The sequence below is a fragment of the Notolepis coatsorum genome (genome assembly GCF_963971535.1).
Source record: "Notolepis coatsorum genome assembly, chromosome: 7".
Classification (NCBI taxonomy): Eukaryota; Metazoa; Chordata; class Actinopteri; order Aulopiformes; family Paralepididae; genus Notolepis; species Notolepis coatsorum.
In genome coordinates this window covers 113340907-113475119 of record NC_140171.1, presented here as the reverse complement: position 1 = coordinate 113475119, position 134213 = coordinate 113340907, and the positions used below count along the sequence as shown (strand labels likewise).

Below are 134213 nucleotides of genomic sequence, written 5' to 3'. Positions count from 1 at the left end.
CTCTCTCTCTCTCTCTCTCTCTCTCTCTCTATGATTATTTGTGTAAATAAGGTTATACGCCGACCATTAAGAAAATACATGTTAGTTTAGGAATACGGGGCAGGTAACTATAAGATTTATTCTTCTTCCTGCTCCTTTTGTCCATGGAATGACTATTTATGATTTTTTAATGAAGAAACTATGATTGTATTATTCCATGTGGCAAATAAAAACTCTGAACTGAACTGAACTCTCTCTCTCTTCCCCCCCCTCCCTCCCTCCCTCTACCAGTGCAGACTGTGGTCTGACTGTCACTCAAAGTGCTTATGGGCGGAGCCAGGCCATAACAGCCTGATTTCTTGAGGCTGAAAAATGATGGTTTCGAGTACTTGATTAGAAATATAAAACAATGAATTTTTTTGAAAAAAAACTTACAAATGTCTTCAATAGACTAACAGGAATTGTGTAAAGTTGCCCAAATAGTGCTAGGAATAGCAGTGCATAGCCCCTAGTATTTATGAGGAATGTGTAAAGCATTCAATTGTGAATGTCAGCAGTAGTACTCTGATACAAATAATTTGGTTGATTGATTGACATTTTTTATTAACAGATTGCAGAATGGGTACGGTACAGTACAGTACAGCTCAATACACACAATTGTTAACACATTGTCCGCCATGCATTGTATCCATCCTTATGCCCAGTCTGCCAGTGCTGTAACCCTATGGAGATGTTTACCTTCTTTGCAGGGCTATAACTTTTTAAATATTATAGCTATATCGACATTACTATGGCCCATTCAACATCGGGTATCTATCGTTCCGGATGTGGGAGCGTTATATTTTGTCATTCATACATTGTCATGTTAGTACCGTCGAGAATATAACTATGTTTTTAAGGTTTTCTGCAGTAATTCCTAAAACGCGAGTTATAGGCCCTGACGCATATGATAGATTATCGATTGGCGTTTCTTTCCTATACAAGCTATATTAAGGAAAGGGGGGGGGGGGGGGGTCGTTTATAATTCCTTGATCGTCAGTAGCGTCTTTTCTTACTATGGGTTGATATGTTGATCAGATGGATTGCCGTGAAATGAATAAACAATCGGGCTGAAAATAACGTTATATTCCTCTTACCGTTCGCCGATAAGACTGGAGGAAAAATATTCCAATTATTTGACGTCGATCTGCTAGATCCATTTCCCGTTTGTATGACGCAATAAACGCAGAAATCATATTGATTATTGCGTTTCGAAAGCGATCCCAATGCACTCGAGTGTGTATCTAGATCCACGCTACAAGATATTACTGCCGGAGGAATTTCCTCGATGCACCGAGCGCCACTTCCGGTTTGGCTTGGAGTGTAACTCGCCCGACATCCACCAGGCGGCGGTATTGAGGCATTGCATTATGAATGCCATGGCAAAAAAATTAAATATTGATCCCAAAAACGAGTTTACTCGTTTCTAGTGCACAACGCATGGCGGGCAATAACGAGTATACTCGTTTTTGGCGTCCAATGTGTTAAGGGGATGCAGACCAGAGAAACACTTTCATCTGGTTTATACCAGGGTCCCCCATTTTCAATTCATAATGACAGTTCATGAAGTTTATCTTGGAATAATGATGGATAAGATAACGTTATTTGAAGAAGCTCTTGGTACCCAAACTCCTGTATCCAATAAAAATAATTATAATAATAATAATAAATCTATCGGATAAGACGGGACCCTGATGTAAACAAGACGAAAGTATTTTTCTGGGCCCTGTTCCTCGTACCTGGCTAACTGAGTAGGCCGGATAATTTTCAGGATAACTTGACTTAAGCCAGATCTTTCGGTTCCCCGACGCGTGATTGTCTAAATCACTATGACAACAGATCGAAGAATTTGAAGCTGCTCCAGAGCAGGGTTAGTTGAGTTAGCTGGATATAAGCTGGCCACTCTCTCGGAACAAAATGGCAGCTCCCTTCCTCAGAGATTGATTGATTGATTGGAAACGTTATTAACAGATTGCAGAATGGGGTACAATACAGTACGGCTCAATACACACAATTGTTAAGGGGATGCAGACCCAGAGAAAGACTTTCGTCTTGTTTACATCAGGGTCCCCCATTTTCAATTCATAATGACATTTATGACATACACAACATACAGATATACAGTATATCATGACATTTATGACATACAGATATACAGTAGTTACATTTGTGACATACAAGATATGCAAATATACACTTATACAGTACTGTTAAACAGAGATCCTAATGGAAAATATATATACGAGGCGGAGGAAACTGTACATTGGGAGGGGGTGGGTGGGTGGGAGGGGGTGTTTGGACCAGGGTTTCCGTTAGAAATTTTTTTGCCGGCCTCAGTGTCCGGTAGATTTCAATCTACCGGTCAAATGAGAGAAATTCCGGTCAGAATTTATTGAGCTTAAAAACAATTGATAGGCAAAAGAATGACAACAAAACAAAAGAATGACATCATCAAGGCATGTAGATTTATAATATTTTTACTTAAAACTAGGCTACTTTTGCTATACAGTCATTATATTCCAAATAAAATAAGTCCCGAGACTCCGTGCTGCTGCCGACTTTAAATCAAATAGGTGTCTGTGGGCAGTCGGCCCGACATTAATAAACAGCAGTCTGTTATAATCAAATTTTTATGAGCTAACGAATTCCGTTATATTGGACATTTGTATTAATTATATCAAGCGAAGAACTGAGAAATTTGGCAGAGAGAGACGGCAACATTATCGTGGGTTTGCGTGACGACTCTCTCTCTCTCCACCTCCCAACGACTTATTTGCGAGAGTATGTCGATGCAGAGCAGCAGATTCAGCTGTTTTCTGGCTCTATCTGGGGACCGCTCAGCAGCGCCCCCCACCCAACAGCTGAATTGCCAATGGCTGAATTGGAGTACTGCACTGTGCCGCTGCAGCTCCGGCTCTGCAGCTGCACATGCACTCGCAAACCCAGCACTAAGCTCTCGCTGACAACGTCGTTGTCATTATTAGAAGCAACGATGAAACAAATGTAATGATTGTTTCGTTCATCGCATAGGCTATTTAATTTTAGCCTATTTTAATACAATTCAAATAATCAAATTGTGCTTAGAGGGAATTATTTTCACCGGACATTAAGACCGGAGAGATTAAATATGTCGGACTTCAACAGATTTTGCCGGTCAAATACCGGTAATTACCGGCTAACGGAAACACTGGTTTGGACATTTACGGGGGCCATACCATTACCATTCTGAATAATGTTTTTGCGAGATGAATGTATTGATTTCATAGAATGTGTGAAATAGGCCTATAATTAAAAACAATTAAAATACATTAAACTGGTAAAAGAAATGCTTTTGAAATGTAAAATAATCGACTTAAAATGCTGATAATAAATCATATTCAGCCTATGGATTTCCTACATACTGCACGACACCTGTTTGAGCTGCGGATGAGGCGCTTGTTTCTGATGGAGAATGCGTCCCAGCTCGTTGCCCACCTCCGATGCCGACTAGATATCAATTGAGGGGGAATACGCACAGCTATACCTACCTATTCGAAAAAACATCATCTGCACTGACTTATATAAAAAATAAGTACAGATCACGTGTGAATGAATGTGGAGGATGATCTCCGAGTCGCTGTCTCCAAAATTAAACCCAGACTGGACGCGTGTATGCCTTCTACAACAGAACTTCGTTTCCGCGTTCGAGTTTTGCGCTCTGATTGGCCAGGTCATGTGACATGTGCGCCAATCGTGGGACAGCAAGTTAATAAGTTATGCGCCTATTTCCGGGTCTAACAGCCTGCAAACTACCTGCCGTTCTATCGCTATGCTCTAATACAAACTCTAACCTTAACCAACTTCGAAAGAGTGCCTAAGCTTAACCGTCGGAATCAGGGCAGGCGTTCTATCGCCATGCTCCAAGACAAACTCTAACCTTAACCAACTTCGAAAGAGCGCCTAAGCTTAATAACCAGTGTAGAAACTTGCGGTCCCACGATTGGGCGTACATGTCACATGACCAGAAATGACCTGGCCAATCAGAGACACGGAAACAAAGTTCTGTTGTAGAAGGCATTCAGGCAGACTGGACATATGCCCATCCATCTCATTAGGTGAGTTGAACATTATAGACTTCTAAATGAAACACACTAACACTATATGTATTCATTTTATGGTTGTTTGATTATTGTGTTATTTTGTGTAGTTATTGTGCGTGTTAAAAGCCTCCAATGCGTGTGCGTGTGAACGTTTGCCTGTTTCAATAATAGTGGGGGTCGCGGCTCTCACTCTGACACCATTATTTCGGGGGTCGCGGCCTGAAAACTTTAGGAACGATGTATTTATTATATTACATGATACCTAAGCGCATACAGTACAGATATCCTCAGTATCTATTAATTCGTATCAATTAGATATACTCTTTGGGCTTGTTTTTGTATACTTATTCTGAAAGAGTTGAAATAATTATTTTCACTAGCAAGATCTCATTCGATTATTCATTCCATTAAGCCTATTGCCAGCAGGCACATTTAAATAAATATAATCTGATTGATTGGGGTAATGAGGGACTTAAAATGTGCCTATAGATATGCATTTAACTTGTCGGCGAGGCTATTGAGCCCTACTGTATTGTACCCATTCTGCAATCTTTTAATAAAGTTTTAAATGAATCAATCAATCAATGCCGTTAGAAAATCAGGATTTCTGCGATTGACACCTGCTGTCTTTTCAGGTGAGGCGGCCGCGCGCACTTATCCCGAGTATCAAGTCTGGTTCGAATTAACGAGACTGAATCAGCGTTCGAGGAACAGGGAAAGCCCGGATTCAAACATCGGGTTAATTGAATCTGGATAATGGGACTTTTGATCGACTTACCGGTAGTTGAACCAGGTATGGGGAATAGGGCCCTGGGCTGCATCCCCTTAACAATTGTTTGTATTGAGCCGTACTCTGTATTCTCGAAGTCAACTTCCTGTCTGTTGTTGCTAGGCAACTATGGCTTGGGGGGGAAATTCACTCCCGGTACATTGTTTACGCTTCATTTAGTGCAGAAAACGACTTGGAAAAGCGGCAAATTAAACACAATCAAGGGTAATTTTCTTCGGTGCATCCCAATGCCAAAGAGCTGCTGTATTACGTTTTGTACTAATAACAAAATCAAGAATCCAAATCGAAAGTCTTATATAAGGTTATGAAATTAACAAGAATCTAATAAAATATGTAATAAAAACAGAGCTCAACGCATACATTTGATCTAGAAACCCGTTTGTTGTCCCGTATACGAAGATGGCCGGCGGTCTCGTGACGTCAGAGTGTCTTCCAGAATTGTACCCATTCTGCAATCGGTTAATAAAGTTTTCAATCAATCAAACGTGTCATAACTTCTGTGTGGGTGGTGACAACTTTTCTGAGCCAATGGGCGCATAATAGGAGTGTTTGAGATTGGCGAGGCAGGCACAGATCTGCGCAGTTTTCACTACCGCCTTGCCAAGCGCGTTGCATGATGGGTAGGGGTGGGAATCACCAGTTTCATCATGATACGATACGATATCGATTCTTTGGACAACGATACGATATTTGCCGATATCACAAAGTCTCTCACGATACAATACGATACGATTAGATTCAGGTGCCTGCGATCGTTATGAGATGATATCATATGCCCATTTAACACAATCAGTAACATTTAGATCAACAAAAAAAAGGTAATGAAAATATCATTTGACATTTGTATTTTTGAGCTCTTCCAGACATTTAAAGGAAAATCAATCTATTGTTTTTAATACAAATAGACCTCCTGTTCACTGTAAAGTGCCACGTTTTTATATATTGAGCTTTAAACTTTAAGCTACATTTTTTGGAACTCAAAACTCACAACCTCCCTCTCCCAAACCGTTCCTACAACAATTTGTTGATGTTGCATGATCATGTATAGGCCTACATTTATTATGTATTATATTGTTTATGTTTAAATAACATTTAAACATCAAACTCCTCTGACCTCATCTGGTCTTTCCAAAGACGCGCGCACACACACACAGAAAGGGAGAATGCTATGCTATAACATCTACACACACGGAGCTACTGCTGTTGTTCTTGGGCGGATATGAGACTCGCCACAGGATTTTCAAAATAAGAGTATCGATATGAATCGATCTTATTACATCGCATCGATCCGATTCGATTGTTGATAATTACATCGATGTATCGATCTGGATCGATGTATCGTCCCACCCCTAATGATGGGTAGAATGTTGTCCGACTTGCTCTATCGCAAGTCGTTTCCCATCATGCATTTGCGTCGAGTGGTCGCTGGAGAGGTACTGTGGCGCCTGGCTCTGAAGACTGCGCGTGGCTCGCTCCCGTGAGATTTCCACGGCTCGCCTAGTCAGATTTCCAGAGCAAGTCGGACAACATTCTAACCGTCATGGTAAATGGGTAAATGGCTGCTTATTTATATAGCGCTTGTTTTATCCAAAGCGCTTTACAATTTGTTACTCACATTTTTACCCATTCACACACCGACGGCGGAGGCAACCATGCAAGGTGCCAACCTGCTCATTCCTGTATCCAATAATAATAAATATATCTGATAGACGGGACCCGTACTGTATTGTACCCATGCTGCAATCGGTTAATAAAGTTTTCAATCAATCAATCAAACGTCTCATAACTTCCTCTTGTGGGCGTGGCTGGTGGTGACGACCAGGTGACAACTTTTCAGAGCCAATGGGCGCTTTGCGCAGCGATACCAAGTCGTTCCCCATCATGGATTTGCGTGGAGCAGTCGGGTGAGAGGTACCGCGGCTCGCCTCATCAGATTTCCAGAGCAAGTCGGACAACATTCTAACCGTCATGCAACGCGCTTGTCGAGGCTGTAGTAAAACCTGCGCAGATCTGAGTCCGCCTCGCCAATCTCGAACACGCCTACTGTCATGCAACACGCTCTGCAAGGCGGTAGTAAAACCTGCGCAGATCTGCACCTGCCTCGCCAATCTCAAACACACGTCGCATACCTACTCCCATTATGGGCGGTAAGTGTGTACACAAAGTTAAAACACAGATATACACATTCTCTCCTCAAGTAGATACTGTTTTTTTTGGGTTATCAATGAATACAATTTTTTACATGTATTAACTCTAGAATTGCCACAGTTATCTACAATAGCAACGATAAAGAAGTGCCAACCACATATTATAATAATTCATTCAGTTTTCTTTTAAGTGTTTTGGTTAATCAGAGTGTTTACCAATCGTATATTATCATTTTTTTTTAAAGAAAGAACTCATTTAATCAGATTAATCACTTTATTCAAATTGAGGATTTAGTTTGAGGATATAAAAAAATAAAGAATTTATAAAAATAAATGAGAATTTTTATTTATTTAAATTTTTTAATTAAAAACGAAGGTTCGAACGTCCGTTCGAAAAACCCTGACGAAGTTTGAATCACTTTATTCAAATTGAGGATTTAGTTAAAAAAATAATAATAAATTTTTTATTTTAATTTTTTCATTAAAAACGAAGGTTCTAACATCCGTTCGAAAAACCCTGACAAAGTTTGAATCACTTTATTCAAATTGAGGATTTTGTTTGAGGATATATATAAAAAAAAAGATTATACTTTTATTTTTATTTTATTTTACTTTTTAAGTTAAAAACAAAAGTTCGAACGTCCGTTCGAAGAAACCTGACGAAGTTTGAATCCCAAAAACAGGCTTCGGGGACAGCCTTACCAAACATTATTTATATTATTCAAATGTCTCTCAAACATGTTCCGTTGTGATGTCACAGTATGATGTCATAAACAAACATTCTAGAACATTTGTGATGTCACAGTATGATGTCATAATAGTACATTCTAGAATATTTGTGATGTCATAGTATGATGTCATAATCAAACAGTCTAGAACATTTGTGTTCTATATATATTCAACAATTCTCTCGTGGCAGGGGTAGTTACTGGTATGGCAGAGGCTAAGGGTAGAACAGTGATGGTGAAGATGATTGTTAGGATAGCGGTTCAACATCTGGGAATGGAAGGTCTGGACTGGGAGGTGGTGCTTAGGGAATTGGCTGAGGGGGCTGCGAGGGACAAAGCAGCCCAGAAAAAGATTGCAGGGGGCAAGGAGGGTCCCGCGGAGGGGGGCTCAGACAGGAAGTAGCAGCGTTAGCTGCACTCCAATGGACAATGTAGTTGATGACGGGGTCCAGTAGAAGAAGAAGAAGAAGGTGAAGTAGAAGAAGACGAAGAGCCCATAAAAAGAATTGCGGAGGGCAGTAATACGCCACGATGCGTCTACACTGCCGGAAATTCAAATAAGAAGAAGAAGAAGATCTCATTGTGCATCTTGAAACAGTACTGAACAGATAGACTATCAACCAGTGTGTGAGTCGGTGTGTGGGCCACTACATACCGGCCCACATTAGTGGCCCACACACCGACTCACACACTGGCCCACACACCACCCCACACACCGGCCCACATTAGTGGCCCACACACCGACTCACACTGGCCCACACCGGCCCGCCGTACAGACCATGTAGCCTGGGAGATGACTGAAATCACTGCAAGAGCTAGTAGGCTATTTTTAAGCATCTTTCTGTCAATTTTCATTTTTACATCTAACTTTTTCAGCCCTACCCTACCAAAGTGGGCCGATCGGAGTGAACAAAATGTGTATTTTAGCAGCTTTAGGGGCTACAGGCGTGTAGTTCACCAGTTTAATAAGAATCTATTATTTGGGAAACATAAAATACTCTGTTACACTATAACCACTTGTAGGGCTGGGCGATATGGCCAAAAATGATATCGCGATAACGATATTGATAACAATATCATATCACACAATATCCATAATTATCGATATTGTTATAAGTATTAAAAAAATTATATATATATATATATATATATATATATATTTTTTTTTTTTAAACAACAGATGTATGTTTATTCTGCAGCAATTCTTTGTCGTTGCCGCCATCTTTAGTGTTACATCCCCTCACACTCCAGTTCTCAGGCTTCAGCTGGTTTGAAAGCTAAAGTAAACAGGTTTCTCTGCTGGCTGTGGCTCCAGGGGAGTTGAACAGTTCTGGCTCTGCTAGTTTCTTTTCTATCTTTTGGCGCTTTTTTGGTGGACAAACCACCGCACATGTGCACCGTGACTCATGACTGGAGACTAGCTCTGCTAGCACACATAGCCTACTGTGTACAGACGGTTTCAAACTGTATTTTACATTATAAAGCAAACAAGAGAAAAATAAATCTCAATTTGGTCAGTATTGTCATTTGGACAAGCAAAGCCATTACTTTAAGTTGCAGGCAAGAAAGATAAGTCTGTCCACTGTCTCTGGGTTTGTATAATATATATATACCATCTTATATATCTTTACATATTGTTTTCAAAGGCATTTTTTTGGTCTCATCATGAGTGTTTTACAAAGGTGTGAGAGAGAGACAGACACGATATAGACAGACAAATGATCTACCGGTATATCCTTTGCTATTTTAAGCTTGTTCTGGAAGAAATTACTGTGAGTGTCAACCTTTAGTAAAGTCCTGTCTTTAGTTATCCTAAATACATCTTATACAATTGATATCTTAATTATATATCTTAATTAACCTTAGTTGTATAGTGCATAATGAAACGTTTGTCAATCTGTATTGTTCTAGAGAAAGAATGGGCATTCATTCAAGTCAAAGTTAATTTATCATGGATGATTCCATCATTCCAAGCTGTGTGTGTGTGTGTGTGTGTGAGTGAGTGAGTGAGTGAGTGAGTGAGTGAGTGAGTGAGTGAGTGAGTGAGTGAGTGAGTCAATGAGTGTGAGAGAGAGAGAGAGAGAGAGAGAGAGAGACCTGGAAAGCGAACAGGGTCTTGGAATGGGTGTCTTGGAGGAAGTGGGGGGTCTTTCGATGTTGATTAAACGGCAAGCAAATAATGTCATGAGTGCAAAATTAAAGGACAATAAATCTAATCTAACTGAAATTGTGTAGCACAGACCTTTCTATGGATCAAAACCTCAATATTATTATGGTGTAGTTAATACTTCATGTATCCTTAATCCATGTATCCTTAATCCCTAGGCTAATGAGGCACTAAGATGTTAGTAAAAAGAAAAAAAGATGTATGCCAATGACAGTAAGTAATGGTGTGTGTGTGTGTGTGTGTGTGTGTGCACTGTGCACGAGTGCACATCTAGGGGCGGGGTGTAGATTTTGGTCTTCCTGATGTTGACTCCTTATGCCGCGTTCACGTTACGTGGGAAGAAGCGGAAGAACCAGAGGACATCTCGTTGCTACAACTAGGAAGCCTTCACGCATTGACTCGATGAAACGCCCACATCCATACTTCCGCAATTCGTGACGCGAAGTGGGAGATATCGGGGTCTATAAAAAAAATCCCATATGTCCTAGTAGGAATTACCACTAGGAGGCTGACGTGAATGGTTTTTCCCAGTCGGAGGCTGGTTCTTCCGCTTCTTCCCACGTAACGTGAACGCGGCATTAGCCACAGCCTTGGGTTGTTTAATACTGGACGAGTGTTTCATAACGGCCGTTGTGTGGGCCGGTGTGTGGGCTGGTGCGTCTGAATGTCCCGGGCTGAATTTGTGTCCCAGTCCGCCCCTGGTGCCAGTTATGTTTGTAAAAACGTTACACATGTTTCACACACAAACTCACATTGCATCAAACTTGACCAATAAGGCGGCTAAGTGAATAAGGCGAATACAAGCCTACAAAATAGATTACAATAAATGAATGTACAGTTGTGCAAAAAAAGGGCATACTAATCTTGACTCCACACGGAGTGGGGGACACCGGTGGCCTCTATACTTTCCACAAGCAACTTGTCCGTCCGCGTTCCCGTTTTGCGCTCCGATTGGCCATGCACGTTTCTGGTCATGTGACATGTGCGCCCAATCATGTGACGGCAAGTACTTTGGACGGTTAAGCTTAGGCGCCCTTTCAAAGTTGGTTACGGTTAGAGTTTGTCTTAGAGCATGGTGATAGAACACCAGCCCTGATTCCAAACTCTAACCAACTGCGAAAGGGTCGCCTAAGCTTAACCAGTGATAAATTAGGTCGTTTGCAGGCTGTTCGACGCGGAAATGGGCTAAGACACTGCTCGTCATGCGATTGGGCGCACATGTCACATGACCAGAACGTGCGTGGCCAATCAGAGCGCAAAACGGGAACGCGGAAGGACAAGTTGCTTGTGGAAAGTATAGACGCTTCCCCGTGCTGGTTGCGTGTAGCTTATTGCCTGTTTGGTTGAATTATGACGAGTAGACAGAGTTAGTAATTGATAACATTACATTCATCAACTAAAACACGGACGTGCAGCTACGTTAGCTAACTAAACTGAACACTGGTTAACTTACCTACATTAGCGTATGTTAAGATACTTAGTTCAGGTTCACTTACTTCAGCTCTTAAAGTTGTTCCTTGTAAAAACCGCCGGTGGAGACTCGGCTATCGATTCGCGCTACGGCAGAATTTACATCAAGTAGAAACGAGGAAAGTTGACTTTCAGCATTTGTGTTCAGCTTCTGATTGGTATCAAGACAAAAACAACCTCAACACTTCAGATTGGGGGGCATCTAACATATATTTTGGAGTTTGTCTGTTCGTTATCTTGCGATCCACACTCTGCATGCGGACTGTGACGTGACGTTACATAGAGGGTCCGTGTACGTTTTGATAGTTAGTTTTCCGTTTGAAACCCAAATCGAAAAAACTGAAATACGGAGCTGTTTTTCGTATTTTGGTGTCAGAATAATAATAATAAAAAAAAAAGTAAATAATGGACCGATTTTGGTCCGTGTACGTTTTGATAGTTCGTTTTTAGTTTTTGATGTGAAGAATGGAGAACGGAACCACGTGACAAGTACGTTTTTCAATGTAAAAGCCATGCACGATCTAACGTTAACGAATATGTATAACGTTATGAATAAAATACATAAATACATGCATACAGATCTATACCAGGGTAACGTTATGATACATACATTTTTTGTTTTGTGCATTTCATTTAGACATGATATTTTATGTGAAGTAATAGCCTAATTCATATGGAAATAGCCTGTGTGGTCTGTGAATGAATGAATGAAAACTTTATTTAACAGATTGCAGAATGGGTACAATACAGTACGGCTCAATACATACAATTGTTAAGGGGATGCAGACCTGAGAAAGACGTTTGTCTTGTTTCCATCAGGGTCCCCCATTTTCAATTAATATAGACATTTATGACATACACAACATACATGACATTTATGGCATAGGGACATATAGGTATTTAGTACTGATACATTTGTGACATAAACGGTATTCCAATATACAGTACTGTTACCCCTAGATCCTGACAGAGTATATACATATGATGGGGAGGGGACTGTACATTAGTAGGGGGTGGGTGAGTGGGAGAGAAATATACATACGGCGGGGAGGGAATATATACATGCAGTGGGGAGGAGACTGTCTATTAGTCCGGTGGTGGGGGTTTTGGGCATTTACGGTGGCCAGTTTCGAATTGCAGCCTCCCGTAGGTGCTCTTTAAGAGCGGTTTTGAATGTGGGCAGGGATTCACATTCCTTTACAGCTTTGGGTAGGGCGTTCCACATTGTTGTGGCATAATTGCGAAACGTGTTTAGTCCCTTGTTTGAGCCGAATCTGGGTTTAACATGATTTGTTGAGCTTCCTCTGGTGTTGTGGTCGTGGTATTCACTGACCTTTGGGAAGTATTTTGACATGTACATGGGTACCTTAGTCGTATAGTGTATCTTGTAGACCAGGCCCATTGCAAGTTGCTGTACTCTGTCGTCTACTCGAAGCCATCCTAGGTTGTCAAAGTGGGCAGGGGTGAGGTGGGTTCTAGGGGTAAGGTCAAGTAGTAGTCTGACCAGTTTGTTTTGTGATGTTTGTAATCTTGTTTTTAGCGCCTTTGAGGTGCTTTGGTACCATGAGGTGCAAGCATAGTCGTAGTACCCTTGAATGAGTGCTCCTGCCAGAGTCTTCAGGGTATTCTTGTTTACCAGAGAGGAGATCCGGTACAAGAATCTAGTTCGTTGGTTGACTTTTTTTATTACATTGGATGCCATTTTGTCACAGTCTCTGTCCCTGAGACTCTGTCCCAAATAGTGTTGTCTAAACGCACGTTATACAGATATCCTAGTTCAGTGGTCGGCAATAGGCGGCTCGCAGGCCGAAATAGGTCCGCCAGCAATAAGATCATACCCAGTTTAATCACCTGTGTACTGTACATTGTATATTACTATTGCACTTTACTGTTACATTTGAACTGATTGGATGCCAAACTTCTTTTCATTGTACTGTACATGTGCTGTATGACAATACATTTGAATTGAATTTAATCTAATCCTTTTCTATGGCAATTCTGAAACATTTCCCAATGACTAGTAGGCCGGGAGCCAGGTCTACCCCTCAGGATGTTTTTTGCTACCTTTTTTTCATTATTATTTCCTGTTACCCCATACCTTGGGCCATCACGAGTTGATAATGACCACCCCCAAATCAGCCCCGTGTGGCCTCAGGGGCCAAAAAACCCTCTTTTTGGGAAAAGCTTCTGGCGAAATTATGTAATTGCAAATATGAGGGTACTGCAACTGCATAAATGGTCAGATAAGTCTGAAACTGTGCATGGTGTATCCTGACACATAGGGGAAAAGTATCAGAATAATACTCTGGGGCTTACTACCTTTCTATTGTCAAATATCACCCTCAGAATACCCCAAAAGACAAAAAAATTTCTGTCCGCCTGACAAATTGTCCTCAAAAGTGATCATTTTCAAGTATTTTATTATACATGTTGCTGCCTCACATGGATATAAAAACTTCCCACATTTATAAGCTTCAATTTAAGTCCAAGATGACCTTTCTATCTAGAATATTACACCTGCTATGACCAAAGTTCTCCATTGTACCTCAAATCGAGAAAATAGAACATTACCCTTTTTATTCTCTTTTTTTTCTCCCTTGCTTTTTATATCTAAAAAATATATTAAACAAGAGTTGAGACTTAAGTAATGTAATGCTATACTATCTGAAGTTAATTACTTGAAAAGTGAACAATGTTACGCCCCCTGGTGGACCGGGGTATCACAGTGCAACATAAAACAGATTGAGCAAAGGAGGGTTCAGTCACAGAAAACCCGGTAACCAAATATGAAATCTATTGAAGAACAAAGTCCAGGCAACACAATGAACAAAATCACTCTAGTGTGCAGTCTGTTATCAAGAAGTAAATATAATCAACATTACTAAACTGTAGATATATATTCTATACAGCCAAATGGAGAAAATAAAATACAACTCAAACTAAAAATAGAATAAATGTATTTTTGCTGCTTACTCTATTTGCTGTGATCCATTAGCTGACTATAAAACTATGATGATAATTTTAATCATAATTTTCCTCCTCCTCCTCATCATCATCATCATCATCCATATTTGTATGGATTTCATCTGTTAAGTCATCTTCATCTGTTTCTTCTTCTGCCAAGACATCGACGAGGGCTTTGGGGATGACGTCACCCTCAAACCACAGTGGTTCTAGCTTGCCAGTCTCCGTGTTAATGTGAAATCCATGGTCGAGAGGGGATGGGATCTCCGGGTAGTGCTCATGAGCTCTCTTCCAGACACATGCCTGGAAGTTGACTCTTCTCATGTGCTGTAAGAGGACCCTCTTGCAAGGTGGGAAGGTGGAGAGGTCAACGGAGATACCCTGTCGAAGCTCAAGGCTTGAGCCACACATCTTCTTGACTTTAATCTCTCTTGCCTCATCAACCTTCTTGATTCGACGACTGAAACCATAGAGGCGACAGGTGAACTCTTCAACACCACTGAGAATCCGCTCATCAAGCTCCCAAGAGTTCCCCACTTCAGCAAAGATCTGGATAAACTTTGAGTTCTGATTCAGAATCTTCATCGGTCGCACCTTCCCTTTGCCTTTGAATGCTGATGTGCAGTCAGCACCAGTGAATGCGTGCAAGGCCAGGAGAGCTGAAATGTGTTCCTCTGAGTAATCTTCAGCCAGCTGGTTGATGTTGATAAGTCTATCTCCCATGTCAAAGAGGATGTTGACAGTTGATGACTTGGCATAATACAGGAGGATGAAGAAAATGTCAGAGTCTTTTGCTCTGACTCTGACTGTTGTGATGTGAGGCATTTTGGTTTGGATATACTGCATGTAAATGATTACCCTCACATCTGTTTCTTCATGTTTTGAACAGATCTCAGGTAGAAGCTCTTTAGACATCACTCCAGCATTGCATTCTATCTTAAAGGCTTGACCAGCCTCTATGAAAATAACAGGCCTTCGGAGGATGTCTTTCATCATATCTTCAGAGCTCCAGTGATCCAGAAGTAAATGAATGAGGGCCTTCTTGTTTTCATCATTTGTGAGAAAACCATTCCAATCAGTGGGCCGATGAACATTTAGCCCCTTCACCATAAAACGTTCACCACAACCTCTGCGATCCCTCTCAGCTGATTTTGGTGAATGAAGACGGTCAAGGTAAGTGTCTGTGCTGAATACTGTTTCAGCTGCAGCCGGTAGACTTTTGAAGGTGCGCTCTGATATATTCTTCATTGTTCGTGGCACATCACGCATGTAGAATGAGGAGTTTCCATCTTGAATGAGAGCACATTGGCTTGGGGAAGGAACTTGGGCATTCTCAGCATCTTTGATCATGCAGTTCATTCCCTTTGCTTTGTTGGTTTTTGCGAAAAAACTATCGATTGTTGAGATGGAGTATGGCGTCAGAGTCAAGGGATAGGTCATTAGGTCAGAGATGCTTATTTGTGACTTGAGTTGTTGTGATTTGACAAAGATCTGAAAGATGAACCCACTTGTGGCCTTGTACTGGACCACTTTCTGGTTTGATGCCACAAGCTTCCTTTTAGGTGTGGTAGATGACATTGTCTTGAATCTGTTCCTCTTGATAGGTTCAAAGAAAAGGACTTTTTTTGTCTGAAGTCGATCACAGATGAACTTCTCTTTTTGAGTTTTGCCATTTTTCAGGGCATTCAGCACATCATTGCGCACCTCTTCTGGCATAGCTGCTCCTGAAGTCAAACTTGTCAAGGGCTGAGAAGTATCAAGCTGAAATGGGTTGATAAAACTCTGAAATGCTTCAACTGTTTGCTGGACTTGCTTCTCAGACCGAGTGATTTCACGTGGTCTTAGATCTCTTTGCTGCTTCTCTGTATGTTCACCTCGGTCGCTTGTCATTTTCCACATCTCTTCTACATACTCTCCTTTGGCATGGGCAGTCAGGATATGACGTTGGCTGGCTTCATAGTTACTGGTGATTCCACAGATCCCTGCAGAATATGTTCCAGACCCTGAGTTTGACTTGAGCCATTTCATAGCAGTCTCTTCTATGGTTTTGTCAGTGTGGCAGCGGTTGGCTGGGATATGTGATCTGGATACACTGATTGCTCCAGCACGCAAAAGTTTCTCAGATCCTGGATGTGTTTCCTCAATGTGTTCAAGATAGTATCCCAAGTATGTGAGGAATCTAGCATAGTTCTGCTGGTCTGAGCAGAAGAAGAGGTCTGGCATGTTGTTTAGGGTGGCTTTGTATCCTTCATAGTCATTCATTTTGATTGCCTTATTCATTGACAGGACGAGCCAGGTGCAGTCCATGTATTCCATCCAAAACTGTCCAGTTTCTCCCAGCTCCCCATTTCTCACTGCTTCTCTGAATGCATGATATTCTACCATGTGGTGAGATACATCTTCTGATGAGAGCACTTCAGCGAAAGTAGATTCATTCAGAGTGAGATTTTCCAGAAATGCAGTCCATTCTGCAGAGAGTGGTTCATGAGTCTCCAGATACTTGTCATAGAGGAGTCTCTCTAGAGCTTCCAGCATGGATTTGTGTGTGTTCATCGCTCTGTCCCAGTTCTTTCCATCGGTGACCCCAGCCACCGAGCCAGAGGTGATCAGTTTTGCTTCCAAAGCCACTTCTACCCATCCACTCCCTTGACAGTATCTTTTGCCTATGCCTTTCAAGTATGCTCCACAACAATGGAATGTTCCAATGAGGATGATATGTTTTTGGTATTTTTCAGGTTCATCCCACACTAGAGGGTATGCTTTCATGCAAACACCTAGATCAAATGTACTGATGGTGTACTCTTGTCCAGCTTCAAGAGACGCAGCCTGGCTGCATCTAAAGCATTCTTGAATGGTTGCCAAGTCAGTTATGGGAGCATTGATCATGGGATAGTACCCAATTGTGGTGAGGCATTTTGGAAACTGGCCAGTAACAGACACCCAGCCTGACAAACCAGGGATGCGCTGATCTTCAGAGTTTATTTTACGAGCAAAGACCCAAATTAGATCAGTATCTGATGATTTTAATTGGGTGTATGTGGTTGAGTTATTTGAACTAGATGACACCAAGTTAGTTGGTTCAGATCGTTTCCGCTTGTAGTAAGTTGGCAGCTCTGTGGCAGGACTTTTAAATGATCGCTGTTTTTTTGTAGGCTGAGTGTTCGGATTAGACTCTTGTGTAGGCTGTGCTGAGGTAAGTGCTTGTGTATCTGCACAGGGCTCTTGTGTAGGCTGTGCTGAGGTAAGTGCTTGTGTATCTGCACAAGGCTCTTGTGTAGGCTGTGCTGAGGTAAGTGCTTCTGTATCTGCACAGGGCTCTTGTGTAGGCTGTGCTGAGGTAAGTGCTTCTGTATCTGCACAGGGCTCTTGTGTAGGCTGTGCTGAGGTAAGTGCTTCTGTATCTGCACAGGGCTCTTGTGTAGGCTGTGCTGAGGTAAGTGCTTCTGTATCTGCACAGGGCTCTTGTGTAGGCTGTGCTGAGGTAAGTGCTTCTGTATCTGCACAGGGCTCTTGTGTAGGCTGTGCTGAGGTAAGTGCTTCTGTATCTGCACAGGGCTCTTGTGTAGGCTGTGCTGAGGTAAGTGCTTCTGTATCTGCACAGGGCTCTTGTGTAGGCTGTGCTGAGGTAAGTGCTTCTGCATCTGCACAGTAACCGAGATCTTGCATGTAGATCCCTGCAGCAGTATGAATGGACCCTGCTCCATATACATCTGATACTAGCTGATCAAAATTGTCCCAGTCACTGTGGAAGACTGCTCCATCAGGTTGCCCCTTGATAACATCTGAGTTGCTAACTAATGAAGAACTTTCCACGATTGCATTTGCCAGAGCCGTTTCAAGTTCAATTGAGTGTGTATGACTCACAGTGACCAAGCTTATTTATCAGAGTGGTAATGCTCTTGGATCTGAAGAGATGACGTAGTGTCATACATAGCAATATGTGTTTTTTCATCTTCCATTGACCCGATGTAACTGCTCTGCAGATGTCTTGAGAAATGGATGATGCCAGACTTTCCTCCCGAGATGAGGGCTTCTTCCTATCTCCACAGATGAGGTTTAAAACAAATTGTAAAACCTCAGAAGGAATCTCCTCATTTGGATCATGGAGATCATGAGCCCTTGGAGGCCATGGTAGTGGCTCAGAGGTTTTGAAGGCTGTTAAGATTTTCTTGTGAAGATCATGGCTGACCTCTTTGCTCCAATCAGTAATTCCTAACTCATAAGCTGAACGCACCGTCATCTTCATTGTCTCTAGGGAATTACAAAACAAAAATGTGTCTTTGAATGGGCAAGATGAGAAGTCAATACAGTCTTTGATATCAGGGCTGCATTCAATCTTTTGTCTCAGGTTATGGCTTGTGATCTCAGCAAGAGCTGCTTCTCCGAATTCTGTCAAGGTGTCATTGTACAAGACTGTGAGATGAGCAAGTTTGATGACCTGGCCCTTTTGGATAACTTCAGTTTTTATATGGTCATGCACCCGAGTGAAAGCTTTACTGATCAGTGCCTTCTTTGTAGCTATTTCAGACACTGCAGCTGAAGTGTCAAGCTGGGGTGCTCGCTTTACTAAGTACTGCTTGCGACAGCAATCATGAAACTGTGCCTCCTTGGCAAAAATATCAACTCCTCTGATTTTGCACAACAAGTCTTCATCACCAAGTTCCATAGCTTTTTCCTCTATATTTTTGTATGCATTTGATTGAAATTTCTGCAAGCTATATCTGGTGCCGTACTTGCCGGACACTTGCTTCACTGTACTACTTCTGCAGAATATGCAATAACTGCCAAACAAAACAGAAGAATCTGCATGCTCACGTGTCGGTCTAGTGGAGTTATTCTCTGATTGACACTTGCTTAAAGCACGGTTAGCATTGCGAAAAAACATGCGTCGACAGTTTTCATGATAACCACAATCAGAAGACAATTCATCAGGAATTAATTCACAAACATTTTGCATACCACCACAATCAAATGTTTGTGTCTGAAGTTTCTTTTTCATATCATGGATAGCAGTAAATGCACTTAGTGGATCAGCCTTAGAAGACAAAGGTATGAAATTGTCATTTACTGTCCCCTTGCAACCATGCAGGATGCAGTTTTCCAGAGAGGGCTGAGGTGGTGGCTGATTCTTCTTCTTCTTCTTTGAAGAACTCTGGCCAGCTGTCCAGTCTTCATCAGCTTGTCCTAGTTTCTTTGGCATGTTGACTGGTTTAGATACTGTTGCATTGCACCCATCTGAAAAGCAGTTTATTAATTACTACAATGAAATAAGGTATTCAATGTTTTCAAGATTCAAGAAATGTATTAGTGTAGTGAAGACATTAGTGAAATGTAGTGAAATGAAGGTGGCCATGCCCACCTTGATTGTGCAAGAAAATACAAATAATAGAATAAAATAGAATAGATAATAAAATAGACATGATAAAAGGTACTAAGATGAAATACAATACAATGCTAAGCTTATGAATTAAAGGTAATGAGTCCTATATACACTATTATACAATACTATACAATATACAGCTATGCTATATGTAACTATACTATACTAACTATACAAAAACATAGTTATGTTTTTTAAAGTGACCTTTGATTTTTCCTAAAGTGACCTGTAGTGTGTGTGTGTGTTCATGTGTGCTTGTGTGTGGAGAGATCAGTGTTCTGATGGCCTGGAGGAAGAAGCTGAGTCTGAGTCTCTCTGTTCTTGCTGCATTTATGCAAAGGCGCTTGCCTGACTGCAGCAGCTTGAACAGGCTAATGTGCCAATAGACATGAATTTAGATCCAATGTTTCATCTAACCTCAGACACGGACTAATATCCCAGACTGGGGGCGGTGGCTGATTCTTCTTTGAAGCACTCTGGCAAGGTATCCAGGCATCTTGTCGTCTCTTTGGCACCTTGACTATACCGTAGCAGAAAGTCAGTATATTCATTACAACAGCAAAACATTACACACACACACACACACACACACACACACACACACACACACACACACACACACACACAATAATTTATATCCCACTTCTGCTCTCACTAGTCTCCCACTCCCACTAGCTAACTACATTGGGCTGACAGCTAACAATCTACAAGCTAACTAGCTAATGCTATCACTCTAGAAGTAGAGTTGCTAATAATTACAATTTCATAATTTCTCTCCCACTTCTACTCTCACTAGCTATCTCACGCTCTTGCTCTCACTAGCTAGCTACATTGGGCTTCTCACAGCCAGAATAATAGATCAACTTACCTAAAATTGTCTTTGCTGAATCACTTCAGGTGGGATGTGGGTTTTGGTTGGTTGGTGTGTGTAACCCCGGTCCACCAGGGGGCGCAACATTGTTCACTTTTCATGTAATTAACTTCAGATAGTATAGCATTACATTACTTAAGTCTCAACTCTTGTTTAATATATTTTTTAGATATAAAAAGCAAGGGAGAAAAAAAAGAGAATAAAAAAGGGTAATGTTCTATTTTCTCGATTTGAGGTACAATGGAGAACTTTGGTCATAGCAGGTGTAATATTCTAGATAGAAAGGTCATCTTGGACTTAAATTGAAGCGTATAAATGTGGGAAGTTTTTATATCCATGTGAGGCAGCAACATGTATAATAAAATACTTGAAAATGATCACTTTTGAGGACAATTTGTCAGGCGGACAGAATTTTTTTTGTCTTTTGGGGTATTCTGAGGGTGATATTTGACAATAGAAAGGTAGTAAGCCCCAGAGTATTATTCTGATACTTTTCCCCTATGTGTCAGGATACACCATGCAAAGTTTCAGACTTATCTGACCATTTATGCAGTTGCAGTACCCTCATATTTGCAATTACATAATTTCGCCAGAAGCTTTTCCCAAAAAGAGGTTTTTTTGGCCCCTGAGGCCACACAGGGCTGATTTGGGGGTGGTCATTATCAACTCGTGATGGCCCAAGGTATGGGGTAACAGGAAATAATAATGAAAAAAAGGTAGCAAAAAACATCCTGAGGGGTAGACCTGGCTCCCGGCCTATAGGTTTATGCTCCATTGCAGCCAACTAACCTAAAATGAGAGGATATTCTTTTCAGTTTGAGCAAAAATTCCATTTGTTGTTTTGTGCCGTAATTTTACAGCTAACAGCATTTACATTTACATTTAGTCATTTAGCTGACGCTTTTATCCAAAGCGACTTACAAGTTTTGTACAACAAGTCAGCAGGAAGGGTACAACTCTTACAGCTGAGTAACAATGTTCATCATTGGTGAGATGAGGCCTTTAGCTCACACAAGACTTATGAAGTTGTTGTTGTGTGACTGATGTTGTTGTTGTTGTTGTTGTTGTTGTTGTTGTTGTTGTTTTTCATGTGCTCTGATGAAAATTTACTTTGGCCTATAGGGGATCATACAGTAGATACACCTGACCGGCAATACGCCAATCACACTGGATTCTCATCACCATGATGAAAACAACTGGGGGAAATAAACAGGGATTAAATGGTGTTTGTTCATAAACTACAACTTTAGGACAAAACACACGGATATAAATTACGCTGAAGACCATTGTTGCCCAGGAATACACGACAAATAAAACGAGGAAATAACACTTCTCTGGAAAAAAAAAGAAGATAGGCTTTTGGGTTTATTGTGCCATAGTAACAAAGAGGCATTTAATATCCCAGACTTTATAGGACGCCAACACCCCCCCCCCCCCCCCTTTACAAAAATTGAAGAAACGAACGACAATTTCTGTTTTATAAGACTTTATCAAATTCATTATTTGAGCCAACTGTTTTCATATTCAATCAAAACTCAGTCTACCAAATACACTAAATAAACAGGCGAACATTTATGCTTACAGTAGTGTCAATTAAGTGCTGCCTGTCGAATTAGGTGCTGTCAGCCAAACACAGGCTATTGGCTATTGACCATTTACTAGACTATGTTATATACACAATATTACAGATACAAGAGCTGAGGGAAAGAGGGAAAATATGTGTTTAACTGTTCAAATACAACTGGACTATGTGCAATGTTCACAGTGGACACTGCCATTCTTTTATCATAGTTTTAGTGATTGCATAGCTTAAAAAAATTATGTATGATACCATAGCTTATCGAAGTCAGCCAGTGACTATTTGAACAGGTTATTTTGTTGACAAGTTAACATTGTATTTTGACTGTCAGTCCAGAATTGTTCATTACAGGCAAGAGAAACAGTGTATTAAAATATTTCTGGGAAATGACTTATCCAGTAACATAGAAATATCAATCAATTCAGTAGACAATGAACTGTTTTCATACATTTTAGCTTGAAAAAGAAAACAATTTAAAATATAAATATTTCTACACAATGGCTCAAGCTACAGTTGCCCAGCAATTGTAGCAATAAACCAGAACAATACAGAATAATCCTAACATCTGTTACAATAGCTAAACATAATTATTATTAAATTAATGTTTTACCATGATATTTCTTTACAAGGGCCATTTTGATGAAAAGTGAGGACTTGATTTGGCACATCAAAAGCTGATAGCCAGTAACCTACAGATATGATATAAGGCAAGTTTGCCTCCTTTTCAAGGCACTTGACTTGGAAAACAGACATTCAAGCAACAGTCTGATTCCTATCGTGAGGACTGTATTACCATTATGTATCAGGAGTGGGTGGAAAGGTTTCTAACCAATAGAGGCCTTGCACGGAATGGTTGTATAGTTATTTTTCTTCCAACATGGCTTGTAACCACTTTCAAAAGAAAATGTCTCATTTCTGTGTGGTGGTAGAGACGGCAAAACACTGGAAAAGCATGATATTACTCTTCCACTGCGACCTATTCTTACAAGATCCAGTAATAAGACGATAATGTATCACGTTTTTGTTGGATGCATGTCTCTATCAACACATAGCAACTGTTGTTTCTTCCAACATGCTGGACAAAATGGGCATTCTAAACATTTTGTGAAAGGCCTCTATTGCGAAACTATAGACCTTCTCAGAAGAATCCCGTAGCCAGAGACACAGCGTGGGCCCCACTGTATTTCCTTGCTGCGTCTGTATTAGCAAACACTACAACAGGAAATAAACTGGGGACAAAATAGAATGTTTTTATAAAAAAAAGTCTATACATCAGACTGGCAATACGCCATCCGCACTTTTGATCGCCATCAATGCCCAGAAATAGTCCATTACCTCTTAGTTTTAGGTGACTTGGGAGATTCATATGCGTCATATTAAATATCCAGGTAGGGAAATGAGAAAATACCCTGCAGCTAACTGGAGAAATACCATAAGGGAAGGGAAGACACGCCTGATAAAATGGATCAAACCTAACTTTTCACAATGGCACAAATGCTCAACGCCAACAGTGGCCAGAGTTGGAAAGTAATTGCTCGACTTAACATGATGCACTAACAAAACAAAATGTTTCAAACAATCTAAGCGTTCTGCCGGCAAATACAAATAGTGGTCAATAGGAACAGTGTCTGTGTTCCCCCCCCCAAAAAGTAGGTGCAGTCGCGGAAAAAAAGGCCAGATGTGTCGGTCTGATGTATAGCTTCGCCAGGTGGAGATTTCTGTTTTTTTTTTTTTTTTACTTGCAATCCGGCCCGTAAACTTTGTTGGATTCAATTATGTTCTTATTGATTTGTCATTCGTATGTGGTTGAGTCTACATGGTCCTCATTCGAATCCAGACGATGGGAAATCTTTAAAGCGACAATGTGCAGTTTTATTTTAGCCACTAGATGTTGCACTACTCCTGGGTGCTTGGATTGGATTACATGTGGATCAAACTGTCAAACTAGGCATAGCAGTTAAATATGACTCAAGATCCAGCTATTTTGTTTCCCGCTTAAAATGTTGTCATTGGCTAGTTCGGCAAAGGTGAGTTGAAGTGCTGCTGGTTGTCTCAATTTGCATTGTACACTCTCCAGAACTTGATAAAAAAAAGCACATTGTCGCTTTAATACATATAGCACCTTTAAACTACATTTAGTAGAAAATGTAAAAAAGAAAAAAAAAGTATCAAATAAGAAATACTTCTATGACCCAACTGCACTTGCCGAAATCCTGCATAGAGATCATTCTCCACATGAGCCAATATCCACTGCCAAAACCCTGCATAGACATTCTGTACATGAGCCGAATATCCGCGGAGCACTCAGCATAATGGCCTAAACCAAACCTGTGTGCTGCGTTCTTGAGGCGTGTGAAACAGTCAACTCTTCACAGCGCCTCCTTGTCCTTTTTGTCATTTCTTTGAAAATCAGTACTTGCCAACTGCATGGATTCAAAGTCCAATCAAAGACACACATAATATACATCTCGGTCTTAGTTTGTATTTCCATCGATGGGGTCTTCACCTTTTGGTTATATAAAAAAGAAATCCTGTATCATAATCGTAACTGTAAAAAGGTTAATTTAGGCTTAAATTACTATAAGATGTTCATATGTTTAGACTGTGGCTGTGGGTATAGTTTGTAAGCCCCCTCGTCCCGCTGTACTGTCTACTGGGCTGAAAACTGTCAGGTGACAATGGACGTTGTTGTTTTGCCTCTCCCTATATGACCAGTCTGACAGCACACATCAAACAACACCAGTGATGCTTCAGACAAAGACAGTAGATTTCACAGTTGAAATGTTACGGTAAAGTCTTTAAGTCTATAAATATGAATGCTGTATAGTATCCTGTAACTTCCTGATTATTTAACTTGAGGGGTAGTTTCCATTGTGCAGGTTGGCAGGGATGCAGAGATTGAGGTTGGGTACTCTACGGTAGACAAAATGGAAGGTCGGAGTGCGAAGGCGGCCGTGAATCTCGGCTTTGATTAGCTGGGGATGTGTGTCCGGAGCTAGCTGCTGGCTAGATTCTTCAGTGAGTAGAAACATTGCAAAGTTCTCAGGGTCAGCAATCTTGAATTTGAAAGCGCACACCGAGCAGACTTCTTCTGTGGTAGAGTATGGGTGAACAATCAGGGTTTTGGCTGTGCAGCCTGTATCCACTTCCTGTAGGGCTACACGTAGATAATTCTGTTGGGAAGTGGAGAGAGATTGTGATATTAAGGTGCTGTAGTTTCGTATACTTAATAGCTACTCGTATTGCAAAGTGTACTACAAATACAAGCTGGAACAGATGCAAATCTCCACAGAGAACATAACACAAGCATATGAGACATTAGTGATGATGAATCATGCAAGTTAAACTACAGGCAGACAGCAAAACACAGTTATAAAAGCCATACAGAGATTATAATGGCATACTCTATGCGATTGCAACACTCTCCACTAGGGGGTGACTTCTCACTGTGACACTGACTGAACTCCACAGACGTAAGAATCCACATGCAGGCGGTAACATTTGAGACTTGACACATTCACATGCAGAAACAAAGGGATGAAGTGATGACAGTAAGACAAGAGACAACATTCCTTTAAAGGAACACGCCAACATTTTGGGAAATTAGCTTATCGTCTTCTCCAGAGTGAGACAAGAAGATAGATACCAGTTTCCTCTCTGACCGGTTAGCCTAGGCATTGTCCAACTAACACTAACACATCTCCCAAAGGCTAAGCTAGGCTAACATGCAGCCAGATAGCTTTCTACTGAACGCACAGAGAGGAAACTGGTATCTTGTTGTCTCTCTCTGGAGAAGACGTTAAGCTAATTTCCCCAAATGTTGGTGTGTTCTTTTAACGCTTGTTCTCAGGTAGGAAATTCTGCTCTAAACCAATACCAATGCCAACAAACAACAGACCCCAAATCATTAAAGAGTGCGTTTTGAGGTGTTCATTTTCAATAAAGACCCAGAGGACATCGGAGAAACCCCTCGTCGGAAAAAGAACAAAAACCATTTCTCATGCAGTCTTCCGATGCCAAAAGTGACGGTTGGATTTGTTGGAATCGGGACGACATGGACTCACTGCTTGGGGGGGGTGTCAGGTTGGATTCAGGTCAGGCGTGATACCTGAAAGTCGTCCACAGAGGGCGCAGCACGCTGGGTGGTGCGCCGTTTATGCCACTGGTGGAGGGTGTTCCTGGCCTCAGAGCTCAGAATCCTGGCTGCCTGCTCCTCCTGGAAGTTCTTGATAAGGGCCATGGCTCCATAGGCACTGGTCAGGTAGTAGCCACCTGGGGGAAGGGGGGGGGGGGACAATAAAAGAGATGGGGGTGATTAGAAAAGACTGAAGAGTGAAGGGAAAGTGATTCCAATTCTGGTAAAATGCCTATGAGGCATGTATGAATGAGCCAAAACACACAGACAAATACACACACACACACCAGGGTTTCCGCTAGAAAAACGTAGTACCAGACAAATGGAAGAAATTCCGGTTAAATATTCCAAATATTACCTGTATTTATTGAGCTTATTACAATAACGTTATACCCGATTGCTTAATGTTTATTGTCAATCAAAACAGTCAAGTTACCATTTGTAATAATTAACGTTCCATTTTCTCTGTCTGCACTCTGCAGCAGCTCTGTTTCTTGAGAGAAAAGGTGTTTTGGAACAGTCAGGATGTCTTTGAGTCTTTAGGTCTACGTAGCACAACTAACACGTTAACGATACATTACCTCCACTCTGTATGCTTATCGAGAGTATGAATACTAGATGTTAGTCTATGAATTGTTGTTGGCACAATTAGGAAATGCACAAACAAAGCGTTGTTTTTATCTTTTAGTTAACTCTAAGGTAGCTGTATTAATTTCCAACACAACAAACCGTGGGAGAGTTAACCTCTCTCTTCCAGCTTCCACTGCTGCTGGTTTTCCTGCCCACACCAGTGTTGTAGTCGAGTCACAAAGTCTCGAGTCCCCATTACCCGAATCCGAGTCATCAAGGTTGAGTCCACTCCACAGATGTCTGTTGAAGTTTGAGGTTGTCCCGGTCTTCTCTTCAATAGTTTGTTTACATATCGAACATCTAGCAGTGCTCTTGCTGGAATTTGATGTAAAATCCATGTAAGCAAAGCGCACAATTCGGGGCGTCTCTTTAGGCATCTTACTTTGATCGCCGGGGTTAAATTCATAATTTACCATCCCTCGCCAGCCCTATTTAACATGGAGAAGTTCCCCTTCTTTGCAGGGCTATAACTTTTTAAATTGTATTGCTAAATTGACATTACTATGGCCCATTCAACGTCCTATATCTATTGTTCAGGGTGTAGCAACGTTATACTTTTTCATTCACATATTCATACTAAAATACGGTCTAAAGTATAAGTATGTTTTTATCATTTTCTGCAGCTTTCTCCAGAACGTGATTTATAGCCCTAAATGCATTATATTTATGATCAAATACAGTTTGGTAGGAATCTGTGCGAGATAAAAAATGTCAACTGGACGTGCTTCTAGGAGTTACTACGTATGATCTGATGTTGACCGGATGGGGGGGGGGTCGTTTATAATTCCGTGGGCAACGTTATATTATTCATCTAGTGTGGGTGATATGATCATTAGAGCAGTTAGTATCGAAGACATTAAAAAAGAACGCTGAAACTCACCGTAGCTTCCTCGCGCCGTTGGGAGATGAGCGTGGAACAGAAATTTTTCTATTATGGGATGTCGAAATATCCGATCCATTTCCAGGTTGTATAATAGTATATACGTCCAAATCATGTTGTTTATCGAGTTATTTGCAACCGATCGACATCCATTGTGTCAAGATGGAGTCCTGCTAATGATAGTGAGTGCCCGGACGAAATATGGGTGAGCACCACTTCATCCGCATCACTTCCTGTTTGGGCGAGCGGCCGATCGGCCACCAGATGGCGCTCTTGAACGGTTGGAGAGTTGAGAGGGGCTCACCAGTACATATAATGTCTCCGGGGGAGAAATATGATTTCGATCACAGATTTTTGAAATATTGATATCAAAGACGCTGTCCAGCGTCTTCGGCAGAATAAGCATGGCGGGGAAAGACGCTGCACAGCGTCTTCGGCGATTAAAGTGTTAAGTACTGAACATGAGGGTATCGACGTGAATCCGCATGTAGGTGGAACACGCGTGTCTGCCCTTGCACGAAATAAAATAATGTTACGGTATATTAACACATTGGATGCCACGGACGTTTTTTGTCATTAGTTCATGCCGACCTTTGAGTGCCCCCGACGCTATATAGCGTCTGTTTGCCGTTTTTTTTAAATTTTTTGGCGATTTGAATTAATATTTCATCAATCGAGCCTCGGGTTAGTGCTGCAGAGTCTCTCTGAGCTCAATTGGGAAGATACCGCCCCCTATCGTCTCTCCCTGTGTAACTGCACCCCATTACTTTAGACCAGTGTTTCCCATTTTCACCTTTTAATTTTAAACCAATGCTGCCATCTACTGACAACAAAAAGTGTTGTCTAATCGTCACCTTGAGAGTGAGAGAGCCCCAAACCCATTCTAGAGATTCCCACTTTTTACTGGGAGTGGGGCGTGGCCGTATTTGGTCCCAGACAATAAGAGTGGCTGTAATTGGTCACCGTGACGTTAAGCTTTTGCCCTATGCGTGTGTGTGTGTGTGTGCGCGCGGTGATTCCTGATGAGGAAATGAGAGAATTGATTTTTCAGCCCGCCTCTATAGCGTGCATAAGTACACATACTATCGATAATCTAGCGTTTATTTGAAAACGATTCATAAATAGGCCGGGCTGAATGCTAGAATATTCCAGTAAATGCCGTTTATCACGGAATCTATATATTTTCCTTGAAAACGAGGGCTTTTCAAAATGCTATAAAACGAAAATTAACCGATAAAAAAACAATCCGTTTCGACAATGTTGACTGCAAACAAGTCATTGATAAACGACAGGCAGATTAGACACATAGCCATAATTTAGGAGAGATTATGCGTTCACAACGCTATCATTGAAGTGGGTGCTGGCATTCAACAGGGTTTCCAATGTTAAATGGCTGGCAGTGGCACTCAAACTGTTAATATAGCCATCAATATCTTATGCCAAATTATTAGGGCCTATTACAATTTTTTTTATTAACAAGTCAAGAGTCCTCGTCTGCACCTTCTGAGTCCGAATGCAGTCAATGCTCGAGTCCTGAAAATCAGTCCAGGACTCGGACTTGAGTACTACAACACTGGCTCACACACATCCACACCTCCCAGGATTTCAGAGGCAGGGTTTCTGTTCCAGTGGCAAAAACAAGCACCTTTAGTGGACGTACATTACTTGGTAACCAAATAGAAATAATATAGGCATTATTTCCACCGGACATTATGACCGGAGAGATTTAAACATGTCGGACTTCAATAGATTTCTTTTAATTACCGGATAATGGAAACCCTGACCTACAGACACACACACCCTTGGGGAAATATCAGATAAAGCAGCAGAAAGAATGACTCTGATGGGAAAATATTTCTTACAGGGAGTCGACAACATCCTTATCCTAGGAACACTTTCCAACCTATTCAAATCAACCTTCCACAGGGATTTCCTACCAATGTCAAAGGGGTTTCCTATAGCAAAGTTTACCTTTCTCAAACTTAATTGAATACCAGCCTGGTAAGCTAAAACCGCAGAGCGACGGGACTGGGAGACCTCATTACTGACCAAGCAGTCGATATCAGTGATGGCTGTCAGAATGTAGAGCAATTTAACATGTATTTCAACAAAAAAAGAATACCACTTACGCATCTTTTTAAGTGTGAGAAAAGAATCAAATCGAACCAATCAAAGAAAAAATAATCCCCTTTGGTTTAAAGAATGCACATTTACATTTAGTGTTACTATTGATAAATCATTTGAAATGCCACTGGCTTAATATAACATTCTTAAACGCACAGGATCTATCTATATATATGTATTTTAAAGCCCCAATCCAAATCTTCTAACTATATACACACAGAGAATAAACTTATTGGAACATTCTTAACCCATATATTAGAAATGTGTTACTCGTCGTGTGTTTACAAACATTCCTTAGATAGACAAACAAATACACTATAGATACAGTATACAATTAAAAGCTCCTATTAACTGTTTTAAAGTGCCAAGTCAATCAAATGGAGAATGAAAATGAGTTAGCGTTAGTATTTTTTATTCTTAATAATTGGGCTACCTTTTTCTTTATTTCTGGATCACAGATTGGGCTTTTTTTAAGCACTCTCATGTCCCTTATATCAATCTCAAATGTCATCACAGTTACTGCTGGAATGTGCCTAACGTGGGACCAACACCATTGCCAAGATCCCAACTGATAGGAACCTATATTCCCAACCATTCAAATGCAGTTTGCTGCCTTCCGGTGGTACAAACAAAAGGGCTTCCTACTAGCACTGAGCATACCATCTTCTTGCCAAGTTATACAACGGGCTGAAACTCATTTTTGAACCTCACCTTTTCCTGTGCATGACCTCACCCAGAAACTATCCATCGCTGTAACTTGATTTAGAAATAAAATTACTCCTCCGCCAACCGTCTCTGTCTTCTGTCACTCACTTAAAGGGGAACTTCACTCCAAAAAAACGATGCTTATTTATTTTGCACATAATCTCACACACGTACCAAAAACTCTAAACAGTTTTACACACATTCATGTCGTTTGACAGTTATTAAGAGAAAAATTAAAACACTGTAAATTATGTCAATTAAAAAAAGATTGCAATATCTCGTCTTACAGGGACTGCTACTGTTCTGAAGGATCAGATTAAACCGAATATATATATTTATTTATATATATTTAATTGTATTTGTATATCCCCTGATATCCCTTGTATATTCCTTGTACAATATGCATTGAATATCCCTTCTAGTCTACTGAACATCCCATAATAGTCTCCATTCTACCATTGGACGAGACCTTGGTGCCAGGTCGCCATACCCCTCAGACCAGGTTCAATCGTACCGCTCAACATGTATGGACAAGTCCTAGTTCCGCGTAGGAATATGTCTACCGCACCACTAATGGTACTATTTGTTCATAGTGCGTATATATACTGCGCTATTAAAGTAGAGCTTTCTTTTAGTCCAGTTCCTTACCCTCCAACAGAGTGACAGACGCAAAAGCCTCCCCGCGAACCACGTGTGGGCAGTAAGGCCAATTCGGCCCAGTATCGGCATTGAGACATCGTGTATATTAATATTTGAATAGTCATATTTGGCACTATATCGTCGAGTTGGACGTATTCTATTAAGCTAATAATAGTCTATTCATATGTAGTGCCTCGTGCGGTAAGAGTTCTATAGTAATCAGCACCCCCATCGTTTCGGGCATCAGCTGGACGCTTATCCAGGGTGGTTGACCCCACGTGAAGCTGCACCCGAGGAGCTCCAGGCCAAAGAGCGAGTGGACCTGTATATTGGATTATTCTACCGACGACGGCTAGCCTTCCCCGGCTTGGATTATGCTTTGAGTACATTGATTATTCTATGGATAAAGGCCAACACTGCGGTGTGTTGGAAATACCCCCCCCGGAGAGGACGACAGGTGAGAAGACGCTCTACACGACGAGGTCGCCTCACGTCTCTCCATCGTGGACCGGAGGACGCCGGCCACAGAGAGTCCAACTGCTTTCATCTGTGGATCGAGGATCGCTGGGCACCGGGTCGCACGACTGTGGGCTCTCCCAGGATACCCTCGGCCAGACGGGATACAGCCAGACTCTACCCCCCCCCTCCAGCTGTCCTACAAGCAGTCGGAACCTTCCCCTAGTGTATCCAGCTATATAATCATTCAAGTATCATTGCTATTGTTCCCTAAATATTCCAGGTTGTATATTTGCTTCCTGCGCAATCAGAGATTGGACATTCGATATTGATCTACCTACGAATACTCATTTGCCATAAAAGTGCATACTATTTCAAATCATAAATGTAATTAAGTGATCGTTGTACATACCTTTTGCTATGTATTATTATTAAACGCAGACTTTCGACTTGGTACATTTGTGTTGGATCCGTTTCATCAGGTGGGAGTGTTTATCATAATTATTTATACCTAGTACTGGGTGGCCAGAGTCTAAAGTACAAGAGGTAGTGGTAGTAAGTATCATATCTAACCATACAGTCAGGGAATTGTACCCCTCAGTTACAATTGGTCCTTCGAGCCGGAGGGTAATCAGTGTAATATTAATATAGTGTTATTAATATTAAAATGGCCTATGATGAACACTCCACGAAACGATCCTCCTAACCAACAACGCCCGCGGCGCAAACGACAGCTCCCTCAGTACCTAGAGGCTTACGCTGTCAGTCAACAACCTAGTCTTCTACCAACAGTAAACGCGGTAAAACTAGAAAGTAAAATTATGTCTAACCCTAACGACCAGGCTACCCCGACCATAGAGGCCCCTATGGGTTCTAACGTAACTGACCCAGCTCACGGTGGGGACCAGGGGGAACCAGACATGACTTTACACCCCGCCAATACCGAAGAAGTAGTCCCCGACGAGTCCCGGGAGGAAGACAACACTACCGAGAGAGAACTCGGCACGGAAGAAGATGAGGAGAGCACCGTGGAGATAGAGCTCCAAGACTCCGCACGGAGTACCCCAAGGGACGGCTCCCCTATACAACCGTCTTCTCCCAGCGAGGCAGAGAGGACACTACAGCAGGCATTCCTCGTCAGCCTGAAAGCCTCTACTGAACGCGATAGACTCCAGGGTGAACGCGATCGATTGCAGATACAGCAACGGAGCGAAGAAGAGCACATACGCCTGGAAATAAGACGCATTCAGATGGAAGAGAATATGGCAAGAGACCGGGCCGACGCCCAGCGCGCCGCCACCGGTGCCCAGAGAGAATCGGATCTCACCAAGCGCGAAGCCGAGCGCGACAGAGCACAAGCGCAACTAATAGAACAGCTGATCAGAAGGACAACACCCCCTCCCTCCACCAGAGGCTCCAGGAACTCGTCTAGACATCACTCCAGGGCGGCATCCCCTAGCCGAGTAAGCGACCCTGAACTTGACCAACAGACGAGGTTTATACCCCCCGCAGACCCCCTTCCCCAACCGGTCCAAGCGAGACCCAGCCACCGGGAAGGAGCAGCATACACTGCGGAGAGGCTAAATCAGAGACTACAAGCCCTGGATGACCTAACGGAAGACGAAGAGGAAGAGGAGGAGAACCACGCCCGACGACAGCACAGTACTCTACCGGACCAGGAGGTCCAGTACAGCCCAGGCTATACCCCCGCGGAGCTGCGCTACAGACCCCCGACGCTATTCACGGGTGAGCACGACGCACGACCCGCACCGAGGAACAGCACCTGGACCAGCGGGCCATGGTACACAGCCGGTACCAGCCCACGCCAAGGAGCAGGAGGAGACTCGCCTAGGAGGCCTCTCCCCCAACGCTCGCCGATGTATCAACAATCCGCGTCATACATTGGCACACCTATGGTACCAGACTTCACCCAGGAGAACCGGGCCCAGTATACGGAGCTCCGCATGTGTCTGGAGACAATGTTGGTGGATGTCATTGATGAACGCCATAAATACGCGATACTACTGAAGCATTTAAAGGTACCCCGCGCGCACAACATAGCGCTCGCCTACGCCACTTCCACGACCCCATACACCGCAGCGCTGGTAGCGTTGGACCAAAGATATGGACGTATATGGGATTACGTGATCCAGGAGATCAGGCACATCGACCGCCTACCCCCAGCAACAGACAATCGAGCACTGGACGACCTGTCCATCAGAGTGCAGTCCCTAGTAGGGATGCTGGGAGCGCAGAGGGAAAAGGGTAGGCATGAACTATACGCCAACTCAAATGTAGAGAGGATCTTGGAGAAGCTACCGCCCGCCCGACAGGAGCGCTTTAGGCGGCAGAGAGACCACCGAGACCCTAATGGCCCCGAACCGAACCTCCTCGATCTAGCCGACTTCCTGGCGAGAGAAGTCAGCAGCTTACGGCTAGATACATTCGGACGGAGCACCCCTGGCTCCAGAGAAGGAACCAGGAGACTAAATGATGGAAGAAGATCGGTGACTGTCATGCACCAATCGGAGTCAGTGCCAAGCAGTAGGAGCCACAGTACCCCCTCAAGAAAGGAGAAGTGGAAGATAGTGTGCCCCTACTGTGAGAAAGAACACTGGCTGTCACAATGTGACTCATTCCCCAAGATGAATGCGGAGGAAGCGAGTCAATGGATAAAGTCCAACAGACGCTGTTTTCGCTGTGCGCGATCACACATGGCAGCCGAATGCCGTTTAAAGAAAAAGTGCAGTCGGTGCGATGGAGCCCATCTGGACATACTCCACGACAGTAACAGACGGCGGCCTCCACCCGCACCATCAAGCAGCAAAGCAAGCGTCATGTACATCGACCCCGCCAGCAGCAGCGGAGCCAGAGTGCTCTTAAAGGTAGTCCGTGTGACATTGAGCTACCAGAATAAAGTCATGGACACTTACGCCGTCCTTGATGACGGGTCAGAGAAGACCCTTCTGCTCGCGTCCGCTGCGGCCCAGCTAGGGCTGCGGGGGAGCGAAAACCAAATGACAATTCGGACAATAAGAAGAGATTTGAAAACGATAAAGGGCGAGAATGTCTCATTCTCTATCGCAGCAAGCGGCCAGCCCGAGCGACGGTACAGGATTACAGACGCTTTCACCAGCCAAGAAATAGGACTCTCGCGGTACACATACCCCGTAGCCAAGCTGATGGAGAAATATGTACATCTACGCAAGCTACCGATCCCACTCATAGACGGTGCTACCCCGACACTGTTGATAGGCTCCGACCATGCAGACCTCATTGTCCCGATAGACCGGGTTCATACCGGACCCAGAGGCTGTCCTGCAGCAGTCGAGACCCGCCTAGGATGGACTCTCCAAGGCCCACTCGCCAAATCTCTCAACCGAACCACAGCCACTAGCTGTCTCCACTCCCGAGTCACAGAGGGAGACACCGCACTCCTGCAGCATGTAGAGAGGCTATGGACCTTAGAACAAATGCCCTTTAAGAACGAAAAGAAAGACATTCGCTCTAAAGACGACATCTACGCCATTAACCTCCTCGAGACGGGAACAAAGAGAGTCCCAGTCAGCGGCGTGTTGAGATACGCCACGCCACTCCTGCGGCGGGAAGGGATGCCTACCTTTCACGCAAAGAAAGACGCCACAGAGCGGTACCTACTAAACACAGAGCGGCGCTTAGCCAAGGACCCCGCCCAAGAAAGTGTATACCGCGCTGAGATTGAGAAGCTCATCACAGTGGGACATGTCACAAAGATTGACATTAAAGAGGCCGACCAGACGACTGAATCGTGGTACGTGCCCCACCACAAGGTTCATCACAACGGCAAAGACCGCATCGTGTTTAACTGCAGCTACCAGATCGGATCCCAAAATCTGAATAAAGAGCTATTGCCCGGTCCTACACTCGGCCCCTCCCTACTAGGCGTACTACTCCGCTTCCGCCAGGACAAGGTGGCTATCAGCGGGGATATCAAAGGGATGTTCCTGCAGGTGAGATTAGTAGAGGAGGACAAGCCCCTGTTGCGGTTCCTATGGAGAGAGAGGCCAGGAGATGAGCACCCAGCCATCTACCAATGGGAAGTCCTCCCTTTCGGAACTACATGCAGCCCATGCTGTGCTACATTTGCACTACAGAGACATGTCGCAGAGGACCCAGCAGCGGACGAAGAGGTCCGACACAGTGTGAAGAACAGCTTCTACGTAGATAACTGTCTACAAAGCGTTTCGACCCAGGAAGAAGCCGAGGCTCTCCTACTTAAACTCCGCGCCTCTCTGATCAAAGGCGGCTTTGATCTCAGGCAGTGGGCCAGCAGCGATCCGCACGTACTGCGCAGCCTCTCCTCCGAGGACAAGGCAGCGAGCAGCGAGACCTGGATGGCCACAATCCCAGGAGAAGCCCAAGAGATGACACTAGGACTAGTGTGGCGCTTCAAAACAGATTCGCTCCACTATAGACACAAACCCCTGACCACGGAGCAGGGAAGGTCGACGGCAATACCGACCACCAGACGGAGTGTGTACAGAACACTCGCCCGACAATATGACCCGTTAGGATGTATACTACCGTACACCACCAGGGCAAAGATGATTGTACGAGCATTGTGGGACAAGGACCAGGGCTGGGACGACCCCATTCCCGCACACCTTGCATCCACCTGGAGAGAGTGGGAGATGGAACTCCACTCACTCCCAGGCGTTAATATACGCCGAAGCTACTTCCCACCCACGGTGAGGCCAGAGACATGTAAAATGGATTTACACGTCTTCAGTGACGCCTCCGAGGTCGCCTACGGATCAGTAGCCTACTTGCGGGCCCAAGAAGAGGGGGGAGAGATCTACACAGCATTCATCCTCGCCCGCTCGAGAATAGCCCCACGCAAGCAACAGTCTATCCCACGTCTAGAGCTCTGCGCAGCCCTCGCAGGAGCGCATCTAGCCACGCTCATCCAACGTGAGCTCACCATTCCGGTGCATAGAACAATCCTGTGGTCAGATTCCACGACAGTACTCGCCTGGATCAAATCGGATTCATGCAAATACAAAGTCTTCGTGGGAGTCAGAGTCACTGAGATTCAAGAGTTAACCGGAGAGTTAACCGGAGAAGCAAACTGGCGCTATGTTGATACAAAACACAACCCAGCTGACGTCATCACCCGGGGAATGTCCCTAGATGACTTAACCCGTCATAACATCTACAGTGACGGACCAGCATTCCTCAAGCTCCCGGAAGGAGATTGGCCCACGCCCACCCCGAGGGAAGCAAGTGACGAGGAGGCTGAGAATAAGAAACCCATGTTCTGTGGATTGAGCACTGTTGTCTCCGCAGACCCCAACATAGACGATTGCATTACCATAGAGAGTGCGCAGCAACGGACATTCCTGCGGCACCACCCAGAGATTAAGTCCCCCGCTGATATGTCAGCAGCTGACTACGGGGAAGCAGAACTGCTTCTACTGCAACGAGCCCAGAGAGACTCGTTCCCCGATGAACTAGACTGTCTACAGGGAGGAAAGCCCATCCCATCAGACAGCAGATTGATTCATCTGGCCCCCGAGAGTGACACGCATACCCTCATCAGAGTGGGTGGTCGCCTGCGGAGAGCCCCCAATTTACCGGATGACATTAAGTACCCGATCGTATTGAACAGCCGACACAAGGTCACAGAGCTGATTATAAAGAAATACGACGAGGATGTACACCACGCAGGAGCAGAGAGAGTCTTCGCGGAAATCAGACGTCGTTACTGGATACTTCAAGGAAGAGAGGCGGTGCGACGCTTCCAGCGAACCTGTCTAGACTGCCGAAAGTGGCGCGCGCAGCCCAGCATACCACGGATGGCTGACCTACCTCCATGTCGCCTCCGACTCGGCGACAAGCCATTCCACTCAACAGGCATGGACTGTTTTGGCCCGCTGCACATAAAGAAAGGAAGAGGCACCGAGAAGCGGTGGGGTATTGTATTCAAATGCATGACCACCAGAGCGATACATATCGAGCTCCTTCCGACCATGAGCGCAGACTCATTCCTTATGGCCTTCCGAAGATTCACATCACGGAAAGGAAAACCGTCTACATTATTGTCCGATCACGGGACAAACTTCAAAGGCGGAGAAAGAGAGCTGAGGGAGAGCTTCCAAGCTATGGGCCCAGAACTTAAGACCCACCTCGCTCCAGCCCAGATTGACTTCCAATTCAACCCCCCAAACGCACCCCACTTCGGTGGAACTTGGGAACGAGAAGTACGTTCTATAAAGACAGCCCTGTACGCAGTACTTGGGGCCCAGACTGTGGCGGAAGAAGTCCTAATGACAGTCCTCACGGAGATTGAGGGAGTATTGAACTCAAAGCCCCTCGGTTACGTCTCCAGTGATGTAGCAGATGTCGACCCAGTCACCCCCAACACCCTCCTGATGGGGCGGCTAGATCACGCGTTACCCCAGACAATGTACCGGCCTGAAGAAGCGAACGGCCGACGAATGTGGAGGTACAGCCAAGTATTAGCCGACAAGTTTTGGAGCAGTTTCCTACTGCACTACCTACCGTCTCTACAGACCCGCCAGAAGTGGGTAAAAGAGAGAGACAATTTGACGGAAGGAACAGTCGTCATGATTATTGACCAGTCACTACCCAGAGCTATGTGGCCGGCTGGCCGCGTAAGCAAAGTGATCACCGGTGCCGATGGCAAGGTCCGAGCAGCTGAAGTACTCGTCCAGGGGCGCATTTACACCCGTCCTGTGGCGAGGCTCATAGAACTGCCCCGACTCCCAGACACAATCGATGATGACCATGACCCTATGACTTTGTGAGTTGACTGACCCTTACAGCGAACCCTTGAGTGGTAGACAGTGCGGTTAATCTGTCTCTGCTTAACTAATTGGGTTGGGACCAATTAGGGGGCGGCTGTTCTGAAGGATCAGATTAAACCGAATATATATATTTATTTATATATATTTAATTGTATTTGTATATCCCCTGATATCCCTTGTATATTCCTTGTACAATATGCATTGAATATCCCTTCTAGTCTACTGAACATCCCATAATAGTCTCCATTCTACCATTGGACGAGACCTTGGTGCCAGGTCGCCATACCCCTCAGACCAGGTTCAATCGTACCGCTCAACATGTATGGACAAGTCCTAGTTCCGCGTAGGAATATGTCTACCGCACCACTAATGGTACTATTTGTTCATAGGGCGTATATACTGCGCTATTAAAGTAGAGCTTTCTTTTAGTCCAGTTCCTTACCCTCCAACAGAGTGACAGACGCAAAAGCCTCCCCGCGAACCACGTGTGGGCAGTAAGGCCAATTCGGCCCAGTATCGGCATTGAGACATCGTGTATATTAATATTTGAATAGTCATATTTGGCACTATATCGTCGAGTTGGACGTATTCTATTAAGCTAATAATAGTCTATTCATATGTAGTGCCTCGTGCGGTAAGAGTTCTATAGTAATCAGCACCCCCATCGTTTCGGGCATCAGCTGGACGCTTATCCAGGGTGGTTGACCCCACGTGAAGCTGCACCCGAGGAGCTCCAGGCCAAAGAGCGAGTGGACCTGTATATTGGATTATTCTACCGACGACGGCTAGCCTTCCCCGGCTTGGATTATGCTTTGAGTACTTTGATTATTCTATGGATAAAGGCCAACACTGCGGTGTGTTGGAAATACCCCCCCCGGAGAGGACGACAGGTGAGAAGACGCTCTACACGACGAGGTCGCCTCACGTCTCTCCATCGTGGACCGGAGGACGCCGGCCACAGAGAGTCCAACTGCTTTCATCTGTGGATCGAGGATCGCTGGGCACCGGGTCGCACGACTGTGGGCTCTCCCAGGATACCCTCGGCCAGACGGGATACAGCCAGACTCTACCCCCCCCCTCCAGCTGTCCTACAAGCAGTCGGAACCTTCCCCTAGTGTATCCAGCTATATAATCATTCAAGTATCATTGCTATTGTTCCCTAAATATTCCAGGTTGTATATTTGCTTCCTGCGCAATCAGAGATTGGACATTCGATATTGATCTACCTACGAATACTCATTTGCCATAAAAGTGCATACTATTTCAAATCATAAATGTAATTAAGTGATCGTTGTACATACCTTTTGCTATGTATTATTATTAAACGCAGACTTTCGACTTGGTACATTTGTGTTGGATCCGTTTCATCAGGTGGGAGTGTTTATCATAATTATTTATACCTAGTACTGGGTGGCCAGAGTCTAAAGTACAAGAGGTAGTGGTAGTAAGTATCATATCTAACCATACAGTCAGGGAATTGTACCCCTCAGTTACAGCTACCTTGTGATTTTATTGAGCTGTAATTACCGGTAACACAACAAAGTGTTTATGTGTTAACACCGGAGTACAGACCCAGACAATTTGTGGAAACCATGAGTGACTCATAACATAACACAACATTTTTATGCCTATTCTTATGTCTGCACTTTATACATTGCACTACTTTTATTGTCTTTTATACCCATTCTTATGTCTGCACTTTATACATTGCACTACTTTTATTGTCTTTTATACCTATTCTTATGTCTGCACTTTATGCATTGCTTTTAGTCTGTCAACTGTATGCAAATTGTATGCCTATGTTAATTGTATGCTATTTGCTGTGAAGCACTTTGAGCTGCAATCCATGTATGAAAGGTGCTATATAAATAAAGTTATTATAACATAACATACCCTCCCCATGCAGTAGAGCGGGGTCCAGAAGCTCCATCATGTACTGGATCTCTGTGTCCAGCTGAGGCATGTCGCACTGGGCCAACACGTAGGTCAGCATGGGCAGGAAGTCGTCAGCACCATACATCCTCCCTGGAGAACAGAGACACAGCGGTGAGATCAGAGACTGGGAGGAGCCAAGACGCGGAACTCCCTGGTTACGTCCGTCACCAGCTCTGGGAAAATAAGCAGACATTGGGGGACTCTACGAAATGAATGGAGTGAGATTTTAAATTGCTTATACCAGTAAAAGTAGAGGACGCTTATTTGATTGAGCAACTGATTCATCATGTTTAGGGTCTTAGAAACATATTGACATTTTAAGCTCAGAATGTCATTCAGCTGATCCTTTTAAAAAGGGATTTTTGTTGTATTTTGGGTGCATACTGATGATGTATTTAATAGTTTTTGACGTTTTACAAACGCAGTGGGTAAGATAGGCTAACGATTTGGCTAGTTTCTACATAAAATTGTGATTTTCCTTTTTTGGACAATATTGAAATTGACATTCCTGATATTTAAGCAGTTGATTGCCACTGCACATGTCAGTTTCGCTAATGTGGTGTTCAGAGAGAGAGAGAGAGAGAGAGAGAGAGAGAGAGAAGTCACGTGCACTGCAAGCAGAGGCGTAGATTTAGGGGGGGGGGGGTTGCAAAAAATATAGCTAATATGAAAGACAACCCCCTCACCAAAAGGTCAAAAAATAAGAGGGTAAACATTTTTATATATCCTTCTTACCTGTAACTATATATTAACCAACAGTTTCAGACACCCCTACAGGACCATACCATCTCAACCTTGCAGACGTGCCTCTCATAAAAGTACACCAGAATGCATGAAATAAAGTGTTTGAAGAGGGGCAGCTGGGTAGCGCAGTGGACTAAGCGCTCGCCTACCACCGCAGAGACTCTGGGATTGAATCCAGCTGTCAGCGGTACCTCCGGCTTGGTCAGTCGTCCCTACTAACACAATTGGCAGTGTCAGCGGGTGAGAAGCCGCTGGGGTATGTATCCTGGTCGTTGTAAACAGCTACTCCTACTGGTCGGTCGGGGCGCCTGTTCAGCAGGGAAAGGATCTGGCAGAGATAGTGTGATCCTCCCACGCGTTACACTCCCCCGGTGAGAGTCCTCGCTGTCAGGTGAAAAGAAGCGGCTGGCTGACTCCACATGTATCGGAGGAAGACATGCGGTAGTCTTCTCCCTCCCCAGGCGACAGTAGGGGGCAAAAGCGTGCAATGACCAGGAAGGGAATTGGCATAACGACTAAATTGGGATGGGAGAAAAATACGGAAAAGGGGGGAGTGTTTGAAGTTTCCTGGGGGAGGATCCCCAGACCCCTCCCCCCCCCCCCACTTAAAGTGTCCAAAAAATAAAGTGTTGAAACCAAACCTACGCCCCTTGCATGCAAGCACACAATACATTTACATGCATTCATGTATAGTCACATATTTGACACAGGACAGTTGCATTTACAGATGTACAACTGAATATTTTAATTGTAACGCGCCTTGGGTATGTGTAAGACGCTATATAAATTCAAGCCATTATTATTATTATTATTATAGAGCTATAACACAATTGAAAAGGCCTTTAGCTCTGAATAGGTGTTGGAATGAGAACATGAGCCTGCATAGTATAGGTCTGAACAGAGATCTAATACAGTCGTTCTAATTGATGATAGAAATCATTACTGTAAATTAAGAAACCAGGTTATTAAAATTAAAAAAGTAATAGAACCTATTATCAGCAGAAAATCTCAGAAAGCAGTAAGGACAGTAAAAAACTGAATGAAATCATAGGTAAAAAATATGCCCTGGCTTCGTTTGTTGAATCAGATGGTGGTATTTGTCTGACAAAGCCTCTTCACATTGCTGATTATTTTAATGACTATTTTGTAAACAAGGTGTCCAAGCTTAGGCAGGGAATGGACAATATTATCAATAACAACTCTGAGGTGTTGATAAAAGAACACATTATGGTGGATATTGTGACTGGTAGAGAGCGCAATAGCCTATCCACAGTCTCTAAATCCACTGGCACTGACCACCTGGATAACAAATTGTTGAGAATGGCTGCATCTCATATCTCTGCACCAATCTGTCACATTTTGAATAGGTGTTTAATCAGTGACATGTGTCCTTTGTTATGGAAGAAGGGAAAGATAATTCCACTTCCTAAAGATGCTAAATTACCTTTTGGAGGTCCCAACAGTATAGGCCTATTAGCATTTTACCTGTTCTCAGTAAATTACTGGAAAAGATTGTGTCTGAGCAAGTCCAGGCCTACTTTTCAGCTAATGACGTAACAACTGTACACCAACATGCATACAGGGCCGGTCATTCGACACAAATGTCTGATAGTTGGCTTTCAGCTATCGACAGTTCAATGCTGGTGGGTGCTATTATGTTAGACTTCAGTTTGATGTGATCGATCACAATCTTTTAATACAAAAACTCATCTGCTATGTTTTAATAACACAGCAATTTTATTTTTCAGGAGTTATTTGTCCTCGAGGTCTCAGAGGGTCTATTTTAATGGTGCTTTGTCAGGCAGTAGAGGGTTAGACTGCGGTGTCCCACAGGGGAGTTGCCTGGGGCCCCTCTTATTCTTTTTAATATGGCTTTTTCTATTCATCAGGCTAGTCTGAATTTATATGCTAATGATTCAACCCTTTATTATGCTGCAGCTACAGACTCTGAGTTTAATCAGGTTTTGGCTGGTGAATTGAACATTTTATATGACTGGATAAAAACAAATAAGCTTGTGCTTAACACTTTGATTGCCTAAGGTTAAATTCATGATATACCATCCGTTGCCAGCTCTATTTAACATGGAGAAGTTCCCCTTCTTTGCAGGGCTATAACTTTTAAAATTCTATTGCTAGATTGCCATTATTAGGGCCCATTCAAGGTCCTATATGTTTGTTCATGGTGTAGCAACGTTAAACTTTTTCATTCACATATTCATACTAAAATATGGTCTAAAGTATAAGTATGTTTTCATCTCTTTCTGCAGCTTTCTCCAGAACGTGATTTATAGCCCCAAATGCATTATATTGATGATGAAATACAGTTTGGTAGGAATCTGTGCGAGATCAAAAATTTCAATTGGACGTACTTCTAGAATTTACTACACGTCATCTGATGTTGACCGGATGGGCGAGGGGGCGTTTATAATTCCGTGGGCAACGTTATACCATTCATCTAATGTGGGTCATATGTTCATCATAGCAGTTAGTAAAGAACACGTTAGAATATAACGCTAAAACTCACCCCAGTCTCCTCGGGCCGTTGGGCGATCAGCGTGGAACAGAATTTTTTCCATTATGGGATGTCGAAATACCCGATCTATTTCCAGGTTGTATAATAGTATATACGTCCAAATCATGTTGTTTTTTCGAGTTATTTCCAACGATCGATGTTCACTGTGTGAAGACTGAGTCTCTCTAACATTAGCGAGTGCCCGGACCACATATGGAGTGAGTCCTGCCGGGTTAAAGGTTGACATCCGGTTTTTCGATCTGCCCATCGGCCACCAGATGGCGCTCTTGAACCGCTAGAGGATTGAGAGGAGATCAGAACTGTGTGTCAAGGCTGCAGAGGGGAAATATGATTCCGATCACAGATTTTTGAAATATTGATATCAAAGACGAGTTCCGGCGTCCTCAGCAACTTGAGCATGGCGGGGAATGACGAGCGTTTTCGGCAGTTAAAGTGTTAACATTTCTAAAACTGTTTGTATGCTTTTTGGGACCAATCAAAGATTGGCACGTAATCCTACATTGGTTCTACAAATTGCAGGTCAACCTACAGCAGGTTGAAAAAACTAAGCTTCTAGGCCTTTGGCTTGATAGTTCTTTATCATGGTCTGATCACATCAACAAAACTGTTTTTAAAATGGGTAGAGCTGTTGCTACTGCCAGGAAATGTGCACCATTCCTTCCATTTGCATTGTTTAATCAAATTGTTTGTGCTTTAGTTGGATTGCCACTTGGATTACTGTTCTGTAGTGTGGGCTTCTGCTTCAAAACAGTTGCTAAATAGGTTACAAGTGGTACAAAATAAGGCAGCAAGACTCATTCTTGGTTGCTCATATAGGACTAGTGTTGTTCAAATGCATGAACGTCTTAGTTGGCGGAGTGTTGAGAAGACTTTCTGCCAACTTATTAATTTGTTTTCAGAAAGTCATCACAACCCACAGACAGTCCTAAATATATCTCAGATAAAATAATAATAATATTTAGATATCATTTTGTGTGTTAATGTTGTTGTGTTTCCTCGGTTGGTACGTCTTGCTATGTTTTAATTGTATTATGTTTTAATTGTACTGTATATGTTTTAATGTTGTCTCGGACCCCAGGAAGACTATTGACGTCTTGGCATCAGCTAATGGGGATCCTTTGCTAATAAACACTGTTACTTAACATGTGTGTGAGAGTGCAGGTGCACTAAGACCGACCCGCGGTCTCGGAAAAATTCAATCTTCTTTATCACATAACCCCTTTCCACCATTTCATCGAAACAAATACACACTTAAAGGAGCAGATACACGTTGGTTTTGAGCAGAAATATTTTCAAATCATTAAACCGAACTTGACAACACCCTTCCCAATCAGAACGCATCTGAACGCATCAGGATGCCTCCAAAGCCACGCCTCGCTAGGTAGCTAGCAGGTAGCTACGTGTGAGCAGCAGGCATCTATGTGTTAGCAGCAGGTAGCTAAGTGTTAGCAGCAGGTAGCTAGCAGGCAGCTACGTGTTAGCAGCAGGTAGCTAAGTGTTAGCAGCAGGTAGCTAGCAGGCAGCTACGTGTGAGCAGCAGGTAGCTAAGTGTTAGCAGCAGGTAGCTAGCAGGCAGCTACGTGTTAGCAGCAGGCCTTTGTGTACACGTGCAACTGTTATGTGCATAACAAGTGCACGTGTCACTATAAGGTTTGATAAGACCGCTCGCTGTTCGAATCATTTGACTTGGTCTGATTGCGGATGTCGTTTTATTTCCTGCCCCTTACCGGAACAACTTTTTTTTTCTACTATCGATTACGTCTAGATATAATAAGGACATTTTAAATGTTGCCAAAACTCTGCGACTGCCTATTGATCCTTTAAAACACACTTACACAAACGCAAACCTGATGGCTTAGAACAGCCAAAAGAAAGCGGCCTCCCGTACCTGAGTTGTCCTGCATGATGGTGTAGATGAGTTTGCACACGCGCAGCAGCAACGACACCTTCTTCTCTGGGGAATACATCTTCCTCATGTTGTGGAACTTGTGGCGGATCTTCTCGACGGCCACGGGGTCAGGGGGCACAGCCCCGTCCACCCCGAGCTCCTGGGGCTTCTTGGCCTTGGCCAAGGCCAGGTTTTCTCTCAGCCGCTGCCAGGTTCCACTACTCATCTGCGGAGGACCGACATGGTTCCTGGTTAGTGTGTGTAATGATTAAAAGGGGTATTATGCCAACTTTTTAACCCTAAGCCCTATCGTTCTGTCATGAGGAGGACGTGATGATTGGACGTAAGGCGACGGCGATGAATGAATGAATGAATGAAAACTTTATTTAACAGATTGCAGAATGGGTACAATACAGTACGGCTCAATACATACAATTGTTAAGGGGATGCAGACCTGAGAAAGACGTTTGTCTTGTTTCCATCAGGGTCCCCCATTTTCAATTCATATAGACATTTATGACATACACAACATACATGACATTTATGGCATAGGGACATATAGGTATTTAGTACTGATACATTTGTGACAACGGTATTCAAATATACAGTACTGTTACCCCTAGATCCTGACAGAGTATATACATATGATGGGGAGGGGACTGTACATTAGGAGGGGGTGGGTGGGTGGGAGGGAAATATACATACGGCGGGGAGGGAATATATACATGCGGTGGTGAGGAGATGTGGACAGCACTGCCAATCTCTCGGGACACAGGACACGTTGGTATATTTCATGTCCCATTATCACATGTCCTCCTAACAATAGATAAGGTAAGGTAAGATATTATTTTATTGATCCCCTTGGGGAAATGTGGGTGTCATAGCAGCATGGGGGAGGGTAAGTAATGTAATGTATGGCCAGGGTAATAATAGAAAGACATAAATATAGGCAACAAAATTGTATTTGAATATAAAAATATGAGAAGAATAACAAGTGTAAACAAAGGTGCAAATGAGGGTCTGTATGCCCTACCAGTTATATTATATATAGTTATATTCTATATATTACAATAAATATAGGCAATAAATAATTTTAATCTGAATATACTGTACTATGAGTGAGTAAAAGTAAACAGTATACACAAGGTGCAGTATTACACAAGGTACCCTAACTGGCATGGTATACGTCATAGCTTGTAGTCCTACTAGAAGGTTGTAGAACCTTGTAGTAGATTGATAAGGTTCAGGTTAAAATTGGCAAAAGTGCCCCTTAAGTGATTCTAGGTCTTGTATCACAAAATCCTATGTGAACTACCCTAATAGTACAACATTCACTAGACATTTTGATAAGATATTCACAAGGAGGCCCCGACATATTAGCCATTTATTTAGCAAGTGCAAGAATTCAGTTGAGGGATAATCAACCCTTAATAGTTTGACCCTCAATTCCAACCCCCTTTATTCACTTACTCCCTCTGTAGCTGTTTGTTTAATGAACATTGTTACTCAGCTGTAAGAGTTGTACCCTTCTTGCTGACCTGTTGTACAGAACTTGTAAGTCGCTTTGGATAAAAGTGTCAGCTAAATGACTAAATGTAAATATGGTATATAGAAAATAACTTCAAGACAATAAACAACGCTACCTGGGTAGAGATGACATTACACTAATAAGTAACAGTGTCATAGCTATGTAGCGTCACACCTGTGATGTGTTATAACCTTGTTATAGGAACTATGACTATGTTCACAAGTGAAAGTGGCCCAAATCAGATTTTTCTTTTTTGCTCATATGTGACTCAGATTTTATTCTTTCATGACAGTGTGAACAGCACAAATCACATGGAATCTGAGTTTTTAAATTCATATTTTGGCCACTTTCATATTCTTATTGTTCATTTGCACATGTGGGTCAGGAGTGTGATCAGTTCACATTGGAATCTGACATTGGCCACATTTGCAAAAGAACGTTATAACAGCCAAACAAAAAAGATCAGCGATCTGAGAAATAAACCTGAACTGAGCACTAAGGCTTGCAGTGTGAACGTAGCCTATGATTACTCCACATATCTCACCTGGAAGTCATGTAGGGCCACCTCCACCACACTCTTCAGTGGTTTCAGGACACACTTGTGCATGGCCTTCTCCAGCACCTGGTCTGTGAGAGGGAACACACAGCACACTGGTCAATGGAGAGTTAGATACTGTATGTTCTCAACATAATGCTCAAAGACCACTATACAGATTCAGAAATCAAGTGATTGCTGGATATATCATGAAGCGATATTGAAACTGATATTGATACTGAAAGGCCATTATTTTACGTTGCATAAGACCAATGACGGCAGAAATCACATGAGGCTGCAGTTGTTCTTTTCTCCAGTATACAGTAAGTTTAGCAAAACTGCCCAAGCCTGAAATTACCCTACATAGTATATCACTGAAATATCTCATTCGTCGTGCACACTGATGACCATTTTGTGGTAACTTTATAAAACAATAGCTAGTAGGCCTTGTACCATAGTTTAAGTTTAAGTCTATTTAAAAAAAAATTACCCAGGGACAGTGCACATTAATCAACATCTTCAGTTTCCACATCAATGTAAATGTGCCAGAATTAGCTAATGAGCTAGTTTTCATCTGTAGTCCCTGCCTGCCATGCATGTCTTCATGGTTAGGGATGGGTACCGAATCAGGTACTTTTAAGGGTACCGACCACCGATTCACGTGAGATCCGCCGGTGCCACATTTCGGCACTGTAAAAAAAAGTCAGATGACATCAACGTTTCGTTTACCACGAAACGAAACCTATGAAGTGTGCCGCACGGTCACGTCAACGTTCACACACACAATACACGCTTACCTAGGATTTGACTTGATTCAACAACAAAGCAGTCGGGGCAATGGCAAGCCGAAAACGGTTGCAAGTGTTGTTACACTTTACAAAGCTAGATGCAGACAACGCTCGCTGCAATATTATATATATATCATGATGTTTGGATTATTTATTTTTTTACAACAGGTAGGTTGATTACATTTTTAGAGACTAAAGTACAGAAAAAAGGTACCGTTGGGTACTGGTATCGATTCACAGGTACTGGTACCGGTATTGGTTCAAATGTGAAAGGTACCCAACCCTATGGTGTGGGAGGAAAGCAGAGTACCCAGAGAAAACCCATGTGAACACAGGGAGAACATGCAAACTCCACACCCCCTGCTGGGGTTCGAACCCAGGACCTTCGTGCTGTGAGGCAGCAGTGCTGCTAACCACTGTGTCACTGTGGCTCTGAACCTTTTCTATGTCAAGGACCCTCAAATTGATACACATTAGACCGGCGCAGACCCCATTTAGTCTCAGGGACCCCCATGTGAGAAGATTTCTGTTGCCATGATTAAGTCCAGAATTCGATGCAATGCAGATGTGAGAGTGCAACCTATGATCAAAATAGTCACTACTAACTTCTACTGAACGAAATTGTGAAATTAAAACTATTCCCCATTGTTCTGGGGTTCCCCTGGAATCAAATAATTATATTATACAGTATATTGAGCCATAACACTGCCATAACTCTAACTGAAAGTAGAGACATAACTTTAAAGCTCCTTTTATTATTTTAAATCTTTTCACCTGACAGCGAGGAGTTTCAGTGGGAGAATGTTGTAACTCGTGCGGAGGTTCACGCTATTTCCCCTCCCGCTGTTTGCAACGACCAGGACACACACCCCACCGGCTTCCCACCCACTAACTGTGTTCGTAGGGCCGACTGACCAAGCCGGAGGTACCGCTGACAGCTGGATTCGATCCCAGAGTCTCTGCGGTGGTAGGCGAGTGCTCAGTCCTCTACGCTACCCAGCCGCACCTTAACTTTGATTGGTTAACATCAGATGTGTAGATCATTGGCTAAATGATTATCCTGTTTGACTAATGACTACTACGAGCCACCGTACCTTCGGTGCCTCTGCTTACAAACTGCCTCGGTACAGTAAACTGCCTCTTGCCGTCACGTTGTACTTGATGTTAAATAAACCTACGGTTTGGTACAACCCGGGTGTGATCATTGACTCACACATAACAGAGGTACATATTTACATTATTTACAAGATGGTAACATCAGAACAAAAACAGCACCAAAATAAAATGTTCTCAAACACAATAGTACTCTGGAATGCTCTGCCGAAAAACATCTTATCCACAATACATAACAAAACTCATTCAGCGCCGTCCACGCATATATACGTGTTTGTCCACCAATCGAATAACGGCAACCACGTATATATACGTTATTGGATCGTTATTTCTTTTATTAGCTATTTCCATTCATAAATCATCCAGGAAGGCTGTGTGACCATATGGAATTACTCTGAGATCGCAAAAGTACAATACCGCCGCCTGGTGGTATGCGGCCGATGTTGCACTCCCTTTGTGACTCTGTGTATGTGGCTGTGTATCATTGAAATTCATCCAGGCACAGTTTTCGATTGTCACCGGTATGGCTGTCCGCAACATGTCATTAATTGCATGCATGTGTGCGAGAGGTCGATCAGTAGCCAGTTAACGTGAGCTAGATGGAATGACAATGTAACGTTACTGGTGAAAAAGTGATTTACCTTGGAATACTCCTGTGCCAACTTGCTGTACTTTGCTTGCAGGTCTGCAGCCATTATTGCTGGATTATGAATAGCCCCAACTTTAGACGGTAACGTTAAAGATAAAACTAGCTTTTCAGCTAGCTCTTCAGCTAATGCTAACACCAGCAAGCGAACACATCAGAGCTCCCTGTCACACCGCTCTGTCGGGACGATGGCATTTAAGAAAGTATCTGCTGTTAAAATGACAAACAGCATTAACCCTTTAATTCACGGTCGATTAAAAACATGTTTGTTTTATAATGCTCACTCTCAGCAGGAGGATACCGCACGTGTTGTTGATAAATTACGTCATATGGCCCATCCGTGGGATCGGAGCATAGATTTGACGTGCACTCGCCGATACCGATACCAGCATTTTAGGCTGTATCGGAGGCATTTGAACAACTCTAGTTCTAACTTGACAGACATACGTCTGTGTTAGACTCTCCAGAAACAGACAGAGACAGGCAGGCCATGTGAGAGATAAGAGTATATAGACTTTTCAAAGACTTTCAGAACTGTTTCCTACTTGTACAGAGGCTATGTTTATGGAATAAACATCAACATCAAGGAAAGGTATCACGTTTCCAGTGTGTCGTTTTCTTCTGAGTCGGATGCATTAACGGGGGAGACAGAGTGTGCCAGCCAGTACGAGGAGTAAGGTATAAACAACACAACGCAGAGACTCCACGGAACCACAGGTGACAAATTGATTACTGGCTGATAACACAAATTATCCAACAATGGGGAATAAGCACATATTATGGTGAATGACGTGGATATTTCCACAGTAAATATATTGAGGTGTATTGTAACTTTTGGATACATTAAAATCCATTGCTTTAGCTCGCCCTAGCTGGTCTGCTAGCGTAACACATTACTGTACAGCCGGAGGCCAGCAACGCTCACCCAGGACTGGGTTTATTCTGAGTTATCCAATCAGCTTCTAAGTTATGAATAGAAAGTCAATAATTACATCCAGACGATTATTAACTACTGTTGGCAGAGCATATGAACAGGATCCAGTGCACTGTTGGACTGTAGACCTACATGTGACCCCCTACATATAACTCATGCACATCTCCTCAAGTATGACAAACACACCCATTTGCACGACTGTGCATTACACCGTTCCCTGGCAACACCCGAACGCAAACATTCATTTAGCACAAGTCTTCTTAACAATTCAGCCCAACACACGTCTCTCTGGAGGAAACTACTGTATCAGAAGAACGCTCATCCTGTGCCCGGAGGTGGTGTAGTGACCTCTGGGACCACATGTACCCTGGTGGCCTGGGTCACCTCTGAACCAGACTGGAAATGGCAGCAGAGTGGCAGAGCAAGGGAGGCATGTTGGCGCTAGAGCAAATGCATCAAGTGCAGGGGCTTTCCCACTGTCTCAATAAAGAACCTTCTCTCCAGTGTCTCCCCTACTCTGTCTCCCTCTCAGCCGTCCCACTGTCTCAATAAATAACCTGTGTCTCCCCTACTCTGTCTCCCTCTCAGCCTTCCCACTGTCTCAATAAATAACCTGTGTCTCCCCTACTCTGTCTCCCTCTCAGCCTTCCCACTGTTTCAATAAATAACCTGTCTCCCCTACTCTGTCTCCCTCTCAGCCTTCCCACTGTCTAGCTCCACACACTATGTTATTTTACTCTTTTACTAGTTTTAGCCCTTCTTATTTCATGTTATTTTTACTCCTTTGCTAGTTTTGGTCCTACTTATTTTATGTTATTTTTTGCTATCTTGTTAGTTCTAATCTACACTGTAGCACTTTGAGATGTGTTCCACAAATATAAAGCGCCCCTACAAATCAAAATATATTATTATTATTATTATTATTATTCAATAAAGAACCTTCTCTGTCTCCCATACTCTGTCTCACTCTCAGCCTTCCCACTGTCTTAATAAAGAACCTGTGTCTGCCCTACTCTGTCTCCCTCTCAGCCTTACTGTCTCAATAAAGAACCTTCTGTCTCCCCTACTCTGTCTTCCTCTCAGCCTTCCCACTGTCTCAATAAAGAACCTTATCTCCTGTGTCTGCCCTACTCTGTCTCCCTCTCAGCCTCCCTACTGTCTCAATAAAGAACCTTCTCTCCTGTGTCTCCCATACGCTCTCCCTCTCAGCCTTCCTACTGTCTCAATAAAGAACCTTCTCTCCTGTGTCTCCCATACTCTCTCCCTCTCAGCCTTCCTACTGTCTCAATAAAGAACCTTCTCTCCTGTGTCTCCCATACTCTCTCCCTCTCAGCCTTCCTACTGTCTCAATAAAGAACCTTCTCTCCTGTGTCTCCCCTACTCTGCAGGGCTGTACGCTAAGCTTTTTCACTAGGGGCACACTTGCCCCTAAATGAGAAATTTAGGGGCAAAGAATATTTTTTAGGGGCAAATTTTTAAATAACTATTTTACCATTATAGTAGGGCTGGGCGATATGGCCTCTAAATGATATTGCAATATTTTTTGGCCATATCACGATACACAATATATATCGCAATATTTTGACATTTCCTAAAGCACTTAAAAATGCTTGATTTAACCCTTTGATGCATACAGTCACGCCAATATGATGATTATAATAAGTCCCTGCAACATATGTTTGCATTATTAAACCATGAAGATGCTTTAAAAAATTATTTAATGAAAATGTACTAAGAGTAGTCTACTGACACACTAATAAAAAAAATTGTTTACATCTAAGACTATTTATATAAAAACTCTTGGGTGCCCTTTTTTTGCACAGTACTGTGTTTTCTATCCACTTTAGCCAAACACACACACACACACATATATATATATATATATATATATATATATATATATATATATATATATATATATATATATATATACTACTGTGAGAAAATAATAATTACACACAAAGGGATAATGGCTTATAGCAGACTTAATGATTTTAGAATATTTCAGATAATGAAATTAAATGTTTATCATCAACTATCCAGTTAGTATTTATACTGTCTGTAACGTTTGGCTACTTTAAATCATTGAATGTAGAGAGAGAGAGCGAGAGAGAGAGAGGGGGCGAGAACGCACAAGAGAGCCAGCCCCCCCCCCCCCCCCCCCGGGTTTTGTTCTAGGTTCGCGTTTTGATCGTCTAAGCTGCCGTAGGTGATGACGTCACACTCGAATGTAAACAGGAAGAGTCTAACACGGAGATGGAAAGTCACAGTGGATGATATACAGAAACGAATAACTAATAAATATGAAGTTATGTTTAAACTTCTGTTGTCAAGCGTTGTCACTTGTCAATATAACCCACCCCCTTTCCTCACTTTTCCACCGTCCCTGCTTCACTCGGGACCACCAGCTAACGTTAGCCTATAGCTCCGCCGTCCCTGCTTCACTCGGGACCACCAGCTAACGTTAGCCCATTGCTCGTGTCAATTAAATTGCATGTTATTAAATGTCCGCGCTGGTCTGTCTAATGAAATTACAACCGCAACATTATGTCGCCTGTACAGCCCTGGTTGTAGGCTAATGTTAGTGTAGTGAAATGCGAATGAAGGGGTGAAATCACTATTCGCAAGCTTGCGAGTAGATATAATTTTTCATTCGCACCGGCCAAATTAGGGGGCAATTTGCGACGATCTCGTCGCAGCGTCTGTCTCCCTCTCAGCCTCCATACTGTTTCAATAAAGAACCTTCTCTCCTGTGTCTCCCATACTCTCTCCCTCTCAGCCTTCCTACTGTCTCAATAAAGAACCTTCTCTCCTGTGTCTCCCCTACTCTGTCTCCAGCTCAGCCTTCCCACTGTCTCAATAAAGAACCTTCTGTGTCTAATCCACTCTGTCTCCCTCTCAGCCTTACTGTCTCAATAAAGAACCTTCTGTGTCTCCCCTACACTGTCTTCCTCTCAGCCTTCCCACTGTCTCAATAAAGAACCTTCTCTGTGTCTCCCCTACTCTGTCTCCCTCTAAGCCGTCCCACTGTCTCAATAAAGAAAACTAATCTGCAGGGAGGGTTGCCCAAGTTTGTCTTCACACAGGAATGGAAGACACTCTAGAAACCTGCGATGATGCCCCTAATTTGAATGACTTAGTAGCTTTGTTTGATTCTGATCAGGGTTCCAATTTGCTTGAATACATTACCCATAACTAGTGTCGAACTTGTAAGTCGCTTTGGATAAAAGAGTCAGCTAAATGACTAAATGTAAATGTAATGTCAGCCTTCCCACTGTCTCAATAAAGAACCTTCTCTGTGTCTCCCCTACTCTGTCTCACTCTCAGCCTTCCTACTGTCTCAATAAAGAACATGTGTCTCCCCTACTCTGTCTCCCTCTCAGCCTTCCCACTGTCTCAATAAAGAACCTTCTCTGTGTCTCCCCTACTCTGTCTCACTCTCAGCCTTCCTACTGTCTCAATAAAGAACATGTGTCTCCCCTACTCTGTCTCCCTCTCAGCCTTCCCACTGTCTCAATAAAGAACCTTCTCTGTGTCTCCCCTACTCTGTCGCACTCTAAGCCTTCCCACTGTCTCAATAAAGAAAACTAATCTGCAGGGAGGGTTGCCCAAGTTTGTCTTTTAGAGAGACAGGGGACCAGCAGGGCAGACTGACAGTACAGCTCCCTTCTCTAATGCACGGAACTGCTCCAGTTCAGCAGGTCAGCTGAGGTAAAAGCTTCCATAGCACCCTGCCAAGACACATACACATCTGGGCCCCGTTCCTCGTACCTGGATAACTGAGTTAGCCGGATAACTTTAACTGGATAACTGAGTTAGCCGGACTTTCCGGTTCCCCGTACCTGGATTTTCCAAATCACCATGACAACAGATCCAAAAGTTTGAGCCTGGTCGAAAGCAGAGTTTAAGTTCAAGTTAGCCTGAACCATCGCCACGCCCCCGCAAAGAAGTGACAGCCCGTTTCCTGAAATTATTCCCACAGTCTACGATCTGCATTATACCATTCTGAATTACGTTTTTGTGCTCCATTCTTCCAGAGGGGGCTTTTGAAATGTAAAATAGACCCAAAATGCTGATACTAAATTCACTTTGTCCTAAATAATGCACGTTATATATACCGTGGCGCTCGCTCGTGCGATGTACACATTATGTGGTTATTTTAATTGTAACTGGGATTAAGATGTCTGATGAGATGCGCTGTTTGACGGATTTGAGAAATTGAATGAGCCGTTGACGTCACATTAATGAATGAGGATAAAGAGATAAAACTTCATTCAAAACAAAGAATATTCTAAACACGGGTCTCTCGTTCATTAATGTATAAACAATGAATTTATCCCATCTGGCACAGTGGCTCAGCGGTAGTGCTCAATCCTGGCAACCCGGCTACCGGGGTTCGAAACCCCGTCTTTCCAATATAAATTTTTGGAATATAATATTAATGATTATACGCAAAGGTAGCATAGTTTTAAGTTAAAATATTATAAATCTACATGCATTGAGGATGTCATTCTTTATATAGCTCTCAACGTGCACCAAATTGAATTATTCCTATATTGCAAAAAGAAGGAGACGACTGGGTCTCGAACCCCGGTCGTCTGCGTGAAAGTCAAAAGAACAACCGTTAGACCACAGAGAAGATAAGTAAAAGATCGACCATACATCAATCAATGGGTAAGGGAGCCGTATCGTTATTCTGTATAACAGTTTTACTAATTATTTTCGCTAGCAAGATCTCATTTGATTATTCAATCCAGCAGGCAAGTTTAAAGAAATATAATCTGATTGATTGAGGTAATGAGGGACTTGAAATTAGCCTATAGATAACGCATTTAACTTGTCGGCGAGGCGATTGAGCCGTACTGCAATATGTTAATAAAGTTCTAAATCAATTAATCAATCAATGCCGCTAGAGAATCAGATTCTCTGCTATCGATACGTGCTGGCTTTTCAACTGAAGCGGCCGCGCGCATTTAGCCTGGGTCGCAAGTCTGGCTTGAGTTAACAAGACTGAATCCACCTTCGAGGAACAGGAAAATCCCGGCTTCAAACATCGGGTTAACTGAAGCTGGATAATGACATCTTGATCGACTTAGTTGAACCAGGTACAAGAAACAGGGCCCTGAATCCATGACTACGGGGACACAGCGTGTTTACACTTGAGTAATAGGCAAGTGCTCTCTTATGTATACATAATATGTCTTATGTATACAGAAGAAGAAGAAGAAGAAGAAGAAGAAGAAGAAGAAGAAGAAGAAGAAGAAGAAGAAGAAGAAGAAGAAGAAGAAGAAGAAGAAGAAGAAGAAGAAGAAGAAGAAGAAGAAGAAGAAGAAGAAGAAGAAGAAGAAGAAGAAGAAGAAGAAGAAGAAGACATACTGTACTGTGGTAGTGGTGGTTGATAAGGCACACACACATACACGTAATGTTTTTGTTATGGCTTCTTTTTGTGTTTGATTTGATTTGATTTGATTTGATTAGGGATCCCCATTAGCTGGTGCGATAGCAACCAGCTAGTCTTCCTGGGGTCCACACACACAAAAAACATACAAAAACAATCACTATTGCAAAAACAAAATGATTAAAAGTCAGTACACACAATGCATAATGAAACTACTGTAACAATTAAGATAGCTAAAATTACATTAGTGTAAAACAAAAACAAAAAATTACTTTACAGTGTTAAAAACAATTTAAAAACAATTTAAGATTCTTTTTAAAAGTGAATCTACTGTAAATGCAGCAGAGGTTCCGAGGCAGGCCATTCCAAAGAGTTAATGCTCTAAAAATAAAAGATCTCCCCAAAGCGCTGGTTCTAGGACCTGGCTATTCAAGCTGCCCACTACTGGAACCTCTATTGTAATGCTCGTGCACAGTATTACTAAAAACAATCTGATTATGTATAAAAACAGGAGTTTTACTGCTTATGACCAACGTGAACAGCACAAGTATATTAAAAGACAATCTATTTTCAACTCATTGAGTGTTAACTCATTCAGCGCCAGAGGGCACTGTGTGGTTGAAAGGCCAATGCTTTAAAGTATAGGAATACGTGGCTATAACTATATTATATATTATAGCTATGGATACAATACTATTGCCCATTTGACATCGAGTATCTATCGTTCAATATCTGAAATAGAAATAATCTTTTCATCCATACATTCCAGTTTTAATTCAAAATTTTTAACTAAAGTTCATGGTTTCAAAAATGAACTAATTTATAGTTTATGGTTATTTTTTAAATACGTTGCTGCGAGCTATTATTTGTCAAATGTATTCCCACAACCCATATAGAACCACAGACAGCAATCAGAATACTGGCATTTCCATAACGCTTTGCTGCCGCCCATTCATCTCTACAGTATATTTTCAAAAACATGAGGAAAAACGTGCTGCTTGAATGGTCTTTATGAAGTATAATAATCTAAATATACTTAAAGTACCAAAAGTGAAAGTAGTCATTGTGCAAACATATAACATATAAACATGTGCTGACATAACTCTGTACTAACACAACACAAGGTAGGAACCAGGCTGAGGTATGAACCTAAGGTTGTACCTCAAAGTTCAATATTCAAAGTGCAAAACATTTACTGACTTTAACGTAAAACTCTTTTAAATGCTCATACGCCGACACCGTAGAGTCTGACTCTGAGCGAGTGTTCTGCGACAGCCAGGGGTGACAGGCAGCGTACGCATCACAGGCAGCTTGCTGTTGCCAGATTGGGTGGTTTTCCGCATTATTTTGAAGCCTGTTTACGGTGTGTTTTAACTGGGTTTTCGGCTGAAAGGCATATGAAATCTGGCACACTTTTGAAGGCCGTTATAATACAGTGCTGAGAATGAACGCACTTTTGAATGCCGCTATACAGCGCTGAGAATGAACGCATTCTCAATGACGTTCATCTAGCGGAAATACAGAATGGTCAGTTCACGTTCGCCCAAAATATGAACGATCGTTCATTGAATGCGTTCAGGTACATCACTGGACACACACAATAATAATTAGGGATGTCCGATATTATCGGCCTACCGATATTATATTGGCATTAAAATGTAATATCGGAAATTATCGGTATCGTTCTTTTTAGATTTATTTAAAGGGGACCTGCATTGCTATTCCTAGCACTATTTGGGCAACTTTACACAATTCCTGTGAGTCTATTGAAGACATGTAAGGTTTAAAAAAAAAATAAAAAAATGCATTGTTTTATATTTCTAATCAAGTACTCAAAACCATCATTTTTCAGCCTCAGGATTTCAGGCTGTTATGGCCTGGCTCCGCCCATAAGCACTTTGAGTGACAGTCAGCCCACACAGTCTGCGACTGGTAGACAGAGAGAGATAGAGAGAGAGAGAGAGAGCGAGAGAGGGGGGGGTGGGGAGAGAGAGAGAGAGAGAGAGAGAGAGAGAGAGAGAGAGAGAGAGAGAGAGAGAGAGGATTCACTTCCTTGTGTGTGTCCAGCAGACCAGGGGCTGTTGCAGTGGAAAAAGACAGGCCGTTATTGATAAGCCCCCCCCCCCTCCCTCTCTCTTCCTTTCTTCTTTTTTTCTTTCTTTCACTCTCTCCTTCTGTATCATTCTGCTCTCCGCGGGGCGGTGTTTCTGTGCGGTCCCCTTCTCTCTCTCTCCCTCTCCCGTTCGGGGGGTGTGCCACGCTGCAGCTTGTGCTGGGGGGGGGGGGGGGGGGGGACCTGCGTGCGGAGTGTTTGCACGGTGGTCTCTCTCTCTCTCTCTCTCTCTCTCAATTCGGGAGCAGCTCCGCGCGGCACAGTGTGTATGTGTGCTCTGTCGCGAGGGTCTATCTGATTCTCTCTCTCTCTCTCGCTCGCTCTGTCAAACCCTGTTTGGTGCGCTACAACCACAGAGCCAATCGGATCATTGTCCGCTTACCCAGCGCCCGCTGACGTCAACATATGCCTCAAATCAGGATGACCTAATTAAATCTAGCAGGAAATGGTCTGAGCTGAATGAGAGCAATACGCCAATATGGTATTTAGACACAAAAACACATTGATACTAACTCCTATTACTATAATACAATGCTAGAGACTCAAAAAAGACATTTATAATGCAGCATGTCACCTTTAACCTTTATTTACCCAGGCAAGCAAGTAAGAACAAATTCTTATTTTATTTATTGTCAAAAGTATGCATAATGTTGTGTTAATTCCACAACAAGAGATATGTAATGTTAATTACCTGAAATTATTCCGTTTGGGGGGGGGGGGGGGGGAGACACACCACATATATCGGTATCGGTTGATATCGGTATCGGAAATTAAGAGTTGGACAATATCGGTATATCGGATATCGGTAAAAAAGCCAATATCGAACATCCCTAATAATAATAATAATAATATATTTGATTTGTAGGGGCACTTGATACTTGTGGAACAAATCTCAAGGCGCTACAGTGTAGAAGAACATAAAAACTAGCAAGAGTAAAAAAAAATTAACATTAAATAAGTAGGACTAAAACTAGTAAAAGAGTAAAAATAACATGAAAAGTGAAGGGCAAAAACTAGTAAAAGAGTCAAATAAAATAAGAAGGGCTAAAACTAGTAAAAGACAGTGGATTTCCTGTTTCTTGCAATGTTTGTAATTGTGCTCTATAGCAACCGTAGCGACCTACAAACCTGTTTAAAGGACATCTGTGAATGTTGTCTGTACTGCGATAGACTGGATTTCAGTCAGTAAGGTGAGGAAACACGTGCAGGGGTCAATCACATAGCCATGCAGCCACTGCCAAGGACACTCTCTCTCCCTCTCTTTCTCCCCCTCTCTATCTCTCCCTCTCCCTCTCTCTCTCTCTATATATATCTCTCTCTTTATCTCTCCCCCTCTCTCTCACACTCTCTCTCTTGCTCTGTATCTCTCTTACTCTCTCCCCCCTCCCTCTCTCCCTCCCTCTCTCTCTCACTCTTTATCTCTCTCACTCTCTCCCCCTCTCTCTCTCTCCTGTCTGTTATTTCCTGTCAGTTGTTGATATTAATAAACACTGCAACAGGGAATTGCAACCGAGGAACTGAATCAAAAAGATCTCCCCCTAGCAGCAACACAATTACACTGAAACTGCCTATAGTGCGAGTAGTCAGTCACTAAGTAATGTAATACCATGTTGGTTGATGTAGAAGTGGAGTCGCTTCTTGGTTGTTTTTAAGTCTAAGTCGGCTGCCATTGTGGGAAGCCTGACAAACGAACACACAGGGATAATAAAACAGCATTTCTCTCTCTCTCTCTCTCTCTCTCTCTCTCTCTCTCTCTCTCTCTCTCTCTCTCTCTCTCTCTCTCTCTCTCTCGGACACACAATAAGAATAAACTATGGATGGTTTCAACTTGACATTAACATTCTACTTTTGATTTCCCGTCAGTTGTTGAGTTGTTGATATGAACTCAACTGCAGTCCAATCTCACGCTCTATTGACCATTATTCACACAGCGAACAGGGTGGAAAAGAACCCAACCTGAGCATGACATGAATGCAAAAAGTGAAATGGCCGGTGTGTATGAACATGGTCAATTCCACTGAAGCCGTCCACAGTGCGAGACTTTGTGCAGGCTGGATCTTTTATCTTGATGTACAATATTCAAATGAAAGCGCTTCTGTGTTCATCCACTTCCCACTTCCTTCCACTGTCTTACTATACTGTAATTCCAAACCGATCAGGACCGTAGTACTGTAAGTCAGAGAGTGTAATACACAGTCTCTCCACCCACCCGTCCTCATCCTGCCTCCTCACCTCACATGCTGGGTGGGGGGCCAACTTCTGAAGGAGCCTACCCTGTATGCTTGACGAACGAATGTAAAGTCGAAGTTCCTTTCCTTACCTCAAACATAAAATCTCTCTCTCTCTCTCTCTCTCTCTCTCTCTCTCTCTCTCTCTCTCTCTCTCTCTCTCTCTCTCTCTCTCTCTCCCGCTAGACCTCTCTCTAAATATTGCGCATTCTTTCTTTGGTCTTTTCCCCCCCACCACGTACTGCAGTAAGTCTCCACATCAGAGACGCGGTCAAAAGCAAACAACAACACTTGACACATTGTCTACCCAGCCGTCACATAGACGCAGTCTCCCATGACCACCACGACGGATAGGCTTAGATCCGAAAGGTTACTTTACACGTCTGCCATATAGAAAACGGCGTTATGTCTATGTATGTAAGTAAGTAAGTAAGTAAGTAAGTAAGTAAGTAAGTAAGTAAGTAAGTAAGTAAGTAAGTAAGTAAGTAAGTAAGTAAGTAAGTAAGTAAGTGAGTGAGTGAGTGAGTGAGTGAGTGAGTGAGTGAGTGAGTGAGAAGTAAGTAAGTAAGTAAGTAAGTAAGTAAGTAAGTAAGTAAGTAAGTAAGTAAGTAAGTAAGTAAGTAAGTAAGTAAGTAAGTAAGTAAGTAAGTAAGTAAGTAAGTAAGTAAGTAAGTAAGTAAGTAAGTTAAGTAAGTAATGTTTATTTATATAGCACATTTCCCAGACCAGGGTCACAAAGTGCTTCACATAAAAAAAACATCAGTAAAGTGCAACGAAAGCAGCATGATAACAGAAAAGTAATTAAAAACGTGAAAGAACAAGAAAAACAAAACAGATAAAAAGACATAAAAGATGTACACAGACATAGTTAGCCAAAAGCCTGTTTGAATAGCACAGTCTTTAGCTGCTTTTTAAAGGTGTTTACCGAGACCACAGCTCTTAGGTCCATGGGCAGAGCATTCCAGAGCCTGGGGGCCACGGTTTCGAAAGCTCGGTCACCTTTTGTCTTTAATCTCGACCGGGGGATGGCCAGCAAGCCCTGGTCAGACGACCTGAGCGATCTACTCGTGGTGTAAGGATGCTCTGTAGGTGATGACCAGAACCTTAAAATGAATTCTAAATTTGATGGGGAGCCAGTGAAGTGTGTGCACGTTTCCCCCTTAACCGAAGGTTGGTGTGAGTCACCGGTGTGAGTGCAAGAGAGGGTCAGCGAGCCCCGCAGAACGGAGCGCTGCTCTCGGAACAAGGCCTCGCTGTTATTGTTTACAAAGGACAAGGGGTGGAGAGGCGAGCGCAAAGACCCGCCTCCATATTCATGCGAACACGTGTCTTCCGCAAACAATCGACATGAAATGTCTCTTTGATAAAGCCGGTGAGGTCAGCAAACAGTATTTCATACGTCAAAATATCTACGACCTCGGCCAATGTAGGCTACGACAAAACGGGTTCTCTGTCAATAGTTCATATGGCATGACAACTGCTTTGAGGTTATATTTAACATCCGCTGGTATTTCTGTCATTACAAATGACCCGCCAAGCTTGGCATTGAGGTGCGAGTTCATGCCAAGCAGTAGAGGCCTAGAATAACTGTGGCGAGAGAGTGCCCTGTAACCCAACACTAGCACCGACACAGACTAATATGGAAAGCTTCAAATGTGGCTCTGATTCCCATCTCAGCGGTGACTCTTGGCTCCTGAGACTCTCTTACTGGGACATTATCAATGAATGAAGTCATTTCAAGACCTTTTTTTGTGGCAGTAAAAGCACCCTGTTTACTACCCTTATCGTGTGAATGGAACCATATGGAGAACTGACTTAAAGGAACACGACAACATTTTGGGAAATTAGCTTCCCGTCTTCTCCAGAGAGAGACAAGAAGATAGATACCAGTTTCCTCTCTGTGCGTTCAGTAGAAATCTATCTGGCTGCTCGTTAGCCTAGCTTAGCACAATGAATGGAAGCAGACAGTGACGGGTAGCTTTCGGGAGAGGTGTTAGTTGGACAATGCCTAGGCTACCCATCACTGTCCGCTTCCATTCATTGTGCTAAACACAACTTTGTGGTTTTAATGCCCGTTGTTGCGGCTCACTGGCCGGTCTCACTCACCGATCTGGTCCTCGGGTATGAGAGACTCTATAGGAGGGTCCAGCTCAGAGCTCTGGCGCAGGTAGGCTTTCATCTGGGTCATGAACTGCCGGAGAGTCTGAAGCAGGTCCAGCCCCGATGTGTGGCAGCCTTTGTTCTCCTGGACAAAGCTGATGTAATCCTGGACCAGGCATCCGAAATACGAGCCCTTATCCCTGGACAGCTCGGCTATCCTCTTCACCGCCCGCCTCTCGGGCGTCATGAGCGAGCTCAGCACGCCGCTCACCTTGCGGAAGTGTCCCTTCAGGGCCCTGTGGATGATGAAGGAGCCCCCGCTCAGGCCCGCCCGGACCCTGCGCCTCCTGCTCTTGAAGGGCGGGCGGAGCTCCACGTCCAGGTCGTTCTCCAGGCTGACCCCGTAGTCCTCCTCTTCCTCCTCCTCCTCGTCCTCGTCGCTGCTGTCGGCGGCGGCCGGGGCCCGGTGGCTGTGCTGCGCGGGGCCGGGGGCCAGGCCCAGGGAGAACGCGGGGGACTGGGTGTAGTCCAGGGAGTCGGAGGACGAGGTGGACACGCTCATGTCGCTGAGCCGCGGCCGGTGGCCCCCGCCCTCCCCCCGGCTGTTCTTCCCCGTCGGGCTGGGGGGGCTGCCGGCGGCATCCTCCGGCGGGGGGTCGGCGGGCGAGGGGGCATGCGGCTGGCAGGGCGGGGGCACCTTGGCACAGGACAGGGCCTTAGCGATGGTCTCGTCGTCCAGGGCGATGTGGCAGCGGTGCGCCTCCATGTCGGGCTTCTTGGGGCGGGGGGGAGGGGGGTTGGAGGGCACGGGGATCGGCACGCTGGCTCTTTTGGACGGGTTGCCGGCCTTCGCACCCGTGGTCGGTCGAGCGGGCGCCTGGCGCCTGGTCGGCGAGAGGTGTTTGGCAGCCAGGACGGCAGTCTCAGGCATGATCTTGGGCTTGGTGGTGGGGGCAGGGGCAGGGGGAGGCGGGGCCGGGGGCCGGCGGGGGAGCGAGCGGGGGGGGAGGGGGGGCGGGGGGGGAGGGGGCCGCAACTTTCCGCTCACCTTGGCCTTGTTCGTGTGTCGATCAGAGTCCTGGCTGTTCCTCAGCAACGTCGCCTCAGACCTCCTCACCTTCCCTGGGTTCTCCTCAGACCTGGCAGCACAAGTCGAGGAAGAAGAAGAGCAGGGCGGGTGGCAGCGGTGAGTCTGGAGGAAGAGGGGGTTGACAAAGCACAGGGCCCGGTTGGACTGGCTCCTCTCTACGCGACCGAAGGCCGCGGGAGCGCGGGACTGGAGGGTCGGGGGGGCGCTGTCGTGACGAGACCCGCTCTGTCTCCGCGGTGCTCCCCGGTGTGTCCCCGCTGTCCCCTGGCCCCTGCCGCTGCGCTGGGGGCTGAGAGTGCGGCTCAGCGGGCGAGAGGGGGAGGGAGAGGTGCGACGCTGACTGCCAAGGGCAGAGTCCCAAAAGCCTATAATATACATACAAAACAGACAATGGCAATTATTAACTCCAGTCAAACACACAAATACCAACAAGGTTATCAGAATTGTCCACGATAGGATATCCCAACATGATGTCTGCTATATACACACACAGACATAATACACAAAGTTATTATACATTATTTAACGCAAAATGCTGTTCTCCTATCATTACCTACTATTTTAGTACAGTTCAGCCGTTCCCTTAAATCCTGTGGGAATTAGAAGTCGATCCTTCTCTCTCTCTTTCTGTCTGTCTTTCTATCTAGTCCTGTGTTCCTCTGTGTCTCGACGGTGGTCTCTCTTGAGTTCTGATTCCTCGAATGCTGACACACACACACACACACACACACACACACACACACACACACACACACACCCAGAGAACACGGAAAGGGAGTCACCCATGCTAATCACATAGTGGGAGGGTGCCAAACACACCACACAGCACAGTCCCTCCCCTTCTCCTTCCTGCTCTGTCCTCTCCTCCCCTCTTCCACATGCCTCTAGTTTCTCTCTAGTCCTCCCTCTTCCTCTAGTTTCTCTCTAGTCCTCCCTCTTCCTCTAGTTTCTCTCTAGTCCTCCCTCTTCCTCTAGTTGCTCTCTAGTCCTCCCTCTTCCTCTAGTTTCTCTCTAGTCCTCCCTCTTCCTCTAGTTGCTCTCTAGTTGTTCCATTGTTTACTGCTCTTTGGCAAGCCGGTCCTGCGCTAACTCACGCAGATTTAATAACCGACTAAAGACAAAGCCGCCGCTGTATCTCTGCGTAAACGCACACGGTGAGGCGGTTAGCGCTCTCCCCCACACGCGTACGCAATGATTGGCAGCCCGGCCTGGTGCCGAGTCCTAAAAATGGAAACGCGCCCACGCACACCTGGGACAACAAAGAGGCTGGGTCCAGCTGGTTGGTTTAAAGGTCGTGGGGGTCAGGGGGGATTGACAACTGCCTCTGGTATTCTTAGTGGGCCCGTGTGAGCAACATGAACCTGACCCAGTTTCTCTATCTCTGGAGCTGGACTGACGCGGGCACCCCTACCCTGCCCCTAATTCCACCCAGAGTGCAACCGTCCTCATTCACTTTGTACGTGACATCAACTATTGAACAGACCCTGGCGGCATTTAAGTCCCGGCTTGTCTTCCTGGCCTTTGACCAGCACTGAGCCTACCTCCTAGGTCGCTACTTTTAGTCCTTTGTATGGCTTATTTTTGTAATCTGCTGCACTTTTCTTTCTTTTATCTTTTTATTTAAATTATTTTTTATCTCTATCTGAACCCTTGCACTTATTTGTATTTGCACTTTTTGCACTATTATGTTTAGTATATGTACTGTAGATGTATTTTTTGCTCTATGCTTTTATCTGTGAAGCACCGTGGTACACTGGTACAGTCACAACTGTTGTAAGTGTGCTATATAAATAAGGTTGTTTATGATTATGATTAACAAACCATTCATTTTCACTATTATATTTCTATTTGTTGTGTATTAAAAAACATCTGATTAACCACGGTTTAATGGACTGTTAGCCTGGCCCCGTCACAACCTCAGATAGAATCCTCGTAGCTCCATGACAATATCCGCCATACCTCCCAGGGAGGGAGCAATAAAGACTGAAACAGCTTGGAGGCATCAAGAGCCCTGTGTCCCTCGCCAGAGAGCAAAACCTGACGCACGTGTGTTTGTCCTTCAAATAGTGTGTCCTGAGACGCCTTAACACAAACAGAGGTGCTCTCTCACTCTTTCTCTTCAAATGAAACCTTTGCAGGGAAGAAGGGGAGTTCCCCCCCCCCCCCCCCCCCCCCCATACGACTGTGTCAACTGTTCTAAGAAAAGGAACTGGTTGACTCACAGTCCAAACATTTCTCATTCCTCACCCGCTCCTTCCAGTGTAGCCTCTGCACAAAACGTATACACACGGAGGCATACGATACGAACTCACTCCCTCACCAACGTGTGTGTGTGTGTGTGTGTGTGTGTGTGTGTGTGTGTGTGTGTGTGTGTGTGTGTGTGTGTGTGTGTGTGGGTGTGTGTGTGTGTGTGTGTGTGTGTGTGTGTGTGTGTGTGTGTGTGTGTGTGTGTGTGCGTGGGTGCAGCAACTTGAAGGTTGGACTGTGTTCCAGCAGCCTAGTTTTCCAGGAGCCACGCCCTGATCTTAAGCAGTGAGCTATGCAGCCTCTTCTACCTAGAAACCTGACTCAACGCCGTTTCAGAGGAGCTGAGATCAGAACGACACAACAGAGAGGGACTAAAACCTGCGAGTGGCAAACTACGAGTTAACCATAAGTTAACACAAAGAGAAACTAATCAGACTGTTCAAAACCGAGTTTACAAGCCCATGGTTCTGATTGGCCAAATTAATTAGAAGGCTACAGCATGATGCAGCCAATGAAATGATCCAAGCCCCACCTAGATCTACAAATCCTGTCTGTTTGTTTATGCAGGCACTTAACACTTTGAGTGCCAGCGACGCGTTTTGTCGTTATTTCATACCCCCCGTTGAGTGCAGACGACGCTAATTGTCGTTTTTTTTTAATTAGCGATCTGAATTCATATTTCATCAACAAGTCTCCTGTTGGTACAGCAGCCCCTCTAGGAGCTCCGATGGGAAAATACCGCCCCCTATCGTCTATCCCTGTGTAACTGCAGGCCATTCGATTAGACTGGTGGATGTGTAGTGGATGTGTGGGGGGGGAGCCTACTGGCTCCACTATGCTGGCGGGCCGTCTGATGAAGAGGGAAGTGATCGCGAGATGGAAAGCAGCCTGGAATATATATTTACAGCAGCCAATAATCAATCAATAAATGCAATCGATATTTGGAATGGCGATCAGGAATTGGAATAATCTTTTTGGAGAACATCTGATCTAAGGTAAGGAATCTATGTTACCAGTCTTGGGGTAATCAGAGCTGTTTTCACTGAGATAACAGTGTGTCCCGTATGTGTATATGTGTGTGTGTGTGTGCTGTTGAGGAAATAAGAGAATCGATTTCTCAGCTCGCTTCTATAGCGTGCATAAGTACACATATACTATCGATAATCGAGCGTTTATTTGAAAACTATTCATAAATAGGCCGACAAATGACAACGTGTCTAGTGTATTCGAGAATATTCCAATAAATGCTGTTTATGACGGAATCTTTCTATTTTCCTGAAATTTTCGAGAAAACGATAGCTTTTCGAAATGCTATAAAAAGGATATGAACCGATTAAAAAACAATCCGTTTCGACAATGTTGACTGCAAACAAGTCATTGATAAGCGACGGGCAGATTAGACACATAGCCATAATTTAAAACATAGATTATGCGTTTTTAACGCTATCATTGAGGTGGGTGGTGGCATTCAACGGGGTAAATAGGAAACGGAGGCCGGCACTGAAAGTGTTAAAGGGGCACTTAAAGGGGCACAAAACAATGCTTGTTTCTTTTTCACATAATCTCACACACATCCAAAAACTTGTATTGCACACATTCATTTTGTTTGACAGTTATTGAGAGTAAATGAGTTTGAATGTGGCCAATTGTGAGGTCATTGAATCCTTGTGTGTTAATTACAGCTCAATGATTATAAGGTAGCAGTCCCTATAAAACAAGGTATTGCTATTTTTTATCTACATCATTGCACAGAGCTGTAATTAACTAACTAAATGAATGTGTGCAAAACTCTTCAGAGTTTTATGCAAAATAAATCAGCATTTTTTGGTGAAGTAAGTTCAAGGTTTAAGCCACCTCTGGTTTAACTTATGTCCTATGTCTGAATCTTATGTCACATCTCTGAATGAGAAGTGCATTTTAAACCAGGTAGAAAAGCAATCTCCTCTATATTATGGCCTAATCCCAATTTCCTTCCCTAGGCCATGCCCCTAGTTTTGGAGTGCTCTCGACTGGGTAGTGTAATTTCAGAATGGAGCTGCAAAATGGAGGGGTAGGGCCCAGGGTGGATCTTGGTATTGGGCCTAAGTCTTCTGAGTGATGCAGTAGGATACCTGCTCCAAGCTGGGCCACCTCCTCCAGCTCCTTCTGGGTCTTGGCAGATGCAATGGCTTCTGGGAGTCTAAGTGTGAAAGGCAGGATGTCCCTAATCAAGAGAGAAAACAAATGATGAATTAAACAATGAATGTACATAACAACAAGTCTATGTCTATACTGTACAGTAAAAGTGTTGGTTTATCGGACCGGTACTCTGTGTCGGATGCTACTTAATGTTAAATCATGTTTACAAGCCTGTAAATGTATGTGCAGATTATGCACAGGTGTAAAGATTACAATCTGTCCTTTTCAACAAGTTAATATAGGTCTTTGAGTTCCCATAAACATGTATTTGAAGTTTTCTGCTGAAAACAACAACAACACTCTTTATGCATTCGAGCAGCCTCTACACCCCTCGGTTTGAGTCTTGTTCTCTACAGGCTGTCCGTACCATCGAAGGAAATTCAGATAAAACTGTCAGACAAGACATTGCACATCAAATATGACTCAAGACCCAGCCATAGCATAGAAAATGTACCATTAGAAACATAATTATTATTGTTATAAATATTATTTTAGGCTCAACTTTAGCTAGAAAAGAAAGGATTTGCAAGCAAGCTGTTATTTTGTACACGTGCATTTTTTATCTCTTCACACGAACATACAAAGTCTTACTAACTACAATGATTGTGGCTGCAATTCTGAATGGGGAGGGTTCTTAACACAGCTGAACTGCATGAACTGCAGGAAAGGCACAATGCACATATTTAACATGTTCTCAGTGTTGGGACAGCCACTCATTCTGTAAAAACAATGCAAGACACAAGAAAAGGCAATTTTCACAATAGGTCACCATTAAATGAGAGGTTTTGGGAACATCACTCGTGTCAACAACTTAATATGGACTTATGTGATTTTTCTACTGAAGGATTGAAATAAAATGATAAATATTAAAGGACGAGGGACATAAATGCAAGGCTATAGAGTGAGCTGCAGTATAGTTTTTTATAAAAGATGTATAACGGAGCGACATTCTGAAGTTAACAAGACATATTGTGAATTTGTGATGTGCTGATTGTCCTCATTTGAGTACATCCTACACCAGCTGGATAAAAAAAAGTGATGTTGTTATGTTTGGTTGGCAAAACAAAGGGCTGACACGGACTGGCCTACCGAGAAGTGAAAACCATACGTCACGTGACACCACTGTAAACACACTGACTAGACCTACAGTCCGTTTTCAGTGTGTTTCTGTTTGGGGTCCTCCTCTCTAAATGGAAACTAGGTCGTGCTGCGGTGGGCAACACTAGTAGTGGCACAAGTTTCCCATTTCCTGTTTCTCCTAACTGTTTGTTTTGAGCTCTCAGTCTGTCAGTCTGTTAGTCTGTCAGTCTGTCTGTCTGCCAAGCTGGCACAAGCTAAAACAAGAAGTGAGAGACCTGGGCACTTACACTGCGGACTGCTTACTCAACAAGTGTTATTTCCATCCATGGGCTCTTGCCATCCTATACTCACTTCTCTCATCCTCTCATCAGAGAGGAATGGCATCTGGGAAGAGGGAGGGGGGGACGGGACGGGACGGCACACACAGAGAGAGAGAGAGAGAGAGAGAGAGAGAGAGAGAGAGAGAGAGAGAGAGATAGAGAGGGAGAGAGAGAGAGAGAGAGGAGATTGTTCGAAGGGATTTACCTGCTAATACAGTAGAAAGCCACTAGGCGAAACAGGTCGGCAAAGCTGATTCCAGAGCCCTCCAGGGAAAAGGCTGCAAGCAGATGAAAACAGGTCTGACTGAGTCACATTTCAGACAACAAACCTTTTCTTCTCACTTCCATACTAAGCGCTTTACAAGGATGCGTTTGGACTGAAAGCAGCCATGTTCAACTGGTACTATGCAACTAACGCATAACACCTGCGTTTCAGGAAGAAAAACAAATTCCATACGCTATTTGTGCAAGACCACAAAACAATGATGAACAATGACTCAACAATTCTTAACAGTTAAGGACAAATCAATACAACAACATCTGTACAGTATTGAGGAGCCCACACGAACAAAATATAAAGGCCCAAACAGACAACCCCACCCCATGCTCCCTTGTGTTTTGTACTTCCAAGATGGAAAATCAACAGATGGTATGTCGTCATCATCACAGTCCAGGCCCTATCACTGTTCCATTACTCATTTGTAATGGAGGATTACTCATTACTAGTTTTGTTGGTGTGTAACCTCCAGCACATCAGCTAAACACCAGCAGCACATCAACAGAACAACAGAACATGTATATTTGTACAGTACTGTATATTTGTATATCTTGTATGTCATAAATGTCTGGATATAACAGTACTGTATATCTGTATCTTGTGTATGTCATAAGGGTCATGATGAATTAACAATGGGGGACCCTGATGTAAACAAGACGAAAGTCTTTCTCTGGTCTGCACGGTGGTGTAGTGGTTAACACTGTCGCCTCACAGCAAGAAGGTCCAGGTTTCCATGATGCCAGGTACCCAGGTGGGGTATCTCCCAGGCCTTTCTGTGTGGAGTTTGCATGTTCTCCCCGTGCTCGCAAGGGTTTCCCCCCCAATAAGATAAACCCAATGGAAAAACATGCACAACAACAGATCGCTAACGCTGTGGCGTCCTTGACGAAGACGGGCAGGAGCACTTGGATTGGTCCCCGGGGCGCGGCTCACGTTGACGCCCTATCTGCTCCCAGCTGCCCATGGGGGGAAGGACGACGGGATGGGTCAAGTGCAGAGACTCAATCGCATCGGCGACTGAGAAAAAAACAATGCATGTGTGTGTGTATCCCGGTGTGTGTGTGCCGCTCCAATTGCATGTCCAGTTCGTTGCATGCCGAATAAAGACCCCCTAAAGAGGTCCTGCATTATTATATATTATTATTATTATCCCCTAGGGCAGGGTTTCAGATATTCTCCATCATTGATAAGCACATCACCTATTTTCAATTTATTTCCTATTCTTGCAATCCTATAAATATCAATACCCTATTATCAACACTGTAAAGTCATTGAATACTTAATTTACACGTGGAACTAGAAGCAACTGTAACATTGCTCTAGAGCAGTGGTTCTCAACCTGGAGGTCGCTAGATGATTTTGGGGGGGCCCGCGAAAAGGAATACAAATATACTTCATGCTTATATATATTTGGTACAGAAGCTTTTTTCTTGTGAAATAATGAATATGTAAAGTCTAAATCTCTCTTCCAATGATGAATCAAGTGAAATAACCTGAAAAAGGAAACAAGGAATGTTCACCATCCTATTTCTGCTTGACCATGTCAGGGGTCAAAGTTCACTATTCTGTCTCTGTTTGACAGTGACGGGGGGTCAAAGTTCACCATTCTGTCTCTGCTCTCTGTTGGGGGTTGTGAAAAGTCATTGCATTGTTTTTAGGAGGTAGAGCGGTTCCCGAATGTCCGGCTTCTCATGCCAGCGTGTCGGTGTGTCCTTGAGCAAGACACTTAACCCCTAACTGCTCCCAATGAGCAGGTCGCCACCTTGCATGGTCGCCTCCGCCGTCTGCGTGTGAAGGGGTGAGTGAATGGGTAAGATGTGAGACATAAGTTGTGAAGTGCTAGACAATACATAAGTGATCAATCAATGTATCAATGAATGGATGATGACTGGCGAAGGATGATGGATGATGGATGATGACGACAATAATTGAGGTAGGATTAAGTGAAAACTGGTTTGACTTGTGATATCAGCCCTAGGCCATAGAGACCAAGGTTAAGCTGATACTGCACTCTTTATGGTTATTTTCAAGTAACCTAAGGAATCTAAAGTCTAAGAAGGAGGGGGTGGTGGTGGTGGTGATGCAAGAAGACAGCTCTGATACTGAGAGCAGTTTAAATTCAGCGGGAGGAGGAATATGATTGGAGGATGAGAGAAAGGTGTGACATGGTGATTGGCTGTAGTGTTTGAATGGCTGTAAGCTGATAGGAGGCTCGACAGTAGGAGGTGTTGAAAAGTCAGTTGAGTGTTTTACTGCACCAGAATCATAATGTTGGTGAATTTATTACTTTATTACTTTGTACTGTGGAGTACTGAGACAGTGACGTTTCGGAATACCGACACAACTGTGCCACAAGGAGTTAATGTTTGCTGTGTAGGTAACTATACTGCCCTGCAAAAGCTAACCGCAGTAACTACGGAAACAGTGAAATTGAAAAAAATTGCTAAAGTTATTTGACTATCTAGTGATTTTGTAGTTACTGGAAATCTTTATACCCTTTTTCTCTAAAAACAGAGCAAGATTGAACTCTGAAACTTTGTCACAAAATATATTACAGATATTGAGAAGTTCAATTTCACTTATAATTAAATTTGGAAAAATATTGTAGTTACTGGGGTTAGCTTCTGCAGGGTGGTATAAAAGGTTGTACATTGATGCAAATGGAAGTAAAATTAATGCTAATGCTGTCAAGGGTCTTTACCAAGTCATGGTGCTTTAAGGGGAGACCACCCCCCTAGATAGGAAAAAAAAATAAAGGATGAAATCTTGCAAACATCTTAATTGTTTAGAATGGTCAAAAAAAGAAAAAAAAATTATAAATTTTTTTTGGTCTCATAATTGTATTACCCAAAAGGGGGCGTGGTCTATTCAAAATGGCCCCTTTTTGCATGTTACCCCAAACCAAATTTAGATAAAATGGATGATATATAGATATTTTCCTCATGGTTTTTCATGTTACTACATTAAATACCAAACTTTTTGCTAGAGGATTTTTTGATATGCCACCCGAACAGGAATGTATGACCTTTTATGACCCCCTAGTCATAAAAAATCAATTTTTTGCATACATTTTTTGTATAAAATTTTCTAAAAATCTGGATGAGTGATATATCAAAAAATCCTCTAGCAAAAAGTTGTGGTATATGGATAGGAGGAAACGTGGCCAGTTTGGTGTGTGGAGGTACTAGAGAAATTGAGATTTTTTGTTTTATGTGTAATACAAACTCATAAAATCTCGTTTTGAGAAAAACACCTTTAAAGTTTTGTATTGTCTGTAAATCAGGCTATGTATGACATATCAACAAACCCTTTGGCACAAAGAAGCAGGATATAGATTTGAATAAAGGTGGAAAGTTTGGTGTGTGTAGATGCTAGAGAAATGGTACATGTCTACCCTTTGGGAAAACGCCTTCATCATCATCATTAGGTGGCTTCTTCGTTCCGAAGGTTGCCTATCACTCTCCAACCCATTCTGTCCCCACTTCTTCTCTCCAACTCCGTGACTCCGCCTCTCACTCCACTCCAATCACAGACATCGTCTACCCAGCCTCTTCTTGGTCTTCCACTTCCTCTCTTTCCATCCACCTTCCCCATCACCACCTTCTTGAACATCTCCCCGCTGGATCCTCTCAGAACATGCCCGCACAACTCCATCTTTCTCTTTTTCAACCTCTCCAGCAGCTGTCCTCCTTGCATATCCGCTCTTCTCAGTACCTCCTCATTCTTGATCTTATCCTTCCATGTTATCTTCAGCATCTTCCTCAGTGTCAACATTTCAAAAGAGTCTATCATCCTCTTTGCCTCTTCATTCAGAGTCCATGCTTCTGCTCCGTATGAAAAGACTGACATAACATACGTTTCCAAAATCCTGGTCTTCGTTTTCCAACTTATGTTTCTTCTCAATAATTCTTTATGGTTCCAGAATGCGCCCTTTGCAATTCCGGTTCTTCTCTTAATGTCCATGTTAGCTCTTCCACCTTCACTGATCCAGCTTCCAAGGTACATGTACTCCTTCACTTGTTCAAGTTTTTCTCCATCCACCTGTATTTTACAAACAGTTCCTGGTGTTTTTTCAATGATCATTACTTTAGTTTTCTTTGTGTTTAGTGACATTCCATAGTTTTTGCATTCGACATTCAGCTTATTCATCATGTCCTGTAGATCTTCTTGACAGTTACAGACTATAGCAGTGTCATCCGCGTATCTTATATTGGTGATGTTCTCTTCGCCAAGTTTTACTCCTTTCCCTCCTCTCAGACCTTTTTTCATCAGTGATTCACTGTACATATTAAAGAGTACAGGGGACAAGATGCATCCTTGTCTTACACCCTTCTCCACCGGGAAGTCTCTTGATTTCTCCTTTCCTATTCTAACATTAGCCTTCTGCCTCCAGTATAAGTTGGCAATTATTCTTCGGTCAGAAACTGGTATTTTGAATTCTTCCATTGTTCTCATCAATGTTGTATGTTCAACTCTGTCGAAGGCCTTCGTGAAATCGATGAAGCAAATATACAGCTTCTTCTGTTGGTCTATCGATTTTTCACCAATGATTCTGAGTTGGTGAAAAAGTGATTCTTCAAAGTTCTGTATTGTAAAATGCCATACATTTTTTTTTAAACGCTATTTACAAACACAACACCCAATCAAACCATTAGTAATAGACAACCTAAACACATGCCTGATAACTGAATAACATAATAACATAATGCAACTAAATGTGTTTTTTTTAAGTTTTCTTGTCACTACCTTGAAAGAAGACATGTAAAGGTGCAACATTATACAAAAATCTCAAAATTGCCCCAAAATCAGGAAAATGGTATTTTAGGTGGGTGGTCTCCCCTTAAGCCAAAGTGAACGGGTGCTCAATATGACGGCATTAACAGTGTGACCGACAGCTCAGCACAAAAGAGCCATGGTCTGCTGTGTCAAATGTTGTGGTCTCTCAATCAATCAATCAATCACATTTATTTATATAGCACGTTTAAACATGACGCTTGTCAACCAAAGTGCTTCACATAGCTAAGCTAAGTACAAAGAAAAGTATAAAATAAACTGAAAAATAAAATAAAATCAACGGATAGACAAAGGAAAAACAGAACAACACGTCAACAAATATGGCAAGAGTCAACGTGAGTCAGGGAAGGCCAGGCGATATAGGTGGGTTTTGAGTTTTGATTTAAAAGACTCGATGGAGGGGGCAGATTTAATGGACATGGGGATGCTGTTCCAGAGGTCAGGGGCTGCGACCGCAAAAGCACGTCCCCCCCTAGACTTTAAGTTAGACCTACGGGTGGTTAGGAGACCCTTATCAGCCGATCTGAGGGCCCTGGTGTTGGTATAGGGGGTGAGGAGGTCTGCTAGGTAAGCAGGGGTCTTACCATTTAGGGCTTTATAAACCAATAAAAGGACCTTGAAGTCTATTCTAAAGCGCACCGGGAGCCAGTGGAGGGAAGCAAGTACAGGGGTGATGTGAGCTCTCTTCCGGGTACCTGTGAGCAGTCTAGCGGCAGCGTTTTGGGGGAGTTGTAGACGGGCTATGGTGGATTTATTTAGCCCCAGGTACAGGGAGTTACAGTAGTCTAAGCGTGAGGATATGAAGGCGTGAATTACTCTTTCCAGGTCTGAGGGGGAGAGAATGGCCTTGATCTTGTCTATGGACCGGAGCTGGAAAAAGCACCCCTTCACCACAGAGTTTACCTGCCTATTGAAGGAAAACTCGGGGTCAAAGAGCACGCCCAGGTTTTTTACAAAGGGCTTGACTAGGGGAGACAGGTTACCCAGGCTGCTGGCAATGACGCTGGTTTGGTTCGGAGGGCCGAAAAGGAGGTCTCTGAGTAAAACCGAATCAGAAGATGGGGCGGAATCCACAGAGAATGGATTGCGCGAAGCAAATTGCATCCGCGTTGCCTGCTCTGCACTCTTCACTATAATCTAATTATGAAATCAGATATAGGCCAGGGCTTTACAACTTAATAAAGAGATTGAATATATATTAAATGGGATAGAAACGAAATTAAATGTATACCATATACAATGAAAGAATATAGTGCTCTAATTATATCGTGCTATATTTAATTCCATTTATATCCCAATTAATTGTATTCAATCTCTTTATTAAGTTGTAAAGCCCTGGCCTATATCTGATTTCATAATTAGATTATAGTGAGGGAGAGGAGTTCTTATTAATTAATTATTAATACATTTTTTATTTAATAATAATAATAACTTCAGAATAATAATAATCATGACATTGTATTACTGCTGATCAGCACCTATATCAGAAATAAATGTTTACTGTATTGATCATCTCAGAACCAAGCATTTGAAATGTCAGTGCTTAGCCTTATTTATAAATCACGCGTTGTGTCAGTGCTTAGCCTTATTTATAAATCACGCATTGTGAAGGCTATTGGCATGCAGCTTTATATTTCTCGAACAAGTTCGATTCTGTTTGTATACGAGCATAATGCCAAGGCCCACAACGTTATATATTATATATATTTAAATAATTAGTACGATTGCATGGGATCGCTGCATGCGCTTGATTTGATATTGTCCTTCGAGATAGGGCTGGGCGATATATCGAGTATACTCGATGTATCGCGGCTTGTTCTACATGAGATGTAGTAAATTACTATATCGTGAACATCGAGTATATGTTGTCACATCGCGGCTGAGATGAGACTTGCTTTAGCGCAGAGCTGTCCTCTCATTTTCATTATAGACAGACCAGCGCGGACCTTAAATGACATGCAATTGTAATTTCATTAGACAGACTAGTGCGGACCTTTAATGACATGCAATTTAATTGACGCGAGCAATGGGCTAACGTTAGCTGCTAACTTATCCCATGACTAGGCTAAGCTAACTAGCGTTAGCTGCTAACCCTGGAAACGCTCAAAGCGGACTCCACGACACTAGTTCCATTCGTGAGGAAAGGGGGTGGGTTATATTGACGACGCTTGACAACAGAGGTTTAAACATAACTTCATATTTATTGGTTATTCGTTTCTTTATATTGGGCATCCAGTTCCATCTCCATGTGTTAAACTCTTCCTGTGTTGACATTCGAGTGTGACATCATCACCTACGGCAGCTTATACGCTCAAAACGCAAACCTAGAACAAAACCTGAGGGGGGGGGGCTGGCTCTCTTGCACGTTCTCGCCCTCTCTCGCTCTCTCTCTCTCTCGCTCTCTCTCTACATTCAATGATTTAAAGTAGCCAAACGTTACAGTATAAATACTAACTGGATAGTTGATGATATAAACATTTAATTTCATTATCTGAAATATTCTAAAATCATTAAGTCTGCTATAAGCCATTATCCCTTTGTGTGTGATTATTATTTTCTCACAGTAGTGTGTATATATATATATATATATATATATATATATATATATATATATATATATATATATATATATATATATATATATATATATATATTTTTTTTTAAAGCATCTTCATGGTTTAATAATGCAAACATATGTTGCAGGGACTTATTATAATCATCATATTGGCGTGACTGTATGCATCAAAGGGTTAAATCAAGCATTTTTAAGTGATTTAGAGGAAATGTCAAAATATTGCGATATATATCGTGTATCGTGATATGGCCAAAAAATATCGCGATATCATTTAGAGGCCATATCGCCCAGCCCTACTTCGAGATATTCGATAATATCTTTCACGGTCGTGCCTGTCTGCACAATTACTGCTGCCATGATCACCTGTTTAGAGGCTCATTTACATAGAAAGGGCACATGTTCCGCCCATGTTACCTCATTTAAATATACGGCAATTGCATGGACGCAAAGCCGACGTTACGCATGAGCAACCTCATTTCATTAATTTGAGAGCGAGATGCGCCGGCTTTGCTTCGGAAAAAGCGTGCAAAGCCTCTGTGGATTCCGCCCCATGAGTCTAATCTTCAGTATTTCACACAGACCGTTACAACCTTTTTGACCTCTTACAATTTCTTTTTTCACTTTTTCTCCCCATTTTAAATTTTTTCTCCCATCCCAATTTCGTATTTCCAATTCTTCCCTCCCCTGTCTTGAACGTTGCTAGACTATGCCTCCCACTGGTCGGCTGTAGTGAGGATAGAAGCCTTGCATCACGTGTCCCCTCCGGTACACGAGGAGGCAGCCTGTCGCATCTTTTCACCGCAGCAGCTCGAACTCTCAGTGGCGAGGAGTAATGCGTGGGAGGCTCACGCTGCCCCCGATACTTCCTGTTTCCGCCGCACCGGCGTCACCCAACCGACCTGTAGGAGTCGCTGTCCACAACGTCCAATCCCCACCCACCGGCTTTCCCACCCTCTAACACTGCCAATTGTGTTAGTATGACGGCCGGCCAAGCCAGTAGCAACGCAGAGAGCTGGGCTCGATACCAGCATCTCCTGCGTTAGTGGCGAGCGCCTTGCCCATTGCGCCACTCAGCCGCCCTACCTCTTACAATTTATCAGTCAGTTTCAGTTCAGTTTTACTTTATTGGTCATATGTAGGTCAACACAGGGTCAACGGTACAATGAAATTTATTTGACAGGAGAAACAGATCAGCTCAGCAGTAAGAGCACTAGCCGCAATAGAGCGCTAGTCATATAAAAATGTAAAGATAGAAGCTCTTGGTCAGACACATTAAATACATAATCGATATGACGTACATGAGATACCAGATATGACAGAAAAGGTAAACAAAATATGCCCTAGTGAGAGAATGAAATAAATAAAAATATCTTATGTCTTCACACTAGAACTGAAGGAATAGGCCAAATGCCATCTCCTAACCTTGGTCGTTGTTAAAGAGACACTACACTGTCAGACTGTAGCCTAGTGTCTGGGCTGTAGCTAGTTGATCATATTAACTAGTCAAACTGTACAGAGATTTAACACAGATGGACATAGATAACATTTCCCTCACAATATATATATAAATAAATGGCATAGGTAAATGTGCCATAAAGTAAATAAATAAAAAGTGGAAATGTAAAGTATAACACTATATAGCTATGTGTCCTGAATGGAACGTCCATCACCTTCAATATAACAAAAAAAGAATCCTCTTCTCATTCAGAAAGGTGGCTTTTTGTCTCTTGATCAAATGTATTGTTAAAACATGGCTAATCAAATAGGTTAGGAGTTCAGTAGAGGACTTGTCAAGCACCCAAAAACAAGTATTTTTCTTGTTGGAACTGTACATAGCCATTTTGTTATTTATATTTTATATAGTATAATATCTACATCCTGTTATCTGCACTGCACACTTTTTTAGAACTGTATATAGTCATCTTGCTGTTATTTGATCATATTCTATGCTATGTAACGAAGTTAATTTCACTCTTTTTTTGCTGTAAGGTACTGAATGACGTGACAATAAAGGAATCTGAATCTGAACCCCGCCCCTTCTGTGAGTTTGTCTTTTAACTGAGCCATCTGGGAGAAAAGGGGGTGGGGGGGCTACAGGGATGTTTACAAAATGCCTTGAAAATAAATTCCACATTAGACTGTATGCCTGCTTCTGAAGGCAGTGTGCTGTGTCACTCACTGTACTGGCTCTCTCTAACAGGGAAGTGGCTGATCGCAGGTCCTGGCCCATTCTCACCGACGCGCAGAGACAGGACTTTCCTCTGCGGAGCTGCTGACTTCCTAACCAGGAACACCTGCACAGGAGAAATGTATTGGACAATAAGAACCCAGCTGGGTCATTCCTAGCTATTGGTGACTTTTCAATGTGCTAACCTTTTGGGGGGAAATCAAGTTTCTTTTTTGCGTTTTTAGAATTACATCAGGTAAATATCATGGTAGAGCTCAAGCACGTAACTCTTCTGCCCCCTTAGTGACTATTTTGTGTTTTTTTCCTATATTTTTTTGTGTTTCTGTGTACAACGATGGCTGTGTTGATTATTATGTCATGAAATTGTGTCCGTTTGCTTATTTTCCATATATTCACAGAATTTGAAAAGATTAGATTTTGAAACCCTCTAACACAAAAGTTAACAATATTAGCTTTCAAACCGGTCATAGTGGTTTATTTCTTGCCATTAGGGTTAGGGTTAGGGTTACCCAGACAGAAAGATTAGGAGAATGTAAAATCTCATCCCTGTGCCCGTGCCCACCCCAACACTTGCTCAACAGTCCCCTAACCTAACCCTAACCCCAACCCTAACCCCAACCCTAACCCCAACCCCAACCCTAACCCTAACCCTAACCCTAACCATAACCCTACAAACGGAAATATTTGGAATCTTTGATAGATATGTTGAGTTAGGTTCATAGTGGTATTCATAAAAAAAGAATTGGAACAAAATATTACAAATTACGTTTTTTTTTACCTTGAACGTGATGCAATCTTTTCATGCACTAAGGTGACAACTCTGTCAGTTACTTAACAAGGCACAAGGGTTAAATAATAATAATTATGGGTGGATTGTTCAGCCATCGACCATGAGAGAGTTCCACCCGGTTAGGGACATATACATAGCTGTAACGTTCCCCAGGTTGCTGCGCCATCCTGTGGACTAATTCAGGTGGTGCAGCTTTGTTCCCTCATCACCAATTTGTGTCAGCTTATTATCATAAATTTGTTGTCTGTGCATTTGTTATCTGTCTTGTCTGTGATATTCCACTCCCTGGTCTAATGTCTCTCCTGTCTGTGTTGGTTTTGTGATCTGGTTTAGTGTTGTTATCTTGTGTGTATTTATATCTCAACCATGTAATGTTCTGTGTCACTCTGTTCCTCCCAGCTGAGTCTAATTACCCAATTACCCTCATGTGTCAATCAGTGTCTGTATATATGCATGTGAGTTCCCTGTCTTCCCTGTCGCGTCATTACTCCTTGTTACCTGGTTCCTGTCGTGTTGTGTTCTTGTGTTGTCAAGCCGTTCGCTGTTCACCTTTTTTGTAAGTAAATGATCTGTTCCTGTCAAAGTCTCTATCGCTCCTGTCACGGAGGATAGTTTCTATTATAGTGTTTTTGTTTTGTAGGGCAATTAGCTTGTGAGAAGGATTTCTCTCCCTCTGTGTTTTGGAGCTACTCTTTATGTCATTAACCCATTCAGTGCCAACCACGAGTATAGTCGGGTTAACTCGCCATGTGTTCCGTGCCAATCACGAGTATACTTGGGTTTTGGTCGTTATTTCTTTTATTAGCGATATCCATACATTTTTCATCCATCCAGCCTGACGTTATCATTGGGAATGGATCTGAGCTCGCAAAGGGCAAATACCACCGTCTATCGTCTCCCGGATGGTATTGCACATCATTGGATTGGATTGGCTGGGACTGTGCATCAGGAAAAAACCTCCGGTCCGGGGTTTCCCTTCTTGGGCAAGCAGTATCGTGTTACCACATTCACTGGGGAGGCTGGGAGCAGCAGCGATTATGTGTTTTGGGCTATAACGTTGGATCAATAAACACAATCAATATTTGGAATGGCGATCAGGAATTGGATTCATCTTTTTGCAGAACATCTGATGTGAGGTAAGGACTCTATTTTACCAGTTTTGGGTAAAGTGTGTGTGCGTGCCGTTAGCGCTGACCAAGGCACCCGATAATAGATTTTTCAGCCCGCTTCTCTAGCGTGCATAAGGACACATATACTATCGATAATCTAGCGTTTATTTGAAAACGATTCATAAATCAGCCGAAAAATGACAACGTGTTTTGTGTATTCCACTAAAGGGCTATTATCGCGGATTTCTCTGGAATTACTAGAAATCTCCAAAACTATACTCGTATTCAAAACGGTATAAAACGGAAATGTACCGATAGCGATCGCTCCGTGCACGTGTGTGCACTGTGTGAGCGGCTCCTCGCAATTGTGTGTAAAATACAGGTGGAGAGAGAGAGAGGGAGAGTCAGGGACAGGGAGACCGCTTCCGCATTATTCCCACTGCTCCATTGTTGAGCGAATTGTTGATTGTGGGTGGTGACTACAACCAGATCAGCGCCTTGCTACGTAGGATAGCGAGTCAATTCTGAATGGCTTGATTCAGTGGGGGAGGTTCTTCTGAGCTGAACTGAAGAAACAGGAGTAACTAGAGATTTCACATCAAATCAGTGTTGGTACAACCCCACATTGCTAGAAAACAATGCTAAACACTGGAAAAGGCAATTTATAAGACAGGGGACCTTTAACAAGTTTTTTTTTTTTAATTAGCGATCTGAATTCATATTTCATCAACCGAGTCTACCGTTGGTAAATCGGCCACCCCAGGCGCGCAGATGTGAAAAAAGCGCCCCCTATCGTCTCCCAGATGGTAATTCACCCTTTTGGATTGGACTCAATGAAAATGCATGGGGAAAAAAAACCCGGACTCCACATTTGACTTCTCACGCATGTAACCGGGGCCGATCAGCTTCATGTTGGACCCTCAGCACAGCGTGTATATGCTGTTTTACAGTATACGCGTGGGATCAATAAAAGGATAGATTTTTGGAATGGTCGATCAGGAATTGGAATAATCCATTTGGATACCATCTGATCTCAGGTAAGGAATCTATTTTACCAGTATTAGGATAATCAGACCTTTTTTCACGGAGATATAAGCTTTCCCCCTATATGTGATATGGCTGTTTTGACTTTGCGAGTGATCAGGAAATAAGAGAATCGATTTACAGCTTGCGGCACCAGCGTGCATACGTACACATATACTATCGATAATCTAGCGTTTATTTGAAAACGATTCATAAATAGGCCGAACAATGACAACGTTCTAGAATATTACAGTACATCAGCGTTTATCAGGGATTCTTTTTTTTTCTTCTTGAAAACGAGGGCTTTTCAAAATGCTATAAAACGGAAATGAACCGATAAAAAAACAATCTGCTTCGACAATGTTGACTGGAAATGGGTCATTGATAATGCGACGTGCAGATTAGACACATAGCCATAATTTAAAACATAGATTAGGCGATATTAACGTTAACATTGAAGCGGATGGTGGGCATTCAAGCACTAAATGTGCGCCCCCTGCTGGGCATTCAAAGTGTTAAGAATCATGAATTTAATACTTTTGAATACTCTTTAATACCCCGCAGAGACCCTCATTGGGCTCAATTCTAGTGAATGAAACAGTGAAATATAATTTTTTGGGAACCCCCCCCCTGCACTATACTATGGACACACACATGACCTCTCACCCCTGGCGGCTGTGTGAGCAGCATGCGCCTGGCCTCCTCCTCGCTGAGGGTCAGCATTAGCCACACCGGGTGGGTCTGGGTCAGCCGGTCCAGGACACTCATTCTCCTGCGCAGGGAGTCGTAGCCAGAGTCCCTCTCACCCCCCGCCCCCCCACAGTGAGGAGACTGCAGGTACACTCCACTCACCTCCCCATCCAGCCTGTCAGAGGAAGAGAGAGAGAGAGAGAGAGAGAGAGAGAGAGAGAGAGAGAGAGAGAGAGAGAGAGAGAGAGAGAGAGAGAGAGAGAGAGAGAGAGAGAGAGAGAGAGAGAGAGAGAGAGAGAGAGAGAGAGGACATGTCTCCATCTGCTGGCAACAATGAGAATAGCATGGGCCACAATGGAAACAAGCCATGGCTTTATTGTGCTTTATCCATTTTTGACCAGCGTGATGACACTGTTATTGTTTTTTGTTCAAATGTTTTGTCCTACGATTGTGTCAAAATAAAGTATTCAAAACATGCGTGCCCTGCAGCATTGGGAAATAATAAACTTGGGATGTTGTCCTGTTGACAGAGACGAGGTCAAACTAATGCACCACATAGTATCATTAAAAACTGTCAAGAGAGAGAGCATATGCAATCCAGAACGACCCAACTGTAAACTCTGCCTCACTCCTAATCTTTTGAATCAATAACAATGTTTACTGACATCACCCAGATTACCCTCTCCAGACCCCTTCTGAAGAACCGGTTGGAAAGCTGGTAACCATGCTTCACACTATTTTATTGCACTGTTAAAAAGCTGTGATTTTATATGTCTGCACTTGTGCTCATTTCATGTCTATTCTATTCTACTACTTATTGCACTGCACTATTGCACTATTTTACTCTGTCTATTCTATCTTACTTTTTTTTTTATTATTGTCTATTTTTAACTTTAAACTGAATCAAATCATAAACAAGGTGGCCTGTTGGGATGTTAGATCCTAATGTGAAAAACTGTGATTGTATATGTCTGCACTTTATGTGCTCATTTTATGCCTGTCTTTTTTCTGTTGTGAAGCACTTTGAGCTGCAGTTTCTGTATGAAAGGTGCTATACAAATAAAGTTGTATTATTATTATTATTATTATTACTTGTGATAACGCTCCGAGCGATGCCCATGTGTTTTCATCTTTCCCATGATAACTTTTAGTCATTCTATGTTAATATTGTGTTTAGGTTTCTGTGTGACCCACAGTGGCGTAGGCTGTATGCCTCCCTCTTGACTAGGGTTCACTGGTCAAAGAGATGTCAATCTCATTACACTGACCCTGGTTAAATAATGCCATATAATAATTACAAAACAAAACATGATTACCATGCAAAACCATAAAGGCCTATAAGGATTTTGAGTCAGAGGGGAGAATACACTGTATGTGGGGGAAAAGGTGTCTTGAAAGTGATCCGCATTTTGCATTGCAACTTTGAAAATTGATCAATTACACAAATCCTTTTTTTCCATCGCTGTTTTAAGTTAAGGTGTGATGTCTCCTGCGAGGTAAAGGTTAGGGTTAAGGTAAGGGTTTAGGTTTTAAGGTAAAAAGGCCTCACCCTTGTAGGACCATGGGGCCCTTATCCATCGCAGGACAAGTCTGGACCATCTCCTGTTTCAGCTCCCCGAGCTCCAGTGCAAACGTGTCGATGAGCTACAACAAGAAGACAAAGACGACGAGAAAAATCACAACCGATGATGTGAAGGAATCCTTCCCCTAAAGGAGGAATACAAACAAGGTGTCATTTGAATGTCGATAGCGATCCCTGTCGCCGCTACCTCCTTCAACTTGTCAAATCAGTTGGAATGAGAGGGAAATCCTGACTGGTGGTGGTGAGGAAATGTGAGGAAATGTGAGTGTAAACGAGTGTAAACGAAACTGACAGCATCGTTCTGAGAAAGAGGGAAAGAACACTGGGAAAAGAGAAGCAACACCAGCCTGCAGGAGCAGGGAAGCCGTTAGTCATGTTTCCTGTGTGTGTACCTCACTTCCTACAGGAAGCATGGAGACAAAGCAACCACAATAAACACCCGCACACACCCACAAGCACGCCCACATGCTCACACACCAGTGATCGCACTCAAACACGCATGGTCAGACACACGTGCACGTGTGACACACCTCACATCCACTTTATCTCAACTCGAAAACATTTCAATTTCTCCGATAAACGCATCTCCGTAAACAACATGACTTAATGGCTTGGGAAGTGTAAACATCTGGACAATAACTACAGGGGCAGGAGGGGGAACGCAGGAGGAAGTCGCTCATCACTAATGGGACGGGACGGGGCTAAATGCAGCTCTTTTTTGATGGATAACCTCCACCGTATCGGACAGGGCTATTTCCAGTGGAGAGAGCGATAGCTGCTGCGGTTCGTTCACCTTTACGTGTCCTCCAAATCAGTCAACAAAATGCAAATGTTAAATGACAGCAGACTGCACAGCTTCAACATGGAATAATGATTTTATCATCTTCAGGGTTGCTCTGATATCATTCTCTCCCTCCAGGAATCCCGAAATGTGACTTCCAGGAACACATCATTTCTCCAAAAGCGTCCTCTAATACATCTGAACAGATGTTTGATGTTTTGGGGGGGGGGGGGGGGGGTAGATAGTTCACAAATAATCCACAGGGAGGCATCATTTTGCAGTGTTTGCAACAAGGCAAGAGGCTCTGATCCAGACCGCCGTGACCACAGGCCCCCCCATAATTCCCCCCTAACAGGACAATCTGGAGCCAGCTCCGTCTCCGGTTGTGTCAGACTCTGTGTCAGCACAACACTGTATTCACACACACACACACACACACACACACACACACACACACACACGTGCACGCACGCACACGCACATGCACACACACACACACACACACACACACACACACACACACACACACACACACACACACACACACACACACACACACACACACACACACACACACAATCACACACACACACATGAGTCGGCCATGACAATGCTGAGCTAGGAAGACAACGGTGGGAAGTTCATGCACATTTTTATTATGGAGGGTTTTTAAGTAGGACCTCTAAATCTTATACTGAACTGACCTAATGATGTGCGGAAGAAATTACGATGAATATTGTTTGATTTCCTTGTTGGATATGAATGAATACTGGAGTTTGATATGAAGAAATTATGAAAAACAATAGGAAATAAATCTAAATTAAAAGTAGGGATGCACCGATATGAAAATTGGCCACCGATACCGATACCGATTGTTCAACTAACACTATCGGCCGATACCGATACCGATATTTGTATATTTGTATATAAGTATTTGTAAAAAATTTTATTTATTTTTTATTTTTTTATTATTATTTTTTTTTATGAAACTACTGTATATTTGTATGTGTGTTTGTATTTGTAGGCCTCTTTACTTACTTAAAAAAAGGAAACATCAATAAATATGTTTATGGTATCACTATCTCTCTCCCAGTATCGTCTGGCGGCCTGCAGCGGGATACTATTTTCTCAACCAGAGCTTTCAACCAATGCAATGGAACCATTTTGATTGACAGTCGATTCGGCCAATTACGCCACACCGCTAGCACCCACCTCCTGCTGTTCTTACCACCAATCGGCAAGCGTTTTCTACTTTCGGGCATGCCGCCATTGATCTGCTTGCGACTCACTTGAGAGCACATCACAACAAACTTAACGTAGCTAATACCTTAGCTGCCCGGCCCGCCGACCAGCGCTCTACAGCATGACCAAATGAGACATAATGATTTTACTGCAACAAATGTTATAATAAAACAGCCTTTCTATACATTTGTCTGGTTGAAAACTTTATTAACAGATTGCAGAATGGGTAGTTTGGTATGGAATGAGCAACGGAGCTATGAACGGAATAATGCCTTGCTTACTTGCTGTGTTCGGGTAAATAATATGCTGATGTTATATTGAACGTGTAACACTAACTATATAACGTTATTAACTAACTAGCTACCGTACCGGGAGCTCACGTTGATGCCTGGATGGTGCTAACTAACTAGCTACCGTACCGGGAGCTCACGTTGATGCCTGGATGGTGCTAACTAACTAGCTACCGTACCGGGAGATCACGTTGATGCCTGGATGGTGCTAACTAACTAGCTACCGTACCGGGAGATCACGTTGATGCCTGGATGGTGCTAACTAACTAGTAGTGGGTAGTTGGGTACGGAATGAGCAACGGAATGGAACTGAGCTATGAACGGACTCCGAGTAATGCCTTGCTGCTATGGGTAATAATAATATGCTGATGTTATTGTCCGTGTAACACTAACTATATAATGTTAATGCCACAAAACGAATGCCTTGTTAATCATAAGTAGTAACTGTGATGCAGTAGCTTGTGTGTGTGTGTGGGGGACGGCGGGCGTTGTGCAGGTAGGTCGCGAGTGAACTTTTTTTTTTTGCCTTTTGACGCTACACAAATTGATGCTTATTTATCGGCGACTGCTATCGGCACATTTGAGCTTATCGGCCGATAGGCCGATAGCAGTCAACAAGGCACTTATCGGCCGATACCGATACCCGACCGATATATCGGTGCACCCCTAATTAAAAGTGCAGTTAAACATAAAAATACATATCTGGTATACATTAATATCAAAGATTGATAGTATTTTAAGTTGCTTAAAAAGAGGAGCAGATGGTTCATGGTGATTAGAAGTAGTGGCAAGTCTTGTGAATTTCTTTTGCAATATAAAAAGTTTATGAAGAGAAGTATTTATTTATTTATTTGTTTATTTAGACGGGACAGAGCATATTACTGGACACTACAAATAAATGCAGTGTAAATACACCGGATTTAACAAGGGTGCTAATTTTCATCCGCAGTCCCCACACAAAGCATAAAAACTAAACATGCAGGCAGTGAAGCATAACATGCTATGAGACAAGGCATAAAAACATACATACAGAAAAAAGTACAAGGTATAAAGGGTGCACTACAGTATAATTTGACTATACATGGTCACAGGTTTGGTTGTCGAGTAAAAAAATTGTTTAGATTGAATTTAAAAGATGGAAATGATGTACAATCTCGTATGGTCAGTGGTAGATCATTCCAGATTAAACAGCCCTGGACTGAGAGGGTGTTTTTAGCAAAGGCGGTTCGCCGGCCGGGCAGCGTGAATACTTTCGGCAACCCACTTGTCCTTCCGCATTGCTCTGATTGGCCGATGTCCTTTCGCATTGCTCTGATTGGCCGAGCGAGCGCATGCGCATGAGCCGCGACGGGCTCCTCAGCCAGGCAGGAATACTAAACTCCGCTTAAGCTCCAGGAGAGAGGAGAGAGGCTGAAAACCCGCAGTTCTTGCCCGACTGATGGGAGCCGAATCCCGGATCAGATTTTTCTGATGAATACCCCCAAAACATGGAGGTCCCGAACGCAATTTATACGCCGTAACGAATCATTAAAAAAATATACCGTTAACTGGAATATGTTGTTTCTTTACACATATGTTGGATTATGTAATATAATATATTATGTAATAATAAGGCGTAACACAACAGTGAACACATAGTTAAGTACGACTGACAGATGCATTGCACTACAGTATGCGTTCACTGTTGTGTTACGCCTTCTCGGCATAAGCCCCATAATAAGACCGTCTCTGGCTTCATCGAGCGGACACCAGAGCTCAGCGATGCCGCTTTACGGCAGCATAATCTCCCCGCTGGCAATCGGAGCACGGAGGGTCGTGGACCCGCGCCGCAGCCGCGAAGCCGGCGAATACGGCAATGCGATTTTTTATTGGTTTGTCATGACAAACCAATTACATAATCCAACATATGTGTAAAGGCACAACATATTCCAGTTAAGGGTATATTTTTTTAATGATTCGTTACGGCGTAATCAATACTTCCATTTGTATAAATTGCCTTAAGCGGAGCCTGGCTGAGGAGCTGGCTGAGGAGCCCGTCGCGGCTCATGCGCGCGCTCGGCCAATCAGAGCAATGCGGAAGGACAAGTGGGTTGCAGAAAGTATTCACGCGGCCGGGCACTTCGCAATCCCCTCTAGTGGTTGCTCTAGTGCTGATGCCTCTATCGGGCTTCCTTTCTATGAATTCAAGTTTCTTTAATAGTTGTCATACAGAAGTACAGAATACTTTCATACAAAATGCTTCTTTCTGTTACGCTCCAGAGACTGTGCTAGACAAAAGATAAGTATAAAATAAAATAAAATAGTATAGCATGTAAAAATAGAAGTAAAAATAGAAGTCACGTACGTAGACACAGTGTTCAGTATATACATATGTACAATGTTCGATGCAGAATAGAGTAACTGAGTTACCGTACAATATACAATATACTATGCAATATACTAATATACAATATACTATATAGTGCAAAGCAGAAATGGGATGAGGTACAATTTAGGTACAATTTACAGTAAGGTGTACTGAGGTATGGGTTGTAGTGCAAATCCTTTACCAATAAATATAAAGTGTGTCTAGGTGTTCTAAAGTGTGGAGAGTGGGTGCTGCAGTGTGTTGTTTGTTTAAAGTGAGTGTGTGCGTATGGATGTGTGTGTTGTGAGTGCATTTGCATCCTATTTAACTGATAGAACACACTGCGTGGTCTATAATGATTTAACATCTGAGACCCTCCCAGTGCAATGTGGTGTCCCACAAGGCTCTGTCCTGGGCCCTTTGCTATTTTCGATTTACATGCTACCCCTCGGCGATATCATACGCAAATTTGGCATAAACTTTCATTTTTACGCTGATGACACCCAATTATATATACCTATTAAGCCAAATGATTCCTCCCAACTACAAAACCTTGAGGCCTGCTTGCTTGCCGTCAAAAAATGGATGTCGCAAAACTTTCTACTCCTTAATGCAGATAAAACTGAGATGTTAATTGTTGGCCCCCCAAACCACAGAGGCCTGTTTCAGGACATCTCCCTCAACTTTGATACCTGTCATGTATCCCAGAGCTCCACCATAAAAAACCTCTGAGTCATTTTTGATTCCTCCCTCTCATTTAATGCACATATAAAAAATGTCACCAAAATTGCATTCTTCCATCTTCGTAATATCGCAAAAATACGCCCCATTTTAACTCTGGCTGATGCTGAAACCCTGATTCATGCTTTTGTCTCATCACGTCTGGACTACTGTAATGCACTTTTTTCAGGCCTACCTAATTCAAGCATCAAAAATCTTCAACTCGTGCAAAATGCGGCTGCACGGATACTAACTAGAACTAGAAAATTTGATCACATCACACCAGTTTTGTCCGCCCTACATTGGCTTCCTATCCAAGCCCGCTCTGACTTTAAAGTGCTACTCCTCACCTACAAAATTTTAAATGGGCTTGCACCGCTCTATCTATCCGATCTCATCTCCCGATACTCGCCCGCTCGTGCTCTGCGCTCACAAAATGCGGGGCTTCTATCGACCCCTAGGGTTAAAAAGAAATCCGCCGGCCACAGAGCCTTTGTCTACCGCGCTCCCTACCTGTGGAACAAATTACCTGCCGTCATCAGGGGCGCCTGCTCTGTCGAAGCTTTTAAATCCCTGCTTAAGACTCATCTTTTCTCTCTCTCCTTCAACCTACCTTGATCTCACCTGGTCGGGGACTGACCTTTAGATTAATCTGTGTAGTTTAGTTATGGTACAGGGTACTACATGGTACCACTGGGTAGTTTACTATAGGGTAGTTTAGTTAGGGTACAGGGTACTACATGGTACCACAGAGTACTACATGGTACTGCATGGCATTACAGGGTACTACATGGCTTACATAGCTCTACATGGCACTACATGGAACTACATGGCACTACGGGGTACTACATGGTACCACAAGGCACCACAGGGTACTACATGGCACTACAGGGTACTACAGGATACTACGGGGTACTACATGGCACTATGGGGTACTATAGGGTACTACATGGCACTACGGGGTACTACATGGCACTACATGTCTGCTCCTTTGCAGCACCACAAACATGGGAACTCTCTAACTCTTCCCCCCCCCCCCCCCCTCTCCCCCCCCCCCCCTCCCTCCCCCTTCTCTCTGAGTACCCGTCTCCTGGCGCTGACCAAGGTGATGGATGCCTCGGGGTCTTGGCCAAGCTTGTAGTGACTGCTCTACATGCACCTCCGAGGCCTTGGATCAGTTATTCTCCGCCGTCTGTCCGTGGTCCTGTCAACTGATTAACAGACTGTTAACAGATTAACAGTCAACGCGGTTTCATTGCTGGGTTAAGTACTTCTATTCTATTCACATAATACGCTTACTTCATATATCTACTCCATTCACATATATGCCTACCACTTGTATCTATTGCTATGTCCGCCTACTACAATCTCATGAGCTGTCTAACGCCTGTCCCGTCTCCCTGTCTTCCTATGACTTGCTGTCCTGGAGTGTTGTCCGGAGTGTTGGACGTCCCGTGACGAAGGCCGGGAGATTGCGACCCCCTCTGCGTGCCCCCCTGTCTCCGGAGGTCTCGTAGTGGTGACCGGAGTGCCGGATGTCCCGCGATGATGTCGGGGAGTTCGCGACCCTCTCTGCGCCACCCCCTATCTCCCTGTCTCCGGCTGTCCCTGAGCAACGACCGGAGTGTTGAATGTCCCGTGACTAAGACGGGGAGGACGTGACCCTCTCTGCGCCGCCCCTGTGCCTCAAATAGATCCGCTATCAACTCTATCTTTAATCTTTCAAAATGTTCAGTTGCTATCGCTATTAGCTCTATCTTTAATTTTTCAAAATGTACAGTTGCTATTGCATGCACTCATCTGTGTTTCACCACACACATGAGTGCATGCTTACCAACTGTCCGTCTGCAACACTACTATCACCAACATCTAAGAAGGGAGATCCCCCCTTGAACGGCCCTTCTAAGGTTTCTCTCCTCCACACTGCCTGTGGAGCTTTTTTCCCTATTGTTAGGTTTTAGTGAGTTTTTCCTTACCTTCGCGTGGGGTATGTCTGGGAGTGCTTGCATTCTTTCATTTATTTGCATTCATCTAAAAAAAATTTGGACCCTATGGTGTTCTTGTTCTGTTCTTGACTTATTGTTATGTTGTCTTCTTGACCTGTTTAAAGAAGACCTGTACGGCCCATGGGGACATTAACGTGTGTTGTCGGGCCCTATAAATAAATTTGATTTGATTTGATGGTTGTTGCATAGTGTTATTGTTCGTTGAGCAACCTGATGGCCTGGGGATAGAAGCTTCTTCTGAGTCTTTCTGTGCTTGCCATGAGACTCCGGTATCGCTTGCCTGACCGCAGCAGTTCAAAGAGGCAGTTGTTTGGGTGGCTGGAGTCCTTAATAAGTCCTTACCCCTGCACCGCTTGTTGTAAATGTCTTGGAGAGTGGGAAGCCCCCCTCCAATTGTGCGTTCGGCTGAACGTGCCACTCTCTGTAGTCTGCTTCAGTCTTGTGCGGTGCTATTCCCAAACCAGGAGGTGATATTGCCAGTCAGGATGCTCTCTATTGTACATGAGTAGAAGTTCTTAAGGATCTTCTGACTGACTTGGAACTTCCTTAGGCGCCTGAGGAAGTAGAGGCATTGTCGTGCCTTCTTCACAACACTGTCAATTAGGGCTGGGCGATATGGCCTAAATATGATATCACGATATTTTCTGACCTTTCGGCGATACACGATACACATCACGATGTTTTTCTTTTTTACCCCAAACAATTCATTATGAGGCTTACCAAGACAGTATTTGAGTTTGCAAGCTAACATTAAAGACAAAATAAAATACCCATGCATTTAGCATTTTTATATTAGATTTAGATTATTAGATTATATATTGCATATGAGATATTATATGATTTAGATATGAAATATGATGAATTGAAAATGGGGGACCCTGATGTAAACAAGACTAAAGTCTTTCTCTGGTCTGCATCCCCTTAACAATTGTATGTATTGAGCTGTACTGTACCCATTCTGCAATATGTTAAAGTTTTAAATCAATCAATCAATAAATAGCATTTTAGCATTTTTATGAAACTACTGTATATATGTATGTCTCTAAATGTTTTTTTTTTTTTTTTTTTTTTTTCTTTTTCCCCCTCCATTTTCCTCCGATTTTCTCCCATCCCAATGTTAGTCGTATGCCAATTCCCAGTCCCTTCCTGATCGCTGCGCACTTACCCCCCACAGTCAGATCATCTGGGAGAGTGGAGGCTACCACGTGCTTCCTCCGACACACGTCCAGCCAATCACCGCTTCTTTTCACCTGGCAGCGCGGATTCTCATTGAGAGGGCGTAGCGTGTGGGAGGACCACACTATCCCCCTCACGTCCAATCCGCGCTTAGCAGGCGCCCCGACCGAACTGTAGGAGTCGCTGTTTACAACGACCCGGACCCACCCCGCCAGCTTCTCCCACCCTCTGATACAGCCAATTGTATCAGTGCAGACGGCCAGCCAAGCTGGTGACAACCCCGGAGCTGTGAGCTGGATTCGAACAGGCGAATCGAGCCCACAGCTCCGGGGCTGGTGACGAACGTAATCTCCGCTCGGCCACCTAACTGCCTTGTCTCTAAATGTTTTGATGAATTGAAAATGGAGGACCCTTATGTAAAAAAGCCAAAAGTCTTTTTCTGGTCTTCATCCTCCTGTACTGTATTGTACCCATTCTGCAACCTTTTAATACAGTTTTCATTCATTCATTCTGACGGAAACATAATCATTTTGATTGACAGTCGAGTCTGCCAATGACGTCACACCGCTTGCACCCGCCCTGCTGTTCTTAGCACCAATCGGCAAGCGTTATTAGTTTTTGACTTCCTGAATGTCCCGTGTGCTGAACATCAACAAAGCTACTAACGTTAGCTCCCCGCGGCCGTCGAGTAGGAGACCAGTGCTTCACAGGATGACTAAATGAGACATAATGATTTTACTACAACGAATGTTATAATAAAAGCCTTTCCATACATCTGTCTGATTGAAAACTTTATTAACAGACCGCGGAATGGGCATATCTCAGCACAGGCTGAGATATGAACGAGTAACGTGTGGACAGATTGACGCGACACAATCCTCTTGGGCAAAACATCACGATATCCACGATACGTTGAAAAAGTGTATCGTTAATGAACTGTACCCGATATTTATATAATATCGTCATATCGCCCAGCCCTACTGTCAATGTGTATGGTCCATGTCAAGTCCTCGGATATGTGGGCTCCAAGATACTTAAAACTGTTCACTCTCTCAACCGGTGCCCCGTCGATGCTGAGGGGGCTGTAGTCCCTGACCCCCGACCTCCTGAAGTCCACAATCATCTCTTTTGTTTTGCTGACGTTCAGGGAGAGGCAGTTCTCCTGACACCACTGTGACAGATTCTCTACCTCTTCCAGGTAGGCCCTCTCGTCGTTGGCAGAGATCAGGCCCACCACTACTGTGTCATCAGCAAATTTGATGATTGTGTTGTTGTTCCGCTGTGCCACACAGTCATGTGTGTACAGGGAGTAGAGGAGGGGGCTCAGAACACAGCCCTGGGGGGCCCCTATGTTGAGCGTGATGGATGAGGAGGTGCAGTTGCCTGCTCTTACCACCTGGGGTCTGCCCGTCAGGAAGTCCAAGACCCACTGGCAGAGGTCATAGTTCAAGCCCAGTGATAGAGTGTGTGATAGAATCATACAGTGAAGATAGGATCTAGCAGCACTGACTGTCAGGAAGGGTCTAATATGTTTTGAAGGTTGAATTTGATTGTGTTTGTAACTTTCTTCACATGTTTTTTGAAGGTTAAGGTTGAGTCTAGCATGCCCCCGAGGTACTTGAACTCTGACACAAGTTCAAGTTCCCCCCCGCCCAGAAACACATTTGAGGACTCTAACACAACAGATTTGTTTGAAAAAGCCATGCAGACTGTCTTTTTTGCGTTCAGGAGCAGACATGAGTCTATGAGCCAGTCCTGAACACTGGTCAAGACAGAGGTTAAGACTGTTGATACCTCTGCATAGCTTTTGCCATGGGTAAATATAACAGCATCATCTGCATACATCTGGACATGTACGTTGTTACACACATCAGGTAGATAATTTATAAACAGTGAGAACAGAATTGGTCCTAGTACTGATCCCTGGGGGACACCAACCAAGCAAGTGTGGTAAGGAGACTTGATACCGTTAACACTTACACACTGTTCCCTGTTGGATAAATATGAGCTAAACCACTGGATAGCCTCTGGGGAAAAATTGAAATGTGATAATTTGGCTAGGAGGACCTGGTGACTGACGGAGTCAAAGGCTTTTTTGAAGTCCAGAAACACTGCCATTGCGCAGGGGGCTTTGTCCAAAGCACACTTCACCCTTTCAGTGAAAAGGCAGTTTGCAGACTCAGTGGAGTGGAAGGCCCAGAACCCAAACTGCATAGGATGTAGTGGGGTGTGACCTTTGTCTAGATGTTTCCACTTTTCAGCCACTTTTGAGATCATTGGTAAGATGCTTATGGGTCTATAATTTGATATGTCCGTTTTGGCGCCAGATTTGAAGATTGGTGTTATTACTGCAACCTTCCACTGAGATGGGACAGTACATTGTCTAATGGACAAATTAACCAGGTGTGTAATAGGTGTCACCAGGGAGTCAGCATTTGTTTTGAGAAAGTTTGTATCAAGCCCATGAGCATACTTGGCCTTGGATGCTTTCAGTGATATAATAGTATTTGCCACCTCGGTTTTAGTGATTTCCTCCAAATTAAAGATGGGGAGGTCATTTTGGACAGGGCGTGGTACAAACTTGGAGGGTTTAAACAGCTGTGTGATTTCATTAACAGAGTCTAGAAATAACGTACTTAGGTTACTAGCAAGAGTGCAGGGATCTTTCACCAGGACATTGTCTATCTTTAGTTCTAAATTGTTGTTATTCTGCTTATGGTATTTCCCTGTCATTTTGTTTATACTCCCAGACTTTTTTGCAGTTTCCTTTAGCACTCTCTATGATGTAGACGTAATATTTGGCTTCGGCCTTCCTTAAGAAGTGGGTGACTAGGTTTCATGCATGGGAGAACTTTTGCCTGTCTGCTGTTAGGCCAGACTTTAATGCTTGTTTAAGCAATATATCTATTTTTTTCATTAGACCTCTGCATTCATTATCTATCCAGGGAAGAGTGATTTTTTTGCCCTTTCCCCTGGCTCCTATTTCTGGTGAAAGATTCCATTACTTTGCTTATTTTAGACAGCAAGACAGCAAGACCAGCCGCATTTCATTGTATACCTGTATGCCGTGACAATTAAAACTCTTGAATCTTGAATCTTGAATTACACCCCATTTCAAAATCATCACACGTATAGATTTCATTCCACTCAAGCCCTTGTAGGGCGACCTCAAGGCTATGTTGGAGATGCTTTGGGATGGTTCTGATTAATGGTTGGGGCTGAGTTTTACTGAAAGTTTTGAGAGTTTTCTAGAAAATAAAAATATATTGTGGTCTGAGAGGCCTGTTAAGTAGTTATATGTTTTGGTGATTCTTTCCACTTTATTGGAGAATAGTAAATCTATTCTGGTTGCTGAGTGGCTGGTGATTCTTGTGGGCTGTTCTATTAATTGAGTTAGATTATAGTGGTCTGTTATTTGTTTAAGGTTTTTTCTTAGCTTTTTATCATCCCAATTTACATTTATGTCGCCGATTAAAATAAGTAGGAAAAGTACTGGCCCAAATAATATTACAATATGATAAATATGGGTATATCAAACTATAATAAAGTGTCAAAAGACAGGAGCGATTTACAAGAGAAGAAATCCTTCTAATAATGCCATATGATTTCATAAATTTTTTGCAAACTAGCTCAATATGATTTTTCCATGTAAGGCCTTCATCAACAATGACACCTAAGAATATTGCATGTGACACCTGTTTAATTTCAATATCATTTCTCCGCCAATAATGTCATAGAACGGGTTTCAAGTTCATGCAAATTCTGCCAGATCACGGCGTACAACGTTATTCTGATCATATTTCATATTTTCGCCATGGTATTCATATTTCACTCACGGATCCTTGTCTGATGCTGTCTGAGCCGGCACAACTCTGCAACGCTTCAATACTGCCACCTGGTGGCTGATCGGCGAGTTGCCAAACCGGATATGCCCGTTGGAGCTCGGTCCGTCCCCTAAATCCGTCCGGCCACTCGTTTATCATCCCAGGACTCTAGCCACACACCGTGGATATGGATCGCTTTCATAACTCAATAATCCACATGATTTGGGCTGTTATTATTATTATACAAACCGGAAATGGATCGCCTCGATCCCCATCACATAACTGGGATCTGTTTGCTCCAGAATCATCGCCCAACGCTAAGAGGAGGCTGCCGTGAGTTTCAACGTTTTTGAATATTATTATCCATACAAACTGCTCTGATCTATATATCACCCATACTACATGAAGCATTTAACGACGATCACGGAATTATAAACGACTATATCTCACGTTCTAGGAATTACTGCAGAAAACGATAAAAACATATTTATACTCTAGACGGTATTTCCGTATGAATGTGTGAATGAAAAAGTAAAACGTTCCTACATCCTGAACGATAGATAATCGATGTTGAATGGGCCATAGTAATGTAAATTTAGCAATACAATTAAAAAGGTTATAGCCCTGCAAAGAAGGTAAACATCTCCATAGACTTAGACTGGTGGCAGTGATCAAACATTGATGGATATAAGCGTGGCAGTTAATGTGTTAATATGTAATTTAGAGTCCTGTTTTGAATATTTTTTGTTTTTATTTCTGAAAATCATATAATTCGATTTATTAATATTTAATGAAATCCTATTAATCTGAAACCATGTTGCGGTTTTTGCAAGTATAGTATTTGCATCTTTAATCAGGGAACCAAAGTCATATCAGCTTATACAACGCTCTTTCAAACAACTGCTTGCAAATTGACGGTTATGAAACAAAAATCTATTAATTAGAAAGTTTGCAGAGTAGGTCTTTTTACATTTGTTTCCAAAACAAAAACCTGTTAAGTCTTCAGTTTGAAAGGAGCTGAATGATTTAAATAATAATAAAGAGAAACATAAAACACAAACTAAGGCTTTGCTGTAAATCAAATGGCTCCAACAACAGGGCCCCGTTCCCCGTACCTGGTTCAACTAAGTCGATCAAGATGTCATTATCCAGATTCAGTTAACCCGATGTTTGAAGCCGGGATTTTCCTGTTCCTCGAAGGTGGATTCAGTCTCGTTAACTCAAGCCAGACTTGAGACCCAGGATAAGTGCGCGTGCCCGCCTCAGCCGAGAAGGCAGCAAGTGTCGAGAGCAGAGATCCTGATTCTCTAGCGGCATTGATTGATTAATTGATTTAAAACTTTAGTAACATATTGCAGTACGGCTCAATCGCCTCGCCGACAAGTTAAATGCGTTATCTATAGGCTAAATTTAAGTCCCTCATTACCTCAATCAATCAGATTATATTTCTTTAAACTTGCCTGCTGGATTGAATAATCAAATGAGATCTTGCTAGCGAAAATAATTAGTTAAACTGTTATACAAAATAACGATACGGCTCTCTTCCCATTGATTGATGTATAGTCGATCTTTTACTTATCTCCACTGTGGTGTAACGGGTTCTTCTTTTGACTTTCACGCAGACGACCGGGGTTCGAAACCCGGTCTTTCCCTTCCTTTTGCGATGTAGGAATAATTCAATTTGGTGCACGTTGAGAGCTATATAAAGAATGACATCCTCAATGCATGTAGATTTATAATATTTTAACTTGAAACTAGGCTACTTTGGCGTATAATCATTAATATTATATTCCAAAGAATTATATTGGAAACACGGGGTTTCGAACACCGGTCGCTGGGTTGCCAGGATTGAGCACTACCGCTGAGCCACTGTGCCAGATGGGATAAATTCATTGTTTATACATTAATGAACGAGACAAGATCCACAATCCACGCATAGACACTTCAATTTTATGCTTGAATGAAACACAATCCAGGCGCTCCATTAAACATCCACAGCGGAGAATATGAAAGGAATCAGAGCCAAACGAGCGATAGGTTTCAATCATTAAAAATATCCCCGCGGGATTCACATTTGCAATGCTGCGTGTTGTTAGAATAACCACATAATGTGTACATCGCACTGAGCGAGCGCCACGGTATATATAACGTGCATTATTTAGGACAAAGTGAATTTAGTATCAGCATTTTGGGTCTATTTTACATTTCAAAAGCCCCCTCTGGAAGATGGAGCACAAAAACGTAATTCAGAATGGTATAAAGCAGATCCTAGACTGTGGGAATAATTTCAGGAAACGCGCTGTCACTTTCTTTGCGGGGGCGTGGCTGTGCTTCATCCGGCTAACTTGAACTTAAACCCTGCTTTCGACCAGGCTCAAACTTTTGGATCTGTTGTCATGGTGATTTGGACAATCCAGGTACGGGGAGCCGGAAAGTCCGGCTTAAGTCAGACTTAACCGAAAGTTATCCGGCTAACTCAGTTATCCAGGTACGGGGAACGGGGCCCAGGCCATGTAGGTGCAGCATAACATAGACCCAACTAATTAATTATAAAAAAGAATACAGAGACATAGCAGAGTCTAAAAGAGGAGGGGCGGGGAGGAGAGGAGGATAGGATAGGAGTGGAGAGGAGAGGACAGGAAGAGAAGAGAAGTGGTAACAGAAGGGCGAGCGTGAGGGAGATTATTTACAGCAAATGAAGGTCCATAAACAGATGAGAGATGGTGATTGGCTGACTGGCTCTGGGCAAAACGTCCTGTTGGAGCCATAATGGAGCCCTAAAGACTTTTATTGGGAAGGCCTGATACCCAAAACATAATTACAACAGTTCTATCCAACTCTTTTATTTCTTATTAAGGCCCCGTTTAGACAAGCGTTTTGTGAACAGAAACCGCAAAAGTCATCTTGCGGTTTCACTTTTAATTTTACGTTTAGACGAGCGTTTTGGGGTGAAAATCTCTCCGTGCAGACGACGCTGTAACGACGGAGACCCGCTGTCACACGATTGGCGCATATGTCACATGACGTGCTGTGAAGACCCGCCCTACTCTGCCTCTGATTCGCAGACTGTGGATGGGGAATGTGATTGCACCAAAGCAGAGTCACTCACAGACAGTGGGTCCACTCACGCCGCGGGACAGATTCTTGTGTATTTAACCCTTTCACTGCCACACGACAGCCGGTTGTGTGATAGTAAAGGGGTAACCTTCTGTCGTGTGGCAGTGAAAGGGTTAAAAGTACTGCCAATGTAGCCTTCAGGTGATCTCCGTTGATATAAGTCAGACATACTTGCTTTGTTTACGTCTCGGCTACTGGCGCATACCTGCTACCTGTGACGTAAGCAGTACGCGCGACCAGAGCCGTGACAACCCTTTCGTCATCGTTTTATCAGATTTATACGTTTTAACAGTTTAGACGAGAGCGCAAAGCTTTTGCGTTTCTAGGAATTCCACCCTGGAAGGTAGTCTCATATTTTTGCGTTTTCACCCCGTAAAAACGCTGTTTCCGTATAAACGAAAGGCACATCCGAAAAAATATTTTTGCGGATTCACCTGCTAGCGTTTCCGTCTAAACGGGGCCTAAGACTCGCGCTCAGGCGCCTCCCCTTTTCTGTCTCCCGCTTCTTCTCCTCTCTGTGCCGAGTCACATACATACGCACACACACGCACGGCACGCACGGACACACATAAACAACTCCACGCAGAAAGGTCATTTATTCTGCTCTTTGATGAGTGTAAAGGCCACCAGAGTCGGGCGTACTGTGAGCAGACCGGACTCCGCACGGCATGTCTGCAGTATTTTTTTTTCACAAAAAAATTAGGCCCTATATGTTCCCACAGCCCAATGGTCCCACAGCCCTATGTCCCCGGACGTACCCCAGAGGACAATTGGATAATAGGTTGGGTGTAATTCTCTTACCAAATTAAGAGAAAGGGGGATCAAATCAGATAAAAATTTATGAAAAAAGGAAATGTGGGAACATAGGGCCTCATTTTGACAGTTTACTACATTTAATGCAGGTCGATGTCAACCAACATGCCGAGCAGCCTTTTGTGTGACACCGGTGCGCGCCGCGGACATCCGCGTAACCTGCGGACATTCCGCTTTGAGTCCGTGGGGACCTCTGTGGAGTCCGGTCCGCTCACAGTACACCCGACTCTGTGGCGGCCTTAAGTGTGTGTGTGTGTGTTGTGTGTTGTGTGTTGTGTGTTGTGTGTGTGTGTGTGTGTGTGTGTGTGTGTGTGTGTGTGTGTGTGTGTGTGTGTGTGTGTGTGTGTGTGTGTGCGTGTGTGTGTGGAGGTAAGCAATTCATCCCTGGCTGCTGTTACAGCCAGGGATGGAGTCAAAGGGAAACTATGTGTTTGGTTTTGTCACACAGAGATCGCTTTCACTGGGCACTGGCAGGATGGAAGGAGTCCAGACAGACAAAAACGGAATGAAGGACAATTTAAGAAAGGCACATTGGGCCTTCATTGGTGTAACTAATAACATTAATTGTGATTCCATTTAGGTGTGCCAGGGCCCTGGTATTGTGGACCTTAAAGGGAACAGAACCATAATCAATGTTATTAGTTACGCCTGTGCTTACCCTGCTATGACACGTCAACATGGGCGCTGTGAAAAGAGCATATTGATCCACATGGAGGTATTATAGAACTGGAGGAAGGATGGCAATATGGCCGCCCATTCATTTCAACGAAAGTCGCTCACCCAGGCCAGCGCATACAAGAGGCAAGTTCAAACAACCGTGGTGCTGTCTGCTCATACTAGTCAATTTCGCCAAGTTACCACTCTGGGTGATATCATGGTCTTCATGATAAAAAAGTACATCATTAACAATGTTATTAGATGAACTATCCAGAACAATTTTATTACACTGTAAAAAACTGTGATTTTATATGTCTGCACTTTGTGTTAATTTAATTTCTATTCTACTACTTATTGCACTGCACTATTGCACTATTTTACTCGGTCTATTCTATCTGACTGTTAGATGTACTTACTATCTGTTAGATCCTAATGTGAAAAACTGTGATTTTATATGTCTGCACTCTATGTGCTAATTTTATGCCTGTCTTTTTTTAAGGGCTGTGTCTTTTCTATGGGCCTTATTTGGGAAAATACCCCACTGGGCCAGAAGGGATGAGGCTGCATTCTTGGGTTTGGCCAGCAGGGAGGATCTGGGTGCCTGAAACCACTGCATGGGGACCGATTGATCCAGTATTTGGCTAAATCTCAATGTCCAGACTAAGGATTTGCAGACTGAGCCTTCACATCCTTGACTGATGTATTTGTGAGTTCTCAAGTTCGGGAGTCCAAATGGTTGCAAGGGTTCTGAGTAGGAAGAGCATTTGGAACAGAATCAACATCAGCTGTGCAGTACAGACCTCAGATGTTTTTAGAATAATACATAGAATGGGCAGAGAACAACATGAAAGCGTGATTGTGGGTTTTTATAACAAATGCAGGTTCTGCATTTACAGTACAAATAAAATACCTATATAAATGAATTTGCAAGCTGCAGGTTAATAAAATAAGAAATAGCCTATGATATTACTTGATATAGGCTTACTCCAATAATACCACTGTAGGTCTATTTCAGCTTAATTGGTAATACTAATAAAAAAAAAAAAAAGGTAAAACAAAGCATTGGGATAACATTTACAAAAATGAATACATTCACACATGTCAATCATTGATTGATTGATTGATTGATTGATTGATTGATTGATTGAAAACTTTATTAACAGATTGCAGAATGGGTACAATACAGTACGGCTCAATACAAACAATTGTTAAGGGGATGCAGACCAGAAAAATACTTTCGTCTTGTTTACATCAGGGTCCCCCATTTTCAATTCATCATAACATATATTACATACATGACATACAGATATACAGTACTGTTACATCAAGACATTTCTGACATACAAATATACAGTACAGTACTGAGAAAGATATCATAAAAAAGGAGAAGAAACTGTACATTGGAGGGGGGTGGGGGGGGTTTGGACATTTACGGGGCCAGTTTCTAACTATAATGTTTTTATAGTTTCATTAATAGTACAGCTATTACTCTGTCAATATACACACAATGACAAAATAGTTAGTTACGTGTGCAACAGGTTGCTCTGCAATTCCCATAAACCCACAAGCAGTTAGATGGTAGAAAAACCACTAAAGATGATAAATTCATATAAAGGAACATCCATTCCTTTAATAGAATACCAATGAAGACAATACATGGAACATTACTCTAAAATAAACACTTCTTGTGTAGTACTAGGAATGTTGACAATATGTATGACATTAGATTAAGAAAATTACTAGTATCCACATTAAAATATAAGCTTTGGATTGTGGCAAATCCCAGTTTACACTATGTAATTGTGGTTTGTTTCCTCAAGCAGAAGTTTGAGTCTGCAGAATTGCCAAATTACGGAAAGTGTGCATAAAGGGCTCAGAGAGTCTGTGAGAGATGATCTTACAGATTTTACAGTGGGATAAACACCCCCTCTGTGTTCTCTCTGTCCTCTCCCTCTCTCCTCTGCTCTCTGTGTTCTCTCTGTTCTGTCTGTTCTCTCCCTCTCTCCTATACTCTCTGTCTGTTCTCTCTCTCCTCTGCTCTGTGTTCTTTCTGTTCTCTGTCTGTTCTCTCTCTCCTCTGCTCTGTGTTCTCTCTGTTCTTTGTCTGTTCTCTCCCTCCTCTGCTCTCTGTGTTCTCTCTGTTCTCTGTCTGTTCTCTCTCTCCTCTGCTCTGTGTTCTCTCTGTTCTCTGTCTGTTCCCTCTCTCCTCTGCTCTGTGTTCTCTCTGTTCTCTGTCTGTTCCCTCTCTCCTCTGCTCTGTGTTCTCTCTGTTCTATGTCTGTTCCCTCTCTCCTCTGCTCTGTGTTCTCTCTGTTCTATGTCTGTTCTCACCCTCCTCTGCTCTCTGTGTTCTCTCTGTTCTCTGTCTGTCCTCTCTCTCCTCTGCTCTCTGTGTTCTCTCTGTTCTCTGTCTGTTCTCTCTCTCCTCTGCTCTGTGTTCTCTCTGTTCTCTGTCTGTTCCCTCTCTCCTCTGCTCTGTGTTCTCTCTGTTCTATGTCTGTTCCCTCTCTCCTCTGCTCTGTGTTCTCTCTGTTCTCTGTCTGTTCTCTCTCTCCTCTGATCTCTTTGTTCTCTCTGTTCTCTGTCTGTTCTCTCTCTCCTCTGCTCTGTGTTCTCTCTGTTCTCTGTCTGTTCTCTCTCTCCTCTGCTCTCTGTGTTCTCTCTGTTCTCTGTCTGTTCTCTCTCTCCTCTGCTCTCTGTGTTCTCTCTGTTCTCTGTCTGTTCTCTCTCTCCTCTGCTCTCTGTGTTCTCTCTGTTCTATGTATGTTCTCTCCCTCTCTCCTCTGCTCTCTGTTCCCTCTGTTCTGTCTGTTCTCCCTCTCTCCTCTGCTCTCTGTGTTCTCTCTGTTCTATGTCTGTTCTCTCCCTCTCTCCTCTGCTCTCTGTTCCCTCTGTTCTGTCTGTTCTCTCTCCTCTGCTCTGTGTTCTCTCTGTTCTATGTATGTTCTCTCCCTCTCTCCTCTGCTCTCTGTTCCCTCTGTTCTGTCTGTTCTCCCTCTCTCCTCTGCTCTCTGTGTTCTCTCTGTTCTATGTATGTTCTCTCCCTCTCTCCTCTGCTCTCTGTTCCCTCTGTTCTGTCTGTTCTCCCTCTCTCCTCTGCTCTCTGTGTTCTCTCTGTTCTATGTCTGTTCTCTCCCTCTCTCCTCTGCTCTGTGTTCTCTCTGTTCTCCCTCTCTCCTCTGTTCTCTGAATTGTGTTCCCCGTCTGGTGCCATTGTTGTAGTTATTTTAGTTCCTGTAGTCTGCTTCCCCTCTCAGCAGTCTCTTGTATGTAATTAGCCCAGGTGTGTCTTGTTTGTCTATTAACCTCTGTGTATATCAGTCCTGTTTTTCGGTTCAGTCCTTGTGGTGTCATGTTCTGATAGTGAGTGGTCTGTTAGTAGAGTGTCATTGTCAAGTCTGTTATTCTAGTCTAGTCTGTTCTTATGTTTATTGCTTTTCAGTTTGATGTTCCAGTTTTTACTTTTGGTTAGTCAACCAGGCTGTCAACCCTTTTCTCTTAGTTCTTGTGGTTTTGTATCCTGTGCCTTATTTTCATGAAACAACCTTGGAACCAGCCTCCATCGTTCTGCATCTGAGTCCTGCCACACCCCCATCAATTTGTGACACTGTGCAATACACAGACCATGCTAGTAAGGCTACATTCACACTGTAGACAAAGGTGGCCCAAATCCTTTTGCTCATATGTGACCTGCTCTTTTTTCAGATACAGGTCTGATCTTTTGCAATGCGACCTCAGTCTGAATAGTCATGTGACTTTCATGCAACTTTCACGTTACTCTAGATTGGCTTTTGTCACATTTTCTTACATCCATCTTATTTATTGTTCATTTGCGCATGTGACCAGTTCAGGAGTGTGACCAGTTCACACTGGAATCTGATATTGGGCCACATTTAAAAAATAACAGCCAAACAAAAACAATCTTAATTGAGCACTATGGATTGCAGTGTGAACGTATCCTAAGTAGCACTAATAATATGCTGACAAGAAGGCCCAATAGAAAAAGCTATAAAGCTGTGTTGGTCAAAAAGGTTTTTGAGGTCGACCATAATTTTCATATACTTTTTATATATTTTCATATACATCCTCCTGAGGGAGGTTCCAATACCAAAATGTGTTGGTTCCTTTTCAATTTCTCTGCCCTCTAAATAAAGGCTTTTACTCTACAACTCACATTCGTGGATGTTCTTTTCTTTTTTTTTATCCACTTTTTCTCCCATTTTCTATTTTTCTCCCATCCCAATTTCGTATCATCCAATTCAACCCTCCCCTATCTCAAACGCTGTTTCATGCCTCCCACAAGCCGGCTGTAATGTGGACGAAGCCATACATTGCACGAGTCCCCTCCGGTACTCGAGGTAGCAGCCGTCGCATCTTTTCACCTGTGCAGCGCGATCTTTCAGCGTCAGGGGTCTGCGCTTTTGGAGGGACACCGCCCCCGTCGCTTCCTGATTCTACTGCGCAGGCGCACCAACCGACCTGTAGGAGTCGCTGTCCACAACGTCCGATCCCCACCCATCAGTTGTATGTGAAACTGAAAGCAATGTGGAGCGCTGGGATCGAACCCAGCGTCTCCAGCATTGGAATGAATGAATGAATGAATGAAAACTTTATTTAACAGATTGCAGAATGGGTACAATACAGTACGGCTCAATACATACAATTGTTAAGGGGATGCAGACCTGAGAAAGACGTTTGTCTTGTTTCCATCAGGGTTTCCGTGAGCGCCTTCCGTGAGCGCCTTGCCCACTGCACCACCTAGCCGCCTGTGGATGTTCTTTTCTAAAGTCGACTCAGGCCATGAGCACCAATAGAGTTTTATTGGAATCCCAATTCTCCTCTGATCCACTGTCATTTCAACTTTACTCAGGGTTCCTGCAGGTTTCAACAAATTCAATGTAAGACTTTACGACCTTTTTAAGACCACTTTGAATATAATTCAATACCAATTTCACGGCCATACTGGTAAAAAAGTATGAAGGAAAATGACTATGAATGAAGTAATTCCATACAAATTGTTGGGGGGGAACTGATTACCGTATTACCGCACTGCTTACTTTGCAGCCAAACACATTCAAACGAGATACAGAGAAGTTATCGCAACATAGAAGTAACTTCCTAATCAATAAATTTTTAAGATCTTTTTAAGGCCTAGAATTCTGATTCATGATTAAATGTAATAAGACCCGTGAGGCGGTCGGGTGGCATAGCGGAGATTGTGCTCGTCACCAATGCAAGTGGCTGCGGTCTCGACTTCCGGAGTCAGCATTGCCTGCGGCTTGGGCCGATCGTCATACTAACTTGTTTGGCTGAGTTAGCGGGAGGGAAGTCGTGGGTGGTAATCTGGCGTTGTGGACAGCGACGCCTACAGGTCAGGTCTGGGCGCCTGCTCAGCGAAAGGCAGGAAGTGGTGAAGGCAGCGTGACCTCCCACACGTTACACTTCACCAATGAGAGTCCTCGCTGCCAGGTGAAAAGAGAGCCGCTGGCTGTCTCCGCATGTCGGAGGAAGCATGTGGTAGACCTCAGGGCTCCCTTGTACCGACCAGTAGGGGGAACATGCGCACAACAACCAGGTAGGGGAGGGGGGGAATTGGCATAACGACTAAATTGGGATGGGGAGAAAAGCATAGAAAATCAGGCGGAGAAAAAGAAGATAAAAATAGAAAATAATTATATAATAATTCCAACCGGAAAAAATTTGCCGAAAGGTCTGGATTATTACATATCTCGATGTGATCTATCAAGAAATATCTACAGCAAGAATTTTGGGTCTCAATGAATCCAAAATGACATTGTGGTTAGAAGTGGTGGAGAAAATAAAAGCTAGCATATAATGGTAATGTCTGGTTAGGAGCTAGGGAAAATGGATGGATTATCCAATGGGGGGTCCGGCAGGGGGGGGTACGAGCTAGAGCATATGTGTGTAGGTTTTTAGATAACAGGTATTAAGGGTATATCCTATATAAGACAATTAACTAAAATGTGATTTCATTGGATGTGCACTGTCAACTAATGCTTGTATATCTTATCGTGTGTTGTCATGTTTGTTTATGTGTTTGTTTAAAAAATAATAAAAAAATTAAATACAAAAATTAAAAATTAAAAATTTAATAAGACCCTGCAGGGCGGCTAGGTGGTAACGCTGGAGACGCTGGGTTCGAATTCAGCTCTCGGCGTTGCTATCAGCTTGGCTGGTCGTTCATACTAACACAATTGGCTTGGGTGGGTGGGTCCTGGGCGTTGTGGACAGCGACCCCTACAGTTCGGTCGGGGCGCCTGCACAGCGAGGGTAGGATTCCACACGTTACACTCTCCCGGTGAGAATCTGTGCTGCCAGGCTGGCTGCACATGCGTCGGAGGAAAGCATGTGACAGTCTCCGGCCTCTCGGACCAACAGTAGGGGGGAGTGCGCAACAACCAGGAAGGGGGTTGGGAATTGGCATAACGACTAACAGTGGGATGGGAGAAAAAAATCGGAAAAGGAGGGGGGGGAAAAGATAATAATAATAATAAAAAAAAAAACAAGACCCTGCAGGAATCCTGTTACTTTCACCTTGTATCACAGTCTGCAGCAATCCGGCATCCCTTCCTAGTTTGCATCCAATTTAAATCAATTAGTGGGTTCAAAATGGCACAAGTGAAGGCAGCTTAATCGGTCTCTTGTGAAAGCATCATCACTCCAGTGGGATCAGCTCAGCCGTGTACAGACACACTGACGTGTGACATAACGTTGTGTATTTGTCGGTCGGACTGGCAGAGGATGAGAGGCAGTGCGAGGCTGATGGAGGCAGCAGCCGCGGAGAGAGAGAGAGAGAGACAGAGAGAGAAAGAGAGAGACAGACTGACCTAGATCATTAAATTACAACCCTCGTCTTGCAATAAGCCCCAATGAAGTGCTCTTAATGAGACAAGCAGATTACGTAGTGCATACCTCATATGCGAGACCGCCTGGGCAAAAAGTGCTGAGAAGTGTTTTTTGCGTATTTCCGTGTGTCAGGGATGGCATGCATGTGTGTATGTGTGAGAGAGCGAGAGAGCAAGAGAAAGAGAGAGAAGGGGGGAGGGGGCTAGGGGGAAAGACCAAAAGGTTGAAGATTTTGTGCCACTGAACATTTTATGCCATTTTAGGAGAAGAGAGGGGAGTTATTATCCCTGTGGTCTGTTTGTCAGGCTTCCAGCTGTGGCAGCTGGCATTCGTCACGCCCTGGCAGCAAAGACTAGAGAAAAAAAGCAACCAAGGAGCAACTCCACATAAAAACATGAGAATGTGATAATAACAGAAACAAGACGAGACAGGTGTAAGAGGCCCCAGCGTGTGAGCAAAGTGTTTCTCTACTAAGATGAAAATGCAGAGCAAAAACAGTAAACAAACAGTAGTTTCAGCTTGTGTTGACAGTCCACCAGTCAACCAATTAACCACTCACCCACCCAGCCAGCTAGTCCATCAACAGTCAGTCACCAGTCAGTCAGTCAGTCAGTCAATCAACCACCCACCCAGCCAGCTAGTCCATCAACAGTCAGCCACCTACAGTAGTTAGTCAGTCAGTCCGTCAATCAACCACCCACCCAGCCAGCTAGTCCATCAACAGTCAGTCATCACCAGTCACTCAGTCAGTCAACCACACACCCAGTCAGCTAGTCCATCAACCTAGCCAGTCAGCCAGTCAGTCAGCCACCTAGTCAGTCAGCCAGTCAGTTCTTACCTTGAAGAAGCTACCACTCCGGTCCATCTGGCCAGTAGTGGTACTGCTGGGCAGTGTGCTGGAGGCCATGTTTCTCTCTACTGTGTCGCTGTGCGTCTGGGTCTGTATTCACGTCTTCAGCAGCTGGAGGCCTGTGAGTCAGACAAACAAACAGCAGACCAGACACTTTAGCTGTGGTGCTACCAAAGGAGATTCCTGCTCTGGCCGCAGCCAGAAGTACAGAGGTGCTGTTCTGGTGGAATGATTTGAATGTCTCTCTGTCTCGCATAATCCTATACATTCTATTCTGTCCAGAGCTTCTTCCTCTCATCACCTGCCCTCCCCCCTCCCTTCCTCCTCATCTGTAACTTACTCACCTTGCCAGGGTTTGGTTCTCATGTCCTCATCGACACATCAACCTAGAATTCATTTCCCAGCTGCTCAGACGGCCTCGATTCCAGCGGCACAACCCCCCCCCCCCTTTCCCCTTCCCATAGAAACGCTATTTGTTGCTGAAATGTCTTAATATACAGCATAACAAAGACTTCCATAGCGATGTTGTTCTTCTAGAATGGTATAATGATGATATGGGGACACAGAAAGATGATATACCACCACCATCTGGCTGAATGGCACCAAATTAAGAACTGCACGCCCCTGGGTCCTCAGCAATACACCCACCAAGCGTGAAGCCGATCGGATGAACAGTTCTCGAGATATACGAAGAACAGACACGCACTATAGCGCCATCATCTGGCCCGGAAGACTCTCAGCACTGGGAGACAACAATCCACCCACCCTTTATCTCCTTTGCTCTCTCTGTCCAGCCAGGCTGAAACTATTAGGTCGGCAGCCCTTCAAATCTCTGGCAGCTCTACACAGTGAGAACCAGAGTATGTCTAGTATTCCATTTCACACAGGAAGGAAGCCATCGCCATCACCTCCACCATGGCAGAGAGAGGAGGAGAAGAAGAACAACAGAACAGAGACAAATAAAAGTGGGTATCTGAAAGAAATAGAGCTGTCACCTCTTAGTCCATTGGTCGGGTCAGTTCGGTCTTATAGTCGACCAAGACAAAAGTTAGTCTATGTAGTTGTTTTTTGTGCTTTTTTTCCTGAATTAATTATTTCCAGAGAAATGATGATACGCACATGATGAACACTAGATTTAAAGAGGCCCTTCTGCATGATTGCAAGTGGGAAATACAATTGTACAGATCTGTCGGTGAAATCAACTGATCGAGTAGTCGACAGTTGTGATTGGAGGATTAAGAAAAGAGGGCAGGGTTTGAGATAGGTCAGTTTCTTTGGTTGAGGCCTGTCCTACTGAAAACTATTCCTATTCATAATGATTTGTGGTATCAGTGTTGATCTTAAGGCATAATAAATGTGTATGGCGTATTGGTAACTATGAAAAACTATGCAGCTGAAAAGTTTCAAAATGTTGGATTAGACTAGTTTATGATAATCTTCGCTGTGAAAATCAATTGAACGTGGTATGATAAAAATTTAAAATTTAAAATGTTATTATTATTTTTTGCATTTCTACAGCTTTTCTGGTCATGCAGGACCGATAGAGGAGAGGGAGAACGGGAGAGGAAGTGGGGAAGACAGGCGACAAATATCGCCGGGAGCTGGAGGCGAACCCGGGACGGCCGCGTAGGTGTGCGAGGCACTATGTGGCGGCGCGCCACGAGGGCGCCCCTGTATGATTCCATTTTTTATGGAGGCTACAAGACTGATTATGACTTTCTCTGTCACATTCCGCTTTTGATGAGTTAGGAAAGAATATCCTTCATCCGCATCAAAGTATTCTTTGTCTTTTTTAGCATTGAATTTTAAGTGGTATTTACATCAAAACATTTCCCAACCATAGAAATAAATGGTTCAATGTGAGGTTGGTCATAGCCATAGAAATAAATGGTTCGGGCGCCCCAATGGCGAACCACATAACGCGCTGAGTCGCGGCACGGCCGACCCGGGTTCGATTCCCGAACCCGTCGTTATTTGCCGAATGTCTTCCCCCCACTCTGTCTCCCGTTCCTCCTCTATCTCTCTCTACTGGACTGCCCAGTAGTAAAAAGCGATAAACGCTAAAAAATAAATCCTAAAAAAATATATATAAAATGGTTCAATGTGAGGTTGGTCGTAGCCATAGAAATAAATGGTTCAATGTGAGGTTGGTCGTAACCATAGAAATAAATGGTTCAATGTGAGGTTGTTCGGAGGGATAACTGATCATCCTGCTATATTCCTTCATCTGTAATTTATCAATCTCCCCAGTTAATAGCTAGATTAATAAACATATATTAATAATCAATTAATCTAGATAAAATCATCGCTTAATTCGTTTGAATCAGATGATGCTGAAGGCCATTTTGAGCCTATCTTGGTCCATATATGGGCATATGTGTGTGCTGTTTACAAGATACAAGATACAAGAGTTTTATTTGTCACGGCATACAAGTATACAATGAAATGCGGGGGGTCTTGCCCGCAAGTTTAGTTTAGTTTATTATGTTTATTTGAATAGGGACAGTGCACATTATTCAACAGTAATGACAGAGTACTACCACTGTAAATATGCCAGTGTTAACTGGGTAGCTAGTTTTCAACTGTAGTCTCTAGGCAAGATGTTAAGCAGAACAGATAGACATGACGTGAGGGCTTCCCCAATGTTGGCACCAAGAGGACGCCTCCTTTTAACTGGGCATGCGTCAGCCCCAGTCTCCTCCGTAGACCAGACCGTCTCATTTAACTTCGGGGTATACGAAGGACACACCCTAGTCTATGAAGGACACACCCTAGTCTACGAAGGACACACCCTAGTCTATGAAGGACACACCCTAGTCTATGAAGGACACACCCTGGTCTACGAAGGACACACCCTAGTCTACGAAGGACACACCCTAGTCTACGAAGGACACACCCTAGTCTATGAAGGACACACCCTAGTCTACGAAGGACACACCCTAGTCTACGAAGGACACACCCTGGTCTACGAAGGACACACCCTAGTCTATGAAGGACACACCCTAGTCTATGAAGGACACACCCTAGTCTATGAAGGACACACCCTGGTCTACGAAGGACACACCCTAGTCTATGAAGGACACACCCTAGTCTATGAAGGACACACCCTAGTCTACGAAGGACACACCCTAGTCTATGAAGGACACACCCTAGTCTATGAAGGACACACCCTAGTCTACTAAGGACACACCCTAGTCTACGAAGGACACACCCTAGTCTACGAAGGACACACCCTAGTCTACAAAGGACACACCCTAGTCTACGAAGGACACACCCTAGTCTATGAAGGACACACCCTAGTCTACGAAGGACACACCCTAGTCTACTAAGGACACACCCTAGTCTACGAAGGACACACCCTAGTCTACTAAGGACACACCCTAGTCTACGAAGGACACACCCTAGTCTCCGAAGGACACACCCTAGTCTACGAAGGACACACCCTAGTCTATGAAGGACACACCCTAGTCTACGAAGGACACACCCTAGTCTACGAAGGACACACCCTAGTCTATGAAGGACACACCCTAGTCTCCAAAGGACACACCCTAGTCTCCGAAGGACACACCCTAGTATATGAAGGACACACCCTAGTCTACGAAGGACACACTCTAGTCTACGAAGGACACACCCTGGTATATGAAGGACACACCCTAGTCTACGAAAGACACACCCTAGTCTCCGAAGGACACACCCTAATCTACGAAGGACACACCCTAGTCTACGAAGGACACACTCTAGTATACGAAGGACACACCCTAGTCTACGAAAGACACACCCTAGTCTCCGAAGGACACACCCTAATCTACGAAGGACACACCCTAGTATATGAAGGACACACCCTAGTCTACAAAGGACACACCCTGGTCTCCGAAGGACACACCCTAGTCTACGAAGGACACACCCTAGTATACGAAGGACACACCCTAATCTATGAAGGACACACCCTAGTCTACGAAGGACACACTCTAGTCTACGAAGGACACACCCTAGTATATGAAGGACACACCCTAGTCTACGAAGGACACACCCTAGTCTCCGAAGGACACACCCTAGTCTACGAAGGACACACTCTAGTATACGAAGGACACACCCTAGTCTACAAAGGACACACCCTGGTCTACGAAGGACACACCCTAGTCTACAAAGGACACACCTTTGTAGACCGCGTCATTCGAAGGCTACAACCCCTGAATTGAGACACAGCTTACATTACATGTCCACGTTCCATATTGAAGGTTTAACTCTCCCTGAGAAACAGAATTGTTCATCCGATCGGCTTCACGCTTGGTGGGTGTATTGCTGAGGACCCAGGGTAGTGCAGTACTGAATTTGGTGCGATTCGGCCAGATGGTGGTGGTATATCAACAAACTTTAGGCATATCTCAAGAACCGGTCATCCAATCAACTTCACACTTTGCAGGTGTATTGCTGAGGACACAAGGGGGTGCAGTGTCAAATTTGGCCAGATGGTGGCGCTATAACAACAAACTTTCCATTTGGCAGGTGTAATGCTGAGGGCCCAAGGAAGTCAATCGGATGCTGCAAGTTCTCCACAACGCTGTGAGCATCACATCAAATAAACACCTCAATAGCATTCTCTTTACTCTGAAGTCTATACACTGACCACAGTGCAAGTGTATATGTGTGTATGGGAGGTGGGTAATGGGTGGGTGGGTGTTGGAGCCTCAGCTGTAAGCTATAACAAAGACACATCTGAGCACGACTCGCCCACACAGGACCGCAGGCAGACCCTCTGGCTCTGCCACACAGAGACACACTGTTCCTCAGATAAACACACTGAAACAAACACAAAGACAAACACACACACACACGCACGGACACACACACAATGCACACATGCACAAACACACACTCGTACCCACACATAACTACTTACTTTCAAACACAAATAGCCAACTGAGAGCTATATTCACAGTGCGTGTGCACACACACACATTATATATATAGGCACATAAATCAAATTTTTATAGAAAAGCATATGAGGACTTTGTGAGAACTCCAAGTAGCAATTTGGGTTTAAAGCCCATTATTGTCTCCCAGTGGGGGCTATGCTGGCTGCAAGCCACTAATGAATGGTGTCAGTGTCCGATGGGCCGGGGAGCTTTATATACACAGAGGTGTGTGGCTTTAGAGGTTGTTACTTCACTATCATCCTCAGGTTCCATGGTACTGTTGAGCTCCCATGTTGTCTGAAACCATGCTGGGCCAGGGCTGGGAGGTAGGGCTGCTCCATAATGGCAAAAATCATAATCACGATTATTTAAAGGGGAACTATTTTACTATTTCTTTCACTATTTGGGCACTTTTACACAATTCATGTGAGTCTATGGAACACCTCTGTAATATATATATATTTTTTTATTCATTGTTTTGTATTTCTAATCAAGTCCTCAAAAACAGCATTTTTCTACCTCAAGATCTCGAGCTGTTTTGAGCCTGGGCTCCTAAACCACTGCGGAGCGTCGTCTTCCCCTGAACATTAACATGCAGCAGTGACTATATGACATCACATATAGGCACATTTTCAAACGACTCAGTTCAGTGAGGGTGAATATTGTGAGAGGAGAATTGGAAGAATGCGCCAATATGAGAATTTTGAGACATAGATCATATTAATATAAGTTCACATAGCTAGGAAACAATGCTAAACACTCAAAAAGGCCATTTATAAGATAGTTCCCCTTTAACACAATTACTCATTTATGTCAGAACATGATATGACAACGACTGGATTTGTTTTACCTTTCTTCTCGACCAAAAGCTGCCTTTCTGTCATCTTCTACAAGTTACCAAAGACATTTCAAAATAACTGGAGGAACGTGCCGTGGCTCCCTCCTCCCTCTCAACACCAGGGGGGGGGGGGGGGGGGGGAGACGAACACAAGACAAAATGAGAGCATCATGCCGGGCTGGGCGATATGGCCTAAATATGATATCACGATATTTTCTGACCTTTCGGCGATACACAATACGCATCACGATGTTTTTCTTTTTTTCCCCAAACAATTCATTATGAGGCTTACCAAGACAGTATTTGAGTTTGCAAGCTAACATTAAAGACAAAATAAAATACCCATGCATTTAGCATTTTTATATTATATATTAGATTTAGATTATTGGATTATTAGATTATATATTGCATATATTTAGCAATGAGATATTATATAATTTAGATATGAAATATGATGAATCGAAAATGGGGGACCCTGATGTAAACAAGACGAAAGTCTTTCGCTGGTCTGCATCCCCTTAACAATTGTATGTATTGAGCTGTACTGTACCCATTCTGCAATATGTTAATAAAGTTTTAAATCAATCAATCAATCAATAGGATTTTAGCATTTTTATGAAACTACTGTATATTTGTATGTCTCTAAATGTTTTGATGAATTGAAAATGGAGGACCCTTATGTAAAAAAGCCGAAAGTCTTTTTCTGGTCTTCATCCTCCAGTCAGTCCACTGTTGTGTATTGAGCTGTACTGTATTGTACCCATTCTGCAATCGTTAATAACGTTCATTCGTTCAATCATTCAGCCGGCAACAGAATAATTTTGATTGACAGTCGAGTCTGCCAATTACGTCACACCGCTTGTACCCGCCCTGCTGTTCTTAGCACCAATCGGCAAGCAGCGCTATTCTTTTTTTACTTCCTGAATGCCCTCCTTGATTTTAACGAGAGCTCAGCTCAACGACAACAACAACAGCTCACCGCAGCCGACGAGTGATTACTAGCGCACCGCAGCATGACAACGAGGCATAATGATTTTACTGCAACAAATGTTATAATAAAAGCCTTTCCATACATCTGTCTGATTGAAAACTTTATTAACAGACTGCAGAATGGGCACGCACAACTCGGCACGGACTGAGATATGAACAGTAACGCTTGCTATCTATGTCGTCATTGGACGTTGCTATGTTTGGGTAAATACGCTGATGTGTAACTATATAACGTGTAACTATATAATGTTGATGCCACAAAACGAATGCCTTTGTTAATCATACGTACTAACTTTGATGCAGTAGTGTGTGTGTGGGAGCGGCGTTGTTCAAAAGTTTGAACGGGGTGGACCAGATTGACGCGACACAATCCTCTTGGGCAAAACATCACGATATCCACGATACGTTAAAAAAGTGTATCGTTAATGAACTGTACCCGATATTTATATAATATCGTCATATCGCCCAGCCCTCATGCGGCACAATACTCTTTTTATCTTGATTATCTTGTTTCCATGATCGTGGGAAGACAAAATCGTAATTGAAATTGAAACATGATTAATCACACAGCCCTAGTGGGAGGTAGGCTATACCAAATAAAGGTATACCAAATATAAATGTATGTAAGTCATGGATCCATGCAAAGTTATGGATTTTTACTATACCATATACTTTTACTATACTATACTATGGGGGCGACAGTGGCTCAGGAGGTAGAGCAGTCGTTTGGTAATCCGGAGGTTCCTGGTTTGATTCCCATTCCTCCTAGGCAGTGTGTCGAAGTGTCCTTGAGCCAGACACTTAACCCCTAATTGCTCCCGATGAGCAGGTTGGTACCTTGCATGGTTACCTCTGCCATCGGTGTGTAAATGTGTGAGTGAATGAGTAAAAATGTGAGGAACAAATTGTAAAGCACTTTGGATAAAAGTGCTATATAAATGCACCATTTATACTGTCATCCATGATATATTTACTTGTAAAAGAAAATATACATACATAAAATGTCCTTTGCAGTAGTATTAACAATGTAAAAGACCATTTAAATTAATTAATTAGCACCATGACAATTATATTACAAGATAAAGGCATAAAAGTCATATCATATTGTACTGTAATTTGTACCGACAAACTAATACCGTCAAATATCGTTACACTGTCAAAAGATAAATATTGTATATTTTGGGCATATCGCTCAGTCCCACGCTGCTCATCCTATCCTCCTAACATCCTAACAGTGGGTGTGCAAATTAACTGAAGTTTGTTTCCATTAGTAAACATGTTTGTCCGTGCCGTGTGTGCGTGCGTGAGTCGGTACATGATGGAGAAACTTTTAATGAACTAGTAGGTACGCTTCAACATCTAGAAATTATAAACAAATAAATAATATATAGGTGAGTACATATGTGTAAATGCAGGGCTCTACGCTAACTTTTTCCCCAAGGAGCGCATGTGCTCCTAAATGAAACAATTTAGGAGCACACAAAGAAATTTAGGAGCACAGTGAAACATTTTCAAGTAACACAGAGTTATTAACAAACTATTTATTACATGCATATTATACTGTGCATACTAAGGGACAAACATCTGTGCAATAGCACATAATACCACCAAAATCACACATTGGCCCATGCCTACTAGACGAAAGGTCCTTTTAATGTTAATGACTACTAATGGAAAGGTAATGGAATATATTATTAGATGACAGAACATGGAAAATTCTTTATACAATTATTTAATTCATTATAATTGAAACGCTATTGAAACATAAATAATCAACAATAATACAATTATTCTGTTACAGCTGCTGAGGCATAACAAAAAATATTGTTTGTTTCCTGTTGGTTGTCAGTTAAGGCCATGGGTAGGTAGGGAATTTATTTTATAAATTTTTTTATTTAATTCTTTCCCACGGCGACTATGGATAGGGAATTTCTTTTATTTAATTAAAATGTTTACAACAACATGGATGCATGTACTCTGCCAGCATGTTTAATATCCATAATACTAAAGGTTTGACTAAGATTTCTATGAAACTTTATTGTAAAAAAAATAAATAAAAAGAAAATTTAATCTTTTATTTTTATTTTTAAACTCATCAAATAAATTGGGTCGCACTTAAATCGGCAGGGTCGGTCGGCAACCGGAACCAACCCATTATTTTTGTTAGGCCCTATGACAAATAAGACTGTTAAATTACTTTATCTAAATCCAATCAATATTCCTAATGCTGTTTCAATGTTAGGTTATAAAAATAAACATATAAACATTCATATAATAATACAATAACCTAAATATACAGCTAAGCCCCATTGTATTCTGAAATGTAGACTTTAACAGTGTAGGCAACTAAGCCAATAGAAATAAGGTATAACTCATGAGTGCTTTGGCTCATAGGAGTCCTTGAGCTTTTAGTTTGTTTTAGTATTACGCTACATTTAATAATGTCATTTATCAGCTATCTGTGATAGGAGTGTGAGTGGGATTCATCCAAAGACTGAGATAAGAGTGTTTTTCATTACTGGAAGAGATTCACTCGGAGGCGCTTTAACAATGGATCACTAGAAGGCTTGCCAGGGGCAAGGTCATCTCTTTAGACTGAGGAATTTAATACCAATACTTCAGTTGCCAAACACCCCACCCCACACATCAATCTCCACCACGTCAAACCCACCACATCCCCATCCAAGACACACACCCTGAGGCATAACAAAAAATATTGTTTGTTTCCTGTTGGTTGTCAGTTAAGGCCATGGGTAGGTAGGGAATTTATTTTATTTTATTTTTTATTTTATTCTTTCCCACGGCGACTATGGATAGGGAATTTCTTTATTTAATTAAAATGTTTACAACAACATGGATGCATGTACTCTGCCAGCATGTTTAATATCCATAATACTAAAGGTTTGACTAAGATTTCTATGAAACTTTATTCAAAAAAATAAAAAAGGATTTTTGATTTTTTGAATTTTGAATTTCTTGAATTTTTTACTCATAAAATATATTGGGTCGCACCTAAATCGGCAGGGTCGGTCGGCAACCGTAAACAAGCCATTCTTTTTTTTTAGGCCTGAGCTATATACTATAGCTACTGTCCATCAATATCTTCCTTTTGAATTAGGTTCAGGAGAGAGAGAGAGAGAGAGAGAGAGAGAGAGAGAGAGAGAGAGAGAGAGAGAGAGAGAGAGAGAGAGAGAGAGAGAGAGAGAGAGAGAGAGAGCGAGAGAGAGAGAGAGAGAGAGAGAGAGAGAGAGAGAGAGACTCTCATCCCCCCCTTCCCTCACTATTGGATGCCTCTGAGCATTTACAGGAATGGTGAGGATGCAAAGCATGTTAGAGTCGACCATTGGACCCGTTGCTCACAGAGTTTTCGTTGCACATAGAAACAGAGTGACTCACAAGATGAGTTGTTACATAGCTGTCGAATGCAGGGCTGAATAGCTAGATGTCATAGCTTCTAAAATTGAAGGTCCGCACTGCTCTGTGGCTAATATGAAATTACAATTGTGCATTGACACGCCCACTACGCAAAACTATTACTCGCACACTGTAATCCTAAATTAGTTTTAAGGTTCGCACAAATCTGTTTTTAGGGGCAAATGTGAGTGAAATGCTCACATTGTAGAGCCCTGAAATGTAAGTGATGCAGGTGTTGGAGGGTCAGGAGTGAGGGTATAGTTGAACAGGTGGGTTTTGAGGTGGGACATAAAAATGTCTACGGATGGGGCTTCTTTGATGTGTGATGGGAGTGTATTGCATCGGAGTTGTGATTGATTCCATGTGACGTACAGCATCATGTATCTTCCAACGGCACACCAGGAGACGGACCTCCAAAGGCTGAGAAGCGAAGCAAAGCGTCGCTGGGCATGTGTGCGCACATCATAGCCCATAGTTTACATTACTATAATCACAAGCGGACTGTTTGCAAGCCTCTGCTGACAGCTGAAGAAAAGTCTCTGTAATTCCCTGCCCATGCCTGTGGTTTTCCATCACAGCGTGGATGAAGCATTCACAGACGTGTGGTCATCCTAGTTTGTACAGGGAACTGGGGCGCTAACGCCAAATGATGCCGTCTCAATTAGATCAACAGCTGCGTGTTCAGCTACAATGAAGGCATAGAACTGCACATTCTTCTCAAACCACGATGAAGAAGACAGATGACGACTGAAGACGTAAAGGCCTCCCCAGTTCAACAGGAACAACACTATGTCCAGCCCTCATATGGTAGAAATGAACTGCGCACATTCAGTTATGTTTCTTACACCCAGACAATAAAAGCTTAATTGGCCCATTTATATGTGACGCCCATACCAATTTACATTTACATTACATTTAGTCATTTAGCTGACGCTTTTATCCAAAGCGACTTACAAGTTTTGTACGACAAGTCAGCAGGAAGGGCACAACTCTATCAGCTGAGTAACCATGTTCATCGAAGTGTTCAAACTTGAGTGCTACAGTGTCAAGTTAGTATATGTTAGTATTAGGGCTGTCGGTTTATCGCGTTAATTAGATTAATTAATTACACAGCAAATTATCGAGTTATGAAAATTAACTCAAAATTAATTACAAAAAAAAAGTATTTTTTTTTATATACATTTCTTTTTTTTATATAATTTTTTTTATCTCATTCATTCCATGAGAATGTAGAATACACATTTACAGACTTTTTTTTAATATGGTCCATTTGCATGTTCTTGGTATCTGATTCAAGGGACATCTATGAATCTCAGGGAATGTATTCCCAGTGTCAGAAATACTGTGGGCTAGATCCACAAAGAATGGATTGCACAGTGCAAGTTGCACCCTTACTTACAATTCATTATGAATAGAAAATGGAGGACCCTGATGTAAACAAGACGAAAGTCTCTCTGGTCTGCATGCCCTTAACAATTGTGTGTATTGAGCTGTACTGTACTCATTCTGCAATCTGTTAATAACATTTTCATTCAATCAATCAATCTGCGCGGTGATTGATTGAATGCAAATTTTATTTTGAGTCAATTGTAATGAACCAAATGAGAATATAGAATATAGAATATCAGGCATAAAATGGTTATGCGATTAATTAGATTAATTAATTACAAATCCTGTAATTAATTAGATAAATATTTTTAATCGCCTGACAGCACTAGTTAGTATAATAGGAAAAGTGCATGACAGTAGAGGACAGTAAGAAGGTTAGAAGGTTTTCCATTTCAAATATTGATTGAAGAAGTGTGTCTTTAGTCGACAGCAAAAGATTGGTCGGGTTTAGACTGTCCTAACTGTGGTGGGAAGTTCGTTCCATCATTGTGGAGCGAGGACCGAGAATAGGCGGCTTCTCTTTGATGACCCTCCCGGAGCTTGGATAGGAGTGGGTCTGAGATGGCCAGAAGCCATAGAGTGGAGGGGTCTTGAGGGTGTGTAGTTAGAGACCATTGACCGGAGGTAGACGGGATGCCGTTCCCTTCGCCACGCGATATGCCAAATAGCTTTATAGCTAGAATAGACTAAAACAGAGAAAAATTTGACGATTGCAAGCAATAGCCAGCATAATTGATCTATCTCAAACCCCCCCTGCGATTTGGAGGATCAAGAAAAGAGGGCGGGGTTTGAGATAGGTAATGTATCTATGGATAATGGTGGGTAGCCTACATTTCTGGTTCAAAATCACAAAGCAAATTTTGGGTAAACATTTTTAATAAAAAACACAGCTCAACCTAACAAAAGCCATCGCCAAAAAACACACCACGCCGATACATCTGAATGACGAGCAGGAGCAAACAAAAACAACAGTCTCTACAAACCGACCACCTTGGGACACGTCTCTCAAGGGAGCCGCCTGTTATCTTTTGTTAAATCAAAGTTTGGGAGGTGCTGCTCGGCAACCAGGCTGCCTGACGTCCAGGGCCCTGAGGGATGACGTCCAGGGCCCTGAGGGATGACGTCCAGGGCCCTGAGGGATGACGTCCAGGGCCCTGAGGGATGACGTCCAGGGCCCTGAGGGACGACATCCAGGGCCCTGAGGGATGACGTCCAGGGCCCTGAGGGATGACGGGATGACGTCCAGGGCCCTGAGGGATGACATCCAGGGCCCTGAGGGATGACATCCAGGGCCCTGAGGGATGACGTCCAGGGCCCTGAGGGATGACGTCCAGGGCCCTGAGGGATGACGTCCAGGGCCCTGAGGGATGACGTCCAGGGCCCTGAGGGATGACATCTAGGGCCCTGAGGGATGACATCCAGGGCCCTGAGGGATGACGTCCAGGGCCCTGAGGGATGACGTCCAGGGCCCTGAGGGATGACATCCAGGGCCCTGAGGGATGACATCCAGGGCCCTGAGGGAAGACATCCAGGGCCCTGAGGGATGACATCCAGGGCCCTGAGGGATGACATCCAGGGCCCTGAGGGATGACATCCAGGGCCCTGAGGGATGACATCCAGGGCCCTGAGGGATGACCCGACCTCAAGCTGTACTGCTGCTGCTGGACCACAGCTGCATAAATGCACTGCTACCCTGGAACACTGACGGATAAGGACTCCCTCAGGGGGGGTCCTGTTACTGCTATCAGAGGCAACCCATAAGATGGTGTGTGTGTGTGTGTGTGTGTGTGTGTGTGTGTGTGTGTGTGTGTGTGTGTGTGTGTGTGTGTGTGTGTGTGTGTGTGTGTGTGTGTGTGTGTGTGTGTGTGTGTGTGTGTGTGTGTGTGTGTGTGTGTGTGTGTGTGTGTGTGTGTGTGTGTGTGTGTGTGTGTGTGTGTGCGTGCGTGCGTGCGTGCGTGCGTGTGTGTGTGTGCATGCATGTGTGCGTGTGTATATGTTTAACGTGTGTGTGTGGGGGGTGTATGTGTGTGTACTGTATGCACGCGTGTGTGTATGTGTGTGTGTGTATATTATGTACGTCTGTACAGTATATGTGTGCGTGCGTGTGTGTGTGTGTGGTGCCTGCGTTCGTACAGGGGAGAAAGATAGACAGACAAGAGGGTTTATTTGCTTGAAAACGTATTGCTGAGGAACTTCAAAAAGAGAAAAGTGCATAGTGGCTGGGTGGCGCAGCGGACTGAGCACTTGTCACCAACGCGTGAGACACGCACAATATATGCTTACCTAGGATTTGACTTGATTCAACAACAAAGCAGTCGGGGCAATGGCAAGCCGAAAACGGTCGAAATTGTAGTTATTTGAAGTTTGGATATTTTTTTCACAACTGAGGTAGGTACATTTAATTTTTTTAAACTAAAGTACAGAAAAAAGGTACCGTTGGGTACCGGTATCGATTCACAGGTACCGGTACCGTATCGGTTTAAATGTGAAAGGTACCCATCCCTACAGCGTTGCCTCCGGCTTGGCCGGCCGTTATACTGCCTCAATTGGCAGAGTCAGCGGGAGGGAAGCCGGTGGGTGGTAATCTGGTCGTTGTAAACAGCGACCCCTACAGGTTGGTCAGGGCGCCTGCACAGCGAGGAAGGGAGATGGTGAGGGTAGTGTGAGCCTCCCACACGTTACACCTCACCAATGAGAGTCCGCGCTGGCAGGTGAAAAGAAGTGGCTGGCTGACTCCGCATGTATCGGAGGGGACATGCGATAGTATCTATCAACCCTCCCTAGACCGACCAGTGGGAAGTGGGGGGCACATGCAAGCAATGACCAGGAAGGGGAGGGGGGAATTGGCACAACTAAATTGGGATGGGAGAAAAACACAGAAAAACAGGAGGAGAAAAAGTGGATAAAAAAAAGAAGAGAAAAGCGGCGCCGTAACTTAGAGTGGGAAAACAAGCCTCCAGACCGTCGTGTCTGTGTCGGGCCGCATACCAGAGCCCTATCGGCCCGGGGTCAGTGGTTCAGGGTGAGTTCAGATGAACCTACTGGCACGTATCCTGTAGGTTAGGGTCCGAAAAGAGGTTGCTAAATTTATACAAGCAGAGAGATCTGGGAATTGTCCAGGGGAGTTTTCCCCTCAGAGATGGGATGTCAAGATTCCGGTGCCTCTTGTCAGTCGAACGTGACCTGACCTCAAGATTACACGGCTTTGACAGATCCACGATAACCACGTTCACCGTCCACCCGGGCGATAAAGTGAGAAGAAGAGACAATCCCGCTTTCGTGTTCGTATAAGAAACCAATCACACAATATGGAAGCAATAAGAAGGAGCGAGTCGGCGCTAAATCTGTGTCAGAGGAACCAGGGAGTGTCAGGGCACCAGCAGCTCCACCCAACCACAAGTTTCCACACTGAAAGGTCACCGCGGAGAAAGGCTGGGTTTGTTTTTGCTCTTCCATTAAAATAAAAAGCACTGCAGTGAGTGGGCCTACTCCCCATTAAATTAGTACCAGGAATCACGGATCAGGCCAAGGATCTAGCTCTCCAGCGAGAGAGGAGGTGTCCAATATCTTGACTTATGCGCTTATATATCTACAAGCGGGGAACGAGGGCTTTATAGGAATGGAGGAGGGGCACGGGAGGGGGGGGGGGGGGGGGTGAGTAAATAAGATAACGGACCGAGTGGTGGTATGAATCCACTGCACGTACCGCGAATGTACACAAGCGGCGATGAGTCCGTCATCGTTGACTAAAGTGTGGCGATATGGAAAAAGACCAGATGAACCCAAACACAACAAAGGGAAGTGGGTCAAACGCCTCCGCCCTGCAGGCCTCAAACCCCACGACCAGACCAGCCGCAGCCAGCCAGGAACTGAGAGGGGAACACATCGGTCACATAAATGTATGGTTAGACTCTGAGGGGAATTTTTAGGGGACGCGCTCTCCCCCTCGCAACAGATTTAGAGGCTAATTTCTTCACTCTTGGGCTCAAATATTCTGAATTCCTGACATTGGTTTCCCCCCGTGCAGAGTGGAGCGAAACCCTTCTTTTGACTTCAAAGGCTGCGTTATTAAGACTGCAGACGAAAGTGGCACAAATCTGACCTCTTTGCTCATACTATATGTGACTCAGATGAGTTTTTTCCACAACAGTGTGAACACAGCACAAATCACATGGAATCTGATCTTTTCAATTCTGATTTGGGACACTTTCATAATATGTGGTCCTAAATCAGATACAGGTCAGATTTTTTGCAATGTGACCTCAGTCTGAACAGTCATGCGACTTTCACGTCACTCTAGATTGACATTTGTCACAATTCTTTACGCCCATCTTCTTTATTGTTGACAAGCAATAGCCAGCATAATTTACCTATCTCAACCCCCCCCCCCCCCCCCCCCTCCTGTGATTTGGAGGATCAAGAAAAGAGGGCAGGGTTTGAGATAGGTTTATCTATGGATAATGGTGGGTAACCTACATTACTGGTTAAAAAACACTACAACAAAGCTCATTTTGGGTGGAAAACACAAAGCAAACAAAAGCTGTCGCCAAAAAACACGTCAAAAACACAAAAATCTGATCTGAGCAATAGGTCAGAATTGAGCATTATTCGAGACTGCTGGAACTTAACAAAGTGGTTGACTTCACGTCCAGCTGCAGACGGACTACACGGGCTCCGTCCTGTGAAAGTGCTCAGTGCTTCAGCACTCCAGGGTATACGCTTTATCCTGACGACTGAAACCTGAGTGGCAGCTTCCTCGTCCAGCAAAAGACATGACATCATTTTCGTCTCCCCAAACCACAGAGCCTCCTGTTCTGAGAGAAGTGTCTGGCTGGCTGGCTCGACCGGACGTGTTGGATCAGAGAGAATGGAATCATATAGGTGGTAGGCAGCTAAGGCGCTTTGAGATGGGCCAGTTTGTGTCTATTGTCGTATATGTATTACTGTTGATTACTCTTGATTTGACTACTAGAATGCTTCTACAGATATGTTACTACTATTACCCTGCCCATACCTGTACCTCCAATCCCCCCTCCCCCATACTGCCCAAATTTCCCCAAGGAGATCAATAAAGGAATATCTTATCTTATCTTACACACTACCTAGAGGGACAGGTAAACTATGGGCCGGAAATGCAAGGAGAGTTGTACCAAAGCTAGCGTGTGTGTGTGTGTGTGTGTGTGTGTGTGTGTGTGTGTGTGTGTGTGTGTGTGTGTGTGTGTGTGTGTGTGTGTGTGTGTGTGTGTGTGTGTGTGTGTGTGTGTGTGTGTGTGTGTGTGTGTGTGTGTGTGTGGATATGAGGACTGTGTGTATGTGTAACTAGGGGGGATATGCACAAAGACACGTTTCAATTGTCTTGTGTACATTGACAATAAAGTCTTACTAAACGACAGACATATGGTAGGCAGAAACATTGTTCTGGCCTGGGGAGAAAGAGAGAGAAGTACCTGAACAAAATCTCTCTGGATCAGACCCTCATAACCTCAAACAAGCCCTGGTGAGCTGCAGGACCATAAGTTAAAATGCCTTTCTGCTGATACATGTTCTCATAACACGGAGTGCCAGAAATCTGTCTTTTGCACTAAAAGTCAATCTCTTTAACAGATGACAAAGAGGCTTTAGTGTCATATTGACAAACATCTGGTCACTGCATGCTCACTATACTGTACACAACAATGGAGTTGATTCAAGGATTCAAGTATGTATGTTAGACGTCGAGTCAGATCCAGTTTGTCCTGACATTTTTAGCAAAAGGGATAAAATTAAAAGCTCACCTTACAGACTAGGAGAATATCAGGTGTAAACTCTCACTACATAGGCCTACTTTGAGAAGGTGTGACAACCGTTTGCCTTGAGATGACAGTGAACAACACACTTTTAGAATATTATCTAAATGATATATGCCTGGAGTTATCAAGCAAATGGGAGATCTAAGTGTTGCGACATTTTCAAGAAAAATGCACGCTTTTAGGTGACGATATATTTTCTGATGCTTATAGGTATATGTATTTCACAGTCATCTGTGGCTGCTCCAAGTCTTTTGGCCAAATAAGTAGCGTTTTTTGATAAGACAAGCCAAGGACAACCTAAAAATGCTTCGGCCTCAGCGATGAATTACCATGTTTTATTATAAAGGACGAGAGGAGAACGGAGGAGGGAGAAGCTAGGCTTCTTACAACTGTAGCTGTAAACAAATAAACAAACAAACAAATATCAACGCAAGTACCAGGAATTATCATGGCTCATGGTACTCGTGAGTCGTGACTATAAGGACAGTCCTCCTCAATCAATCACTCAATACCTGTCAATACATGCAACTCTTCCAAAACGACTGGAGAGCTATGGTTTCTTTGAAACTAGAGAATCAAACCAGGGAGGGAGACTGACTTTGTAGACTCGAATGCTATTTGCCTAAACTTTTACATCCCAAAATTAGCTATACATTACAGGACTACTTTAATAAGAGATTATTTAATTAATTTAATTTAATTATTATTCCCAGAAAAGTATCATGCAGTCACCTTTTCTACAGAGCTGTGTACGTCTGTGACGTCACACATTAGGGGGCAGGACAGGACAGACTTCTCTATTGTCTGCCTATGGATGGAGACTGACTGAGCATTACCAGGTAAAACATGTTCAAAAAGCTGAAATTCAGTCATTGTCCCTTTAAGCGAGAATGAACCAATGTGTCGTTCGCGTTGCATGATATATTATTATAATTAAATGGTGAAACGTATCACTTCAACCTGTTTTGACACTGAATGCATAAATAATAGCAAATGTTACAACAAGTCTATTAAATTGGTATAGCGCATTACATTGTTTATTGAACAGAGCCCCGATTACTCCCACGTACCTTTTGCGAAGTTTTCTGGAACAAGACACTCGAAGCTTTTGTCTTAACTACGGACGGTCCATATACTTCAGAAGACGAGGTCATACTTTATGGGCTTTGCTTTGTCTCTTGTGTTTCGCTTTCATTATTGGGAATTTCCAGAGTTCCCAAATAGTGCTCGACTACATCGCTTACCGCGCGTCACCAGCGGCTGTGAGTTCAGCCACAGTCTACTGGACGCGCTGGGAAACCAGAGAAGAGGAGCGCGAGAGCGTCAACTTTAGATCACGTGACCACCCCTGGAATTTCTTGCTGGGTAGGTGATGGGCAACCTTGGAAGTTTTTCCTCTGGTTATTTCTTTCTTTTGGTACCGTACAAAGATATGGGTCAGCCCATTAATAGGGCTTTCTATTCTGTGTTAGATGAAAAAAAAGACAAGTATTCTTCTTGTCAGTGCATGAGGTCTATCATATGGCTATGTTCAAGACTGCAGTCAGACGAAAGTGGCCTACATCTCATCTCTGATCTCTTTGCTCATATTATGTGACTCAGATCTGCTTTTTTTTTCCACGACAGTCTGAACAGCACACATCACATGAAATCTGATATTTTCAATTCTGATTTGGGACACTTTCATATGTGGTCCTGAATCAGATACAAGTCAGATTGTTTTGCAATGTGACCTCAGTCTGAGTGAATAGTCATGCAACTTTTATGTCATTCTAGATTGACATTTGTCAAAATTATTAATTACTTTCTTGTTCATTTGTGCATTGTCATTGTCTGCATTTTTACTTCATTGTACTTAGGTTGTACTTTAGTTTGTATATTGTATATTTGTATCGTGTTGGGACTTATTCATCTTTTACTTACTTTTTTTTTAACTGTATGAAGCACATTCTCAGGGGCTCATACAGAACCAAGCATTTCACTGTAATGTACATGTACTTTATACGTGACAAATAAAAGCAAACTTGAAACTTGAACTTTACTTGACCAGTTCACACTGGAATCTGATCTTGGCCACATTTATTAAAAAAAAGAAATGTGAAAAAATGGTATGCCAAAAAGGCACCTAAAGGACTCTCAGACCATGAGAAACAAAATTGTCTGGTCTGATTAATGTACACAGTACATTGGAATATTGACAAAGCCATACTTGGTAATTTGCTGTACATTGGAGGGGGTTGGGTTAGGACATTTGCAGGGGCCAGTTTCGAATTGCAGTCTCCCGTAGGTGTTCTTTGAGAGTGTTTTTGAAAGTGGGTATTCTTGTTTACCAGAGAGGAGATCCGGTACAAGAATCAAGTTCGTTGGTTGACTTTTTTTATTACATTGGATGCCATTTTGTCACAGGAAAGATTAGCCTCTAGGATGGAACCCAGGTAGGTAATTTCATCTTTCCTTGTGACAATATTGTCACCCACTGTAACTGAGAAGCCGTCGGTCTTGCTGAGTTTGTTCTTTGAACCGAAGAGAATGGACTCTGTTTTGCCCATGTGTAATGATAGTTTGTTATCGGCGAGCCATATGCAGATTTTGCCTAGTTCCGAGCTGAGGGTTTTTTCAACCTGTAACTTGTTCTTGTCAGAGACCAGCAGGGCTGAGTCGTCCGCAAACAGGAACAAGTTGCAGTCACAAGCTGACGACATGTCATTTGCATAAATTAGGAACAGTAGCGGTCCTAGTATGCTTCCTTGTGGAACACCACAGCTCACTGGGAGGGGGGGGGGGGGTACCGTTTACCTCCTGGTGGTGGCAGCATCATGCTGTGGGGATGTTTTTCAGCGGCAGGAACTGGGAGACTAGTCAGGATCAAGGGAAAGATGAATGCAGCAATGTACAGAGAGATCCTGGATGAAAACCTGCTCCAGAGCGCTCTGGACCTCAGACTGGGGCGAAGGTTCACCTTCCAACAGGACAACGACCCTAAGCACACAGCCAGGATAACAAAGGAGTGGCTTCAGGACAAGTCTGTGAATGTCCTTGAGTGGCCCAGCCAGAGCCCAGACTTGAACCCGATTGAACATCTCTGGAAAGATCTGAAAATGGCTGTGCACCGACGCTCCCCATCCAACCTGATGAAGCTTGAGACAATCTGCAAAGAAGAATGGGAGAAACTGCCCAAAGAGAGGTGTGCCAAGCTTGTAGCATCATACTCAAGAAGACTAGAGGCTGTAATTGCTGCCAAAGGTGCTTCAACAAAGTATTGAGTAAAGGGTGTGAAATTAATACTTATGTACGTATGTGTTTATTCTTTTACATTTCTAATACATTTGCAAAAAATAAGAAAAAAACTTTTCACTTTGTCATTATTGGGTATTGTGTGTAGAATTTTGAGGGGGACAAATATTGAATCCATTTTGGAATAAGGCTGTAACATAACAAAGTGTGGGGAAAGTGAAGGGGTATGAATACTTTCCGGATGCACTGTATGTTAGCCTAGCTTAGCACAATGAATGGAAGCGGACATGTACGGGTAGCCTACACATTGTCCAACTAACACCTCTCCTGAAGTACATGTCCACTTCCATTCATTGTGCTAAGCTAACATGTTGACCTGCTGTCAAAACGAACAGAGCACACTTCCCTTATTGTTGTGCTATGCAAGCAAACCGGGGGGCAGCTGAAGCACGCATGAGAAACAACAGTGTATGTAAATCAGTTTATTGCAAGAAGACCCCTGGGAACAACACCAAATCTCTGGTTAAAAAAACAGTCCTGCAGAGGCCCTCACGAAAAAAATTAGGATTTACAAACAATTCAAAGGACATGAGCGTCAAACTTTTTTTTTTTTTACTATCTTGCGTAGGCCTACATTCTAAATACTGTTTATCTCAAATATGACTGCTCATCAGAAGTTATTCAGTTGTCTGTTTATAGTAGCATATCCCAGTCTGTACAACATAATCAAAACAGTGCCTTCTGATCCGGACATTATCTTAAAATTACACACAAAATAATTTGAATTATGAAAGAGGCATGCAGACCAACCAATAGCTTGTTGAAAATACCCAAACTAACCTTTTACTTGCATGTCTGAAACAATAATCTTAATCTTCTGCCAGGGGACAATGTACACACTCCTCTTGCCAGCGCCCTCTTGTGGCTGCAATAGCAGCATCAACATCTACAGATGCTTTGTTTTCAAATGTCAGCAGCCTTTATAAGACCGACACACAAGCATTCTCTGTACGAATCCTCTTTAGGTAAAAAAAAAAAAAAAAAACTACATTTCATTTCTCACATTTGATTTGAACACATGCTGATACAGAGTGGCAATACTGTTCACAAAATGTGTGTTTTGGCTCAAATACAAGCAGGAAAATGGCCACAAGCATTGGTTTAGGAAGCCTGGAATACAAGGAGGGAACGTACGAGAGCTCGAGCACTATGTAAAAGACGTGTTGTGCATGTTCAAACTAAAGGGTTCGTCTGCTATCAGGCCCCCCCCCCCTCTCCTTATTTTCTGAAAACAAATCTTAGTTTTTCCTTATCCAGAGTAATCCGTCACTTAATCTAACGTGGCAGAACGGTGACAGCATTATATGAATGGTAGCTTCCACCTATTCAGTCTTGTTAAAATCAGCAAAATAAAGATGATTTTTTTCTCCCAAGAGTCTGTCATACCAAATCACAATCGGCGAAACCAGTTGGGTTAATGTGCCGTGAGTCATCTGCAAAACTGTTATTTTTTTTCTCTTTTTCTTTTTTACAATATACAAATGTTGCGATATCTTTCTGAACTATACAAAACTTATAAATTATAAAGTTCTATTCTTAAATATAAACAACATCAAGTCAGATTCCAGTACTTAGATTATATTAGGTACAGTACAATGTACAGAAAGAACACAAAGCATTCCATTTAATATCACATATAAGGTCCAAAGATCTGAAACTGGTAGTTAGACATTATCTCTGAATAAATTAATTCATAAATAAATCATGATTATGTCTTCCCAGTAACAGTGGCATCCTTGGTTCCCCTAGAGCCTGACGTAGGACAAATAGTTCACACGCACGCACACGCACGCACACACACACACACACACACACACACACACACACACATACAGCATGTATGCATACTTGCACATGTACACAAATCTCTTTTTTGACAGTGTACAACGCTTATAACTATTCTAAAAATACTTTTTTCTCCTTTAAGAAGTAGCAATGTTGTACTCAACTACCCCCTCCCCCCCCCCCCTATAGTACAAGAGATCTAAACTCTATAGGTCAGTAGTTACATGATCAAAGTACCTGTAGCTGCTTAAAGGAATCCTGTGACATTTAAAACTTTAGTGTTCTTTATCGGATTTCTTTATTTTTCTTCACTAAACACTTGGTTAGTGTTTCCCGTTGGTGGAAAAGGTTGGGACGTTTGTCATTAATTTCCCCCCAAATGGAATATTAACATTGTTAGCATTTGTCATTGAAAACATGGGTAGCATGTACATGGGTAGCATGTACATTGGCAGCGCTAAGCTAGCTAGCTGTGTCCATTGATTTCAGTGACGAATGCTAACGTTCCACTTTGGGGGAAGGGTGGGGTGGGGTGGGGGGCTGAACGATGATTGTCAAATCCTTTCTCTGTCAATGTGACGAGTGTTCGGTGGAGGAAATTTGCAAACAAAAAGTTGTACATGTCAAAGTATCCCCTTAGTAACGATAATATTATCTCTAATCAATAAAGTGACAGTGCTGGATTTTAATTTCCAGGAGATCCCTTTCCTATTTGGGTTGTATTGAAGAAAAATAGAGCCCGTACATTTATCCTGTATATACTGTATTTGGACATGTGTGCAGATTTTTTTTTAAAACAACCGAAGACTAGACTGTATATCAATAGTGTTAAATATCTAGGTTCTCTCTTTCAGTGCAAAGCTAAAGTAGCGTGTGCCTTAGCACAGCATGCTATATCAATATGTTAGGGTTGGTACTGAGCTTGGGGGAGAGAGAGAGAGAGAGAGACGTAAGCGGTTTGTGTGCAGCACTGGCAGGACAAGTCACTGCACTTTGCTAGGCTAAAAACATATTGTCACTCTCGGTGTATTCAGCTTCCAGATACTGATCCAATTGTGCAAGAGAGAAAACCACGGATGAACTAATGTCACCACCGATATAATCCTCATATATATATATACACACACAGAGAAATCCAGTCTTAACTTAAAAATACCTTAATCATATGCTTATATCCAAACAAAGAGTAGCAAACAATCTTATTTGGCGAACAACCGCGGTTAGCGAATGATCTCTATTTCAGCCGGTCAGTCGGTTAGTTACAGTCGCAGCTTGTCCCCCGACGGTAGATTACCATGGATGGTAATACAGTTAATGTACTTCCATCTCCACCGGCCTCTTCAGTTCGTGACACAACAACGGGCAGCGGTCTCCACACATCTCACTGCGCTGCTTAGGTCTCCTTCATCGCGGACGGGGCTTTCGTCTCCCGCCTCTTCCCCAGACACAGTCCATCGAGCCAAAAATCTCTGGTCGTCTCTCTCCTGTTATGTATTGCACCGATGATAAATCATATAAAACTCTATTTCTCTATGTGAAGAAGGTATAGGACTCCACTTTCAAAGACCAGGGCGTCGCAAGACCAGCAGCCAGGCGCGGGCGTCCTCCAGTAGTGCCAGCCAGAGCCGGAAGAGGGAGATCAGATGATATCTCTGCACATGGGCAGGTTGACGAAGACGAAGACGTTGAACTCGATGAGGATGGAGAAGCAGAGGAAGATGGCGTACAGGAGGATACAGATCAGGCCCAGCCGTCGGTCCAGAGTCCACTTGTTCAAGTGGACGCCAATAACCTGAGAGGAGAGGAGAGGAGAGGAGAGGAGAGGAGAGGAGAGGAGAGGAGAGGAGAGGAGAGGAGAGGAGAGGAGAGGAGAGGAGCGGAGGAGAGAAGAGAAAAGAGGAGAGAAGAGGAGGGGAGAGGAGGGAAAGGAGAGGAGGGGAGAGGATGGAAAGGTGAGGAGAGGATGGAGAGAAGAGGAGAGGAGGGAAAGGAGAGGAGAGAAGAGGGGGAGCCGTGGGAAAGAGTCCATTAGATAAGGAGAGGAGAGGAGAGGAGAGGAGAGAAGAGGAGAGGAGGGAGAGGAGGGAAAGCAGAGGAGGGGAGAGGATGGAAAG

At 43.3% G+C, this 134213-nt stretch overlaps 3 protein-coding genes across 4 annotated transcripts in view; all 3 read right to left on the bottom strand.

Moving 5' to 3' along the window:
- Positions 1 to 4298, bottom strand: part of LOC311231721 (ribonuclease inhibitor-like) — a gene marked incomplete at its 5' end in the record, with an annotated part of 24078 nt that extends 19780 nt beyond the window's left edge. Inside the window, 1 exon segment of the mRNA XM_084318346.1 lies at positions 4288 to 4298. Coding sequence (XP_084174472.1) covers positions 4288 to 4298 — 11 coding nt within the window.
- Positions 4299 to 22099: 17801 nt separating this feature from the next.
- Positions 22100 to 128255, bottom strand: LOC311231563 (ras and Rab interactor 2-like). 2 transcript variants are annotated; one of them, XM_084318186.1, is made up of 13 exons: positions 128091 to 128255; positions 109673 to 109803; positions 84962 to 85056; positions 83389 to 83587; positions 79792 to 79906; positions 70172 to 70244; positions 68500 to 68591; positions 63058 to 64506; positions 47741 to 47823; positions 45669 to 45894; positions 40462 to 40593; positions 26302 to 26465; positions 22100 to 25366 (listed from the first exon to the last, which is right to left on the bottom strand). In XM_084318186.1, exons 2-13 carry the CDS (start codon positions 109739 to 109741, stop codon positions 25043 to 25045), a joined length of 3021 nt encoding a protein of 1006 aa, XP_084174312.1. In that variant the 5' UTR covers positions 109742 to 109803; positions 128091 to 128255; the 3' UTR covers positions 22100 to 25042. The 2 variants fall into 2 exon arrangements, with proteins under 2 accessions (XP_084174312.1, XP_084174313.1); XM_084318187.1 differs by having other exon boundaries at positions 25233 to 25366; positions 26258 to 26465.
- A 5483-nt stretch (positions 128256 to 133738) lies between these two features.
- LOC311231937 (sodium/potassium/calcium exchanger 3-like) overlaps positions 133739 to 134213 on the bottom strand; it is a gene marked incomplete at its 3' end in the record, with an annotated part of 159891 nt that continues 159416 nt past the window's right edge. Inside the window, exon 17 of the mRNA XM_084318576.1 lies at positions 133739 to 133891. Coding sequence (XP_084174702.1) covers positions 133739 to 133891 — 153 coding nt within the window. The remainder of the gene's footprint in view (positions 133892 to 134213) is intronic.

Coding starts and splice junctions, on each gene's coding strand:
- LOC311231563 (XM_084318186.1), bottom strand. CDS start 109,741: ATGGCCTCCAGCACACTGCCCAGCAGTACCACTACTGGCCAGATGGAC. Junction 85,057..109,672: donor GGAGTGGTAGCTTCTTCAAG/GTAAGAACTGAC, acceptor TTCTTGTTGTAG/CTCATCGACACGTTTGCACT. Junction 45,895..47,740: donor TGGCCCTACATGACTTCCAG/GTGAGATATGTG, acceptor GGTCCTCCGCAG/ATGAGTAGTGGAACCTGGCA.